The sequence below is a fragment of the Bos taurus genome, chromosome 3 (genome assembly GCF_002263795.3).
Source record: "Bos taurus isolate L1 Dominette 01449 registration number 42190680 breed Hereford chromosome 3, ARS-UCD2.0, whole genome shotgun sequence".
NCBI classification, from domain to species: Eukaryota; Metazoa; Chordata; class Mammalia; order Artiodactyla; family Bovidae; genus Bos; species Bos taurus.
The window spans coordinates 55,354,904-55,499,082 of NC_037330.1; the positions used below are offsets into that span (position 1 = coordinate 55,354,904).

At 39.0% G+C, this 144,179-nt stretch overlaps 2 long non-coding RNA genes across 2 annotated transcripts; one reads left to right on the plus strand and one right to left on the minus strand.

Moving 5' to 3' along the window:
- The first annotated feature begins 9,366 nt into the window (after positions 1-9,366).
- Positions 9,367-90,444, plus strand: LOC132345001 (uncharacterized). Its single transcript, XR_009494100.1, has 3 exons — positions 9,367-9,476; positions 12,208-12,235; positions 90,150-90,444. It is a non-coding gene; the product is annotated as an uncharacterized lncRNA (long non-coding RNA).
- Positions 90,445-97,865: 7,421 nt separating this feature from the next.
- On the minus strand, positions 97,866-98,838 carry LOC104971650 (uncharacterized). Its single transcript, XR_805564.4, has 2 exons — positions 98,191-98,838; positions 97,866-98,084 (listed from the first exon to the last, which is right to left on the minus strand). It is a non-coding gene; the product is annotated as an uncharacterized lncRNA (long non-coding RNA).
- Positions 98,839-144,179: the final 45,341 nt, after the last annotated feature.

Here is a 144,179-nt window from a genome sequence, read left to right on the forward strand (position 1 = left end):
TGTTTGAAATGTTTCCTTTTTTTCCCCTTAATAACTGTTACTCTGTGGAATCTCTCTTTCTGAGCAGAGGGTTCCCTTAGGCACTTCTCACTCTTTTTGCAGAACTTTCTGTCACTGTTTGTTGAGACCCAAGGCTAACTTCATGGGCCTGTGACCTGTGCCGTTGTAAAAGCCTGCACTCCGAAGGGCCCTGAACACAGTTTAATACTTGGCTGTTGCTTTCTTGGAATTTTTAAGAACTTGTTTTGTACTTGCTTTTTTGTGAGTGAAATATGTGTCTGCATTCTTTGCTGCCCCATCTGCACATACCATTCTTGATGTCCTGAACACTGAATTCCAGTGAGCCCAACATATGTGGGAGTAAGTGAGACTCAGTAAATACAAGGGAAGGAAGTTCCAACTATAGCTAGGCAAGAGGGTCCCTGACAGCCCTTCAAAGGCCATGTTTTCCATTCAAACCAGAACTTGCTCTGAATGCAGAGAGCAGACAATGGCATTCCAAGAAACATGAATGACCAACATCCTGTCATATCCTTTCATACTTCTGTTACTTCTGTGTGCTTGCCAGCCACTTATGCTACAAATGATGATATAGAAGTAAAGGGGAAGAGCAACACATACTGACTTGTCCTTTCAGCCTTTCCTAGCTCCTTGGTAAGCTGCAGGTAGCTAATGTTGTACAGGGTGCACATTCAAGAGGGGAAATTAAAATGGTTGAGTTCATTTTCATTGTTCTGATAAGAATGAAATACAGAGTCAGATGTGAGCTACAAAATACAAACTGTGTAATTTTGTTGATTCATATATGAGCTGCTGCTGCTGCTGCTAAGTTGCTTCAGTTGTGTCCGACTCTGTGCGACCCCATAGACAGCAGCCCACCAGGCTCCCCCGTCCCTGGGATTCTCCAGGCAAGAACACTGGAGTGGGTTGCCATTTCCTTCTCCAATGCATGAAAGTGAAAAGTGAAAGTGAAGTTGCTCAGTCATGTCCAACTCTTAGTGACGCCATGGACAGCAGCCCACCAGGCTCCTCTGTCCATGGGATTTTCCAGGCAAGAGTACTGGAGTGGGGTGCCATTGGCTTCTCCACATATATGAGCTAAAAGCTTTATATTTGTATTTAAAACTGATATAGAGAAAATATATGTATGAGTGATAATATTCATGGTAGTAACGTGAGTTTTTAATTTTTCTTAGAACAACCTTATAGAGTAAAACCCAAATACCATGACAGGTTGAAGGAGAGACTGCAGAAGAGCAAAAACAATTTTATATTTTAATATAATACCATTATTTTTTTAAAAACTACTTTTTGAAGAAGGAGTCTGATATTTTCACTTTGAACTGAGCCTCACAAATTAGGCCCTGATTCCAATGGTGAAAGAAGCAAATGTATTGGGGGCATCTGTTACTTTTGTTTATCAGCATTCATTGGCTCCTTTGTCAACAGTCCCTCATTTTCTGGAACCCTCTTCCCTCTCACACACACATAGTTCATGTGTTTAGGAAGCAATTGATTTCATTGGTGGTTTCAGAGGTACATGTGAGACTCAAGCTTGCTCAATCAGAATATTTCATCTTCTTGGTCGTAATAAGTGGTTTAGAGATGAACATTTGAATCATGCTGACCCATACAAAACATAAGACTTGTGTAATAAAAAGCAGGAGGAAATGATCTGCCTTTTGTTGCTAGAATTTACCTTGAGGTCAGGTGAACCTGGAGCTACTGGTAGGCCGCATCTGGAGTTCGAGAGTTAATACTAACATGGAGAAGAGCAAGGGTGAGGGCTGGTTAGAAACCAAGTCCTGGTGATAATCTTTGAGTCCCTGGATCAAGCTCTGCCTGAAACTAGCTGGAGTTTTTTAACCTGTGATACTTTTTATGCTCAAGCTAGCATTAATTTGATTTTGTTACTTACAACAGACTTCTGACATAGCATGTACAAATTGCTTTCATTAGTGTCTGTGTTTCTAAACAGAGATCTCTAAAGATAAACACCAAACTGCTAACAGTGGATATCCCAGTCAAGGAAGATTATGATAAGGTCTTTCATTTACAATTTTGTACTGTTCTCTAGGGTAAAGATCTTATAAAATAGGTATTAATTTACTTTAAAAATCAGAAAAAGCCATAAAAATGTTTCCATCTTGGGGAAAAAAGTCAGTGATGTTTTAATGTTAATATAATAATTTCTCATACTGACAAAAAAGCAGATGTCTTTTAGTAGATCTTACATGGATTATTCAGTTCCAGGAGCTGGTATTCCCAAGTCAGCTTCTCTACAGAAAGACATGGGCATGCAAGGCAGCCACAGAATCATTGCACAAGCCTTTAACCAGAAATTTCTCTGCCACGTAATTATACTGCAGAAAACAGCAAATAGAAGATTATTGAGTTTGGCCTTAGTAACTACTTAAAGGTGAGATGTTTAATTCTCAAGTAGGCGATCTTTTGTCTTACTATGTTCTCACCTGCTTAAGTGAATAGAAGGAGAAACTTTGGATTTGTTTTTTTCAGTCGCTAAGTTATGTCCATCTCTGAAACCCCATGAATTATAGCACACAGGCTTCCCTGTCCTTTACTATTTCCCAAAGTTTGCTCAAATTTATGTCCATTGAGTTAGTGATGGTATCTAACCATTTCATCCTCTGCCGCCCCCTTCTCCTCTTGCCCTCGAGTTTTCCCAGCATCAGGGTCTTTTCCATGTGGCTCTTCACATCAGGTGGACAAAGTATTGGAGCTTTAGCTTCAGCATCAGTCTTTCCAATGAATATTCAGGGTTGATTTCCTTTGGGATTGACTGGTTTGATCTCCTTGCTGTCCAAAGGGCTCTCAAGTATCTTCTCCAGTACCACAGTCTGAAAGTCTCAGTTCTTCAGTGCTCTGCTTTCTTTATGGTCCAACTCTCACATCCATACATGACTACTGGAATAAACCATGGCTTTCACTAGATGGACCTTTGTGGGCAAAGTGATGTCTCTGCTTTTTAATATGCTGTCTATATTTGTCATAGCTTGTTATAGGTTTGCTTTTGCTTGGATTTGAGGCAGTATCAAAGTGGGGCATTGAAAAGGCAGAAAGTAGCAAAGTCAGGCAGCTAAGGAAGGTTAGGGCCATCTCATGGAGAGTGTTCAAAGAAGCCAATAGAACATATTTTCACCATCCAGGGTCTTGGTAGATGGAAGTGCTGCACTACTTTGAAGACACCCAACAGTGGTGTTTTATGAGTATCAATGTCTGAGGGCTCTTTTAGATTCCAGAGAGGCTGAGTGCAAGGATCCTGTTTTCTTTTTTTTTTTTTTTTTCTTCCAATTTTATTTTATTTTTAAACTTTACATAATTGTATTAGTTTTGCCAAATATCAAAATGAATCCTCCGCAGGTATACATGCGCTCCCCATCCTGAACCCTCCTCCCTCCTCCCTCCCCATACCATCCCTCTGGGCCGTCCCAGTGCACCAGCCCCAAGCATCCAGCATCATGCATCGAACCTGGACTGGCAACTCGTTTCCTACATGATATTTTATATGTTTCATTGCCATTCTCCCAAATCTTCCCACCCTCTCCCTCTCCCACAGAGTCCATAAGACTGTTCTATACATCAGTGTCTCTTTAGCTGTCTCGTACACCAGGTTATTGTTACCATCTTTCTAAATTCCATATATATGCGTTAGTATAAGGATCCTGTTTTCTTAGCATTCTGCCCAAAGGTGTGGTCGGTCAGCCTGGCTGGAGGCTGTTCTCCAGCACAGCAGCCCATACAGTTGCTAATCCTTCTACTTATGATCTCAGCCCCTCTTCCCTTCCATGTGGCGATATCCCTCTTCATTCCAAACCAGAACACACACAGACATCTTTCCCAACAGTTGAATCTAGGGCAATTTGTTTCCAGTGTTCTCGAAACAAAGATTCGAACAGTTCATTTCTGTCTAACTTGGCTCTCTTATGTACATGTAGGAAAGCAAAACTGTTATCATTCATTTGTATTCAATAAATCAGATGGTGTCTTGGAAACTATCTTTGATGGGGTAAAAATCTAAGGACATGGTGGGTGGGGACAGGAAGAGGAATCAGGAGGAAAAGGAGTGAGGGGCTGGGCCCCTGGAGGGCGACCCTAGCTACTGTGTCATTTCACTAGTGTGGATTTTAGGGATCAGTGTGGGTTGTTGCAGTGCTAAGGGGGGCAAATATTACATAGTCATTTGCTAAATACTCTTTAATGAAATATGAAAAGTGAAAAAATGAAAGTGAATTTGCTCGGTCATGTCTGACTCTTTGTGACCCCAGAGACTGTAGCCCACCAGGCTCCTCTGGCCATGGGATTTTCCAGGCAAGAGTACTGGAGTGGGTTTCCATTTCCTTCTCCAGGGGATCTTTCCTACCCAGGGATCGAACCCGGGTCTCCTGTACTGTAGGCAGACGCTTTTACTGTCTGAGCCACCAGGGAAGTAATATGAGCACCAGGTAAAACGTTCAAATGGAACAAAAGAGAACGCAGTGAAGAGTAATTCTCCCTGTCACCGTCACCCCTCCTCTTCTGTCCCCAGAGGCCACCACAACCGTCTTGTGAATTCTTGTGGGCAGCTGTGCCCGTTTAAGCATGCTTGTCTTCTTCTTCCCCTTGGCTTGACCTTGACTTGGACCTGTTAAGTCAGGGCCTAAATTGCAATTTGAAGATGACACTCAGCTCTTCACTTTCTCATTCTCTGCTTAAGCAAAGTAATGAATAAAGAAACATATGCGAGAGCTTGCAGGCCCTCACTATGGGTACATGATTAACTCCTGTACCTGTTTATCACACCTTTTGTTGCACAAAGCTGAGCAGGTGACTGGTACATTCTCTCTTTCCACAGCATGCGATATTTCCAATTCACTGCAAAACAAAGTTCAAACTGCTAAAAAAGCTAGTTTTTAATTACCTTGAGATACAAGTTGCAAGAAGGCAGCCTGACAGGTCTCACTGATGTGCTCAGTAAGCTGTGAAGACATGTGGCTAGATATGACTGGTCATTAATATATACAGTGTGATCAGATGGCATCATAATTGTCATTATTACAGGATCATAAAACTTCAGAGTAACAGAAAAAGCAAGTACCTTTGTTTGAAAGGTCAGCCAAAAAAAAACAACAGACTGAGCTCATCAATAAAACAGGGGTGAAAAGAAAGATGAGCATTTATAAGGAATTCTTCTGAAAATCAAGTGAGCAAAGACTTTTATAATAATGTTCAACTTAAATGAGGAAGTGGGCAAATGAGGTCCTGATAAATTACTCTGCATTGAATTAAATATTGACAAATAATAACAGTGATTTTCTAATGTCTGTAATTAGCACTGGTTAGCTACATAAATTGACTTTCTCAGAGAACTCTGTGTATTTGACTAAATTTTCAAGATTGATGTTTTATAAATTTAAGCAATGGGATGAGTATAATTGCAAGGTAACTGAAGAAATGAGTTGTCTACATAAAGCAATAGTGATGCATTTCCTAAAAGAAAAAAAAAACTGTGTGTGTGTACACTCTGCATGCTTTGCCCACAGATCATCACAGAGTGATCTTTCAAGAGGATCTTTTTCTTGCTGTAGTGTCAGATCTTAAAATAAGATTTAAGGGCTGGGAAGTCTGATTGAGTGGGGCCGAGATGTGATTTCTAGTAATACTGCTCACCAGAGCATGAAGAACAGAAAATGCTATTTCTATGTGTTGGAGGTGAGACATTTTTGGACAGACATATTTTAATTCAGCCTTTTCTTTTGAAATCAAATATATGCTGGGGCTACCATGAGATGTGTGGTTGCTTATTATAGTTAATAGATTGTTTGTCTTCTCTGTCCTTGAGATAATCCTAAGTATGTGCGTACAACTGTGATCAGGTTGCCCATAAAAACCAATCAGCCTGGAGGTCCACAAGGTGGTGAACGTTCCCTAGAGCAGATGGGAAAGATAATGTTTAATCAAGAGTTGGAGGATAAGGTGGTACAACACAAGCCAAGAGAAAGAGAGAATTTCATTTTGGGTGAACCTCTGTAACATTTCTCGTACCCGAAGACAGATTAGAACAATCCCAGAGCCATGACTTCTGGCTACTGTCTCCCCACAGCTGACCCTGTAGACCTTGCCAACCTTGGACTCTGCCTACATCACTGCCTGAATCTGTGAACAAGTCAAATGGTTGTTTCTCAGGTTTATGAAGATGTATGAAGTGAGTCATTCACAAATGAATATACATGTGAGGAAATGACAGAATTCTGCTAAACATGTTTATATTTGAACAACTGATACATCTGAGCATGATTTAGAAAAGGATGCGTGTAAGTTTATAGAAATGACAGTTAAAAAGATAACTGTCACAATGTTTACTGATGAGGTTTCTATTTATCTTAATGTTTAGAAGTTAAATGAAAAGATGGATTGTGGATTACAGCCTAAGCATTTTTGAGCCTGAAGCTGATGTAACAACTTGTGACAATGAAGGGAGCAGGAGGGTGGAGCCAACGAGCTGAGAGTCCTCTGTAGAGGTAAGGTGGTGAGGCCGTTGACAGCTGAAGTACAACCTCATTTATCTCTCACTGTGTTCACTGAAACAATTGAGTGCTGGATGGAGAGGTGGATGAAGTCCTTGTTTGTGGCCTGCTGGGCCGGGTTGTGGTGTTCACTCAGAAGCTGCCACAGTTTCAAGTTACAGCCGTGGGGCCAGGAGAACATCACTGCTCCTGTGTTGTCGTTTGCTCTAGGCCCTGGGCTGTGCTCTTTGCTGTTTTGCTTAGTTTACTGCAAACGTCGAGAAGGACTTTTTGTTTTAGCTTCTTAAAGGCTCCACTCTAACAGCCTGGAGGAAGTTGCCAAACAAATGTAACCTCTTCTGTCCGCCTGGTGTCTGTTTACCTGTGTTTGCTGGCTGTTTGGCAGTGCACTTACACACTGGAAATGTGCTCTGGATGGTGTTAAACTGAATTGGGGAATATTTCAAACCGTGCCTTAAATAATAGAATTGAAATGTTGTGCTGCAGAAGTGGCCTGGGTTGGAAACTTTCAAGTGAAAAGTTAGATCTTGGTTTTTCTTAAAGATGAAATGAGGCCCTGGGGTATGTGGTTTTCAGGCTATCTCTATTTGTTAATTTTGGAAATAGACTTTTCACAGTTTTACTTCTCTTTTGTCTTAAGCCTTTGGTTTTACTTCTAAATGCAATTGATAGAAAACTTGAGATTGTGCTTTTTACTTTGATTCTAGTTAATTGGCCCAGGCGAAGCAACAATGGATACAGCCATTAGGAACCATAAATAAATATATTTGTTTTATGATATAATCAGTGTTCCTTGATATAATAACAAACATAAAAGGGCAGGGTACTGGACAAAGGCTTCTGCAGATTGTCAGATAAATTCACAAACCCAGATCTCAATTAACTGGCCTAGTAAAAAAAAGATCAAGCTTCTTCCTTTTTTTAATATCCTAAATGGATTTTCTTTAAAGCAAAGAAATATAACTTTTAGAGAAGGACAAGCACACACATTCCCTGAAAGGTTATTCAGATCTACTATTCAGATCTTTCTTTAAGGTCTCAGAGAGTTTGTCCTAGTTATGGAGGCAGATGTCTCACCAGAAGACACCATGTGATCTTTGAATAGAGGTACACAAAAGAGGCCAAGCTTTAGAGTTTGAAGATACAGAAAAAAATAGAATAATCTTAATTAGTCTTATAGCAATAGATATCTTTATTGTTATAGAACAATGTTTATCATTATGCGTTTCTGGTATTTGCTGTGACTGAGTACTAGCAATGCTGTTATTAGTAATTTTCTTTAGATTGATTCAGAATGAAGGGTCCACATACTGGGGCTTGGAGGGCAGCCCACAAAGAGGACATGGATACACTTTTTATTCTGGTCTAGAGTTAACAAGAGTTGCTTCTTTTATTCAAGGTATGGGGGAAGTTGTGGTCTTAGTGGACCTGCACCCGAATCTGGGAATTGTTACATATTCTCATTCCACATGAAGCAAGGACAACTCTCCTATGAGCTGAGTGGCAAGAATTCCTTTTATATGCTTGATTGGCTGTGGAATAGTTGCTCCAATTCAGTCTTCCATGATGGAGCCAAGGACTTAGGAAAAGTTTCCGTCAAATGGCATGAAGGCAAAGCTGTACAGCTCTACATACCAGAGGTAGATGCTGTGCATTTAGTGGCACCCTTGTTATAACCTGAGCTAATTTGTAAACTATCATCTTCCTCTTTTTTTTTTTTTTTTTTTGATAGTTTAAACCAAACACTATTGTCCAGTTTAATTTCCCAGCACTTGGTGTGATAGGCTTTATAATACCAGCACTGAGTATCAGGACTGGTCATGGTGGTGGTGGTACTCAATCATGTCTGACTCTTTCTGACCTGGGACTTCAACCCACCAGGCTCCTCAGTCCAAGGGATTTTCCAGGCAAGCATAATAATTGGGTTCCCATTTCCTCTTCCAGGGAATCTTCTCTACTCAGGGATCGAACTCATGTCTTCTGCATTGGCAGGCAGATTCCTTACCACTGTACCACCTGGGCCTCAGATCAGCATCTCTGAAAAGATTTTTTTTGTCTCATATAGTTCAGCTTCCAATATCCCAGGGTAAGAATTCCTTCTACAGTGGTATGATCATCCTATACAGCCTCTTATTGAATGGTCTCAGTGACCGGGCACTCGCAAGTTCTTTCTAGTATTTTTTGTTTCAGTGGCTCTACTTAGAACGTTTTTCTGTAGAAAACTCAAATTCGTCTCCTTGTCCCCTCACCCTTTTGCCTCAGTTCTGGAGCTACAAGTATGTGTCCACCCCTGTTAATTTAGAATTCAAAAATATTAAAAGGAATTTTCTTTTTCTCCCTAAATCTCTTTTTCAGGCAAAACTTACATCATTCATTCATTCAAAAAATTGTTTACTGAATAGCTACGTGAGCAAACATTGGGTTAGATGCCGTGGATGATGTAAGGGTGATTCAAAGAACCATTTCTCATTGACTTTGCTTACAGAACTGTCAATACACGTCACCTTCTTCTGGATAAACTATCCTATTGTATGTTTCTAGATTTAGACCTTCTTGAGGGCTGAGACCATGGCATTGCCTAAGTATTCCTGGAGCAGACACATAAGTGGATATTCAATAAATGTTTTCTGATTTTCCTCCATTCCTCTGAAAATGAGGCCCCTAAACCTCATTCCCAGATGGTGCAGTGGTAAAGAATCCAGCTGCCAAGTCAAGTGATGTGGGTTTGACTGGGTTGGGAAGCTCCCCTGCAGGAGGCAATGGCAACCCACTCCAGTATTTTTCCCTGGAGAATTCCATGCACAGAGTAGCCTGGCAACCTACAGTCCATGGGATCCTAAAGAGTTGGGTGTGACTGAGAACACATTTCAGCTTCAGCAAACACATCACACTGCTTGCTCTGATGTTGACATTGTATGTGGGCTTTCAAGCCCTTGGTCCACGTAGACTGCTGTAAGACTCTGTCTCATTTGTTATTCATTTAAAATGCTCAAGAAGGCTGAGAGGTAGACATTGTTTTGTCCAGATTTTAGATCAGAAAACAGAGAGAGATATGATATTTAAAATAATGAAAATCACAGATGTGCTCTAATTGTGTTTGTGATTTTTTAAAATAGGGATCCTAGCTCCTGGTTTCCCATCATTTTCTAATTTTGTACCTGAGTTCTTGATCCTGAATTAGAACTATAGCCTATTTTTATGAAATTATATCTGGTTAATATTGGCTTATACTTCTAGCCTGTTGAGTCCTTCTGGATTCTTAATATGGTTATTTATCATTTTAGCTATTCCTTTCAGTTTGTGTACTTGTTACTAATATGCTAAGCATATTCTTTCATATAATTTATTGATGAGAAATACTGGTAGTCAAAGATGGAAAGCTGTGTCATCTGTGAGAAACCTTGCTCCAGAATGACATCAATCCACTCATCAATGTTTCTTGGGTACATTTGTTCAACTATTCTATTATGTAGTCCACATTTTTCCATTTTGACCATAAAGATAACATGAAAAGCTTTGCAAATTAAAGTGTATTTTGTTTTAAATCAGATGTTTTTCTACATGAGTTGAATTGTTTCCCGTATAGTAAGCATACAACAATTAGCTTTTAATTTGTTATTCCAGAGGCTATGGTTTGGTTCATACTTTAGTTTAATGTATGTACTAATGAAAAAGCTTTATGTGTACATGTAAGTTTTGTCATCTATTTCTCCCTCATGATATTTTTCCTTTTATTTCTGCCTCCAAATATTTCCATATACTACCTGTTTTAAAATACAGGGGAAAAGTGTATTTGAAAGAAAATGAAAGACTTGATGCGAAATAATATATTTTCCCAAAAGAAACATTCTTTAATGCATACATGCAAAACTTTAACACCTGATTTAAAAATGTATGAAGAAACTCTGTCATGTGGAGGATGTTACTTAGGAGCTGAATTACAGGATTTGTCTGTCTTTCTTTTTCTCTTGCCTTGGGCAATATAGTCTAATTACAAAACTTGCCTTTCATTCTGTTTAGTGTTTCTCAGCTATGCATGAAAAAAGTTAATCAAAAAATAAAATGAAAAACTGTGATGGCTAATCGAAGTCCCATAGATTTCTCTGCTGTTGGCTAGCTTGTCTTTGGGAATGAACTCCAAAATGCTACCTTTAATGCATCAGTAGATGTACTGTGACTATTGGTCTCTTCTCCTTTTAAGGAAAGAGAAAAGATTCCTTTAATTTTAGGATTTGTTTCAAAATTAGAAAATGAAAAGAAAAACATGTCTTTTCCTATCTTCATTTGTCCCTTCTTCATTTATACCTTATCAATACTTGTTGGGAGGTTTGTGGCCATAAAAGACACTAGACCAACAATCTCAAAGATGAGTAATGTCTCTGATTAGAGCAGATAGAGAAAAGCAATTTACACCCCTTGTTCTCTAGTGTGTTTTGTAGGAAAGAAAAATACCTCTTTTTCTTTCTACCTGTCTTAGCTTCATTGGCTGGGGCCCTGTAAATTAGACTGGCAAAAGACAGATTAGTAGGAGAAAAATGTGCAGGTTCATTAGTATGTTATTGTTTAGTTGCTTAGTCATGTCAGACTCTTTTGTGACCCCATGGACTGTAGCTTGCCAGGCTCCTCTGTCCATGGGATTTCCTAGGCAAGCATACTGGAGTGGGTTGCCATTTCCTTCTCCAGGGGATCTTCCTGACCCAGGGATTGAACCCATGTCTCCTGCATTGGCACATAAATTCTTTACCACTGAGTCACCAGGGAAGGCCTTATTAGCATGTATATCATGCATTCACATAGAACAGTGATGAGTAACTCAAAAGCGTGGCAAGTATGTGGGCTTATACAGCATCTTGATAAAAGAACAAGACATTTTTAGAGAAGTGATAACATATGGTTAGAAGGGCTTTGAGCTTCTAGGGAGGCAAATTGTAGGGGAATTAATAGCAGATAAAGCTAGTTAGTTGTTTGTTATGTGGATTCCTCTGATATTCCTCTGGATTCCAGCTTTTTCTGGGCTGACAAGGGTTCTAAAGGTGTCTTTGGTAAAGTCTGTTCTTCCTGGTAGAGAGGGGAGAGGAGACACTAGCAAATTTACATCAGGTTTTAGGCAAACAGGGGCAGGCAGAGAGCTCTTCTGTTTCTTCTAAATTGCTTTCTGCTCAAAATGGCTCTCATGCCACAGAGATATATTTTGGGGTGGCATGTTCTGCTACCCCTCATTTTAGAAGGACACTGGGTTAAAAGGATGATGATTCTTGGCCTATCCTCTGTCTGGCTGTCTTGTCTCGAGTATAGACCTAAATGTCTACCACTAGAACCAGTGGTTGTGCAGGTTTTTCCTCAAGGGCTAAGATGTCATCTCAGTTCATTTCAAATACTCTCCGTGACAAAACTACTGCAAACCAAAAACAATCTAATAAAGTTAGTGCCTTTAATAAGTATCATTACTTAAACCTGGTAAAGTCTTAGACCAGTCTCTTTGTTGTTTGGGAAGCAAAATAAAAGGTATCTCCCTCTCAGGTGGGAGATTGCTGAGAATATTTGAGAGTCTTGTTACTGTTTTCTTTTTAATTGATTTTTTTTATTTGGAGTATAATTACTTTACAATGTTTTGTTAGTTTCTATTGTACAACTGCATGAATCGACTATTTGTATTCATGTATCCTCTCCCCTACCCCTCTAGGTCATCAGGCAACAGCAAGCTGAGCAAGGTGAGCTCCCTGTGCTACACAGCAGCTACCAACTAGTTACCTCTTTCACACATGGTAGTGTGTATGCGCCAATGCTACTCTCTCAGTTTGTCCTCCCTCCTTCCTCTGCTGTGTCCACAAGTCTGTTTTCTATGTTTGTCTCTCTATTCCTGTCCTGCAAATAGGTCCGTCAGTACCATTTTTCTAGATTCCATATCTGATACTGTTTTGAAGTGTTGGTGGCAGTGGCAGTGGGTTGATGATGGACAAAAACAGCATGGTATAATGCAAGTTTGTGGCATTTTTAGCTGAGCCTGTCACACAAAAGATTTTTGGATGGTGTGTATCCACTGATCCTATGGCCTCAATAACCATGCGATTCTCAGTTATTTGAAGTGAGTGCTGTTGAGAAGCAACATATGCTTCTTCTCCTCCATGCAGAGAAACGAAATTTGGAGGTTCACTGAAAGAGAAAACATAGTTTCCTATGGCAGTTTATCTCCAAGAATGAACAATTTCCTGGGATCGTGATAATGGTTGCTAAAACCTCACTGAGAAAGACAATTCCAATGCCCAAATTTGGGCTTAGATCATGTTGCGGCTGGCTCAGTAGAGTGGCAAGGGACCATCAGTCTGCTTTGGAGAGAAGTATCTACTTGGGAATCGTGTGGATGTAGCCTCCCTTTACTGATACTGGATATGATGAAAGAGTCCTAGGGTCTTTCAGAGGGAGTATACCATTCACATAACACAGCACTGTGTAACTCTCGTGAATTTTTTTTTAATGCTGTTTAAACTTCCTTTCATTACGACCTGCATAAAATGGAAAATATGTTAGAGGCTGTTGAGGAGGTTTGTAAATGCTTTATAAGTAACAGCAATGTGACCCAAGTCATGTGCACTTAGGTTTTTTGTAAACATTGAAGGCCAGTTATGAATACTTCAACGCATTAAAACCCTTCTGTTTTAATTTCCTGGCTAAGACAACTTTGGTATTCCAGGATTTAGCCAGCCACAGATTCAACAACTGAGAAGCCAGTTTTCCAGAAATTCTAGCTTTGATTTGATTATTTCAAGGAATAGCAATAGTCAGAAATATCAGGCCTTAGAGCAGAACCAACAGCACAGAGTATAGTGTGGAGCTGTTGCAGAAGACACAAGTGGTGAATCTGTGAGTTCAGAAGTAGTGAGTTGCCCAGGACTCCAGTTAGTTCTCTTGCTTTATTATTGTAAATTGTTGGACATATGAAATTAGGATCATGCTATGTTACAAAATCAACAGTTAAGTATATGAAAAGGTCACTACCTCAGGAAGTCAGGAGACCTGAGTCTTAGTCCCAGGAAATAATTATTAATTATAATCTTCATTTGTGAGCAATTATTATCTTACTACATGTGGGGCATCTTTTCTAGCCTATATAATAATTTAGTCTGGAAGATATTATACCATGTTCAATTTGAAGAAAGAATTGCAGAGAGATTAAATGACTTTCCCAAGATCACTAAGTTAGTAAAGACAGAGTTAAAATTCAGACTCAAGAGTGTCCCCTGAGGCTGTGTCTCTGCTGAATGCTCCATATTCTTTCCTTTGTCTGAAAGCTCCATGTTCTTTCCTTGCATCTTTGTCTTTCCTTCAGCTGTTTCTTTTTTGGAATGAATACCCTTCTTGCTCATCTCAGTCTGTGTGACTTTTTATTTGAAAGCTCATTCTTTAGGCCCGACTCCGGTCTAGTATTTTTAGGAAGACCTCCAGGAACATTCCCATCCATTGGTCTCTCCAAAGTACAACCTCCTGGCCCTTCCTACCATGCTGCTCACTTGGCACCTGCTCGTATCTCTCATGCGATCCTCATGGTTTCTGTTATCTCCCATCTATTGTGAATCACATTTCAGTGTGATGCTTCTCTCTCTCTTCTCTGTCTCTCATTTATAAATTTGGAAGATACTGGGAAACAAAGCACAGGAAAAATACCGGGTATTCTACTACCTCAAATTAGCAAAATTTACCATTTAAAAATACTGGCTTCAAATACTCTCCTGTAAATAAAGAAATAACACCTGACCAATCAAATTGATGTTTTCGTTATACATTTTCCAATCCTATTCACCTCCTCCGAGAGGGAGGTAACCACTAATCTGAATTGGGTACCTAATCTCTAAGTCTAGATTTTTAATTTTTTGTTACACATTCTTATATTTGTGAATATATAATGCCGTTTTGTAATATTTTGGTAAGAGAACATAGTGTAATTACTGCATTAGTGTGTGTTTGGTCGTGTCCGACTCTTTGCGACCTCATGAACTGGAGCCTGCAGGTCTCCTCCATCCATGGGATTCCAGGCAAGAATACTGAAGTGGGTTGCCATTTTCTCCTCTGGGGATATTCTTGACCCAGAGATCAAATCCACATCTCCTGTGCTTCTGTGCTGGCAGGCAGATTCTTTTACCACTGAGCCACCTGAGAAGCCCAATGAATGCATATGTCTTTTGAAAATCTGTGTTTTTAACTCAATATTTTAAAAAAATTGTCACATTAACACATTTAAATTTAGTTTATTCATTTAAATTGTAGCATTCCATGTAATAATCCTAAATGTCTTATTTATCTAGTCCTCTTTTTACAGACACTAGCGTTCTGATGATTAAGTTACAAAAGTTAGAAAACTTTTTTAGTGAATTGGTTTTTCTTTTTGTATTAGACTAAATTCTCTAACTAAAGGACTGTGGATTATGCTTCTTTGTGTTTAGCACCGTAACTACAAATCAGTAGACATTCAAATGAATGAATTTTGATGAAAATATCTGAGTTAACTGAAGTTATTCAACTTTGAGGAGTACTTAGAAATGCGTTTAAATGTACTTGGCAAGTCAATGCTGACTTACGACTGGACAGCAAAAATTCTATATCCACTTCTTACTAGGTCATCTCTGTGATGATCTTGAAGAAATCTAATTGCCCTTGAATATTTGACCTTTAATGTGTCAACATAAACATTTTGTCAGCCTGGCTTCATGGAGATATGGTTAACTGTGCTCGACAGAGATAATAATTTTCTTTAGAAATGTTAAAGGCCATGATCTCCTTCTTCAGACTTATATCTTCTCTTCTGACCCATTTGCTTTCTGAATGTTGTCTAGATGGATCACATCCAATAACTGGGAGAGAGGTGTGAGGTCGGGAGGTAGGGATTGTTGCAAAGAAGGAATGAATGTGTGCCTATGATGTCTTAGAATAATGTCTGCCACATCGTTAAGCTTAAATAGCTGTTACAGCAGAAAGTGAGGTAGTTATTTTATAGCCTTTATCTTAAGTCACTAAGCACGGGTACAGAAATCTTCATGTCTCTTCAGCCCAAGATTGTAATTTATTCTGACGATTCTGATTGGTTACAGTCAAGGGCCTCCACAACAGGAAGACGTGAGCTCCAGAGACCCTCTATCCATGAGTGGCATCAAATGATAAAGAAGAGGCAGCAGGATTGAGCATTGATTGAATAATTAGAATGAGACTGTATTAGGCTTATTATTTCATGTGTAACTCCCCAAGATGTTGGTTATAACCTGATTGCCATAGGAACAGTCCTACCTATTCGTTGTCCAGTGATCTATTGATTTATCATGCATTTAATAAGTACTTGAAATACCTCAATGAACAAAAAGAACAAGATTCCTACTTTTCTGTGGTCTGCATTCTAGCATGGCAAGACAGAAAATAAGCACAAATATGTTAGGTAAATTATATAGAACATTGGAAGGTGATAACTGCTGTGGAAAAAGAAAGATAGTCCCAGGTAAGGGGGATCAGGAATGTTTGATCAAGTAGTATGGTCAAGGGAGGATTTATTGAACAGGTGAGAACTGAGCAAAGACTTAAAGGAGGTGAGGGAACTGACCATGCAGATACCTGCAGGCAGAAGAAGAACCAGCACCAAGCCTATACCTGTCATGCTTGAGGTAAGAAGGCTTGTGTGACTGGAGTGGAGTGAGCAAGGGAGAAGGTTGTAGAAGATGAATTCAGAGGAGTGATGGGGAGCCAGACCATGTTAGGCCTGTAGGCCATTGTGAAAACTTTAATGATCTAATGAAGAGCTTGAGTTAGTGTTCTAAAAGGCCACTCTGACTTCCTTATTGAGAACAGATTTTCAGTGGCAAGGATAGATAGAAGCAGGGAGAACTGTTAGAAAGTTACTGCAGTTGCAGGTCAGAGATGGCCATAGAGATAAGAAGTAGTTCAATTCGGACATGTTTTTATTCTAGGGCTAATATCCTAGAGTAGCAGTCCCCAACCTTTTTGGCACCAGGGACTGGTTTTGTGGAAGGCCCTTTTTCCACAAACTGGGGAGGAAGTGATGGTTTGGGGATGATTCAAACACACTGCATTTGTTGTGCACTTTATTTCTGTTAATATTACATCACCCCCACCTCAGATCATCAGGCATTAAATCCCAAGGTTGGAGACCCCTGTCCTAGAGGATTAGAAGTAGAGTGTGAGAGAAATAAAGAGGCCAAGAGTGCCCCAAAGACTTTTTTTTTTTTTTTTTAACAGATGTAGCTTCTAAAAGCTGAAATGATTGGATTAGGTTTGGATAAGAACATTAGAGATTTTTTTTTTAGAGGTCTATTGATCATCTGGAGATACAAGTTTTGAGTTCAGGAAACAGGTCTTGGCTGAAGATACAAATTTGTTCTCTTTTTTTGCATATAGATGGAATTTAAAGCTATGACATTGTATAAGATGACCAGAGAAGTGAGTGCACCAAGAAAAGAGGACCAATAACTCAATGTTTGAGAGGCTCAACATTAGGGGATCTGGTGAAGGAAAAAAAAAACACTGAGAGAGGCTGACCAGTGATGTAAGTGGAGAAATGAGTGAGTCGTGGATGCCCTGTGGAGAAAGTGTTAAGCAGTGTGATAAAATAAATCAGTGCTAATGATTGGCCAAGTAAGACGAGGAGTAACAGTTTACTGAGCTCTAACTCTGTGAAAGTCATTTGCTGAGCTTGATGAGAGCAGTCTGTGGGAGTGAAAGGCTGCTTGGAGTGGGTAAAGGGAGTACATTGGAGACAGCAAGTAGACTGGTGGTCAAAACTAGTGGTGGTCTTACATAGAATTTGATACCTTTCTTCTTAAGTACTCCTCTGTTGGCCCAATAATGTGCCCAAAGAACCAAAGTTAGAATTTCCTTACTTCCCTTTAGGAGTATCTCTGTATTCAACCACTGAAAATGTAAATATCCTGAAATTGGTATCTCAGAATTATTAAACATTGTGGTATGCACCTGTCTGTTTGCACTGGATCCCTGCAGTGACAATGAAATTGTAGAATTTCAAAACTGGAAAGGATCTTAGATGTAGCATAGTTCAACCCTATTAACAATGGTTTTAATATATATAAGGGAAGTGACTTCCTCAAGGTCACATACTTCTCAGATGACAGAGCTGAGGCTAGAATCCAGGGCTTCTGTTCTAGTGCCTTTCAACTGCATAATATTTTCTCTTGAATTTGATTCAACATGTACACAGGACAAGAAAATACTTGAGGAGATGCTATGTAAATGTCAGTCAAGTGAAAGAAAGAAAGTGAATGAGTTAATAGATGAGCAAAGACAAGACAATGTTTGAAATGTATGGGAAAACCTGTTGAGAATCCAACAGGCTGATGACTGGAGATTTGCTCTCAGGTGCAAAAGGGGACGGAGAAGGCAATGGCACCCCACTCCAGTACTCTTGCCTGGAAAATCCCATGGATGGAGGAGCCTGGTAGGCTGCAGTCCGTGGGGTGGCGAAGAGTCGGACATGACTGAGTGACTTGACTTTCACTTTTCACTTTCATGCACTGGAGAAGGAAATGGCAACCCAGTCCAGTATTCTTGCTTGGAGAATCCCAGGGACAGGGGAGCCTGGTGGGCTGCCATCTATGGGGTCGCACAGAGTCAGACACGACTGAAGTGACTTAGCAGCAGCAGCAGCAGCAAAAGGGGAAAGTCAGGGTGAGAAACTATGAAAACGGAAGGAGAAATAAGTGAGAACTGCAGATTGCATTGTGAGTAGTTTTTAACTTGAAAGCATCAGTGATGTTTAAAAATTGTTTTAAAAGTAAGTGCAAACTGTTAGTGAAGGTTAATGGAAGGGACTGAAGGGAGAAGCTTTTTGCTAATGAGAGCTGGAATGATGACATTTTTTAATATCCTTGCTGACAACTACTGACTTGGTGGCAGCAGGTTTACAATTCCCTGAAAATAACCAGATATAAGAGGTTTCAACTTGCTGGAACTCTTATTATATGCTTGAGTGACTCTTGGAACAAAAGAAAGCTGTGCATGATTGTTTAGCAAAGTATAGGATAAACAAAGCATATGTTTTCTAACATCTACTGACTATGTAATCTGATAGTCTTGTTATATTGGTCTCTGCTCATTTTAAGGTTATGTGAGGAAGATGACTTTAGTGGTTCAGTACATAAATAAATGATGTTAAGACTCCACTTTAACTTATGCCCCTCCATTTTTCATATGTATTTGCTGTTTTTCTTTCAGGAAGGAAAATGCACATTACTTGTTCTCCTGGAAACCTTCCATGTCCTTTTTAAATGCTTTCCCTTTCTCTTTTGAAAGATCCCCCTCACACTGCATAAATAGAAATGTCCCTGAAATTCATTTGATTTCATGGATGGTAGCATACTCATTTCAAATATCTTTGGGAGAACCAGATAAAATAGCTACACTAGCCTGCATTGCCTGATTTAGTGCTAGGGACTGTGGAGAACTGGATGGCTGGGGGAAATTGTAATGGGAAACTCAAGTTAGTTTTCACTTTAAGTTCAGCACCTTGAATCCAGTGGAGTTGAGGGTAGTCAAAAGTTATTACTATCTGATTTGACTGTTCACAGTTCCAAATGAAATAAGTGAGTTGTGCCTCTGTTTTGCTGGTAGTAAGGAAAATGTTTCTATCACCTTGGTGCTAAATGGCAATTCTTGAGCAGTGTCAGCAGAGAACTGGCTGGAAAAGGTGACTTGTTCTTTCTTTCTTGCAGCCATTACTTTGTCAGGGAGAAGGCATATTGGTGAAGCAGTTGGGGCAATCTTACATTTCTGTTTATCAGGCTGCATCTATTCTTGGGAGAAAAAGAAGCCATCCATTTCCAAAGCTGTCAATCTGGTAACCCCAGCCACCACTAAAAGCCACTTCAATTTATTTCTTTGCTTGTTTACACTTTGCAGAGAGTTTATTGTAAAGATATATTAACCAGTAAGATGCCTTTACGATAAATTGCACTCCGCTTTTTGGGAAGAGATGGCAACTTTTGTAAAGGTGCCAAGGTTTTTTAAAAATTATTATTTATTTATTTGGCTCCTCTGGGTCTTTGCTGTTGCACATGAGCTTTCCCTAATTGCAGTATATGGGGCTCTCATTGCGGTGGTTTCTCTTGTGGAGCATGGGCTCTGGAGCATGGGTTCAGTAGTTGTGGCACATAGGCTTAGTTGTGCTGTGGCATCTTCCTGGACTAGGGACTGAACCCATGTCTCCTGCATTGGAAGGCAGATTCTCAATCACTGGACACTGGGGAAGTCTGTCATGGGTGTTTTAAGTAGGAGAAAAAAGTAGTGTTAACACTGAGTGAAGCATCGTTGTCTGGATCTCCATCATTCTTTTTATTTCTATTCGTATGAAGTTTTCATCTCGTATTTACTCTCCTTCTGACCAGCTTCCTTCCTTTCATATCTAACTTTGTTTCTGCTTATTTACTCTTTATTTGCTTTAGAAAAATATTTACCTATTAATTTGGCTGCTTTGGGTCTTAGTTGCAGCACATGGAATCTTTGTTGCATCGTGTGAATCTTTCATTGCAGTGAACAGATTCTCTAGTTGTGGCGCTCGGGCTCAGTGATTGTGGCACTAAGGCTTAGCTGCTTTCATTGCGTGTGCTTTTTATTTCCCTTATCAGGGATCCAACCCATGTTCCCTGCATTGCAAGGTGGATTCTTAACCACTGGACCACCTGGAAGTCCCTTGCTTTACTTAAACATTTTTGGTTTTGTTTCTGCTCCCCTGATTTTTCCCACCTACAAAGAAGAAGCAGACGTTCATATAATAATATTGGAGCTTTCCCTCTGTGTTCCATCATAAGCAGGGTGGGCTAGCATTCCCAGTGCAAGGATATAACCCTTGATCTTACTAGCTAAGATTAGTTGATTTCCCATGGTTTCAAGCTGTTTACATATAGTTCTAAGGGAAACTGAGTAGGGCCAGTTTCCCTTGGCAACCAACCTTAAGCTTGAGGCCAAGAGGAAAATGACAGCGTTTAGTCCTTTTTTCTCTGCAAACACAGAAATCATTCACATTAAGTCTTATAACTTAAGTTTAAGTAAGCCCTTGACAGTGATTCTAGGCACAGACAATATTCTGAGGTCTGACTGAGCCATATCTCCAGCCTAGAGTATTACTAGTGTAGGAAATTCATGGATGAGAACCACCGAGAAAGTATGACTGTTCCTTAAGAATTATGGATAATGTGGTCAATAACCAATTTCTCCCTTTGTCAAGTGGAACAATGTAAAATTATATAAATAAGGTCTTGTGTGCTTTGGCGAACACTTTTGAGTCTGCTACTTTAAAAATGATGGATAAATTTTAAAATGGCACAAATATATTTAGGTGACTTTAACAGTTGAATGCTGAGCAGTAATTATATATCAAGCTTGGAATCACCAAACAGAAATACAGTCTTGTCTCTTGTTTGTGTAGTCAGATTTACTTGAAATTCTGAAGCATCTTACAAGTGATTGGGAAATGGCTACATGTTTTACATAAGAGAACCCTAAAATGGGCCATATTCAGACTTACTTAGCTTGATTTATTTTATTTATCTAAACCTTTATTTAGATTTTATTTTGGTTCTTAGAAAAGTTCTGAAGAATTTTGTTTCTGCTATTAATTATTGCTTTCTTGTGTCATTGAATACACTTATTAAACTTAGAAACTAAGGGCCACATAACATGGTTGTGACATTGAAATCCATTCACTGTTTTATCCCTTGGGGCTCCAAAGCACCATCTGGCAGAGATTAGTTTCTTTAATGCCCCCTGAATGAGTCTCAACCCTAGGATTAATGCCCCTGCATGGAAAGTTTTTAAACTTTGCTTCAACATTGACATCTTCTGGGCTGTAGGCTTCCATTTAATATTTGCTTTCTCCAGTTGCTCCAAAATGTGTATCCCCTATATTAATATTTTCAGTCATTAAGTTCTCATTTCAAGGACTATTGCCCCTAGCCCAGCTTAATCTACTTTTTTTTTTTTTAATGAGTAATTACAGCATTTCATTACCTTTTCATTTTCGTAATCTTCATTACCCCTACCATAGTTTGGTCTCAGGTCAAACAACAGGGAGGGAACACAGCCCTGCCCATTAACAGAAAATTGGATTAAAGAGTTACTGAGCATGGCCCCACTCATCAGAACAAGACCCAGTTTCCCCTACAGTCAGTCTCTCCCATCAGGAAACTTCCATAAGCCTCTTATCCTTATCCATCATAGGTTCAGACAAAATGAAAACCACAATCACAGAAAACTAATCAAACTGATCGCATGGACCATAGCCTTGTCTAACTCAATGAAACTATGAGCCATGCCCTTTAGGGCCACCCAAAATGGACGGGTCATAGTGGAGAGTTCTGACAAAATGTGGCTCACTGGAGAAGGGAATGGCAAACCACTGTAGTATATTTGACTTGAGAACCCCATGAACAGTATGAAAAGGCAAAAAGATAGGACACTGAAAGATGAACTCCCCAGGTCGGTAGGTGCCCAATATGCTACTGGAGAAGAGTGGAAAAATGGTTCCAGATAGAATGAAGAGACAGAGCCAAAGGGAAAACAACACCCAGTTGTGGATGTGACTGGTGATAGAAGTAAAGTCTAATGCTGTAAAGAACAATATTGTATGGGAACCTGGAATGTTAGGTCCATGAATCAAGGAAAATTGGAAGTGGTCAAGCAGGAGATGGTAAGAGTGAACATTGACAATTTAGGAATCAGTGAACTAAACTGGACTGGAATGGGAGAATTTAACTCAGGTGACCATTATATCTACTACTGTGGGCAGGAATCCCTTAGAAGAAATGGAGTAGCCATCATAGTCAATAAAAAAGTCTGAAATGCAGTACTTGGATGCAATCTCAAAAACGACAGAATGATCTCTGTTTGTTTCCAAGGCAAACTGTTCAATATTATGGTAATCCAAGTCTATGCCCCAACCAATAATGCTGAAGAAGCTGAAGTTGAACGGTTCTGTGAAGATCTATAAGATCTTCTAGAACTAGCACCCCAAAAGGATGTCCTTTTCATTATAGGGGACTGGAATGCAAAAGTAGGAAGTCAAGACACAGCTGGAATAACAGGCAAATTTGGCCTTGGAGTACAAAATGAAACAGGGCAAAGGCTAACAGCATTTTGCCAAGAGAATGCACTGGTCATAGCAAACACCCTCTTCCAACAACACAAGACAAAACTCTACACATGGACATCACCAGATGGTCAATACCGAAATCAGATTTATTATATTCTTTACAGCCAAAGATGGAGAAGCTCTATTCAGTCAGCAAAAGTAAGACAGGGAGCTGACTGTGGCTCAGATCATGAACTCCTTATTGCCAAATTCAGACTTAAATTGAAGAAAATAGGGGAAACCAGTAGATCATTCAGGTATGACCTAAATCAAATCCCTTACAATCATACAGTGGAAGTGACAAATAGATTCAAGGGATTAAATATGATAGATAGAGTGCCTGAAGAACTATGGATGGAAGTTCGTGACATTGTACAGTAGAGAGGGATCAAGACTATCCCCAAGAAAAAGAAATGCAAAAAGGCAAAATGGTTGTCTTAGGAAGACTTACAAATAGCTGAGAAAAGAAGAGAAGGGAAAGGCAAAGGAGGAAAGGAAAGATATACCCATTCGAATGCAGAGTTCCAAAGAATAGCAAAAAGAGACAAGAAAGACTTCATCAGTGATCAATGCAAAGAAATAGAGGAAAAGAATAGAATGGGAAATACTAGAGATCTCTTCAAGAAAATTAGAGATACTAAGGGATATTTAAGAGTATCTCTTAATACTATATAGATAAGACGTGGCTCAGAGGTTAAAGAGTCTGCCTGCAATGCGAGAGACCTGGGTTTGATCCCTGGGTTGGGAATATTCCCTGGAGAAGGAAATGGCAACCCACTCCAGTATTCTTGCCTGGAGAATCCCATGGATGCAGGAGCCTGGTGGGCTACAGTCCATGGGGTCTCAAAGAGTTGGACATGACTAAGCGACTTTACTTCACTTTTACTTAATACTATATATAATGGCTCTTATATATTAAGAAATACTAAGGATATTTCATGCAAAGATGACCACAATAAAGGACAAAAACGATATGGACCTAACAGAAGCAGAAGATATTAAGAAGAGATGGCAACAATATACAGAAGAACTATACAAAAAAGATCTTTATGACCCAGATAACCATGATGGTGTGATTACTCACCTATAGCCAGACATCCTGGAATGCGAAGTCAAGTGGGCCTTAGGAAGCATCACTATGAACAAAGCTAGTGGAGATGATGGAATTCCAGTTGAGCTATTTCAAATCCTGAAAGATGATGCTGTGAAAGTGTTGCACTCATTATGCCAGCAAATTTGGAATACTCAGCAGTGGCCACAGGACTGGAAAATGTCCATTTTCATTCCAATCCCAAAGAAAGGCAATGCCAAAGAATGCTCAAACTACCACACAGTTGCACTCATCTCAAACTCTAGCAAAGTAATGTTCAAAATTCTTCAAGCCAGGCTTCAACAGTATGTGAACCAAGAACTTACAGATGTTCAAGCTGGATTTAGAAAAGGCAACCAGAGATGAAGTTGTCAACATCCATTGGATCATCAAAAAAGCAAGAGCATTCCAGAGAGACATCTGCTTTTGCTTTATTGACTACACCAAAGCTTTTGACTGTGTGGATCACAACAAATGTGGAAAATTCTTCAAGAAATGGGAATACCAGACCACCTGACCTGCCTCTTGAGAAATGCAGGTCAAGAAACAACAGAACCGGACATGGAACAATGGACTGGTTTCAAATCGGGAAAGGAGTACATCAGGGCTGTGAATTGTCACCCTGTTTATTTAACTTACATGCAGAGTACATATGTGAAATGCTAGGCTGGATGAACCACAAACTGGAATCAAGATTGCTGGGAGAAACATCAATAACATCAGATACGTAGATGATAGCACCCTTATGGCAGAAAGCAAAGAGGAACCGAAGAGCCTTTTAATGAAAATGAAAGAGGAAAGTGAAAAAGCTGGCTTAAAACTCAATATTCAAACAAGAAAGGTTATGGCATCTGGTCCCATCACTTCATGGCAAATAGATGGGGAAACAATGGAAACAGTGGCAGACTATTTTCTTGGGCTCCAAAATCACTGCAGATGGTGATTGCAGCCATGAAATTAAAAGACGCTTATTCCTTGGAAGAAAAGCTATGACCAACCTAGATAGCATATTAGAAAGCAGAGACATTCCTTTGCCGACAAAGGTCTGTCTAGTGAAAGCTATGGATTTTTCCTGTAGTCATGTATGGATATAAGAGTCGGACTATAAAGAAAGGTCAGTGCTGAAGAATTGATGCTTTTGAACTGTGGTGTTGGAGAAGACTCTTGAGATTCCCTTGGACTGCAAGGAGATCCAACCAGTAAATCCTAAAGGAAATCAGTCCTGAATATTCATTGGAAGGACTGATGCTAAAGCTGAAACTCCCATACTTTGGCCACATGATGTGAACTGCCTCATTGGAAAAGACCTTGATGCTGGGAAAGATTGAAGGCAGGAGGATAAAGGGATGACAGAGGATGAAATGGTTGGATGAAATGCATTACTGACTCAATGGACATGAGTTTGAGCAAGCTCCAGGAGTTGGTGGTTGAAGGGAAGCCTGGTGTGCTACAGCCCATGGTGTTGCAAAGAGTTGTACACACTGAGTGACTGAACTGCAATGAACTGGACTATGCTGTACTTAGTTGCTTCAGTCGTGTCTGACTCTCTGTGACCCCATGGATTGCAGTTTGCCAGGCTCCTCTGTCCATGGGGATTCTCCAGGCAAGAATTCTGGAGTGGGTCACCATGCCCTCCTCCAGGGGATCTTCCCAACCCAGTGATCCAACCCAGGTCTCCCGCATTGTAGGCAGATTCCCCACCAGCTGAGCCACCAGGGAAGTCCAACCATTAAATAAAATTACACGTCCTTAGATTTACTGAATAGTCTATGTCCTCTATGATAAAAACAAAACAAAGCAAAAACTCTCAGATGCCAAAATGGTATCATGTGAAATATTTGTCAGACACCCTACTTCATACTCAGCCCACCATAGTTCTGATTGCATGTTAATTTGTTCAGAGAACATTTAGTGAATCAGGGAATAAACTGGGCATCATTTTTTAAAGCAAACCTCAGCTCAGAAATATAATTAGGTGCCAAAATACATTTCTTCTAAATTTCTCCTAATTTTCCTGTAAATGTGACTCTTTTTTTCTTTCCCCATCCCTTTTTTTGAACCACGATGTTAATTTTTGACCTATTATTGTGAGTTGAGTAAGAATTCCAATGAGAAGAATTCAGCATGAGAAGAATGTGTTCAACATCTTTTATTCATTTAATGCAATATTTGATGCACTGGATTTTAAAAACTTCAGTGAATAAATGTAAATTCTATCTAAAAAAAAATCAAGAAATCAAAGACCATTTTCAGTATTTCTTCCATGATTTAAGAATTTAAAAAATGCTCATAATAACTTGGTTGGGCTTCCCAGGTAGCACTAGTGGTAAAGAACCTGCCCGCCAATGCAGAAGATGTAAAGTGCTGCGGGTTCGATCCCTAGATCGAGAAGATCCCCTGGAGGAAGGCATGGCAACCCTCTCAAGTATTCTTGCATGGAGAATCCCCTAGACGGATGAACCTGGCAAGCTCTAGTCCATAGTGTCACAAAGAGCTGGGCATGACTGAAGCGACTTCACACACACACACACACACACACACACACACACTAACTTGGTTAGTAGTGCTGAAGTGAGAAAGCAGTAGAGGAAAAGTTCTGAAAGTAACTTTAGTTTGGTGCAAAGAACACAAGCTTTAGAAGGTTTTGGGAGAAAGTGAATCACGTTTGGATATCTGTGGTATCAAAGCACTATATTAGGTATTTTACATCAGTGTATCAACCCTCTGATGAAGATGGAATTAATCCTATTTAGTAAAAATTAAACTGAAGCTTGTAGAGGTTAAATTGTTTGCCCAGGGTCACAGAGCTAATAAGTAGCAGGATTGAAATTTAAACCTAAGTTTGATTCCAATTGTTGTTGTTTAGTTGCTAAGTCATGTCCGATTCCTTTGCAACCCCATGGACTATAACCTGCCAGGCTCCTCCATCCATGGGATTTCCTAGGCAAAAATACTGGAGTGGGTTGCCATTTTCTTCTCCAGAGGATCTTCCCGATCCAGGGATCAAACCAATGTCTCCTGCATTGCAGATTAATTCTTTACCACTGAGCTACCTGGGAAGCCCTTGATTCTAATACCCATGCTTATTTTACTGTATTTAATATATACAGTATATTTTCTGTATATAATCAGAACTATATAATAATTTTCATGGGAATCAGCTAGACACAGGTTTACTCCAATCTTCCAAACCCACTTAATACCTGTTTAGCCTGATGAATTTCTCTATATATGGATACTGAGTTAAGAAGAATAGCTTTTAATAATAGATATTTAATATTCTGTATACTTTACCAACCCTGGAGACTGAAATGGCAATCTAGTATTCTTGCCTGGGAAATCTCACAGACAGAGGAGCCAGGCAGGCTACAGCCTATAGGGTTGCAAAGAGTCAGACAACTGATGTGACAGACCACACATGCACACCTTACCAGAGGAAGCTCCTAAAAAATTTGGCTAGCATATGCCAGACTCAGAAAATTTCAGAAATTATACATTAGAATAATTCCCAGTGGTCTCACCAAGAGCTAAAAACAAAATAAATGTCATATACAGTTCTACCTTTTCCTATATTGACTCTGCCTGGAGTTGAGACTCAACTCTCTTCCTCTGATTTCTGCCATCCAAAGTCATAATGTGCTATGTAAGTGATAGGGAGGTCTGTGAGTGACCACCTTAGAGAATCTTTCTTTCTTCCATGAATGGCTGTGAACTCACAATGAGGTCATCATTAGTGAATAAAGTCATTTGGCCAAAAAGTTAGTTTGGGTTTTCCTGTAAGATGTAGTGGAAAAACCTGAACAAACATTTTGGCCAGTCCAATGCCTAGGCACCACACTTTACCAAGATCATCAGATCAGATCAGATCAGATCAGTTGCTCAGTCGTATCCGACTCTTTGCGACCCCATGAATCACAGCACGCCAGTCCTCCCTGTCCATCACCAATTCCCAGAGTTCACTCAGACTCACATCCATCGAGTCAGTGATGCCATCCAGCCATCTCATCCTCTGTTGTGCCCTTCTCCTCCTGCGCCCAATCCCTCCCAGCATCAGAGTCTTTTCCAATGAGTCAGCTCTTCACATGAGGTGGCCAAAGTACTGGAGTTTCAGCTTCAGCATCATTCCCTCCAAAGAAATCCCAGGGCTGATCTCCTTCAGAATGGACTGGTTGGATCTCCTTGCAGTCCAAGGCACTCTCAAGAGTCTTCTCCAACACCACAGTTCAAAAGCATCAATTCTTCGGCGCTCAGCCTTCTTCACAGTCCAACTCTCACATCCATACATGACCACAGGAAAAACCATAGCCTTGACTAGACGAACCTTTGTTGGCAAAGTAATGTCTCTGCTTTTCAATATGCTATCTAGGTTGGTCATAACTTTCCTTCCAAGGAGTAAGCGTCTTTTAATTTCATGGCTGCAATCACCATCTGCAGTGATTTTGGAGCCCAGAAAACTAAAGTCTGACACTGTTTCCACTGTTTCCCCATCTATTTGCCATGAAGTGATGGGACCGGATGCCATGATCTTCATTTTCTGAATGTTGAGCTTTAAGCCAACTTTTTCAGTCTCCACTTTCACTTTCTTTTTTTTTTTTTTTGTTTGGGGCGTCCCCGGGCCTTCTCCTTTTACGCTCCCAGAAAACTCAGCGAGGAAAGAGCTGCTGAGGAAGAAAGACGGCTGCGAGGACGGTTCGCTAGCCGGCGTGTCCGAAAAAGCTCCCGGACAGCGGGATGAGGACCTGCTCCACGACTCTCCACTTTCACTTTCATCAAGAGGCTTTTGAGTTCCTCTTCACTTTCTGCTATAAGGGTGGTGTCATCTGCATATCTGAGGTTATTGATATTTCTCCCGGCAATCTTGATTCCAGCTTGTGTTTCTTCCAGTCCAGTGTTTCTCATGATGTACTCTGTATATAAGTTAAATAAACAGGGTGACAGTATACAGCCTTGACCTACTCCTTTTCCTATTTGGAACCGGTTTGTTGTTCCATGTCCAGTTCTAACTGTTGCTTCCTGACCTGCATACAAATTTCTCAAGAGGCAGGTCAGGTGGTCTGGTATTCCCATCTCTTTCAGAATTTTCCACAGTTTATTGTGATCCACACAGTCAAAGGGTTTGGCATAGTCAATAAAGCAGAAATAGATGTTTTTCTGGAACTTTCTTGCTTTTTCCATGATCCAGAGGATGTTGGCCATTTGATCTCTGGTTCCTCTGCTTTTTCTAAAACCAGTTTGAACATCATGAAGTTCATGGTTCATATATTACTGAAGCCTGCCTTGGAGAATTTTGAGCATTACTTTACTAGCGTGTGAGATAAGTGCAACTGTGTGGTAGTATGAGCATTCTTTGGCATTGCCTTTCTTTGGGATTGGCATGAAAACTGACCTTTTCCAGTCCTGTGGCCACTGCTGAGTTTTCCAAATTTGCTGGCATACTGAGTGCAGCACTTTCACAGCATCATCTTTCAGGATTTGGAATAGCTCAACTGGAATTCCATCACCTCCACTAGCTTTGTTCATAGTGATGCTTTCTAAGGCCCACTTGACTTCACATTCCAGGATGTCTGGCTCTAGGTCAGTGATCACACCATTGTGATTATCTGGGTCGTGAAGATCTTTTTTGTACAGTTCTTCTGTGTATTTTTGCTAAGATCATGGAACAGTATAAATTAAACTTGCTGCAAACTTTGGAGAAATCAAGTTAAGGTTACAGTACTATGTTGGGAACACTAGATAATCTCTTTTGGGGCTTGGCTAGTGTTTGCTCACTTCCTGACTTTATATTTAATCTGAAAAATTTTTGAGAACAAAGTTCTTAGCAGCTCCTTCTATGGGACTCTTCTCTGTGAAGTCTAGGGAAGTCAAAAAGAATACCACTTCTGTGGTTCTGGATACTTACGATACCTGGTTGAGATTTTGATTTAGTCAAAATGTCAGTCTGTTTTGAGGTTCCATTTTTGTTTAGGATTTTAATCAGCTTCATGCAAAAACATATGTGCCATCATGAACTTGGTTCCGAGATGTCCTACAGCATGTGGTAAGGAGTATACTTTTTTGTGTTTTCCTGTTGGTCTTCAGTTTCTTGTTTGCAAACAGAGGGATTTACACCACGTAAGTAGTTCTTAACCTTTTAAGGCCAGAAGCTCTTTTTAGAAACTGATGGAATCTATGGATAGTCTTCTCAGAAAAATGTGCGTAACTGCCATTTCAAGGGGTTGATATGCCACCTACAAGTTTCCTGGGAGCCCAAGAACCCCTGGTTGGAGAATCCCTGTATTAAATGATCCCTTGGTTTTTCACTTAAATATTCCATTATTTCACATTTTTCTGTGATGATTTGAGTGATTGTCATATTGCTAGTAAAAACAGGGCATGAACTACTTAAGTAGATTTAACTTTTGTAGCTACAAATGACAAAATGTCATCTGATAGTTCTCCCCCGCCCCCCTTTTTTAAAGTCTTTCTGAACTCTGTCTGTTCTTTAGAATCACTTGGGGAGTTTTTAAAAATTTCAGTGCCTGGCCACTCCCTAAACCACTTAATCAGAATCTCTGGGGGTAAATTCCAGATATCAGTTTATTAAAGTTCCTCAGGTGGTTTCTTTGTGCAGCTAGGGTGAAAGTCAGTGCTGTGGTAGGACTAAAACATCTTCAGAAGTTTCAAATAACAGGAATATCAACCACCAGCTGAAAATGAAAGGACATTCCATTCTTTATCTGCTTTCAAGGGTTTAGTATTGAACACTGTATTTCTAGCTCAGAATAAAGGTTTGAAAACTCTTATGTGTAATCATGCCTCCCAATGTGTTGTCCTCTTTGGTACGCTGGCCAAGTGTTACTAATACTGAATGGCCTTCCTTGTACTGTTTATAGATGTGGGAAGAGCTCTATTAGTACATTCTCTGTTCTGCCACAAGCACACATTAGAAAAAAAGCTGTTTTCAACATAAGAACAATTACCATTGTGATATTCCAAACTGTGTGCAAATTGTTTTATTATAAACTCTCTGTTGGTCCCTATTTAACTGGGAAATCATTTGCTCTAAATTTATCTAATTCTCTCTGCATGGCATTGACATTTGCTGGCACTGCCAGACTTGCTTCACTTATAAGAAAAAATTCCATGGAGAACAGGCAATGCTCTCATCTAACTGATTAATAATCTCTAGAGGATCTTTGAAGCCTTCTCACGTTAACTCTTCCTGCTCTCTTGCTAATTTTGGTTTTTCATTGAACTAAAAAACACAAACAATGGTTTTCAGGAAATGTAGCAGTAAAATCTTTCTTCATCAGACCAGTTCTCCAGAAAAAGAATGCTCACTGCCAAAGCTTGTAGATGAGAAATGAGATGTGTAATGAAATGTTTGTTTTCAAGAGTTTTACAAGTCAATTTGGGTTACTTCATCAGCCACATTTTATTTCTGTACTAGGCAACTATTACATGTTTTCAATTTGAAAAAAAATGTCCATCTTTGCTTTCCATAGCATCTGCACTATATTCAAACCACTCTCCAATTTAATGCAGACAAAGACTTTCCAAGTCACCAGGTCTGTTTAAGTAATAGGAGTCCATTTAGAATGAACAGAGACAACCTGCATTATAGTGATTTCTCCCTTTATGGGTTTTGTAATTTTCCTACAAAGTTTTGGTGTTTGAGGATGATATTTTGAACACTGGATTTAACTACCTGAAAACCTATGACACAGAATATTCAGCAGCCATTTGGTAGCCTGAAAGGACCTCTCTTAGTTGTGACTATATGCTTACTACTACTTTTCAGGATTAGGATATACTTCAGGAAGATATCTTGCTTTACATTCTTTTGTTATTTTCCTTATAAATGCTATTCAAATATAGAGCTAAGGGAAAAGTCAGATATGAATTCTGAGTCACTAAGGGGAACAATCTGAATGTAAATTTCATGGTACCATTGAAAACTGCAGATCTTGATTGTGACTCTTGCTAACACAAATATTGCCCCTGAGAAATGGGCACCCATTAATAATTACTATTCTAAGCACACAGAAGCACCTGAGAAATCTTTGCTTTAGCCATGGTATGTTTAACTACAAAGGGTGATGGCATATATATGTATGTGTAATTATTTCCTACATATGATGCATTTAAAAACTGGCTAAAATTTATGTTGTCTAGTCTTGATAGGAACTGAGAATAATTAAACAATTAAAACAAAAGGCAAACTGGTTTAATACTAGTGATTTGCCAAATGGCTCACTTTTGAATAGGTATCATTCACCAGAAAACAAAACGCTATTATTTGGGCTTTGGTTCCATCACAGTGCCTAGTAGGCTCTTAATATTAGAAATGGACAGAATAAAATGAATGAATGAAAGTATCTGGAATGTTTATTTGAACATGTGAACCAAATTTTTAATAGATGATCATATGTGCTTTCTTTAAAAATCTGTAAAATTTATATCAAACCTCATACTTTATTAAAAGTTTTCGTGATTAAATTATTGCCCTATCTACTCATGCTGCTTTTAATATTGCCTTTTCATGTAGCTATGGCAACCTCTTTGGTATCTATACCTCAGGTCCTTATCTCTCTTTCCACAATGGTCACTTCCCTCTGCATCATTCATAATGAAAATCATCTGAAGGCTCAGGCAGTCTTGGGATGGGACTATATTTTTAATGTCCTTTCTGTTATAGGCTGAGTTGCATACCTCTGAAATCCATATGTTGAAATCCTAACCTCCGGTACCTCAGTATGTGGCTGTATTTGGAGTCAGGATCTTAAAAGATATGTGTGCTATATGGATATGCTAAGTAGCTTCAGTCATGTACGACTCTTTGTGATGCTATGGACTGTAGCCCACCAGGCTCCTGTGTCCGTGGGATTCTCCAGGCAAGAATATTGGAGTGGGGTGCCTGGCCCTCTTCCAGGGTATCTTCCTGACCCAGGGGTCGAACCCTCGACTCTTACATCTTCTACATTGGCAGGCAGTTTCTTTACCACTAGTGCCACCTGGGAAGCCCATCTTTAAAGAGATAATTAGGTTCAAATGAGATCCATCCTAAAGGAAATCAGTTCTGAATATTCATTGGAAGGACTGAGGCTGAAGCTGAAACTCCAATATTTTGGCCACCTAATGTGAAGAACTGACTCATTAGAAAAGACCCTGATGCTGGGAAAGATTGAAGGATATGGTGGAGAAGGGGACAACAGAGGATGAGATGGTTGGATGGCATCACTGACTCAATGGACATGAGTTTGAGTAAGCTCCGGGAGTTGCTGATGGACACGGAAGCCTGGCGTGCTGCAGTCCATGGGGTCGAAAAGAGCTGGACAAGACTGAGGGACTGAACTGGACTGAGATCATTAGGGATGGACCCAGATCCAATACAACTAGTATCCTTAAAGGAAGAGGAAATTCAGACACAGACACACACTGATGGAAGACCATGTGAAAACACAGGTCAAAAAATGGACACCTACAAGCTAAGGTGAGAGGTCTCAGAAGAAACCAACCCTTGATCTCGTTGCAGCCTCTGGAATTGTGAGAAAATAATTTTATGCTATTTAAGTTATCCAGCTTGTGGTATTTTGTTATGGCAACCTTAGCAAGCTAATACAACTCCCTTAATTTTCTAAATTGTTACTCTTCCTTTCTAAATATCCTTAGCCCTGGAAAGTTTGAGATACATCCTAAGCTTCACATTATATGCAAATCTTCAAGTTTGTTTGCTTCCTCTGCACCTCTTAGACCACATAAATCTGACCATGTGATTTTTTCCAGACTACCTCTTTCTCTGTTATTAACAGCTGTATATTTCCTAGTTTTTGCAACACATCAAATAGGAGATCTTTCAGAAAACTCCTATAAATCAAAATGGTATTTATCCTAGTTTTAGCTGTATCATCTGAAGAAGATTTTCCACCTGTGGCATGTACCCGTAGTATCATTTAAAATGCAACTTGGAGAGAAAACACCAATAAATCTAGATTGATTCACACTGTGAATATGCATAGATTTATACATTATTTTTTTTCTGCCTTATCAGCGTACCCATTCTGACACTCCATAGCAATGCAGAAATACTCAGATACTGAAACAGAAACGATTGAAACTTTGTATTTGGCATAAGATCGAGTGTCCACTAAGATTCAATTTTAGGGTGTGAGAAATCAGGTTCAGCTTAGTGGAGTAGCAGCCACCCAAATGCTAGGAAGAGCTGAGGAAGCCCAGGGAAGCCTCTTTGTCTTCCAAATTGTTCCTCAACTCACAGTCAGGACTAGAAAGACTATTGCTGGAGAATCTATGTTTTATGTCAAGAAAATTTTCAATCATTAAAAACTTTAAAAAAGAAATTTTGCTTAGAGGAGCTGAGCAGTATTTGTCCTAGGATGGTAGGTGTGATGAAAGTGACTTTGTTTAAGATTATCTTTAGTTTGACAAATTTGAAAAACAAAGGAAACAATGTTTTTCTTTGGATAATGTTAGCAGCTACTTGAGATCATTCCCAAATTAAAGATGAAAAGCAGTAAGTCTCTGGGAATTTGGATGATAAACTTGGACCTAATGTGCCACTGAGTTTAAAGGGGGAAAATATGATGATGGGCATGTCATGCTCTGTGCATTGAGTAAATTCTAAGGACTTCATGTGAGGGCAATGTGCACTCTGCACCATACAATCATACTTAATGAGAAATCATACTTTAATGTACAATTGTGAATGACATGATTACTCAGATAGTCTTGGAAGTCTGCAATTTATCATGTTTCTACAGAAAGAATATGCATGTACAGATATATTCCTTGTCATCCCATTCATCATAAATCTCTGTTAATAGGCACTTCTGATGTATTGATAATGAAAGGATGACTAGTGTTTCTAATACTGACACCAAGGCATGACAAAATTCTTAAATGTTTTTGAATCTTCACAGAGAATAAACTGTATTTCTCATGATCCAAATTTATTTTAATCATAGTATAATTCTCTGAAAAGTGGTAATTTGTATATGGTATGATACATGTGTTCAACACATCAAAAGGAAAATTAGAGACTTTGGACTCAAACCCCTGATTTATGTCACAGCTCTTCATTTGCTAGCCCTGTGATTTCAGAAGGGTTATGTAATATCACTTACTCTTGGTCTTTGTATCTGAAAAATGGCTAAACAATACCTACCTTACAGTGAGGTGAGGACTAAATGATATAAAAATACATTGGACCATGCTTTCTATTCACAGTTGTTTGAAAATGTTTAATTCCAGTTTCCCTGGTACAATACATTAATCAAAACACCCTATCGGCTGACCATGTCAGCTAAAGAATTTACCATTATGTTAACAGATTTAAGGGCTTGGAGAAAAGATGATAATGAGAATAGTAGGAGAGTGTGTTCCTGGTGGGTGGTGCTGCCTTTTACCTAGGCTTGTTTTCAGGGTGCTGGCTGCTGTGGCTTTAATTTGCAGGCTTATTTTCTTTAGGATAATGAATTTTTATTTAAATTTGGTGAATTTCCTTTGAGCTCCTTTTAAGTCATCTGAACACAGGAAACACTTTTTCATGCTTTTAGAGTTTTTCTGATTGACTTTGTTCTCCAAAAACGGCTGATTTTAATATTCTAAGTGATAGAAAGTGCCTTGACACGACTGAAGCAATTTAATTAGTAAATCCGGAAATTATAAAGGATTGGAAATCACACCCTCCATGCTTTTCATAAAACAGAATAGTGAAACTTCTGATAGGTGCATACCATTAGTTGAAAGAATTCTGTACCACCACATACGGAGAGAAATGAAGAAACTGAGAGAACTTTGCAAGAATCCTACTAAGGGAATCACATGAATAGACAATTATGTGATCAGTATATTTCATGGATCAAAACTTCTGAGGCCATTATAATTTATATAACATAGGTGTTGAGTATTTAATGATGCAAAGTAATTAAAACCACACATGGACATTCAACATTTTAACAGGAAAATAGGACTAGAATAATTGTTTGGGGGCAGAAGGAGAAGGGGATGACAGAGGATGGGATGGCTGGATGGCATCACTGACTCGATGGACGGGAGTCTGGGTAAACTCTAGGAGTTGGTGATGGACAGGGAGGCCTGGTGTGCTGTGATTCAGGGGGTCACAAAGAGTCGGACACGACTGAGCGACTGAACTGAACTGAGTCTAATTTTTTAATTAGTTGACCTCAGAGTATCTTAATACTGGGATAAGTAATGTACAAAGGACCATTAAATGTTGTAGCTAATAGGATTTTTAATGTCAGACTGTCCATCTCATAATAGTGTGTGAATTATTTCTAGTCAGTTTACTATGAGTACTCTGCTCTAGTATGTCATCACTAAACAGGGAACATTGCTATAACTGCTAGGCATAAACATAACAACATGTTCGACTGTAAAACTATCTACAGTATATAAATACTGATGCTGTACTCAAAAGCACCATCATTTTTTATTGCTTTGGTAATAGAGTGTTCCAGAGAGACATGTATATGGATGATTAGTGATTGGTGGATTTTGTGCTGGTACCTTCAAATGTTTAAGAGCAATCTTGATCACTAGCAGTTGGAGGAATCGAAGAGCAGCTGATTCCTCTTTAGAAAGCAAATTATAGGGTCAACCTCTGATAATGTTTTATCCTAAATCATAGATAGAAATAAGAATATCAAGTACATTTCAAACATAGTAGATAAAATCAGGGTAGTATTATAGGAATTATAATGTAATTTATACTCATGATAGTTTACAAAAAATTTTGTTATTGGATAATCTACATATTTTTTCAGTGTTATTTTCAATGGTACTTCAAGTTAGTAATGAGCTATAGTTGTTAACAACATTTTTGAAAATGTAACTGAGGTGGATTTCTAGGTAAGCTGAAGAGAAATCTGGCAATCTGGCTTTGTTTTCACATACAAAACAACACTTGGAAGCTAAAAAGTTTAACCAGAGGAAATTAGGCATATGAATGGGGTTGACAATCAGAAGAAAATCATACTGGTGAGGATATGCTGTATTAGGTCTTGACTCAGTTCTCATCCGCTGTGGTATTTCCATAGTTTCATCTTTTGCACTAAATTGACTTTGTAAAATATGAGTATTTGGGGATGGAGAATCTTTCAGAGAAAGTCTGAAATGGGTGGATCAGTTCTAAAAAGTTGAGTAAGGCGTATGAGTCACAATCCAACTCACTAGGATGTGGTGAGGTCAAGTAGACTTTTATGATATGCCTGCAGATAATCTTTTATGTTTCTGTTGTATGCTGATGAGGGCTGGTACATGATTTGCTCATTCGAAGGGTCATTTTTAGTGTCATCTGAGCAGAAAATTCCTTTTAGCCATCATTTATGTTCAGAGGTGCCACATTCTCTACCCAGTCTCATAATATATGAAAATTATGACCCAATTACATTATTACTAATATTGGAAGAAGGCAACTTTTGTCCTGTTACCAATGTTTCAAGCTTTGATATCCTTCTGGTAATTGCTAAAAATCTCAGTTGTTGTCAAGATGTATAGGCCAACTACTTTGACTGTTCTTTGTAGGTAGTGAAGTTTTCCAAAATTGGCAAAATAATATGTGTCATTTTCCCAAATTTCAAAAAGAATATTGATTTTTTGGGGCAGAGTAGCAAATAATGCAGAAATCTTTTAAGCATATTGAATATAAGGCCACTATTGAACCTACCTCTAAATCACTGTATACATTTTGGGGAACTCACATTGAGAATAAAGGGTTACAATCTGTGCATGCCATTATTAGAATCTTTGCTGTGAAATTAAATTCACTTTAACATATAGCTATAATTCCATTAATAAAGATTTGGGATGGCACATATGGTTTGCCTAGAGCTGGTTGTTTCATTTCTTTCTTTTTTATTTTTTTAAAGTTTGCAATGAGCCCTAAAGCCCTAATTTGCTTCAGCTGCTGTAAATTGGTTTTCAGTAATTTTCACATCTTCTTCAACTTGCATTGACATCTGTAAATATAAGGGAACATATTAAATCCTTAGTCATATTTGTGGAGCTCACGATCTGCTAGGAAGTTTGTGTCAAAGATATTTCTGGCATTATGCAACAGAAAACAAGATCCAAGTGGGAATAAACATTGTCCATTTAGGAAGAGATCAGTTTCAGAGAAATAGACTCTATTTTATGCACTACAGTGCAATTATGAGACATACGATGTTCCATGAAATGTCTTTATGTTGTTTTCTAGAGGCCTGAGGGCACTAAAATGACATGTAGGAAAAGAGAAGAGCATAGCCTCTTTGTGAGAACTCAGGGGCAGAGCTAACTGTCAGCAAAGCTATGAAGTAAGATAGTATTTATTCTTGGCACCCTCTGACTTCTTTTTTTAGTGCCCCATTTCTCTTTCTAAGTGTTCTCTTTTCTGCTTTCAGCTCCAATCAGTTGAGGGCCACTAAGATTAGCTGAAAATGGTTTACATTGCCTTTTTGAAGGGGCATGTGCAATATGGATAAAGAGTTTTGATGACCAAAAGTCTTCAAATAGAAAAAGGATGAATTTCTAATGGTGGAATTTCAAACTTTATGCTGAACACATAGGCAGAGAGGGAGAGAACTGTCAGATGAAATCACACTCCAATAGTCCGTACCCATGAGGAACCTGGCACACATGCTCTAGAATAGGCACAGCTAACTGAGGGAATCTGGAGAAGGAAATGGCAACCCACTCCAGTGTTCTTGCCTGGAGAATCCCAGGGACGGGGGAGCCTGGTGGGCTGCCGTCTATGGGGTCGCACAGAGTCGGACACGACTGAAGCAACTTAGCAGCAGCAGCAGCAGCAACTGAGGGAATCAAAGAGTTTGCTTTTTCTGCGCTGATTGTGGTGGATCTCAGGTGGGGTGACTAGGTACTTTATCACACAGTTTCTGAAAGCCTGGCCATCTTGGTCCACCTGGATTTAACTCTAAGGGCCATTTAAGACCCAGAGACCCCATGGGGGTTGGTTAGCCCTGCATCACAGGCTGACTTCTCTCTCTACCCACATGTGCTTTTGACCAGTCCTTTCACTGTCTGCCACTCCTTAATAAACATCTTGCACACTAAACTCTGTTAGGTTCCTCTAACTCCTTAGGTTCCTCTTGACTGTGACTGTCTGTTTCTCAGACTTTCCTTGTTTTTGATGACCTTGACAGTTTTGAGGAGTGCTGGTCAGGTATTTTGTAGATTGTCCCTTAACTGGGATTTGTCTGATGGTGTTCTCATGATTAGACTGAAGTTATGGGTTTTTAGGAAGAAGACCACAGAGGTAAAGTGCCATTCTCAACACATCATTTTTCAGAGCGTTGTCTCAAAAGCGAATACTACCAGGACAACTCATCATTCTTTATATTGACCTTGATTACCTGACCTGGCAGAAGTAGTGCTTGTCAGATTTCTCCCTTGTCAAGTTCTCTTTGGTCCACTTCCCATCCTTACTCTTTAGAAGGCAGAAATGAGGAGATATGCTTCATCTTTTTGCAGAGAAAATATCTACATAGATTAGAAATCTTCTTCATGGAGATTTGTATTTTCTCCCCCATTTATTTATTGATTCAATCATTTATTTATATTGCTATAGACTCATGGATATCTGTTCTATATTAGACTATAATCCACTGCTACTTTATTTTTCTGCTTAAATTTGTTTTCATCTTTGACTTCTGATTTATTTTATTTATTTTTAAAATTTATTTTAATTGGAGGCTAATTACTTTACAATATTGTGGTGGTTTTTGCCATACATTCACATGAATCAGCCATGGGTGTACATGTGTTCCCCATCCTGACCCTCCCTCCCACCTCCCTCCCTATTCCATCCCTCAAGGTCATCCCAGTGCACCAGCCCTGAGCACCCTGTCTCATGCATCAAACTTGGACTGGCAATCTATTTCACATATGGTAATATATATGTTTCATTGCTATTATCTCAAATCATCCCACCCTTGCTTCCTCCCACAGAGTCCAAAAGTCTGTTCTTTACATCTGTGTCTCTTTTGCTGCCTCACATATAGGGTCATCGTTACCATCTTTCTAAATTCCATATATATGCGTTAATATACTGCATTGGTGTTTTTCTTTCTGACTTACTTTGCTCTGTATAATAGGCTCCAGTTTCATCCACCTTATTACAACTGATTCAAATGCATTCTTTTAAATAGCTGAGTAATATTCCATTGTATATGTGTACCACAGCTTTCTTATCCATTTTTTTGCCAATGAACATCTAGGTTGCTTCCATGTCCTGGCTATTGCAAACAGTGCTGTGATGAACTTTGGCGTACATATGTCTCTTTCAATTCTGGTTTCTTCGGTGTGTATCCCCAGCAGTGGGATTGCTGGGTTGTATGGCAGTTCTATTTCCAGTTTTTATCTCCACACTGTTCTCCATAGTGGCTGTACTAGTCTGCATTCCCACCAACGCTGTAAGAGGGTTCCTTTTTCTTCACACCCTCTCCAGCATTTATTGTTTGTAGACTTTTTGATAGCAGCCATTCTGACCGCATGAAATGGTACCTTATTGTGGTTTTGATTTATATGTCTCTGATTATGAGTCCTGTTGAGCATCTTCTCATGTGTTTGTTAGCCATCTGTATGTCTTCTTTGGAGAAATGTCTGTTTAGTTCTTTGGCCCATTTTTTTGATTGGGTCCCTTATTTTTCTGGAATTGAGCTGCAGGAGTTGCTTGTATATTTTTGAGATTAATTCTTTGTCAGTTGCTTCATTTGCTATTATTTTCTCCCATTCTGAAGGCTGTCTTTTCACTTTACTTATAGCTTCCTTCATTGTGAAAAAGCTTTTAAGTTTAATTAGGTCCCATTTTTTAATTTTTGCTTTTATTTCCATTACTCTGGGAGGTGGGTCATAGAGGAGCCTGCTATGATTTACGCCAGAGCGTGATTTGCCTATGTTTTCCTCTAGGAGTTTTATAGTTTCTGGTCTTACATTTGCATGTCATCCTTGTGCAGGGTCTTACATTTAGATCTTTAATCCATTTTGAGTTTATTTTTGTGTATGGTGTTAGAAAGTGTTCTAGTTTCATTCTTTTACAAGTGGCTGACCAGTTTTCCCAGAACCACTTGTTAAAGAGATTGTCTTTTCTCCATTGTATATTCTTGCCTCCTTTGTCAAAGGTAAGGTGTTCATAGGTGCATGGATTTATCTCTGGGCTTTCTATTTTGTTCCATTGATCTATATTTCTATCTTTGTGCCAGTACCATACTGTCTTGATGACTGTGGCTTTGTAGTAGAGCCTGAAGTCAGGCAGGTTGATTCCTCCAGTTCCATTCTTCTTTCTCAAGATTGCTTTGGCTATTCGAGTTTTTTTTGTATTCCCATACAAATTGTGAAATTATTTGTTTAGTTCTCTGAAAAATACCGTTGGTAGCTTGATAGGGATTGCATTGAATCTATAGATGCTTTAGGTAGTATACTCATTTTCACTATATTGATTCTTCCAATACATGAACATGGTACATTTCTCCATCTATTTGTGTCATCTTTGATTTCTTTCATCAGCGTTTTATAGTTTCCATATATAGGTCTTTTGTTTCTTTGGGTAGATTTATTCCTAAGTATTTTATTCTTTTCATTGCAATGGTGAATGGAATTGTTTCCTTAATTTCTCTTTCTGTTTTCTCATTTTTAGTGTATAGGAATGCAAGGGATTTCTGTGTGTTAATTTCATATCCTGCAACTTTACTATATTCATTGATTAGATCTAGTAATTTTCTGGTGGGGTCTTTAGGGTTTTCTATGTAGAGGATCATGTCCTCTGCAAAGAGTGAGAGTTTTACTTCTTCTTTTCCAACCTGGATTCCTTTTATTTCTTTTTCTTTTCTGATTGCTGTGGTTAAAACTTCCAAAACTATGTTGAATAGTAGTGGTGAGAGTGGACATCCTTGTCTTGTTCCTGACTTTAGGGGAAATGCTTTCAATTTTTCACCATTGAGGATAATGTTTGCTGTGGGTTTATCATATGTGGCTTTTATTATGTTGAGGTATGTTCCTTCTATGCCTGCTTTCTGGAGGGTTTTTTTTTTTTTAATAATAAATGGATGTTGAATTTTGTCAAAAGCTTTCTCTGCATCTATTAAGATAATTATATGGTTTTTATCTTTCAATTTGTTAATGTGGTGTATCACATTGATTGATTTGCAAATATTGAAGAATCCTTGCATCCCTGGGATAAAGCCCACTTGGTCATGATGTATGATCTTTTTAATATGTTGTTGGATTTTGTTTGATAGAATTCTGTTAAGGATATTTGCATCTATATTCATCAGTGATATTGGTCTGTAGTTTTCTTTGTTTGTGACATCTTTGCCTGGTTTTTGTATTAGGGTGATGGTGGCCTCATAGAGTCAGTTTGGAAGTTTACCTTCCTCTGCAGTTTTCTGGAAGAGTTTGAGTAGGATAGGTGTTAGCTGTTCTCTAAAATTTTGGTAGAATTCACATCTCGTCCTGGGCTTTTGTTTGTTGGAATATTTCTGCTTACAGTTTCGATTTCTGTGCTTATGAAGGTCTGTTAAGATTTTCTATTTCTTCCTGGTTCAGTTTTGGAAAGTTATACTTTTCTAAGAATTTTTCCATTTCTTCCAAGTTGTCCATTTTATTGGCATATAATTGCTGATAGTAGTCTCTTATGATCCTTTGTATTTCTGTGTTGTCTGCTGTGATTTCTCCATTTTCATTTCTAATTTTGTTGATTTGATTCATCTTCCTTTGTTTCTTGATGAGTCTGGCTAATGGTTTGTCTATTTTATTTATCTTCTCGAAGAACCAGCTTTTAGCTTTGTTAATTTTGGCTATGGTCTACTTTGTTTCTTTTGCATTTATTTCTGCCCTAATTTTTATGATTTCTTTCCTTCTACTAACTTTGGGGTGCTTCATTTCTTCTTTTTCTAGTTGCTTTAGGTGTAGAGTTAGCTTATTTATTTGATTTCTCTCCTGTTTCTTAAGGTAGGCTTGTATTGCTATGAACCTTCCCCTTGGCACTGCTTTTACTGAATCCCATAGGTTTTGGGTTGTTATGTTTTCATTTTCATTTGTTTCTATGCATATTTTGATTCGTTTTTTGATTTCTTCTGTGATATGTTGGTTATTCAGAAGTATGTTGTTTAGCCTCCGTATGTTTATATTTTTCATAGCTTTTCATGTTCAGTTCAGTTCAGTTGCTCAGTCGTGTCCGATTCTTTGCAACCCCATGAATCACAGCACGCCAGGCCTCCCTGTCCATCACCAACATTGGGAGTTCACCCAAACTCATGTGCATTGAGTTGGTGATGCCATCCAGCCATCTCATCCTCTGTAGTCCCCTTCTCCTCATGCCTTCTATCTTTCCAGCATCAGGGTCTTTTCCAGTGAGTCAACTCTTCGCATCAGGTGGCCAAAGGACTGGAGTTTCAACCTCAGCATCAGTCCTTCCAATGAACACCCAGGACTGGTCTCCTTTAGGATGGACTGGTTGGATCTCCTTGCAGTCCAAGGGATTCTCAAGAGTCCTATCTAACACCACAGTTCAAAAGCATCAATTCTTCTGCACTATGCTTTCTTCACAGTCCAACTCTCACATCCATACATGACCACTGGAAAAACCGAAGCCTTGACTAGATGGACCTTTGTTGGCAAAGTAATATCTCTGCTTTTGAATATGCTATCTAGGTTGATCATAACCTCTCTTCCAAGGAGTAAGAGTCTTTTAACTTCATGGCTGCAATCACCATCTGCAGTGATTTTAGAGCCCAAAAAATAAAGTCTGACACTGTTTCCACTGTTTCCCCATCTATTTCCCAGGAAGTGATGGGACCAGATGCCATGATCTTAGTTTTCTGAATGTTGAGCTGTAAGTCAGCTTTTTCACTCTCCTCTTTCACTTTCATCAAGAGGCTCTTCAGTTCTTCTTTGCTTTCTGCCGTAAGGGTATCTACATCTGCATATCTGAGGTGATTGATATTTCTCCTGGCATTCTTGATTCCAGCTTGTGCTTCTTCCAGCCCAGCGTTTCTCATGATGTACTCTGCATATAAGTTAAATAAGCAGGGTGACAATATACAGCCTTGACATTCTCCTTTTCCTATTTGGAACCAGTCTGTAGTTCCAAATCCAGTTCTAATTGTTGCTTCCTGACCTGCATATAGGTTTCTCAGGAGGCAGATCAGGTGGTCTGGTCTTCCCGTCTCTTTCAGAATTGTCCACAGTTTATTGTGATCCACACAGTCAAAGGCTTTGGCATAGTCAATAAAGCAGAAATAGATGTTTTTCTGGAACTCTCTTGCTTTTTTGATGTAGTTGACATCTAATTTTACCACATTGTGATCAGAAAAGATGCTTGAGATGATTTCAATTTTTTTGAGTTTATCAAGGCTAGATTTGTGGCCCAGGATATGACCTATCTTGGAAAAGGTTCTGTGAGCACTTGAGAAAAAGGTGAAATTCATTGTTTTAGGGTGAAATGTCCTATACATATCAATTAGGTCTAATTGGTCCATTGTATCATTTAAAGTTTGTGTTTCCTTGCTAATTTTCTGTTTAGTTGATCTATCCATAGGTGTGAGTGGGATATTAAAGTCTCCCACTATTATTGTGTTACTGTTAATTTCCCCTTTCATACTTGTTAGAATTTGCCTTACATATGTGGTGCTCCTATGTTGGGCACATATATATTTATAATTGTTATATCTTCTTCTTGGATTAATCCTTTGATCATTATGTAGTGTCCTTCTTTACCTCTTTTCACAGCCTTTATTTCAAAGTCTATTGTATGTGATATGAGTATTCCTACTCTTGCTTTATTTTGGTCCCCATTTGCATGAAATATCTTTTTCTGGCCTTTCACTTTCAGTTTGTATGTGTCCCTAATTTTGAGGTGGGTCTCTTGTAGACAGCATATATAGGGGTCTTGTTTTTGTATCCATTCAGCTAGTCTTTGTCTTTTGGTTGGGGCCCATTCAACACATTTACCTTTAAGGTAATTATTGATAAGTATGATCCCATTGCCATTTACTCTGTTGTTTGGGGTTTGAGTTTATAAAACTTTTCTGTGTTTCCTGTCTAGAGAAGATCCTTTAGCATTTATTGAAGAGCTGGTTTGGTGGTGCTGAATTCTCTCAGCTTTTGCTCGTCTGTAAAGCTTTCAATTTCTCCTTCATGTTTGAATGTGATCCTTGCTGGGCACAGTAATCTGGGTTGTAAGTTTTTCTCTTTCATCACTTTAAGTATGTTCTGCCATTCCCTTCTGGCTTGAAGAGTTTCTATTGAAAGATCAGCTGTTATCCTTATGGGGATCCCCTTGTGAGTTATTTGTTGTTTTTCTCTTGCTGCTTTTAATATTTGTTCTTTGTGTTTGATCTTCATTAATCTGATTAATATGTGTCTTGGGGTGTTTTGCCTTGAGTTAATCCTGTTTGGGACTCTCTGGGTTTCTTGGACTTGGGTGGCTATTTCCTTCCCCATTTTAGGGAAGTTTTCAACTATTATCTCCTCAAGTATTTTCTCATGGCCTTTCTTTTTGTCTTCTTCTTCTGGGACTCCTATGATTCAAATGTTGGGGCATTTAACATTTTCCCAGAGGTCTCTGAGGTTGTCCTCATTTCTTTTAATTCTTTTTTCTTTTTTCTTCTCTGCTTCATTTATTTGCACCATTCTATCTTCCACCTCACTTATCCTATCTTCTGCCTCAGTTATTCTACTGTTTGTTCCCTCCAGAGTGCTTTTGATCTCAGTTATTACATTATTCATTATTGAGTGATTCATTTTTATTTCTTCTGGATCCTTTTAAAACTTTTCTTGCATTCTTGCATCTTCTCAATCCTTGTCTCCAGACTATTTATCTGTAACTCCATTTTGTTTTCACGATTTTGGATCATGTTTACTATCATCATTCTGAATTATTTTTCAGGTATACTCCCTATCTCCTCCTTTTTTTTTTTTGGTTTGGTGGGCTTTTATCATGTTCTTTTACATGCTGAATGTTTCTCTTCCTTTTCATCTTGTTTAGGTTGCTGTGTTTTAGGGTGGCCTTTCTGTATGCTGGAAGTTTGTGGTTCCTTTATTGTGGAGGTTTCTCCCTGTGGGTGGGGTTGGACGAGTGGTTTGTAAAGGTTTCCTGGTTAGGGAAGCTTGTGTTGGTGTTCTGGTGGGTGGAGCTGGATCTCTTCTCTCTGGAATGCAATGAAGTGTCCAATAGTGAGTTTTGAGGTGTCTATGGGTTTGGTGTGACTTTTGGCCGCCTGTATTTTTGTGCTCAGGGTTATGTTCCTGTGTTGTTGGAGAATTAGCTTGGTATGTCTTGCTCTGAAACTTGTTGGCTCTTCGGTGGAGCTTGGTTTCAGTGTAGGTATGGAGGCTTTTGGATGAGCTCTTGTCAATTAATGTTCCCTGGTCAGTTTTCTGGTGTTCTCAAGTTTTGGATTTAAGCCTCCTGCCTCTGTCTTTCAGTCTTATTCTTACAGTAGCCTCAAGATTTCTCCATCCATATAGCACCAATGATAAAACATCTAGGTTAATGGTGAAAAGATTCTCCACAGTGGAGGACACCCAGAGAGGTTCACAGAATTACATGGAGAAGAGAAGAGGGAGGAGGGAGATAGTGGTGACCAGGAGGAGAAGAGGGGGAATCAAAAGGGGCGAGAGCAATCTAGCCAGTAATCAATTCCCTATTTACTCTCCACAGTCTGGAACACTCAGAGAGGTTCACAGAGTTCCATAGAGAAGAGAAGAGGGAGGAAGGAGATAGAGGTAACCAGGGGGAGAGGTGAGTGAAGTTGCTCAGCCATGTTCAACTCTTTGCAACTCCATGGGCTGTCGGCCCCCAGGCTCCTCAGGCAACAGTCCGTGGAGTTTTTCAGGCAAGAGTGCTGGAGTGGGTTGCCATTTCCTTCTCCAGAGGATCTTCCCAACCCAGGGATTGAACCAGGGTCTCCTGCATTGCAGGCAGATGCTTTACCATCTGAGCCACAGGGGGATAGGAGGGAGAGTCAAAAGGAGAGAGACCAATCTAGCCTGTGATCAGTTCCCTAAGTGTTCTCCACAGCCCAGAATTCCCAAAGAGATTCACAGAGTTAAGTAGAGAAGAGAAGGGGAGGAGGAGATAGAGGTGACCTGGGGGAGAAAAGAGAGTCAGAAGAGGAGAGAGCAATCAAGCCAGTAATCACACTCCTAAGTAAAAATGGATACTGAAGATTGGATTCTTAAAGGTACAGAATTGATAACAAATACCAAAAAGCAAAGATTAAAAATCTAGAGTAGATGTTAGACTCTCAAAAATACAATATTAAAAAAAGAAAATTGCAAAAGTTATTAAAATATATACGAAATTTGCTTTAAAAATAGGGTCTTTTTTTTAACAAGGTAATAGGTTTTAAAAATGAAAGTTAAAGGAATAATAAAGAACTTAAAAATAAAAAAAATGATAATGGTAAAATATAACTAGGAATTTCTCTGGAGCTGTTGAGGACAGTGTGGAGTCAATTTAATTTCAGATAGTTCCTTGTTCCAGCTTATACTTCTTCTCAATGGCTATAGGTCCCTTCCAATGTAGCCAATGCTAACTACAGGGTTTTAATCTGTTGCACCTTTCACTTCCAAAGTGGATCCCTCTTCTTTATTTTGGCTTCCTCTGTTTGTAAGTCTCTTTAGTATTTAGCTTCCACCCTGACATAAGGGGGCAAAGGTAGTTATTTATTTAGGCTCCCTTGTTCAATTGTGCTGCAGGAAGGGAGGAACACTGCAAGCAAATGTCACTGGTGTGTGTGGGGAGTGCTCGCAGTGTCTGGGCCACACGGGGTTTGCCCCTGCTCGTGGTGTGTGTGCTTTCCTGGTTTACACTGCTCAGGCTCCAGGTTGCTTTGCAGGGTAACTGTCTAAGCGGACCCTGGGTTGCATGCACTTCCCAGGTCTAAGCTGCTCAGGTTCAGGTTCTCGGGTACTCCACAAAAGCAGACTTGGTTGGGCCTGGGTTTTGTGCCCTTCCCAGGTCCGAGCAACTCAGGTGACTAGGTGCTTGGCGAGCACACACTCCCCAGGTGGGGTGGTGCGTCTTATCACTTCCCTCGTTCCAGCCACTTGGTTTCCTGGGTGCACAGTGGGAGCACCGTCTCAGATGTGCATGTGTCTCCTCTGGGGAGCTGATCTCTGGCTGCAACCCTCCTGGTGGATGTCAACCGTCCAGGATCCCAGGAAGACTTGGTTAGCAACCGGGAGCCTGCTCACAGTTTGGGAGAGGCTGCCATCTCTGGGGCCGAGTTTGCTCCTTGCCTTCTGGCTCTGGCTGTCGCCCACCTGCCTCCCTGCCTCTGGCAGGGAATGGGCTGGTCCGCTGCCGGCTAGCTCTCCTCTGGTATTCGCTCAGTCCTTTGTTCTATGAGCAGGCCTGGCAGTGCCTTAGGTTAGAGCTTTTCCCAGGAAAGTTCTCTCTCTCTCTCTCTTTCCTCTTTTTTATTTCTCTCTCTCTCTGGCTATCCCACAGTTTGGGTTACTATCTCACATTAGCTCCCTCAGATTACTCTCAGGGCATTCAGGCCTGGTCCTTACCCTAAGCAATGCAGCCCACCCCTCCCTGTTCAGCCCCCATTTGCTGGTGGCAGATGCAAGTGTCTGCGCTACTTCTCCGCTGGGAGTTGCAGTTAGGCGCGTAATCTGTGGGTTTCATTTATTTATTTTTTCCTCCCGGTTATGTTGCCCTCTGAGATTCCAAAACTCCCCACAGACCTGCCAGTGAGAGGGTTTCCTGGTGTTTGAAAACTTCTCCTCTTTTACAACTCTCTCCCTGGGATAGGTCTTCATCCCTCTCTTTTGTCTCTCTTTTTATCTTTTGTATTTTGCCCTACCTCCTTTCGAAGACAATGGGCTGCCTTTCTGGGTGCTTGGTGTCCTCTGCCAGTGTTCAGAAGATGTTTGTGGTATTTGCTCAGCGTTCAAATGATCTTTCAATGAATTTGTCAGGGAGAAAGTGGTTTCTCAGTCCTATTTCTCTGCCATCTTACTAACTTACATATTTTAGATCTGACTTTTGATTTTGAAATACAGACGTTTAAGTGAAAATGAGATTATTTATTTTCTATGTGGCTTATGAACCTAAAAAAAAAAAAAGAGAGAGAGAGAGAAGGTAATGCTTGCTAGTACATTTTCATTTTATCTCTAGACAACTAGCATTTTTTTTCTTATAAAAATTTTTATTGGATTATAGTTGATTTACAGTGTTGTGTTAGAGCACTTTTAGATAAAGAAGATGGCTTCTTTTAATTAGTAATATTTCTTACTGAATTAGAAACTATTTTTTTCTCACCTATGACTCCAAGGTGTTGCCTATTTGATTTGATTGCATTTGAATGTAGCTCCTTATTGCCAAACTCAGACTTAAATTGGAGAAAGTAGGGAAAACCACTAGACCATTCAGGTATGACCTAAATCAAATTCCTTATGATTATACAGTGGAAGTGAGAAATAGATTTAAGGGACTAGATCTGATAGATAGACTGCCTGATGAACTATGGACGGAAGTTTTTGACATTGTACAGGAGGCAGGGATCAAGACCATCCTCAAGAAAAAGAAATGCAAAAAGGCAAAATGGCTGTCTGAGGAGGCCTTAAAAATAGCTGTGAAAAGAAGAGAAGTAAAAGCAAAGGACAAAAGGAAATATATAAGCATCTGAATGCAGAGTTCCAAAGAATAGCAAGGAGAGATAAGAAAGCCTTCCTCAGCAATCAATGCAAAGAAATAGAGGAAAATAATAGAATGGGAATGACTAGAGATCTCTTCAAGAAAATTAGAGATACCAAGGGAACATTTCATGTAAAGGTGGGCTCAATAAAGGACAGAAATGGTATGGACCTAACAGAAGCAGATGATATTAAGAAGTTGGCTAAAAGCTCAACCTTCAGAAAACTAAGATCATGGCATCTGGTCCCATCACTTCATGGCAAATAGATGGGGAAACAGTGGAAACAGTGGCTGACTTTATTTTTCTGGGCTCCAAAATCACTGCAGATGGTGATTGCAGTCATGAACTTAAAAGACACTTACTCCTTGGAAGGAAAGTTACGACCAACCTAGATAGCATATTGAAAACCAGAGACATTACTTTGCCAACAAAAGTCTGTCTAGTCAAGGCTATGGTTTTTCCAGTGGTCATGTATGGATGTGAGAGTTGGACTATAAAGAAAGCTGAGCACTAAAGAATTGATGCTTTTGAACTGTGGTGTTGGAGAAGACTCTTGAGAGTCCCTTGGACTGCAAGGAGATCTAACCAGTCCATCCTAAAGGAGATCAGTCTGAGTGTTGATTGGAAGGACTGATGCTGAAGCTGAAACTCCAATACTTTGGCCACCTGATGTGAAGGGCTGACTCATTGGAAAAGACCCCGATGCTGGGAGAGATTGAAGGCAGGAGGAGAAGGGGACGACAGAGGATGGGATTGAATGAGGTTGAATGGCATCACCGACTCAATGGACATGAGTTTGTGTGAACTCCAGGAGCTGGTGATGGACAGGGAGGCCTGGTGTGCTGCGGTTCATGGGGTTGCAAAAAGTTGAACATGACTGAGCAACTGAACTGAACTGTAGCTTTGTTGGTGTAAGGATATTTTTATTTTTGGAAAATTAAGTAGCTTCAGTTCAGTTCAGTTCAGTTGCTCAGTCACCTGGGGTGACTTAAATGTTAAGAGGGATGCTTGTGAATTGATTATGCTTAGCACAATTAACAGATTTATGGTGCTACTTTAGAAGGTGTATTATGAACACTTAGTTCTAGTTACATCAGTACAACAATTCTAACACAGTCTATAGTTTTGAGCTTTTTTATATTGTTAATGCAGAGAATGTGCATATTTATAAATGACCCAGGTGGACACATTGCCACTTTATCAATATCAATTTTTACTACAAATCTGCAAGATTTGTGGAGTACCTTTAAATGTTGGTTTTTGCTAAAATGTTTTGAATATGGCAGATGTATATTTCTGAGTATTTAAAGTTAAACGATATATTCACAGGCATTTGAAATCAAATATGAGTATCTGCTTCCACAAGGAGATAAAACAAAAATCAGTTTTGGCACTGTAGATAAATATGGTCTGCTGGAATTTTTTAGAAGTTATCCATAATTCTGAGTGGTTTTATAGATATTGAGTTACTCACAGGACTTCAGTGTCCCAAACATAAAATATAATTATAATAATAACATTTATTTATTTTGAGTATCTAAGATGTACTAGGCACTGTTGAGGGACTGTGCATACAAAATTTCTGCAATAATCCTGTAAAATCAGCATGATTGTTATATCCATCTCATATCTGAAGATAATTGTCACTCAGAGACAGCAAGCCTTATATGTTTTCTTTGAACATACCAGACTTGTTCCAACTCAGGACCTTTGTCCTGTTCCTTTTGCTTTGAATAAATTGCCCCATCCTAGCCTTTGTGTGACTCACCTTTGTGTCACTGGACCTCAGCTGGGGCATTGTCTGCTCCTGAGGTCTTCCCTAATACATGTTATCCCACTCCAAGCATCACTCTGCTCACTCTTTACAGACTTAACATTATCTGGCATTATTTTGTTCCTTTATTTGATTATTTTCTTCCCCCTACCTAGAGAATTTAACCTTTATGAAATAGAGACTTGGCCCACTACCACTATAATCTGCAGCCCAGAGTAGCTGTATAAAACGTATTTGTTGACTGAATTAATGGATAAATCCTATAGAGCTAGTGAAGGGTAGAACTGAGATTTGAACTCAAGTTTGGCTTTCCACTCTATCATTTTGTTTTCCAGCTGGGTCTAGTGGTTAATATCTGGATAAATATCAAATAGCCCATCTTGAGCCATGATATTTGACCAGAAACACATTTCAGTTGTGGCAAATAATTAATTCTACTAAAAATAAAAGAGCTCTTGCACCAAAGATTCTATAATATTATGCCTCTCTTTGCTAGTGAGGATGTAACTCTAGTTAGCAGTCAATTGTCATGATAATGCAAATATTTGTTACATTTTTATAAACTTACCATATAATTCACAGATGGTAAGCACTTCAAAAAGTGATTCTTTGTTAGATTAATTTGAGTAGTTATGGATATATAAAAGTAGGGGAAAACCCTACTTTATATATATATATATATATATTTTAATCTTTCACAATCTAGAGTTTTCACAGATTTGGGTAATCCTCTTCAGCAGCTAGATGGAATTAAATGAGGTTTCAGTAAATTTCTAAATTCTTCTTCTCACCAACAGATGTGTACAAATGTCTCTTTGGGGGAAATGTAAGCCATCATGATTTTAGGAAACTAGGCCACGGTTGAGACATTTAAAGGAAAACAAAGTGTCAAAGTAACAGCTGACAGTATAACTAAGATATCAATCATTGTCCAGGCTGTTTTATTGGCATAATTGGCAATGATTTATAGAATGATGGCAGGAGTCCAACTGGGCATGTGTATTCTTAATACAATTATAGCTCTCTGCCATGAAATCTTAGGTGAGAAGACATAATTAGGCTGAGGAAGAAGTTTTAGAGATATCTATTTAAATTCGCTAATAAATGACAGCAGAATATTTTCAATGAGTCTATTTTGTCTAATAGTGTAAAAATTTGTGAGATATTTTAATGAAATCGTGAAGCTAATTATACTCAACGTTAATAAGTCAGAAAATATCTAAGTGCTTACATAATATCTAGTGTTTTGCATGTTTCTAGTGTGGTATTACTTTATTAACCAATATTGCTGTATAAAACATTGTATACTTTTTATAGTTATGTCTGTTGAGTGCTGAAGTCATGGGAAGGGGCTTAGGGACAGCAAGTGTGCAATTGGTTAACTGATAGATTTGGTTCATTGAAAAGGAGTAATGTGAGGTTTATCTACTGTGCTTCATCTTGTAACTTACTTATTAAATTTATTCAGGAAAGATGGCTTTAGTGATTTTTCTGGAAACTAACTAGTGAGTTGTGAGAGATAATTAACAGAACTTCCTGTTTCTTCTCTTGGAACAGATGGATATTTTTGAAATGCAGCAGAACACTGAGCTCAGTCTGAGGGTATGCATAGTTGAGTTGCTTCTATTTGTATAATGAGGTGCTACTTGCTTGTATTCCAGAGGTCTACAACCTTTCATCTGTGGAGTCATACAACTGGTTTCCATGGAACTAAGCAGCTAAATACAATAGCCAACAGTAGTTTCAGAACTAGACTTTTAAGGATACTGCCCCCAATTTTTTTTGTTTCTATCTGATAAGGCACATCTTGTCTACCTTCTTATCTCAGCTATATCAGTGCCAGCATTTAAAAATGGGCTCGCTTTCTGGGTAGAGCTTATTGAAAGGACAGATATGGAGCAAAGGTTCATTGGTGAAGTGCTGAGGAGCTAGAATATAGAATTAGTAAAATAGTTAGAAGACAGGGAGTGGAGACATAGTGGAGAGACCATGAATAAAAATGTTCTTATTGACTGAATATTCAGATAAGAACTGCTCCCTGTGACAAGTCAAGGTTTTGGCAAATGTAGGTGACTATGGCAGAAAGCAGAGGCCTTTAACGACTGTTAAGTCCTACATGTTTCTGACATATTTTTTATACCCAAATGGCCAATGTAGGTGTAATTTTATTAACAACTCTTGAAAGTATGTTGCATGTTTATATATTTGCTCTTCACAAGAGGAGAATTTTACTATGAAACTAATTGAGCTTGGCCCTTTACTTGTAAAGACAAGTTCTTCCAAGGAGGAAATCTAGGAATCTGTATGTATAATTTTATATTCTGTTTTCTTAAAAAGTCCTCCTCCCCCCCTCAAATGAGTGAACTCTGTTCACACAACCGAATCTGCTCATGTCTGTGAGAAGGAGGTAGAAAGTGCTTTTTGGTTTTTAGAAGACAAGTGATATTTATTTTATTTTTTAACTTTGTATTTTTGTTTTTTAATTGGAGGAAAATTGCTTTACAATATTGTGTTGGTTCTGCCATAGAAAAATGTGAATCAGTCATAATTGTGTATATACCCCAGCCCTTTGAGCCTGCTTCCCCCCTCACGTCCCATTCCTCTAGGTCATCACAGAGCACCAGACTGGGTTCTCTGTGTTATATAGCAGCTTCAAACTAGTTATCTATTTTACACATGTATTTTTTTAATACTACATGTGTAAAATTTCAGTCCAAGGGGTCGCTAGTCGGACACAACTGAGTGACTTCCCTTTCACTTTTCACTTTCATGCACTGGGTAAGGAAATGGCAACCCACTTCAGTGTTCTTGCCTGGAGAATCCCAAGGATGGGGGAGCCTGGTGGGCTGCCATCTCTGGGGTTGCACAGAGTCGGACACGACTGAAGCGACTTAGCAGCAGCAGCATATATATAAATGGAAACCTACTCCAGTACTCTTGCCTGAAGAATCCCATGGAGGGAGGAGCCTGGTAGGCTACAGTCCACGGGGTCGCAAAAAGTCGGACACGACTGAGCGACTTCACTTCACTTCACTTCATATATATATCAATGCTACTTTCTCAATTTGCCCTGCCCTCTCCTTCTCTCACTGGGTCCACACATCCATTCTCTATATCTGCATCTCCATTCTTTCCCTGCAAATAGGTTCATCAGTACTACTTTCTAGATTCCATATATATGCATTAATATATGATATTTATTTTTCTCTGACAAATTATATTTTAATAGAAGGACTATGGGTTGACTTAAACCACTGCCATTCATGTAACTTGATTACAAATGAGAAGCCCAGAGAAGTGGATGGGGAAATGTAGAAAGAACCATGGAGTTACCATGAGATTTTGTGCCCATTTGGCTTCACCATCATTGAATAAAAACAGAGAAAAATGTGTAACTTTAGACTGTAAGCTCCTTGAGGGCAAGTTGAATAAATGTTCAATTTGATTTTGGAGAGAATGCTGAGCAGGGATCAATATATAAAGTAAGCCATAGCAGCTCATTTAGATAACCCAGGTCCATAATTCACTAAAAGAGAAGCAAAGCTTAAATTGCTTCAAGCCAAGTGATATATTTCCTGACATGTCAGTATAATAAGGAATAGGAATACACAATTGGGGCAAAACAAACATAGGGTCAGGACTTTTCCTTGCTTAAAAAGACTTGAGTAGTGTATTTATCAGGGTCGGTGACCGAGAGCGCCAGGCTGTGATGGTGCAGGAGTGGTTGAGAGGAGCTACCCCACCTCTGAGGTCAGGGGCAGTGGCCAAGAGAAGCAACCCCACGTCCAATGAGTGGCGGCTGGCCAGGCGCAGAAGGGCCAAGAGTTGCTACTCCACATTCAAGGTCAGGAGGGATGACCTCCTGCAAGGTAAAAAGCAGTGGCTGTGCTTTGCTGGAGCAGCTGTGAAGAGATACCCCATGTTCAAGGTAAGAGAAACCAAGTAAGACGGTAGGTGTTGCGAGAGGGCATCAGAGGGCAGATACACTGAAACCATAATCTCAGAAAACTAGCCAATCTGATCACATGGATAACAGCCTTGTCTAACTCAATGAAACTAAGCTATGCTATGTGGGGCCACCCAAAACAGACGGGTCATGGTGGAGAGGTCTGACAGAATGTGGTCCACTGGAGAAGGGAATGGCAAACCACTTCAGTATTCTTGCCTTGAGAACCCCATGAACAGTATGAAAAGGCAAAATGATAGGATACTGAAAGGGGAACTCCCCAGGTCAGTAAGTGCCCAATATGCTACTAGAAATCAGTGGAGAAATAACTCCAGAGAGAATGAAGGGATGGGGCCAAAGCAAAAACAATACGCAGTTGTGGATGTGACTGGTGATAGAAGTAAAGTCCAATGCTGTAAAGAGCAATATTGCATAGGAACCTGGAATGTTAAATCCATGAATCAAGGCAAATTGGAAGTGGTCAAATAGGAGATGGCAAGAGCGAACGTTGACATTCTAGGAATTAGCGAATTAAAATGGACTGGAATGGGTGAATTTAACTCAGATGACCATTATAACTACTACTGTGGGCAGGAATCCCTTTGAAGAAGTGGTAGCCATCATAGTCAACAGAAGAGTCTGAAATGCTGTATTTGGATGCAGTCTCAGAAACGACAGAATGATCACTGTTCATTTCCAAGGCACACCATTCAATATCACGGTAATCCAAGCCTATGCCCCAACCAGTAACACTGAAGAGCTGAAGTTGAATGGTTCTATAAAGACCTATAAGACCTTTTAAACTAACACCCAAAAAAGATGTCCTTTTCATTATAGGGGACTGGAATGCAAAAGTAGGAAGTCAAGAAACACCTGGGGTAACAGGCAGATTTGGCCTTGGAGTATGGAATGAAGCAGGGCAAAGGCTAACAGAGTTTTGCCAAGAGAACACACTGGTCATAGCAAACACCCTCTTCCAACAACACAAGAGAAGACTCTACACATGGACATCACCAGATGGTCAACACCAAAATCAGATTGATTATATTATTTGCAGCCAAAGATGGAGAAACTCTATACAGTCAGCAAAAACAAGACTGGGAGCTGATTGTGGCTCAGATCATGAACTCCTTATTGCGAAATTCAGACTTAAATTGAAGAAAGTGGGGAAAACCACTACATCATTCAGGTATGACCTAAATCATATCCTTTATGATTATACAGTGCAAGTGAGAAATAGATTTAGGGGACTAGATCTGATAGATAGAGTGCCTGATGAACTATGGATGGAGGATTGTGACATTGTACAAGAGACAGGGATCAAGACCATCCCAATGGAAAGGAAGTGCAAAAAAAGCAAAATGGCTGTCTGAGGAGGCCTTACAGATAGCTGTGAAAACAAGGGATGTGAAAAGCAAAGGAGAAAAGGAAATATATAAGCATCTGAATGCAGAGTTCCAAAGAATAGCAAGGAGAGATAGGAACACCTTCCTCAGCGATCAATGCAAAGAAATAGAGGAAAACAACAGAATGGGAAAGACTAGAGATCTCTTCAAGAAAATTAGAGATACCCAGGGAACATTTATTGCAAAGACGGGCTTGATAAAGGACAGAAATGGTATGGACCTAACAGGAGCAGATGATATTAAGAAGAGGTGGCAAGAATACACAGAAGAACTGTGCAAAAAGATCTTCATGACCCAGATAATCACGATGCTGTGATCACTCACCTAGAGCCAGACATCCTGGAATGTGAAGTCAAGTGGGCCTTAGAAACCATCACTACGATCAAAGCTAGTGGAGATGATGGAATTCCAGTTGAGCTATTCCAAATCCTGAAAGATGATGCTGTGAAAGTGCTGCACTCCATATGCCAGCAAATTTGGAAATCGCAACAGTGGCCACAGGACTGGAAAAGGTCAGTTTTCATTCCAATCCCAAAGAAAGGCAATGCCAAAGAATGTTCCAACTACCACACAGTTGCACTCATCTCACATGCTAGTAAAGTAATGCTCAAAGTTCTTCAAGCCAGGCTTCAGCAATACATGAACTGTGAGCTTTCGGATGTTCAAGCTGGTTTTAGAAAAGGCAGAGGAACCAGAGCTCAAATTGCCAACATCCGCTGGATCATCAAAAAAGCAAAAGTGTTCCAGAACAACATCGATTTCTGCTTTGTTGACTATGCCAAAGCCTTTGACTGTGTGGATTGCAATAAACTGTGAAAAATTCTGAAGGAGATGGGAATACCAGACCACCTGACCTGCCTCTTGAGAAACCTATATGCAGGTCAGGAAGCAACAGTTAGAACTGGATTTGGAACACAGACTGGTTCCAAATAGGAAAAGGAGTACGTCAAGGTTGTATATTGTCACCCTGCTTATTTAACTTCTATGCAGAGTACATCATGAGAAATGCTGGGCTGGAAGAAGCACAAGCTGGAATCAAGATTGCTGGGAGAAATATCAATAACCTCAGATATGCAGATGACACCACCCCTATGGCAGAAAGTGAAGAGGAACTAAAAAGCCTCTTGATGAAAGTGAAAGAAGAGAGTGAAAAAGTTGGCTTAAAGCTTAACATTCAGAAAACTAAGATCATGGTATCTGGTCCCATCACTTCCTGGGAAATAGATGGAGAAACAGTGGAAACAGTGTCAGACTTAATTTTGAGGGGCTCCAAAATCACTGCAGATGGTGATTGCAGCCATCAAATTAAAACAGGCTTACTCCTTGGAAGGAAAGTTATGACCAACTGAGTTAGCATATTGAAAAGCAGAGACATTACTTTGCCAACAAAGGTTCATCTAGTCAAGGCTATGGTTCTTCCAGTGGTCATGTATGGATGTGAGAGTTGGACTGTGAAGAAAGCTGAGCGCCGAAGAATTGATGGTTTTGAACTGTGGTGTTGGAGAAGACTCTTGAGAGTCCCTTGGACTGCAGGGAGATCCAACCAGTCCATCCTAAAGGAGATCAGTCCTGGGTGTTCATTGAAAGGACTGATGCTGAAGCTGAAATTCCATTACTTTGGCCACCTCATGCGAAGAATTGACTCATTGGTAAAGACTCTGATACTGGGAGAGGTTGGGGGCAGGAGGAGAAAGGGACAATAGAGTATGAGGTGGCTGGATGGTATCACCAACTCGAATGACATGAGTTTGGGTAAACTCTAGGAGTTGGTGATGGACAGGGAGGCCTGGCGTGCTGTGATTCATGGGGTCGTAAAGAGTCAGACACAACTGAGTGACTGAATTGAACTCACTGAGTAAATCTATTAAAGTCCAAATGCTTACTATGTTAGTCTGTAACCTAACATTTCAGTTTTTTCTTCTACAGCCAGTGCTCCTGCTACATGTGTTTTCTTCTCATCAGAATACTCAGCAGCCCCAAATATTTTGACTTATTTTCACACTGATTCTTGAGTTTGAATTCCTTTACTCTCTACCTGCCAGGTATGGTATCTTGCACACAATAGGCACATACTGAAAGTTTGTTATATTATTACTTTCTCTGTAGGAAAAAATCGGAACTTGCTCGAAGACAGCGTGAAGGACTTGCACCAATATTGAGCATAGTTCTTGCTGCTGGTTTTAGGAGAAAGTCCATCTTCATTGATATAGTACATTGAAAATGTTTTTGAGTCTGGCCTCTGCTTTCTGCTTCATTTTCATTGCCTGCCATCTTTCTTTGTGTTTCATGTCTAGTCCTGACTATTGGCGTTCACACATATTGTTCTAAACACATAAAATGTTCCTCTTATCCTGTTTATCTCAACTTCTTTCTGCTGGCTAATTTGTGCTGGTCCTTTGAGTTTCAGCTCAGGAGCCACCCTCCCAAGAACTCACCTCTCACTTAAACTTTCCATCCTTTACTATGGAATTCACTATTCCTGTTTTACGATTTTATGGCCTCTTATGGTTACTCCACAATAGCATTATCACATGTTTTGTATCAAATGGCAATCCACTCCAGTATTCTTGCCTAGAAAATCTCATGGTCAGAGGAGCCTGGTGGGCTACAGTCCATGCGGTCACAAAGAGTCAGACACAGCTTAGTGATTAAACAACAACAACAACAACAAATCCCTTCATTAGACCTAATAACCCCTCAGGAGGAAACAATGAACATGTTTATTGTGGTATGAAAATATTAGTCACTTAGTCGTGTCCAACTCTTTGCAACCCCATGGACTGTAGCCAACCAGGTTTCTCTGTCCATGGAATTCTCCAGGCAAGAATGCTGGAGTAGGTTGCCATTCCCTTCTCCAAGTGATCTTCCTGACCCAGGGGTTGAACCCAGGACTCCCGCATTGCATGCAGATTTTTTACCATCTGAGCCACCAGGGAAGCCCTGTTTACTGTGGTATCTATGGGAAAAATACAGTGCTCAGCACAAATATTTATTGATTAAATATACTTCAGCCATCTATAAACAGTTATGAAATTTATAGATATACAGAAATATGTTTTGCTTATATATCCTTAAGTTCATCAGAAGCCCACTAAAGGGTAGAAATGTTACTGTAGCACTTATACTGCCAAGAGTATAAGTTAGATGTCAAGGAAATTCTCATACAAAGTGTAGGCACTCATTCTTTCCATCTCTCCTGAAGAAGAAAAAAATCTATCTCCTGCTGTTACAATTCTTATAGTAATACGTTAATATCACAGTGGGAAACACATCTAAAAGGAATCAGAAATGGTCCAAGGACACGAAAAATCTTTACTGAAAATCATTTAAGCTTTTCTACAGAGAAGCTTTTAAGATATCACCTAAATTAAAAAAAATGTTTTAAAAGCAATATGAGTTCAAAGGCTACATTCTACATGGAAATGAAAAATAACAGAAGAAGAATAGCACTCTATTCATTGCTTTATTTTTTAAGAAAGGAAAACCTGGGTATATTTTCCCTTTCATATCCTATTTTACAATGATAAAATACTTAAATACTTAAACTTGTGTTCTGGCATTACTTAAGTTGTCCAACATATTCTTGTATTTAAAAATAGCATTGCTGAGGAATTGGTGCAGCTGTTTTATTTCAACTCTGTCACACAAGGTAAACTTTAAGTGTTCTAGCAAGATGGCAGACTGAACACAAAGATCTGAAAAGAAAGGAAAATATAGGAAGTACCAAGGAATAAAACAAAAGAGAGGGATGCCATTTGTGAGTGCCATGTTTCAACAATTTGCGGAAGTTGGAAGAACAGAAACCTGTTGATGGTTTTTTTTTTTTTTTAATTGAGAAAATGCAATTCTGGGACACTGAAGCAGGGACTGCAACAATGGAAAGAACTTACTTGCCAGGAAAAACTCTGTAGGAACTTCAACTGAGTTGACAGATACAGTGGATCTATCCAGATATTTAACCTTAACTAATAGATGTACCAGAAAGAACACAGGAAAGGACATGATCAAAACAATTGAAGAAAAATGTCCAGAGCAGAATAGAAAGACACACATCTTTATTATTGGAAAAATCCCACCTAGTGTTGAGATAAATAAGTGCAAGAAGACCTCCATATTTAAATGCAGCATCGTGAAACTTCAGATCCAAAAATGAACAGTATGTCTGAGAAGCCTCCAGAGAGAAAATACAGGTCAAAAAAAGGGAGCAAGAATCAGGCTGATAATTGGCAATCCCAAATGTATGGGATCTTGAAGACAATAGGGCAAAACAAAGCCTGCAAAATTCTATGAAAAAGTTATAATCAATCCAAGTATGAAGTGAAAAGCAGACTTTTTCCAGCCTATAAGCACTTGGGACATTTATTTGCAGGCATTCTTGTTTAGAAAATTATTTTATGGCACACTATGGAACAATGAGGGTAAAATCCATGCAAGAAAAAAATGAGACACAACATAAACTATGGAATTTAGCCAGGAGTCCAAGTAAAAGACAACACAATAGGACGTTTATCCTAAAAGCTTCTGAATCCCCCTTTAAGCATGACTCAAAATAGAAGAAAGAAACAGATTTCAAAGATTAGGCGGAATGGGTTAAAAGCCGATGTATGTGTGGAGATTCCTTAAAAAACTGGAAATAGTACTGCCTTATGATCCAGCAATCCCGTTGCTAGGCATACACACCGAGGAAACCAGAAGGGAAAGAGGCACGTGTACCCCAATGTTCATCGCAACACTGTTTATAATAGCCAGGACATGGAAGCAACCTAGATGTCCATCAGCAGATGAATGGATAAGAAAGCTGTGGTACATATACACAATGGAGTATTACTCAGCCATTAAAAAGAATACATTTGAATCAGTTCTAATGAGGTGGATGAAACTGGAGCCTATTATACAGAGTGAAGTAAGCCAGAAAGAAAAACACCAATACAGTATACTAACGCATATATATGGAATTTAGAAAGATGGTAACAATAACCCTGTATACGAGACAGCAAAAGAGACACTGATGTATAGAACAGTCTTATGGACTCTGTGGGAGAGGGAGAGGGTGGGAAGATTTGGGAGAATGGCATTGAAACATGTATAATATGTATGAAACGAGTCGCCAGTCCAGGTTTGATGCACGATACTGGATGCTTGGGGCTGGTGCACTGGGATGACCCAGAGGGATGGTATGGGGAGAGAGGAGGGAGGAGGATTCAGGATGGAGAACACATGTATACCTTGGTGGATTCATTTCGATATTTGGCAAACCAATACAATATTGTAAAGTTTAAAAATAAAATAAAATAAAAAAAAAGCCGATGTATGAATGACAGGTTGAAGCAGTCATGTTTCTTTAAAAAAAAAAAAAAAGCAGAAAAGAGAATTAGAAAAGGATAAAAAAGCAAAAAACTGTACAGGGATGTCACAATCCAAATAGAAAGCAAACTAAAAGGTAGCATGATTTTGAGCAATTACTGTCTAGATGGAAAACATAATGCATTTGACTTAGATGCTTAGAATATTTTCTTTAAGTTTCCAGGAGTTATAACACTGGAGCCTGTATCACTTAAGATTTGGCTACATGTAACATGTATCTCTGGAGCTTCCCTGGAGGCTTAGTGGTAAAAAATCCACCTGCAGTGCAGGAGACATGGGTTCAATCCCTGGTCTGGAAAGATCCCCTGGAGAAGGAAATGGCAACTGGAGAAGGAAATCCAGTATTCTTGCCTGGAAAATCCCATGGAAAAAGGAGCCTGGCAGGCTACAGTCCATGGTGTTGCAAAAGAGTCGGACCCAACTTAGCGACTAAACAACAACAGTATCTCCAAATAACAGAGGCTTCAGTTCAGTTCAGTCCAGTCACTCAGTTGTGTCCGACTCTTTGCGACCCCACGAATCATAGCACGCCAGGCCTCCCTGTCCATCACCAACTCCCGGAGTTCACCCAGACTCACGTCCATCGAGCCAGTGATGCCATCCAGCCATCTCATCCTCTGTTGTCCCCTTCTCCTCCTGCCCCCAATCCGTCCCAGCATCAGAGTCTTTTCCAATGAATCAACTCTTCACATGAGGTGGCCAAAGTACTGGAGTTTCAGCTTCAGCATCATTCCTTCCAAAGAAATCTCAGGGCTGATCTCCTTTAGAATGGACTGGTTGGATCTGCTTGCAGTCCAAGGGACTCTCAAGAGTCTTCTCCAACACCACAGTTCAAAAGCATCAATTCTTCAGTGCTCAGCCTTCTTCACAGTCCAACTCTCACATCCATACATGACCACTGGAAAAACCATAGCCTTGACTAGATGGACTTTTGTTGGCAAAATAATGTCTCTGCTTTTGAATATGCTATCTAGGTTGGTCATAACTTTTCTTCCAAGGAGTAAGCATCTTTTAATTTCATGGCTGCAGTCACCATCTGCAGTGATTTTGGAGCCCCCAAAAAGAAAGTCTCTCACTATTTCCATTGTTTCTCCATCTATTTGCCATGAAGTGATGGGACCAGATGCCATGATCTTCGTTTTCTGAATGTTGAGCTTTAAGCCAACTTTTTCACTCTCCTCTTTCACTTTCATCAAGAGGCTCTTTAGTTCTTCTTTGCTTTCTTCCATAAGGGTGGTGTCATCTGCTATCTGAGGTTATTGATATTTCTCCCAGCAATGTTGATTCCAGCTTGTGCTTCATCCAGCCTGGCATGTTGCATGATGTACTCTGAATATAAGTTAAATAAGCAGGGTGACAATATACAACCTTGACGTACCCCATTCCCAATTTGGAACCACTCTGTTCCATGTCCGGTTCTAACTGTTGCTTCCTGATCTGCATACAGATTTCTCAGAAGGCAGGTCAAGAGGTCTGGTATCTCCATCTCTTGAAGAATTTTCCACAGTTTGTTGTGATCCACACAGTCAAAGGCTTTAGTGTAGTCAATAAAGCAGAAGTAGATGTTTTTCTGGAATTCTCTTGCTTTTTCAATGATCCAGCGGATGTTGGCAATTTGATCTCTGGTTCCTATGCTTTTTCTAAATCCAGCTTGAACACCTGGAAGTTCACGGTTCACTTACTGTTGAAGCCTGCCTTGGAGAATTTTAGCATTACTTTGCTAGCATGTGAGATGAATGCAATTGTGCTGTAGCTGGAGATTCTTTGGCATTGCCTTTCTTTTGGATTGGAATGAAAACTGACCTTTTCCAGTCCTGTGGCCACTGCTGAGTTTTCCAAATTTGCTGGCATATTGAGTGCAGCACTTTCATAGCATCATCTTTTAGGATTTAAAATAGCTCAACTGTAATTCTATCACTTCCTCTAACCACTGCTTTCTAAGGCCTACTTGACTTCACATTCCAGAATGTTTGGCTCTAGGTGAGTGATCACAGCATCATGGTTATCTGGGTCATGAAGATCTTTTTTGTACAGTTCTTCTGTGTATTCTTGCCACCTCTTCTTAATATCTTCTTCTTCTGTTAGGTCCATACCACTTCTGTCCTTTATTGTGCTAATCTTTGCATGAAATGTTCCCTTGGTATCATCCAGAAAGTCAGACCATTCTCTTCAAAAGGAGGTAGGACAAAATATAAAAGACAAAAAGAGAGACAAAAGAGTTAGGGATGGAGACCTGTCCTGGGAAGGGAGTCGTGAAGGACAAGTTTCCACACAGTATGAAACCCGCTCACAGGCGGGTTTGTGTGGAGTTTTGGAATCTTAGAAGGCAACCTAACCAGGAAGACAACAACAACAACAACCACAGAATACATGCCTAACTGCAACTGCAGAAAAGAGAACTTTCCTGCGAAAGGTTCTAACCTGACCTAGCACACAGCCTGGCCCTCTCACAGAACAAAGGATTGTGTGAATACCAAAGGAGAGCTAGTAGGCTTCCTACTGGCCCCTCCCCACCAGAGGCAGAGAGGCAGGCTTGCAATAGCCAGAGCTGGAAGGCAAGGGGCTGCTGTAATCTCAACTCCAGAGATGGCATCTTCCACCAAACTGTCAGCAGGCTCCTAGCTGCTAACCATGTCTTCCTGAGATCCTGGATGGTTGACATCCACCAGGAGGGTCCAAGCCTGAGATTAGCTCTCCAGAGGAGACATATGGCGCACCTGAAACGGTGCTCTCACGGTCACCCGGGAAACTGAGTGGCCGGGACCAGGGAGGTGATTAAGACGTATGGCCCACCTGGGACAGTTTGCTCGCCAATCTCCTGGTTACCTGAGCTTCTCAGACCTGGGAAGGGCACAAGATGCATGCCCAACCCACAGAGACTGAACCAGAACTGTGTCTGAGTTGTCTCCTGTGGAGGTATGGGTCAGCAAGGGCAGGAGCTCTGGGTCCAGCAGACCTGGGTATGGCATAAGCCTTTTGGAGGAAGTCGCCACCAACCCTATCATAGAACTCCCAGAACTTACACAGGACTGGGGAAACAGACACTTGGAGGGCACAAACAAAACCTTGTGTGCACCAGGACCCAGGAGAAAGGAGAAGTGACCACACAAGACACTTACCCAGGCATGGCCATGAGTGACCAGGAGTCTCCACTGGAGGCATGAGTCTGCAGTGGCCTGATGCAGTGTTGGGGGAACTGAGTGCAGCAATGTATACATGAGATCTTTTGAAGGAGGTAGCCATTATCTTCATTGCCTCCACCTTAGTTTGGTCTCAGGTCAAGCAACAGGGAGTGAACACAGCCTCACCCATCAACAGAAAATTGGATTAAAGATTTACTGACTATGGCCCCACCCATCAGAACAAGACCCAGTTTCCCCTCAGTCGGTCTTTCCCATCAGGAAGCTTCCATAAGTCTCTTATCATTATCCATCAGAGGGCAGACAGAATGAAAACCATAACCACAGAAAACTAACCAAACTGATCACATGGACCACAGCCTTGTCTAGGTCAATGAAACTATGAGCCATGCTGTGTAGGGCCACCCAAGATGGACAGGTCATGGCGGAGAGTTCTGACAAAATGTGGTCCACTGGAGAAGGGAATGCAAACCACTTCAGTATTCTTGCCTTGAGAGCCCATGAACAGTATGAAAAGGCAAAAATGTATGACACTGAAAGATGAACTCCCCAGGTCAGTAGCTGCCCAGTATGCTACTGGAGAAGAGTGGAGAAATAACTCCAGAAAGAATGAAGAGATGGAGCCAAAGCAAAAACAGCACCCAGTTGTGGATGTGACTGGTGATGGAAGTAAAGTCTGATGCTGTGAAGAGCAATGTTGCATAGGAACCTGGAATGTTAGGTCCATGAATCAAGGCAAATTGGAAGTAGTCAGGCAGGAGATGGCAAGAGTGAACGTCGGCATTCTAGGAATCAGTGAACTAAAATGGACTGGAATGGGTGAATTTAATTCAGATGACCATTATATTTACTACTGTAGGCAAGTATCCCTTAAAAGAAATGGAGTAGCCATCATAGTCAACCAAAGAGTCCAAAATGCAGTACTTGGATGCAATCTCAAAAATGACAGAATGATCTCTGTTCATTTCCAGGGCAAACCATGTAATATCAGTAATCCAAGTCTATGCCCCAACTAGTACTGCTGAAGAACAGAGGCTTACGATAGATTTATTTTCTCCCACATGAAAGAAGGAACTTCAGGGATGATATAGTGGCTTTGAGATCATTGAGGAACCTAGGATCTTTCCCTATTTTAACTCTGTCAACCTCCACCTATGGCTTTCATATAATGATGAAAAGGAGAATTAAAAGAGGATGCTTCTGAAATCGGACCTAGGATGCATGGGTTAGGGCAGCAATTATTTTTATTGTCAACTTTTTGGGTATACGCATTTACCATATACAAGTATTATTTTGATTAAACATGATACAAAGGATGAAAGAAATTTTAAATGAAAAAAGATTCATTTCACATTCCTTTAGTTCAAAAGTCATTTTCTCAAAGAAATCATGTTGATCACCTTTCTAAAATGCCACAGTTACACTTCTCACCCACAAGAAACTCTCTAGTTCATCTTTTTATTTTTCATTAGCAGTTACCATTATCTGCAATCTTGATATTTATTTGTTTATGTGTAAATTGATACATCCTTTAACTAAATGTAAGTTCTGTAAGGCAAGGGATATTTAAAAATTATTTATTTATTCATTTTGTATTGAAGTATAGCTGATTTACAGTATTTCAGGTGTACAGCCAAGTGATTCAGATATACATGCATATTTTCACATTCCTTTCCATTGTAAGTTATTACAAGGTATCAAATACAGCTCCCTATGCTATACAATTCAGTTGCTCCATCACATCCAGTTCTTTGCAACCCCATGGACTGCAGCACACCAGGCTTCCCTGTCCATTACCAACTCCCGGAGGTTGCTCAAACTCATGTCCATTGAGTCGGTGAGGCCATCCAACCATCTCATCATCTGTCATCTTTTCCTCCAGCCTTCAATTTTTCCCAGCATCAGGGTCTTTTCCAATGAATCAGTTCTTTGCATCAGGTGGCCAAAATATTGGAGCCTCAGCTTCAGCATCAGTCTTTCCAATGAATATTCAAGGCTGATTTCCTTTAGGATTGACTAGTTTGATCTCCTTTCTGTCCAAGGGACTCTCAAGAGTCTTCTCTAACATCACAGTTCAAAAGCATCAATTTTTTGACACTGGGCTTTTTTTATGGTCCAACTCTCAGTGGGTCCTTGCTTCTCAATTTTATGTATAGCAGTATGTCTAGTAAACACAAATTCCCAGTTTATCCTTCCACCCTTTTCTCTCTCTGGAAAATCTTGTGGTTGGAGAGAAGAATATTGGGATGGAATTGCATGACTGGGTACATAAAACAACCTGTTGTCTCACACACCCAGAGAGCTATGCTCTTATTTGCTTACTGCACTTTGAAGAGACACTTAGAGTAGTATACTGGCATATTAGACTCCATGTAATTTTTATCCTTTTGTTGTTACATCACTCAACTAGGAGCACATCAAGTAGAATTTATAAAAGGACATGAAAAGTGCCAAAACTTAGAAACATTCAACCATTTTGATAAATTTTGTATTTCTCCAAAATACTCACAGAGGCTTTATCCTATACCTATATTTATTCCCAGAGATATCAAATTAAGTTAATGTATTTGAAAATTATACATGTCTTTTATTTTAATTTTCTTAGCACATCTTTTTGTTTTTTAGCAATTGAAATAGGTGATTACCTTCTAAACTCTGCCACAGACTTGTTATTATGTCATACTAATCATAATCCCCAATCATGTGGTCATTTTTTTATGGATGTCTATTTCATAAATCATAATTATAGCATTAAGTACTTATTAAGTATTGCTTAAGGATTCTTCTAACTTCTAGGATAAATCAGGATTAGTTTTTTCACCTCACAGTTTAAAAACAAAAATCTTTAACCATTCCAGTTAAATCTGGTTTATTAAAAATTCCACAAAGGCTTTATCCAATGACATCAAACCTATTCTTATAGGCTCTCATATTTACATTTTATTTTATTTTTAATTTATTTATTATTGGAGTATAATTCCTTCACCATGTTGTGTTGGTTTCTGCTGTACAACACTGTGAATCAGCTAGCAGTATACCTATGTCCTCTCCCTCTTGAGCTTCCCTCCCGCCCATTCACCCCATACCTCTAGGTTATCACAGAGCACTGAGCTGAGCTCCCTGTGCTCCACAGCAGCTTCCCACTGGCCATCTATTTTATATATATACATATATGTCAATGCTACTCTCTCAGTTCGTCCTCCCCTCTCCTCCCGTTGTGTCCGCAAGTTTGTTCTCTATGTCTGCACCTCTATTCCTGCATTGCAAATAGGCTCATCAGTACCATTTTTCTAGGTTCCATATATATGTTTTAAGATATGGTATTTGTTTTACTTACTTCATTCTGTTTAACAGGCTCTAGGTTCATCCACCTCACTAGAATTGACTTAAATTTGTTTCTTTTTATGGTGAAATTTTATTCACTGATTTACACAGCAGTGAAAAAAACAGTAAAAATAAACAAGCGTTTTTTGTTTTTTCCCTATGTGATGACTCACTAAAGATTCAGTAGTACCACTTTCCTGGAGTTTCATATCAGAACATTGTGTACATGGAAAAACAGTTTGAATCTACAGATAGGACTCACTCTAGACCAACCTTGAATCAAATCTCTGAATTCTTGGGTCATTTCTCAGTCTGATCAAGGCATGTATACTATTTGCAATTCCCTTTTTTTTTGGCCAACATTGGTTGACTCTCAGAGATTTAATGTGATTCAGTGTAATAGAAGTAGAGTCTGAGAACCATCTTAATCAAATTTGTCCCTAGGTCATCCTAGTCTCTCATGTCAGTTAGCTCCAGTTGGTATCTGCTCAGGTGGCATGCTTAACAGTTTCAGCAAGAAAGAAGTGGTAGAACTTGTTATGGCTTAAAAATGACACTTAATTTTCCAACTTTTGTAAGAAAAAAACAAGAATGAAATATATGCATTTGAAGGGTAGGGTGAAAATAGAAATCTAATGGTGTGACCAACTATCAGATCCTTGAACTGACAAACATCACTTTTGACTGTTGTGCTGAAAAAAACCAGTAACTTAAGGAATATCAAAGGGAAACTTGCCAAGGCCTCTTTGGTCTTTCTTTAGGTTAAAAAATATTTAAAAATCTGATTCAGTTGATGACATTCTGCTTGAATGTCTAGAGTGTGACAGAAATACTGCTGTGTGAATTCCTCCAAATTCACCTGCATTGCTGATATGTCTGCATGTAGACTTGACACCAGCTTACATTAAATATGAATGTTCTGTCACATTATTTAACTTAACTCAAGAGGAAAACCATCTGAGGCATCAATATTTTTGGTCAACCTTTCCTAAGTTTTGGTCACAAAAGAAAATCTTTCACGATTCTCAGTGAGTTATTATATACCTTCTAACTCCATGAAGACTTGCAAGATGAAGAGCAGAAAACAATCTCTCTTGTTGAACAAGAGGATGGTATGACCAGATCTATTTCTGGGAGCAGCAAGAAAAATAAGTTGACCCTGAAAGAGATTTGAGCAAGGGGGTCAGTGTAGCAAATTATATTTTACAAAGATGAATCCAACAATATCTTCCCACCCAAATTTCTTCTATGACTGTGCCACTCTCCCATCAAGAAGTGAAATGTATGCCCTTTTCCCTAGAAACTGGATGGGTCTTGGTGACTATCTGGACCACTAGAGTTCAACGAAATGCCACTCTAGGAGTTTTAAGGATAGCATATGAAAATGTCACACACTTCCTCCATGAGACTCTTGCGCTTGGAATCCAGACATCATGGTGTGAAGAAGTCCAAGAAACCCATGGAAAGGCCTCACAAGGAGAGGGACTGAGGATTATGGCCCACAGTCCTGACATAGCTCCAGTCAATAGCTAGCACTAACTTGCTAGCATATGAGTTGTGCAAGTAGATGATCCAACCGCAGGTGAGCTGTTGCAGTTGATGCCTCGTGTAGCAGCAAGGAGCCATTCTCACTGAAGTCCTGACCAAATGACAGTTCATGAGCAAAATAGATAACTACTATTGCTTTAAGTCACTGTGTTTTAGAGTGATTTGTTACATAGCGCTAGATAACTAAAACAGCTGATTTTATTCAGGCCTTACTTGAGGCACAGACATCACTATAAAAGGAGGAAACTGTTCATCCTCCTCAATACATTTCCCCCTTTGCTTTCTTTCCCTAGTCTAAACCATCCCAGTTCCCTTTGCCTTTCCTTCTATCACTTACTTATTTTTCATTGTTTTGATTACTCTTCCCTAAATCCCCTCTCAGGTTTTAAGACCCCAAGCTAGACACATTATGTTAATAAAGGCTTGATTAAAGCTGAGAGTAATTAGAGGATTAAGTATAATTCCTACATTCTATTATCTTATTTATAGAACTTGATGGCAGACTCTAAATTTTAACAGCAAGTGCTGAATTTAGGACTTAAACTGACATTGAGTTCCTGCCAACTTCAACAGACGTTAACATTTTTTATTTAGATTAAATAATGCCAGCACCCAGAAAGTATAGAGAAGACTACAACAAACACCCACCCGTCTCTCCTGTTAACTCTTAAATTTTACCAATTTTTTTGCTATAGATTTAAAAATTACAATATTAAATAGTAGATATAATTGACTAGCCCTCCCAATACTGTTCCATTCCCCAGAAAACATTATTAATGTCCGTAATTTGTTGTTCATTATTCCCATGGATGCCTTGTATTATCATGCATATATCTATCAATAAGTAGTATATATGTTTTGTTTTAAACTTTATATACATGGAATTCTTACTTATATTTATGAATTACATATATATATATGCTGAGAGGCTCAGTTGTGTCTGACCCTTCACAACACTCTGGACTGTAACCTGCCAGGCTCCTCTGTCCATGAGATTTTTCAGCAAGAATACTGGACTGGGTACCATTTCCACCTCCAGGGGATCTTCCCAACCCATGGATTGAGCTGGAGACTCCTGTGTCTTCTTCACTGCAGGCAGATTATCTGCTGAGCCATCAGGGAAGCTGTATGTGTGGGTGCATGTGTGTGTGTGTGTCTGTGTGTATATATATATATAATTATAGCTTTTATATGATATTTTATTGTTGCTGTTGTTCAGTTGCTCAGTCGTGTCTGACTTTTTGCAACTCCATGGGCTGCAGCACTTCAGGCTTCCCTGTCCTTCACCATTTCTCAGAGCTTGTGCAAACTCATGTCCATTGAGTCAATGATGCCAACCAACCATCTCATCCTCTGTCACCTGTTCTCCTCCTACCTTCTATCCTTCCCGGCATCAGGGTCTTTTCCGATGAGTTGGCTCTTCACATCAGGTGGCCAAAGTAATGGAGCTTCAGCTTCAGAATCAGTCCTTCCAATGAGTATTTAGGGTTGATTTCCTTTAGGATTGACTGGTTTGATCCCCTTGCTGTCCAAGGGACTCTCAAGAGTCTTCTCCAACACTGTAGTCTAAAAGCATCAATTCTTCAATGCTCAGCTTTCTTTATGGTCCAACTCTCACATCCATACATGACCACTGGAAAAAAATAGCTTTTACTAGATGGACCTTTGTTGGCAAAGTAATGTCTCTGCTTTTTAATACGTTGTTAAGGTTTGTCATAGCTTTTCTTCCAAGGAGTAAGCATCTTTAATTTTATGGCTGTAGTCACCATCCACAGTGATCTTGGAGCCCAAGAAAATAAAGTCTTTTACTGTTTCCATTGTTTGCCCATCTATATGCCATGAAGTGATGGGACCAGATGCCATGATCTTAGTTTTTGAATGTTGAGTTTTAAGCCAACTTTTTTACTCTCCTCTTTCACTTTCGTTAAGTGGCTCTTTAGTTCCTCTTTGCTTTCTGTCATAAGGGTGGTGTCATCTGCATATCTGAGGTGATTGTGGCTATTAAATTAGTTAATATTACTAGTTAAAAATATATAGAAAGTACCTCTAACTATTCCTGGCCTAGAGTAAAAATCAGTGTGTTAACTAGTCAAATTACTTTTATCTAACTACTTTGCTGAACTCTATTATTGGTTTCATTAGTTTGTCTGCAGGTTATTTTGAATATACTCTACAGATGATCATGGTGTGGAAAAGGCAATTTTGTTTTTTCTTTCCTAGTTTTTATATATTTTATTTTACTTGCTTACCTAATTATTGTAAGACTTCAAGATATTATTGAACAAAAGCAGTGATAGGAGAATGGTGGGCATCTTGTTTGTTGGTGATTTAAATGGGAATTATACTATAATTTTATCATTTAAATGATGATTAGGTCTATAATGGTCTACGATGATGTCATTTCTCAGGTTAAGAATTCTAGTCTAATTTTTAAAGTACTTTAAAATTAAATTTGAATCGGTTTTAAATACTTTTCCCCCTGCATTTCTTAAGATAATTGTGATTTTTCCTGCAGTATCAGGCCCCAAAGATAGCCATCAGCACCAGTTGAAAGTTCAGGCTGTGGGTTAGGAGGTGAGTGGAAACTATCTTGGAATCAGAATAGGCTGAGAACAAAGAAAGAAGCACAAATTACTTTTGAATGGCTGTTTGCCTTTATTGTTTTGCAGATGAAAACTATGTGGATGTGAAGGACTAGCTTAAAGTTGGGAATAAGGATAATAACAACACAATCACTAATAGTTAACAATAACATTCTCCAACCAAATCCTTCCAACACTATAGAAATAAAAGGACATATATTTTCTTTTGTAGCTTATAAAGTAACAATTATTTTGTGAGCTTATATGAAGCACCAGCATAGAAAAAAAAAAGCTGAAATAATGAAGAGAAAATATATGTGCCACAACAATGTGACATGGGAGACAGTATAAATGCAACTTCATGCTTAGTCACAAAATCCTACTAAACAGCTTGTTGGAATGCAATCTGTAATATGTTATAGATTCTCCAAGGGATCAACCTATCCCCTTGTTGTTCAGGCTCTGTTTGAGTCCTTAAAGACTGGTCATTTTCTTGTCCCCTTTTTTCTTATAATCAAATAATTTTTATTGTTATTTGAAAGTCCCTGGCACTGGGATGGATCATACTTTTGGGGATATGGACAAGGTAAAAACCTGGCTCAAACCCATATAAGACATTCCGAAACCTGCTTTTGATGAATGTTTGAAAAAGCTTTGGAGCTGATCCTCTCTTTAGATGACAGCTAGGTCCTGGCCTGAACCTTTGCACTCATCTTCTGTTTATACCATCTATGAGGAATCTCTTGTGTACACCTTACAAGTTGCTTCTTGACTCTAAATCTTCAGAGTGAGAAAGGCAAAGGGGAAGCAAGGAGCTTATGGTAACTGGATTCATTTCAGAATTTCTCTGAAGTGAGGAGAACGGTGTTGCTCACTTCTTCTGAGATATTAGTTTTAGTTGTTGCCAGCAAGTTACCCACGATTGAAAGCTGTAAGAGCGAAAATAAAAAGGCAGTTTGGGCGTGTTTCTCGTTAGGTTTGAGTCCTGCTTCAGTACATCCTGTTGAGAAAAAAAGGGCTATTTCCACCTGCTAAACAACTTGTTTTTCAAGTTCTTAAAATTCCCTAAAAAAGTAATGCTCAATAAAAGTCATAAATTATAGTGGTGCTTTTTTCCTTCTGTCCTTCCCTCCTTTCTTTTCTCAGCTTGTTCTTTTGTCTTCTTTCCCACCAACACACATTTACTGAGTGTCCATTATATATGCCAGAGACAGATGATATTGTGTCTAGTATATAAAATGTACATAATAAGTTATTACTGTCCCTTACGAGATCAGTGCAAGTTTATCACAGGCAATGAGCATCTTACTAAGGGGAGCCTTCATCTTGAAGCTTTTTTCTGGTTAGAAGGTGACCTTTGTGATGGCACAGGTCATTGGTTGGAAAAATGAGAAGGTTGACAATAATAACAACAAGGACTTGAATTGAAATTCAATTTCTTATGACATTCTATAGGGTTGGTGAAATAAAATCTGTTCAAACGCCTTGATTCAAGCTTTGGGCTGATGAGGAAATGTGGCAATAAATGATGTGAAGACTGTGTGAAAGGTTAATGGGTTACTATTTAAATAACATAGGTAAAGAGTTTTTTTTCCAGTTTTGAGAACTGCTTGTTCTAAGTTCGCACACCAATTCCTTTTTATAATGGGTAGACTGCCTTTCTCAGCAGCACACTGTCATTCCTAAACAACCCTGGAGCTAAAAATTTTAAGTGCTGTCACCCAAAATTGCTAAACAGAAGTTACTCTTTAATTTGTCTGTCACTCTTTCTGTCACTCCCCTTGCACTTTATGGTGAGGCATTGGTTCAACTGTCATATCTTAAGTTCCTTTACAATAAAAAGAGAGGGCCCATTTTAGCCGTTTGATGGCCAGAGAGGTCACCTACAGCTGCCCAGAGCTATTTTGACCTAAAACTCTGGGAGTGAATCCTGCTGATAAAGTGCAAGTAACAAATTCTGACTTTTTAAAAGATGAATGAACCTGTACCTAGAAACTACCAGTAAGTAACAAAGATTGGAATATTGAGAAGCAAAGGATGGAGATAGATTTAAAAACTGGTCATCTTTTTATTATGACTGTACTTTAAGCAAGTGGCTTGCTGTAGTGCCATGCGCCGCCATGCTTCACAGAGGCAGGTAAGAATCTGCGTTTGACTTTCTTAACAGAAGATTTAAAGAATTTGCACAAATTGCAGGGTAGGAGGGAACTATTAAATAGCCATTTACTCGACATGATTTTCACCTATTAGGTGCAGTTGTCTTCCTTATCCGTGGCTTCATTTTCCGCAGTTTCATTTTCCTGTGGCCAATCATGGTCCCAAAATATTAAATTGAAAATTCCAGAAATAAACTTCATAAATTTTACATTGCACACTCTTCTGAGTAATGTAAAAATCTTGCATCTTCCTTTTCCCTTCTGGGACTGGGGACGTAAATTATCCCTTTGTTTAGCACATCCACTGGGTGTCCTGAAACGTATCCCTTGAAGATAAAGAGTACTACTGTATAGATAACTGGGGGAGTATATTTGGAGGGGTATACTTTACTCTATCGCCAGTCTTTTTCCATCATGGAACTTCTGCGAGCCATGTGTTGACGTAACTGGGGATTCTGTTTGGACTCCACCTTTTAGGTTGAATGCTCAGTGGGGTGCACCTAAAGGATGCTATGTGTTCCAGAAGCAAAGGAGAGGATGCAGTGTTAATGCTCTGTGTCACTCAGTCAAGAGTGTGTAATAGGATTCCATGGAAAGTCAAAAAGTAAATTTCAATTCAATACCTCCACTCCTCCTTCTCCACCTTGAAGAATCGGGAATCCTTTCAGATGATTGTAGGAAGTCCTTGGTGGGAAAGGGGTAAAGGAAGTGGATCTTCTATACTCCAACATTGTGACATCATCTCTTTCTGCTCTCAGATGGTGCGCCTAGGCCTGGGAGGAGGCTGTGACACCACCACCACTTGAGATGTGGCCTTAGCCATGCATCCATGCCAGCTCCTTGACCCTTGTCAAAGTGGAGACAGACCTCCCTCTCACTATGTCAACCTTGGTTTTAGGCAATGCAACAGCTTGTGTGCTATTTCTTGCAGAGGCTTTACTAATGCAGGGTTTTGTCCTTTGTATATACTCTTCGTTATAGGTTCTTATAGCTGTAGTTTTGGCTTTGGACACAGGGGAAAGAGTAGGGTGCATGTTGAGGACCATCCTGCTGCTCTTCACATGCTGTTGTAAAAACCATCCTCTTCTCTAGCTTGTGCCCTAAGGCTGGAACCTAGCCTGACCCCTGTGCCTGACCCCAACCTGATGCTTCATCTGCACTCCTGCTTTCCACTGAGCTCACAGTCTACATTTCAGGGGAGGCGGGAACTATGAAGCTTATCTCCAATTCCAATGCCCATCAGACAGAGCCCCAGAAAGGTGTGATTTTAGCTTTTTAAATGAACAACTTGATTTATAAAGCAAACTTATTCAAGAAAATAATATCAGGAAGAGTCCAGGGATATGCAAACATTTTAAATGCTCCATGATTTTACTTTTTATTTTCTTAGCATGTGAGTTAATTTTTAGAAGTGAATAGAGTGATGTTTTCTGGGTGTTTATCAACAGTTAGAGAATATATACTGGCCTCTGTGAAAGTTATTTTCTGGGCAACTCTGTAGGCATTGGCTCTGCTAATTTTCTGTTGATCTTCTTGTGTAGGAATGTTCTATAACAGCAGATGATTCCTGTAGCTCAGCTTATTTTTGCCTCCTGATGCAGGGCCCAAGCCATCCTTCACCCCTATTCCCACGTGAGGAGCTACTATTTTCAGACTGGCTTTATTTCTCTCCTCCTCCCTTAATTTTAAAGTTCATTTTGGAAACTTGTGGTTATAGCTTGAAAACTTTACTTATGAGAGGCTGTGCTCTAGTATATAATTAATGAGTCAGAACTCTGTGTCCAAGATGCTTTGAAAGCACCAACAGAATGTTTTAATTTATGTAATAGAGTCTTCATTTTGTTCTTAAACCTTTTGGACTTGTATGGTTCATTTATCAAAATCATTTAGTATGATTTTGAAAGTTCTTACATGGGCAATGTGCAGTGTGGGCTTAATAGATAACATTAATAAACTCACACTAAAAGCCACTTCCATCTGGATTTACTGGCAATAGAAAGAGACATTACAGAACTTTGGGAATTTGATCAAGGCGCCAAATACTAATCTTAGATTACAAAATTGTGGAATCTAATTACTTGGGAAAACAAAGCAATCAAGGATAGGCTTTTCATAAAAGCTTTGGACTGGGGTTAATAATTAATGTGTTAAATGTACTTTGTAATAAACTATATCATAATGGATTACTTTTGATAGCAAAATTGGCAATGATAACCCACATTGGCTTCACTGACTCAAACTTTCAATTTTGCTTGCTAGATTTATTGGGTTAAACTACAATGAACCTATTACAAACCTATCTTAACTTGTTTAGAAATAACAATCTTGATGGAGACTGCAAAAATTATATGACAATTAACAAACATAAAAACAAATAAGACAAAGTCTTTAAGAGAGAAAGCAGAATTATCTACTTTTAAGGTAAATAAGCTGCATTCAGAAAGGAAAAGCATTTCAAAGGAACCAATTAATGTTTTTCATTCAAGAAAATATTGAAGTTAGTGCTATATGGTTATTATATGTGGGTAATAAAGATAAAATATTCAGCAAATTAGGTGACCTAAAAATAGTCAAATGTTTTAGAAACATGTAGCAATAAATTATGACTTACATCAATTTTGAAGTCAGAAATTAGAAGTAGACATAAAAATTAAACTTTCAGGAGATTGAGACAACAACCTCTTTTGTGATTTTTTGAATCTAGAACTCTCAGCATTTCTTCAGAAATTGAATATAAATTCCACTAGAATCCCTCAGAACACATGGAGAATGACAAACCAGATAAAATATATCTTAGAAAAGTGAACTTTATCTCCTCAATCTTTGCCTCAACCTTAAGGAAACTGCATTTATTTCTATTTTTATAGGGTACTTTATTTTCAGAGAGGTATATTTAAAGGTCATTGGAGTTAAGGTACAGGGTTACTGCAAAAATTTGTAATTCATCCCTTGTTTAGAGAGTCCCTTAATCTTACTCCAAAGTAACAGCAGTATCACACACATAACTTTACAGGTTGCAAAGGGTTTTTGTTTTTCAATATTGTAATGCTGTTCACTATTAGAAAAGCTTATATTAAACAATATTATATTTTATTAGTATATGTACACATATTAAAAATGAAAAAAATGCATGACTGACTGATACATTGGTGACTTCTGTGAAAAGAATCAAGACTGAGGTATTTATCAAAGGAGACTTTAGCCTACAAAGCACTTTCACAGACACTATTTCATTTATCCTTAAAACAACCTTGTAAACACTTACACACTGCAGCTTGTATAGGAGTTTCCCTACACTCATCTCACAATTAGTTGTGAATCCATTATATTTCAACTGCTTGGGATATATCAGTGAACAAAATCTCTAACCTAATGAATAGATGAGTAGGGAATATGGACAATAAATAAATAGATGTAAAAATAGCTAGATTATAAACGATGTTGCTACTGCTAAGTCGCTTCAGTCGTGGCCTACTCTGTGCGACCCCATAGATGGCAGCCCACCAGGCTCCCCCATCCCTGGGATTCTCCAGGCAAGAACACTAGAGTGGGTTTCCATTTCCTTCTCCAATCCATGAAAGTGAAAAGTCAAAGTGAAGTCGCTCAGTCGTGTCTGACTCTTAGTGACCCCATGGACTGCAGCCTACCAGGCTCCTCCGTCCTTGGGATTTGCCAGGCAAGAGTATTGGAGTGGGGTGCCATTGCCTTCTCCGATAAACAATGTTAGAAGATGATAATTGCTATGGAAAAATAAACAAAAGAGAAGTTTTGAAGGCACTGAGGGATTATTCATGGGGATAGCTGGGTGAAGAGCCTTCCAAGATGAAAGGTCAGTCAGTGCAAAGACCCCAAGGCAGGAGCCGGGCTGGCCATTTGAGGAAATTGAAGGTGATTAGTGCTCAATGGACATGAGTCTGGGTAAACTCCAGGAGTTGGTGATGGACAGGGAGGCCTGGCATGCTGCGATTCATGGGGTTGCAAAGAGTCATGCATGACTGAGTGACTGAACTGAACTGACTGAGTGTGGTTGGAGCAGAGTGAAGAGATAAAATAAGACAGATAACACAGATGGTTGTAAGGTCTTTGGTTCCTTTTTGAAGGAAAATGGGGGAACCATTGCAGCATTTCAAGTTGACAAGTGAGACCATCTCACTTGGATTTTAAAAATTCCACCTGTTGTGTTGAGATAGACTGTAAAGAGTGAGTGTATTCAGGAGTCCAGTCATCAGGTGAAGGAAGTAATCCAGGTGAGGCATCCCAGGCCAGGGAATGCACAGTGCAATAGGGAGAAGTGGACAAAATTTGAAGATAGCTTGAAGAAATTACCAACAGCATTTTCTGAGAGATTGGATGAAGATCAGAGAGGAAGATGTGTGGAAAAGGACTCCAAGGTTCCTTGGTCCGAGCACCTGGAAGAACGGAGTCGTCATCCACTGAAATGGAGCAAAGGTTGCAGGTGGAACAGGTTTGGGGGGAAGGTAAGGACTTCAGAGGTGGACATGTGGCATTTGATATGCTTAAAAGTCTATTTAGGTCAACTGGAAGATCTCCTGGAGGAGGAAATTGCCACCCACTGCAGTATTCTTGCCTGGAAAGTCCCATGGACAGAGGAGTCTGGGGAGCCACAGTCCATGGGTTGCAAAGAGTAGGACACAACTGAGCACACACACATATGTCAAAGTAGGAAATTTGAAGTATGTATCTTGAGTTTGGGAGAGAAGTCTGGATTGGATATGTACATTTGGGAATGGTCAGTATGTTGACAATATTTAAAGCCCTGGGATGGATGAGACTCAGGCGATGAGAATATAGGGAGCTGGGAGGACTGCAATGCCACCAGCATTAAACATACACCTAGAGAACTACTTGTGTAATTGCAATTGTGAACAAGTGCCCTGAAAGAGAGCTTCATGGGGTTCTGAGGTATAAGCTGGTCTGGGCAAGCTTCCTGCAGAAAGTGGCACTTTCAAAAGGACCTGAAGGATGAGTCAGAAAGAATTGGCCTGAAAAAGAGAGGAGAGTTTGGGAGAAGAGAGCAGGGTAGAGTGCTAGCCTAAGCAAGTGACCTACGGTAGGATGGGGCCTGGTGTGCTTGCAAAACACAGCATGAGAGAGTGTGGCAAGAGCTTTGTGTGCCAGGGGCAGGTATTGTGAAATGAGATTGAAGGGAAACGTAGGGACCAGACTGAGCAAGGGGCTACCAGCCTTCTGAGGATTTTGAATTTAAGAGCAATGAGAAGCCATTTAAAATGCTAAGAAAAAAAGTATTAAACAACATATTAGAAGCCTTTAGCTGGAAAGAAGTTAATAATGAGTGTTTCAAGGGCAGTGTAATAGAAGTTTCTGCTTAAAATGTATATGAGAGGCATGGGAGAAAGCAGGATGAATGGAAAATTTGCAAACCAAAACAAGGTAGGATTGTAATATTTAATATTGCCACTATTTTACTTAAAAAAGCATAAAAAGAAATACAAAAAACATAAAAAGAAACACAAAAGACCAAGGAGGAATAATAGAAACCAGGTATGGTGTGCCTGGTGGTGTGACCCTCAGACTGAGAGTTGCAAAAACCTTTTTAAATTGGAAAGAATAGAAGCAGGCGTGTAAAATAATGAATGATATGGAAAAGACTGGGTAGCTGGTCGTGTTTGTCCTGTGTTTTACTGTTGGAACAGGTCATGGTTAATGAGTGGTGACAAGCTGTTTTCTATCTACCCATAGAATCCTAAAAGAAAAAAAAGCCTCCACTGAGTAGAAGAGGTAGGCGGAAAAAAAATTTGACATTAGAATACATTACAATGACTTTGTAGGGTTGCCTTTTCTGAAAGTCTTTAGAAGCTGGACAGACTTACAGTTGGCAACATTTAAACAGAAGTGAATAAGGACAGTGAATCTTAGAGTGTTTTGCCAACTGGACTTGTTAATTGTAATTGGACCAAAGTAGGAAACCATTCCAGGGGGCTGGGAGCAATGAGTGTTATCGTAGTTAGCACGGAAGAGAGGTATATGTGAGCTGTGGAAGTTTACAGTATTTTGTAGAAAACATTACCTGGGCCCAAGGGGTAGCTGTAAAAACAACAGGATATCAATGACGGAGTTCTGTGAGCTCTCCTCACACAGTACGATTTAAATCTGTAAGGAAGATTCTCATGTTTGGGTAGGTAAACAGAAGGGGAAGGACATGATTCTTCTAGGCTGCTTTTGTGTGTGTGTGTGTGTGTGAATATAATGGACAGCTAATCCTGAATCAAAGGGAATATCTGAAAAACCTTTTTAGAAATCTAAGATTTCTTGACAACTAGATACTAAATCATCTTATAGAAATGTCTTAAAGAAAAATCACATTAGCTTGCTCATCCATTCCTTCAAAAAACTGGTAGTTGAGCCCCTTCTTGGTACAAGGAGCAGTGCTAAATTCTTGATTGGTCCCGTGAAAGTAACATGGCAGATAGGCAGGTAGAAGTAGTGGGTTGGGCATGTGCAGCAGAACCATCTGAAGTCAGGGGTTCCGGGGAAGTTTCTCTGGGAAGGTTACATTTGACCTAAGACCTGAGAATGAAAGCTTACAGTCTGAGGTCATCACCAGTCACATGTCCTGTGTTAGGTCAAGTGGCTTCAATTTAATTTTTTTCTTTTCAAAAATCTTAAGTGGTGAAGCCTTTATGTCAGTTTATGACAACTTTTAGAAAGCCTAACCATCCTGCCACTAAAGTTATAGATTCTACTTACTTATAGGCATAATATTTTATTGACATCAATTTGCAACAGTTTTAATGCAACATAAGCTTTATACCTACACCACTAAAATTCCTAGTACAGGCTTAATAGGAAAAGAATCATTTGTGAAATAAAATGTTCATGAACAGTTTGCACATTCAACTGTAGGGGGAGTGAATATTCATAATAGGAAAAATTCCACTGCATAAAGTGAATATAATAGTTAACGAGGGACTTGGAAACTCAGAAATATCATCAAAATATAAATATTGGTGTATTATCAAGATTGCATATTATTCTGTATTATTAAATCATAAAAATCTCGACTTTTCCTGCAATCAGGTTTTGAGTGCTCAACATTTTCATGCCATTTAACTAGAACACATTTTTCTAGATACAAATGGATATATTCATTTCCATAAAAGTGATATCTTTTTACAGTATATTTAATTCAGATCCAGTTTCTATTTCCACTGAAATAATTGCTTATAATACATAGACTCGATTTTATATGACTAATTAGAACAGTGTATGGGAAAAAATAGGTCTGCAGGTAATATTGAAATTAAATATGTTAATCTGTACCTCTGTGTGCACATTTTATATGAGCTTTAATTTGCCAAATAAATTATAGTTCTGTGTTTATAAGGTGCCCTTGAAAGAGTGTCCTATTTTTGAGCACTAATACCATGGGGAAACAAATATACAAAGCTCTTAGCTATAGGCTACACTTGCATAAATTAAAGCAAGAGCAGTTGATTGGTAAGTAGAGCTATGGTATCTTTAGCTTTCTAAACACCCTGAATTGTTAACACAATTTTTTTAGTGTGGTTATTACTAATATTAAGACAATAAATAATACTTAGTTTCAATATTGCACCCTTCAGCCAGGGCATAAATTCATTTTGAATGCTGTGTTGAATTAATGTATAATAAACGTACTGCAGTTTGCTATCAGGAATTCTCGATGAAATGCAGGAAGTCAGTTCTTTGCTTATGTATTAGCACTGCCAGTCTTACTCTGTTTAATTTTAGCTATTTATAAAATTGCTCTACTGACAGTCCTCTTTATTTTAATGGGATTGTTTTAAGGTTAACCAGAAATGGTGTGGTGTGTTTCCTGAAACTGGTTAAAAGTACTGATGTAGGGATATGGGTCCTTAACAAAAATCCTTGGCACCATTAGACACAGTCAGGGATATCCAAATGCCTAACTGGGTTAGGGTTAGTTCCCTGTGGGACAGGGGCCTGCAAAGTCACTGTATAAAGGAACTGTTGAGCATCTCAGAAGGGAGTTGAATCACAAAGGACTTGTAAAAACAATGTTGCTGATGGAAGCAGACACTAATAGCTGTTTCAGCAATTGCCACCTACTTAGCTGACACTAATGATGACTGTATTTAAAATATTATTTTCTATTATTTATCTAATATTTTATTTTCTGGAGTGGATAGTCATTTCCTTCTCCAGTGGATCTTCCTGATCCCAGGGATTGAACCCAGGTCTCTCACATTGCAGGCGGATTCTTTACCATCTGAGCCACCAGGGGAAAATGTGGTTTATTATTGTCCAATAGATTGGTTCTTTTTTGTGATATTTATTTAAATAGCAACTCACAGAACTTTTTTCTTAAAAGAAACTCTGGGTCTTGAATCCTGGTGAAGGAGTACAGTGAATTCCCCAATAGCACCCAGATTTGCAACTAAAAGAAGTATTAATAGCAAGGAAGTATTAAAAAGGAAAAAGCTGGTATCAGTTAGCTTGGGCTGCTAAAACAAAATATCATAAACTGGGTTGCTTAAACAACAGAAATGTATTTTTTCACAGTTCTAAAAGCTGGAAGTCCAAGATTAGGGTGCCAGCATAGTCAGGTTCTGATGAGAACTTTCTTTCTGGTGTGTAGATGGCCATTATCTCATGCCCTCACTAGGAGAGAGCTTGAATGCGCTCTGTGATCTCTTCTTACAAGGACACTAATACATTTGGATCATCTCTCCTCCCTAATGACCTCATTTAACCTTAATTATTTCTGATAAAAGCCTTGTCTCTCAATATGTCATATTGAGGGTTCGTGTTTCACGTGAATTTGAACTTGGGGGAGATATTAATAAATCCAATCTATAGCATACTCTGAATTATTTAATATGGTTTTAGAATACGGGTTCATAAGGCTTTTTTGGAGCCAAAGACCCTTTGGCAATTTGGTAAAGCCTATGGACCCCCTTTCAGAGTAAAGTTTTTAAATGCATAATGTAAATTATACAACATTACAGTAGAAACCAATTGTATGGAGAGGTGGTTAGCAAAATACTGAAACATTGTGATCTAGAAATATGTGTTTCTTTATTAATACATTAAATAACATGCTCTAAAAGTTTGTCTAATAAGTACCGTAATTCTGATGTTCAGTTCAGTTGCTCAGTCATGTCCGACTCTTTGCAACCCCATGAATCGCAGCACTCCAGGCCTCCCTGTCCATCACCAACTCCCGGAGTTCACTCAAACTCACGTCCATCGAGTCAGTGATACTATCCAGCCACCTCATCCTCTGTCATCCCCTTTTCCTCCTGCCCCCAATCCCTCCCAGCATCAGAGTATTTTCCAATGAGTCAGCTCTTCGCATGAGGTGGCCAAAGTACTGGAGTTTCAGCTTTAGCATAATTCTGATGTAGTGGTGCATAAAAATAATATTTTGAAATACCTGTAGTAACTGTAATGTAATTTTAAATGTTTGTGATTTTTATTGGTGATAAAATCACAAGTATTGCTAATACTATTGTGACTGGTTCTTGGTATTCTTAATGAAAGAAAATGCAACATTTTAATTAGAGGTTATACAAATAAAAATGCAAGTTTTGTTCTTATCCAAATTCAGGGACTTTCTTAATTCTATGCATGGACCACATTAAGAATCCCTACATAGGTCATTTTGATGTATAGAACAGTCTTATGGACTCTGTGGGAGAGGGAGAGGGTGGGAAGATTTGGGAGAATGACATTGAAACATGTAAAATATCATGTAAGAAATGAGTTGCCAGTCCAGGTTCGATGCACGATACTGGATGCTTGGGGCTAGTGCACTGGGACAACCCAGAGGGATGGTATGGGGAGGGAGGAGGGAGGAGGGTTCAGGATGGGGAACACAGGTATACCTGTGGCGGATTCATTTTGATATTTGGCAAAACTAATACAATTATGTAAAGTTTAAAAATAAAATAAAATTAAAAAAATAAATAAAAGATTTATTTGCAATATTAAAATCTATTTTTATACTAGCAATGCTTACGATTTAAAAAATATGTCAGCTACTATTATATCTAATAACAAAGAACTATTCATAGTTTTTTAATAATAAAATTTGGTTTTAAAGAATATTTTAAAAGTTGTGGGTTTCAGATGGGCCTGAATGGACTCCTAATTGGTGTAAGGTAAGCATAAAATTATCAAATAGTTTTAATAAGTAATTCTACTTATAAATGGATTATTATAAAATGAGAATCCATTTTTAAATTCACTTGCCAAATGCAGACACACTTCCTAAACTGACTGATTTAGGAAAGCTATATGTGGATCACAATAAACTGTGGACAATTCTGAAAGAGACGGGAATACCAGACCACCTGACCTGCCTCTTGAGAAACCTATATGCAGATCAGGAAGCAACAGTTAGAACTGGACATGGAACTACAAACTGGTTCCAAATAGGAAAAGGAGTACGTCAAGGCTGTATATTGTCACCCTGCTTATTTAACTTCTATGCAGAGTACATCATGAGAAACGCTGGGCTGGAAGAAGCACAAGCTGGAATCAAGATTGCCAGGAGAAATATCAATAACCTCAGATATGCAGATGACACCACCCTTATGGCAGAAAGTGAAGAGGAACTAAAAAGCCTCTTGATGAAAGTGAAAGAGGAGAGTGAAAAAGTTGGCTTAAAGCTCAACATTCAGAAAACTAAGATCATGGCATCCGGTCCCATCACTTCATAGAAGGGAAATAGAAGGGCAAACTGAAAACAGTGTCAGACTTAATTTTGGGGGGCTCCAAAATCACTGCAGATGGTGACTGCAGCCATGAAATTAAAAGACGCTTACTCCTTGGAAGGAAAGTTATGACCGACCTAGATAGCATATTCAAAAGTAGAGACATTACTTTGCCAACAAAGGTCCGTCTAGTCAAAGCTATGGTTTTTCCAGTAGTCATGTATGGATGTGAGAGTTGGACTGTGAAGAAAGCTGAGGGCGGAAGAATTGATGCTTTTGAACTGTGGTGTTGGAGAAGACTCTTGAGAGTCCCTTGGATGGCAAGGAGATCCAGCCAGTCCATTCTGAAGGAGATCAGCCCTGGGTGTTCTTTGGAAGGAATGATGCTAAAGCTGAAACTCCAGTACTTTGGCCACCTCATTTGAAGAGTTGACTCATTGGAAAAGACTCTGATGCTGGGAGGGATTTGGGGCAGGAGGAGGAGGGAACGACAGAGGATGAGATGGCTGGATGGCATTACCGACTCGATGGAAGTGAGTTTGAGTGAACTCCGGGAGTTGGTGATGGACAGGGAGGCCTGGCGTGCTGCAGTTCATGGGGTTGCAAAGAGTCAGACATGACCAAGCGACTGAACTGAACTGAACTGATATAGTCTGTGGGGATTACTAAAATTTCTGTCAAAGAAAAAATAAATCTGGGCTCACTCCATATGAAAAAGTGTATCTATAATTTTATCTCACAATAGTTTCTGAGGTTGGCCTTTCAGAAAGGGAAGATAATTAACCAAAAAGCAGAAGTATATTTTACCAGAGACAAAAGACTGCTTCTTAAATAAGCTTACCTAAAGAGGAGGCAGATCTTCAGGAAGCATGGTTGCAGCGTTGAGAAGGTCTGCTTGAGTCAGAGCTCTAAGATGCCTTTGGGAAGTTACCTCTGGACAAAGAATTTGGGGTGCATTTAAAAATGGTTAAAGATCCAGCCTATCTTAAGGGGCAGAATGACCCAAAGCAGGAAATGCTGTAATCCCAGAGGCATACGTAGGCTGCTGTTTACTTCAGAACAAGTACCGGAAGGTGTGTTTAACAAGAAAAGCGAGTGTGCATGCTAAGCTGCTTTGCTTCAGTTGTGTAAGACTTTTGCAACCCTGTGGACTGTAGTCCACCAGGATCCTCTGTCCATGGGGTTTTCCAGGCAAGAATACTGGAGTGGGTTGCCATTTCCCCTCCAGGGGATCTTCCCAACCCAGGGATCGAATCCTCGTCTCTCGTGTCTCCTGCATTGCAAGTGGATTCTTTACCACTATGCCACCAGGGAAGCCGTTAACAAGAAAAGCCCCCAGGGCTTATTCAGGCCAAGTTTGAGGACATTGGGTCTTGTCAGTGAAATGGGCATTTAGCATTTGTGGTTTCCTATTTTGTGTTCCTGTCCCCAGAATACACACACACACACACACACACTCTCACAAACACACAATGAGTTGGCTTTCTTATTTATATCTATCTTGATAGATATTTCATCATCAGCTACAAGAACCCATAGTTTCAATAATGATAATTTGTATGGCACCAAAGACTTCTTAAGAAATGTATCTTTATTGCGTTTGCTGGTCAGATGATAAAATTGAGACTCTAGAGTTTAGTGGTTTGTCCAAGACCACAGAAGTGGGATGTTGCGGTGTTTGGCCGAGAACCTGTTATTTGTATTTGAATCCCATGTTCTCTTTGCTAGACTCCGTGGTCTTATTTAAAAACACCCTGACGAGTGGGCAGTGTCTCACAAGAAATCATATTTTAATAAATACTCACTAAATCTATTTATTAAATATTTAGTCAGTAAATATTCATCAAAAGGCCACAGCAGGTCTGGTAATGGGTTAGACACTGACACTATAGAAGTGAATGAAACAGGCATGGTGGTCCCTGTCCATGTGAAGCTTAGAGTCAAGTGGGGTAGGTGTGAGATAATGAAGGGGGACTTAAGTACTATGGGAATATGTAAGAGGGGCTGGAGATTTTTAAAAATGTAGGTCAGTGTCAGAGCATATTTAGTGGTGGCCTTCATTATATCCTTTACAGGTATATACACACAGCCTTGTCATTTAGAATATGGATTTTGGAGTTTTTCTGCCTGGTTTTGAATCTGTGCTCTCTCGTGTACTTGTTGTGTGATCTTGGCTAAGATTCTTAACCACCTTGTCCCTCAGATTCTTCATTGGTAAGATGTGATAACAAACAGTATCTACCTCAAATTTTATTGTAGAAATGTGGGGAGATAATCTATCGAAAATGCATAGAATAGTCCCTCATACATGTAAAGTATTTAAAGTGCATGCTGCATGCTAAGTCGCTTCAGCCATGTCTGACTCTTAGCGACCCTATGAACTGTAGCCCACCAGGCTCCTCTGTGCGTAGGATTCTCCAGACAAGAATATTGGAGTGGGTTGCTGTGCCCTCCTCCTTCAGGGGATCTTCCCGACACAGGGATCAAACCCATGTCTCTTATGTCTCCTAAACTGGCAGGCAGGTTCTTTACCAGGAGCACCACCTGGGAAGCCTAATCATAATGGTAGCTATTGTGATTGTTGTTTATTCTTTCCTTAGGGTATGACAATTATTTCATTGAATTTGCTCCTACAGCTTGTCCTGGGTTACTGTCTACAGTTAATACCTGCTAACCCCGATGCCATCTACCACACTGTCCAAGCTCTGATGCTTTGACTTCAAAGTGAACTGTCTTTGCAAGTCTTATATCAATATGATCTGGTCCATTTCATAAAGTTCTGTGTAATATCCCAGTTAAGACTTAGTTTTTTACCTTTAGTTTTAAAGGAAGCAGAGATGGGGCTCATATCTTTGTTGAAATTCTGCAAAATGCAATTTGAAGTTAGATTGACCTTCAAGCTGACAAAGTAAAATAAACAGTTTTATAAATGAAAATTGCTAATCTGAAATAGATCACAGCTAAGAACTTCATTTTTTATTCATTCTCTTCATACAAGGTTGATATCTTACAATTGAACATCTAATATTGTGCTTCATTGTGGGGCTCAGCGAGGATGCAGTTAGAGGAAATTAAGGACACAATGAGCTGGCAGAAACCAGAGAATATATCTGTAGTCCCTTATTTGAGAGTTATTGTATTTAAATGTACATAGCCTAATTAAAAAATAGTTACTTAAATTTTACAGTTGGATTCTTTTTCTTTTGAATAGTTACTACAGTTTTACTGTTGGCTTCCTAGAAATCAACTTAAACTGACAGTTCTGTTTTTATATATGGCAGAGTGTCACATACTCAGGAAAATAGCAGAAAGGTGCATGAGATTAGTTGCTTCAAATGCATATCTCTCAAAGAGTACTCTGTAGCAACTTCAATTATTTGGGGAAAAGAACATCTATTAATTAAGAGCCCAAATATTTACCAGAGAAAATATAGTGAAAGGAAAAAAATATAATTTTGCAAGAGCATGGGAAATAAATCACAGGATCTAAACATCTCCTCACACTTGCCTGGCAGCTAAGTCTAGTACCTTTGAACATAGAGATACTTTAAGAGTCATCTAAGGGCTTGTTGTTGTGAGTTGTTGGACAATCTGGGAAACTAGCCCTTGTTCTGGTTCTGAATCTCAACTTGAAGGAAGGCTGTGGACCAGGCTACGTTAATGGGGAAAAGTGACAGTGATTAACACTGTGCTCATGATTGACTTGGGGGAGGTGATGGCACCCCACTCCAGTACTCTTGCCTGGAAAATCCCATGGATGGAGGAGCCTGCTAGACTGCAGTCCATGGGGCCGCTAAGAGTTGGACATGACTGAGCGACTTCACTTTCACTTTTCCCTTTCATGCATTGGAGAAGGAAATGGCAACCCACTCCAGTGTTCTTGCCTGGAAAATCCCAGGGACGGGGGAGCCTGGTGGGCTGTAGTCTATGGGGTCGCACAGATTTGGACATGAATGACGCGACTTAGCAGCAGCAGCAGCATGATTGACTGTACCGAACTGCATAGTCACATTATATGTGGTATAACACCAAGACTGATAGTCTAGAAGAGGTGACCCCTGTGCATTTCCAGAGCAACCTCTGTCTCTATGCCGATCCTTACACACACACACACACACACACACACACACGTGCTTGTGCTCAAGGCTGAGCTTGTTGGAGGGCAGTTGAACTTTCTAAAGTTCTGATGAGACCCTCTCTCCCTCCTGTGCTATCATCTTACTTCTGGATTTTGGGGTCCAGAAGCTTGCAACTTGAGCTGTCTTGGGAATCACTGTTCTCTCTTTGTTCTAATTTTCTTCTATATATTTTAGAAAAGTAACTCTTCTTGTTTTACCCAAATAGTGCCCCAGTCTATTTGGGTAAATATTTCTATCTAGCTGAACATATCAACATACATGTCAGTTCAGTTCAGTTCAGTCGCTCAGTCATGTCCGACTCTTTGCGACCCCATGAACCACAGCATGCCCTTGATTAATAAAAATTTATAGATTTGAATTATACACAATCTGAGGCAAAATATGTTGTGCTCAATAATATACCATCTAAATTTATAACTGTTAAAAATTATATCTAAATAAATTAAATCCAAAAATTCATGGCAATTGAAAAAATGGGGGATATTGTAGAAATGGTGTCTAACATAGAGATATTCGATACAGGGTAACTAAATAGTTACTGACCTAAATTCATATCTAAAAGTCCTACCTTCTTATATATTCCTAGTTTTCGTGGAACTCTGGGTTCCTGTGATGTGGTGTTATTTCCTTTCACTTTTTGTGTTAACTTTCCAACAGGGAGACAACCAAAATATCATCGTTGATTTAAATCTCTCTGGAGACACCAAATACCAGTGATCGTCTCTTCCCTCTGATTCTCCTCTGCAGAAATTCAGTGTCCAGATGTTTCAGAAGCCAGATGGCCTATGAATCCTCTATCACCCAGAAAGGAAGAAAATATGCATGAAAGTGGAACATTGAAAAGAAAAAATAAATAATTTAGCGTTGGCATTGTAATGGCAACGTACAGGACTGAAGGAAAAGCTTCTTTTTCGAAAGCAGCAACTTAATAAAATGCATGTTATAGGCTCTATCAGCTAGCCAGATTTTCAGCCTTGCCTCTTCTTTCCATCACCATTAAGAGGCTTGCAGAGATCCACACTGTTTAAAGGGCAGACAGCATGGAAGAACTATCATGTACAATTTAAAGTAGCAGCTAAAATTGGAATGGTCACAAGAAAGCCTGTTTCTTTGCAATTAAATTGACAAGCTGTCTATGATTACCCTAGGGAACTTGGCAGCTGAGTGATAAAAAGACTGCAGAGTGTTGAAAGGTCTAACTCAACTTACTAGGTGGACAAAGACCACATCTGCTTAATATACTGATTGGAAGAGTTGTGGAATGTACTTGGCTAAATTAGCTGAGGAGGGATACTACTGATACTTTTTCCTAAGACCCTCTACTCAAAATCCATTTTAGACTTTATCCACAAATGTTTGGAAGCATGCATTGGAAAATAGTTTAACGCAATGCCTGATGCTTATTTAGCATGAAACTATCATTACAAAATGCTAGAGGAACTGAGCATTAATTAAGAAAGTAACAATTAAAAAAAAAAAACCTTTCCATCAAATGTTTGTGAAATTTATATATACTTGAGATAAAAACTGAGTGACCCAAGAGATTTATAGTGATAGCAACAACCTAAGTGTTAAAAGAACATGGATGATTTAATGCAAAATATCAGACAAGGATTACACAGTATTTTTATTGTTTGGTGTTCCTTGAGTTGGGCAAGCTGAAACTTAGGTAATAAAGGAGAAAACAATAATCATATTTTGGGTGGTAGGAATCTGTGAAGTCTAACCCACCCCATCGAGCAATGTCTTCATTTTAGTTAATGCATTCCTTAAAAAGGAAAAATGTACATAAAATGTGAAGGTTTCTTCTGAAACATTTAAAGGCTATTAGTAACATTCAATACTAAATAAGGGCTTCCCAGGTGGCTCAGAGGGTAAAGAATCCACCTGCAATGCAGAAAATGAGGGTTCAATCCCCAGGTCAGAAAGATCCCCTGGAGGAGGAAATGGCAACCCACTCTAATATTCTTGCCTAAAAAATCCCATGAACAGAGTAACCTGGTGGACGCAGAACAGACGGTTGCCGAGTCAGACACAACTGAAGCACTGAGCACACATGCCCACTAAATAAATAAATGATGACTATACCTACTCATCGGAGAAGGCAATGGCACCCCACTCCAGTATTCTTGCCTGGAGAATCCCATGGACGGAGGAGCCTGGTAGGCTGCAGTCCATGGGGTCGCTAGAGTTAGACACGACTGAGCGACTTCACTTTCACTTTTCACTTTCATGCATTGGAGAAGGAAATGGCAACCCACTCCAATGTTCTTGCCTGGAGAATCCCAGGGACGGGGGAGCCCGGTGGGCTGCCGTCTATGGGGTCGCACAGAGTCGGACACGACTGAAGTGACTTAGCAGCAGCATACCTACTCATGTATCTATTATTTCTGAAGGCCGAAGAAAGTTTATTTCAGCAAACCTGCAAAATGTTTTGTGACTATTTCCAAAGTAGGATTATGCTAAACAGGATTTCTGAAGCAGAAGTGCACTGTATACTACCTTGGCATTCATTTCAAAACCAGAGATTTTCTAATGAGCTGGTTGACATTGGCTGGTCTTTGGTACTTCAACAAAATTATTTAAAGCTTTAAATCTTTCAAATGCTCAGTGGCTTCAACATTAGATAAAGATTCCCCAATAGTATGTTTGGATTAATGAAATGATAATATACCTTATATTAGTTTGGCCCATTACATTTTACAGTGATTTTTGCAACCAAAATCACTTTTTTTCTTCCCCATCACAACTCTGCAGAGTGGAATTTGTTGTCCCCATTTTAAAGATGAAGGAAGGGAAGCTCAGAAAGGTTAAATGAGTAACTTGCAGAAGGTCACATTGTAATTGGCAGTGCTGTGTCTCTTTGCACTGCAATCAAAGGAAGACAAAGAGCAGGGTCTGGTGTGGAGCATTGCATGAGACGTTTAAAAAAGTTCATTTGTAAAACCTAAGTCAGCACATTTGTGTAAACTGAACACTCAAACTTCCCTTTTGGGATAACTAGATGAGATGATACATCTCGGCCGACGCCTTCAACCAGACTCCTAAGAATCTGCATCTAATTATTGAGGAAAAAAATATATGTACTTTTCCTTCCATAATGTTGAAGGTTATACACTTATATACTTATTACTTGCTTTTTCTAAGAAAATGTGCATGTAGTAAGAGGGCTGCTATAACATTGCCGTTTTCCCAAAAGACCCCACTGTACAATGCCTGGCATAAAAGTAGGGTGGGATAAATGATTTTTACACAAACTATGATTTCTGAAAGATAGCAACCAAATCTTGCTTCAAAATAATAGTTTTAGATTCATCAACTCTTGTTTATCCATAGAAATAGGGACTAGGAATAGCATGGATAATTGAAATCCACAAACACAAGCTTTATTTTACAAGTAGCTTCAATCTCCTCTCTCAGCAAACCTCAAACTATAGCCAACAACATAGCTAATAACATAATTAGGTTGACTGATTTGAGGTTTGTCACTGTCCCCCAACTCTGAACTGCTACTCAGGTTGAGGTACTACTGAGTGGATAAAGAGTTTATAAAAAAATAGGTAACAGGATAAATAAAATTGAGTTGATTGGAGTAAGACATCTTTCTGTTTTATTTTGATAACTATGATATGTGCATGTTGGTGCTTTTCATGACAAAGATGTCCCATGATAAAAACATATTGTTCATATGTCTTCCTTTTATATCACTGATTCAGGTCCCAATTCCTGAGCCCATTCAGATACCTTCATACTTGTCTTGTGTATTAAAACATTACTTTATGTTACTCATGCATTTATGATAAGCTCACAAATAAACTTCCAGCAGCAAGGATGAAAAACCCTTTACAAATATAGCATAGTGTGGGATTAAGATTCAGCATGGAGTATAGTATCTTTATAGTAATATTGGGGGTCTTGACAGCCTTTAAAAATGGTCAGGCCACTTGATAACTTTACAAATATGCTAATTCTTTACCCAGGAGACGTATGGGGATGCCATATCTCATAGGGAGGTATGAACATTATTTGATATCTTTATTTTACAACAGTGCTACATGGTATACCAACACAGAGTGGTTGTATGAATTAGCGTGGGGGCAACCAACACCTTCCAGAATTGCAAACCCTAATGAAGCCGCACTGGTTCTCTTTTCAGTATCAAGTTTTCCTTTTTAACTTACCAAGATAATTTGGATTTTCTTGGGACAGCTATGTGTTCAGTTAAAATTTATCACCACCCCCGCCCCCCACCAGACTCTTTTCCAGCTAAAGCCATGTGACCTAGACCTACTTCTATCCAGTGATATGTAAACAGAAATCTCTACTGGGTGAGGCTTTTGGCAAACTTTTTTCTATAAAAAAAGGCCAAACTCAGCTGGTACATATCTTTTACTCTCCCCCCACCCCCTTTTTTTTCTTGGAATAGACATCTTGGGGGCAAAACATCTCTGTTTTATTTACCATAAGATGGTAAAGGGGCCATCTTGTGACCACAACAACAACAACAAAAAATAAAAAGCATGTTAAGGATGATAGACAGGAAGGAGAGGAAACTGAGTTTCTTGTGGAATTGTAGGGCTGCTGAACTAGTCCTGCCTGGTCTCCCAGTAAGTGAAAAGCAAAGAACTATTTAATTAAGCTAGCTGAGTAGGGTTCCTGTTCCAAACAGGTGAAAGCAATAGAGTCTGATACAATAGTTTTGTTATGGTTTCTGAGAATACAGATTCCCAGTACTCTGCTTTGGCAGTCACTCTTACATTCTTTTCATATCCCCTGAAGTCATGACACACTGTAGTCAAAGTTTCTTCTGGCTGTTGGTCATACATTTGCTGGCTAATCCTCTCAGGCTACAATAATGTTTATAATGCCATATATAAAGTCCAAGAACTTCTACTAGTTCTTAATTGTCTAATAATTCTTACATTTGGTTTCTTAGACCAATTTCTTAATGGTGTCTCAAGTCACCATAAAACGTGTAATTTAATATCCAGAGTGAGACATGTATATATTCAGGTATACACATACACATATTTACAACAGGTCTTATGTATACAGCACTCTAACAAATCAATGTCATACAGTTCAGTGCTGAACAAAGTATGCCTGGGATTCTTTTTTCAAACTTAAGCCCTCTGAAAAAATGTGTTCATGGGATCATGTAGAATTAAACTGTGATTGCCAATAGCCCATTGGAATTATGAATAAGTGACTTTTCTGATACATATTGGAGATGGGGAATATTACAAGGTGATGTCTGTGGTTGGAAAGAAACCATCATGAAGTTAACAAGCAGATCATGAATTAAGCTATCAAACAATTTCCCCCATTTTTTTTTTTTAAACTTTTTCTTAAGAAAACATCCCACAGTTCTGCAACTGAGCTAAGGGCTTAGAGTACTTATTACACTATTGTTGTGCTGTCATGTCCGACTCCATGATCCTATGGAGTGTAGCCCGCCATGCTCCTCTATCCATTGGATTCTCCAGGCAAGAATACTGGAGTGGGTTGTCATGCCCTCCTCCAGGGGATCTTCCTGACCCAGGGATCGAACCCACGTCTCTTGCATCTTCTGCATTAGCGGGCAGATTCCTTATCACTAGCGCCACCTGGGAAGCCCTGTAAGTACATTATCTATGTACATGTAGTATCCCCCTGGTGGCAGGTTGGTTGGCTGGGATCATAGATATTCACCTGCTTCCTCAGCATCTGTCATGTGGTGGGTGCTCAGCACATACTGATTGAATCAAATATAGTGAGGAAGGAAAAGAGTGTCAATAAGGAATTTTGAATCGCATGCTTTTTTCTTCTAATTCCTTTTCATTATGGCTTCCAGAGAGAAGGGCAGAATGAGTAGAAATAGGGCAGATGTAGGGGTTTTGACACTTGTTTTTAGCGGATTGTAAATCCTAGAAAATCTTGGTCAAACCAGGACAGATAAATAACTTGTACTTTTTACCTTTGGAGGAATGTAGATGGCAAAGCTATCCTTAAAAAAACTTAATAACCAGGGAGGGAAGATCCCTAATTGTTTAAAATATCTATATAATCATAAACAATGCTTTACATGCCTTATGGATCTCCTACTTAAATACTTTTTTTAGTCCACATACTAACTTTATGTAATATCTATTTTAATAAAATGTTCTGTTTTTGTAAGGAAATTTTAATTGAATGGGGGAAACAAAGACATCATTATTCATTAGAGATGAATTATTTGTGAGGAAATGATAACTCACGATTGTGTGCAGGTTTGTCTATGAACAGACAGTAAACATCACAGGGTATGAATATTTTCATTTGTCAGATTAGCAGCAATTTCTGTCTATTGCTCTGTGTAAGGGGAGCTGGCATCTCTGATAATAACCTTTGAATTAGACACTGGTTTATATTGTATGTGGTCGTCATCAGTTAACCAGGGTAACCAGGCAAACAGTACTGTGTGGGTACATTTTCTGCCCATACAGAACTCAGATTCCTGGCCCCTTAAGGAGGAATGGCTCTCGAAGGAGATTAAGTGCCATAAAGTATCGCAGAACCCAGGGTTTCAGACACACAGCTGCACAGTTTACCTGCTTAGAGCATTAGACTCTTGCTCAAACTGGTTAGTCTTATTATTTTTTTTTAGGACAGGAAAAAAACCAAAGAATTTTGGCTGTAAAATCTTACCTTCTTTTCCATCTCTTCAGTGTGAACCAGGAGTAATTAGATAAAGTATGACTGGTCAGTGTACTTTCCATATTGATGAACTGAAATAAATTTTGTTTTTTATTACTTTCGAGTGGCCCAGACATTTCTAAAATGTGGATGTTTTCAAGTGACAACAAGAGACATTCATTTCTTATACTTAAGCTAATAAATTGAAGAACCCTGTAGAATACATTTTTAATTTATACATCAGGGTAATGTGAAACAGGAAAAAGCAAAGAATTCTGAGGGCATCTTTTCAGAACCCCACCTAACTGAACAAATCCTAATCATAGGAAAGAGAAGTGGCATCACTAGAGGGTGCACCCACAGGGATGAGAAAGCCTGAATTTTCTATGCCAGGCATGGAGCTGCTGGGTGACCCTGGACAGTGTGCTTCTTCATCTAAGGATTGGTGGGTTTTAGGACACTCTCCATGTCTGAGCAGACAAAGTACCCTTGATGTGGGTCAAGCCCTGGCATTCCTATCATGTTCCTGGATGAAACTCTTCACCTTGACTGTGTCACTGTCTGGCCATTTCGGTGTCTCTGGCCTCCTTACTAGTTTATTCTCATGAGCCGGTATGTCAGCCTTTCTTCCTCAAAAGCATCACATAAGGAATCTTTTGGACACCAATTCTCCATCTGCCTGTCTACAAACATCCCATGGACTTTTCCTTTCTTCTCTTGTTCTAACTTTGGTCCCATGTTTTATACATCATATAAACCACTTACTTTCTCGCCACAGTCCTTATTTTTTCCAGATCATTTTTTACACAATCTCTGCCCTTCACATAGCTTCCCTATTACCATGTGGCTCCTAATTCTTTGAGAACTCATTTTATCATCTGGATTTATTGTTTGAACCCTTCCCACATCCCATGAATTCTGTCACTGCATTCCCTTGATTTCCCTGTGGTTCCTGAAACGTTGCTTTGGAGTCCTTTCCCAGTTTCTTTCCCTTGATCTGTACAAGAGGTTAGGGGTGGAGAGAGACCACTGGCCTGGGAGTAGGGAAACCTGGAGTGTGGAGGGTGAGACCAGAGGAGAGTGGGCAGTACTTAATGCTGTCTCCATTTCTTACCAAATAAAGTAAGGAGGTTGCCTCTGGCTCACAATTCCATGATATTAGGATTTCTTTGTACTTAGAGGAATTAGGGAAAATTACAATGTGATTCTTGCACCAGAAAAATTAACTGCCACTGTATGAGCTATTCATTTAGCAAAAACAAGGTAATCACAGGTTTACCTGACACTGTGAAAGATGGGATTTGGGCCTCAGGGTCGCTTACTCGCTTTTTCTGAAGCAGAAGCAAGCTAGTGGTTTATTAGATTGGATTAAAACTGGTCCAGTTAAATAGTCAACTGCATGTTACAAATGAAGTAAACATGAGCTCCTCTCTACTTTTCCCAACTGGATTTTTAAGATATGTTAGATGTCTAGGATCGAAGTTTCCATTCTGTAATAATGGAAAATAATCACGGCTTTTATTTTAAACAAAAGCCATTGCAGAGGTGGATCCAGGATGCGAACAAAAATAACGCATTATTACACAGCTGACATGGTACATTTGAGGTATAAAACACTGCACTCTCTATAAACAAATGAAAAGCCCGAGTCAGTTCTGTTAGGCCCGAGCTATGATCGATTGCAAACGGAGAGTTGCAAAATAAGTAACAGTCTGGAACGATGGTTTATCAACAGTTTTTATTTTCCTGAGACAACTTTATCCTAGAAAGCTGGAAAAGTGCGGCGCCGTGATTGGGAGAGGATCCTGTGATTTTCGAAGTGTTTTCAGTTTCATCGTCTAGGGTTTGTACTCAGCAAAGTTGCTTTCACAAACTCCCACACAACATGTATTTGAGTACTACAGCTCTCAGAGATTTTATTAGCCCCTTGTGTTGGCCCTGAGAAAAAAAGCACACGAAAATTTAAGTCGCAAACTGGAAACTGTTATTTTGATTCTTCAAAAAACAAAGCAAAACCCACAAAATCTGAAAATGCTCAGCTTACCTTTGTGGGTTGCTTTTTCTTTCTCTTTTCTTCAAGGGAAGGAAATTGGCGGGGTGGAAGCATTTTTTTTTTTTTTCCCTCTCCTGATCTTTTCTGAACAGTCGTTTAAAAGGGGATAATAAACTCATCTCCTTCAAGGCCCGTTCTTTTTTGTGCGTGATGGGGAGCTGGGTGGAACAGGGCCCGCGCATCTCACAGCGCCATTCCTGGTTTCTTCGAAAGTGGCTGCCCTCACGGGCCCAACGGGCAGCTCTCATCTTCTCTCCTAATTAGCAATTCCCAACTGCCGGGACCCCCAGCCCCATTCGAGGGCGGGGGTACACAGCCCGCCGGCCTTGGAGTAGCCCACCACCTTCCCACCCGGCTAGCTAATTGTTTCCCAGTTTATTCTGCATCGGGAGAGTGAACGGGGGTAGCGAGGACTTCAGCGCCTCCGGGGCCTCCCCCCTACCAAGGCGCAGGCGGGAAGCTCCCGGAGCGGAGGTGCGAGGGGACCGCGGGGCAAGGCGGCCATCACCCCGCACGCAGCCGCGACAAAAGGCTGCGGCGCAGCGGCCGAGGCGTGAAGCCCGGGCGGCGGGCAGGCGGCGGCGGTGCGCCCCGTTGAGCCGCTCCCGGGGCGGCCCCAGCGGCAGCTGCGGCGAGAGGCGCGCGGGCGGCGCGGGGAGCGGGCAGGACGCGCCCAGAGACACGCGGAGAAAGGGCAGCGCCGCCGCCTGCTGCCGGCCTCGGTGCGGTTAATCACGCGCTCCCCTCTCGCTGCTGATTTGCAAGAGCAGATTAATCAGAGCGCGCGGCTTGATGAAATTTGCTGTTATTGTGCCCATTTTTAGCAACATCTTTTATTATCTTCATTATTCATTTACAGGGGACCGGCATCAATTATGCAAATGAGTTCACAGACTTTGCAGATTACTTCATTTGCCGCTATTGTTTGTGGAAATTTAATTATTAAATATTATTAAGCTTGCGTTTTCTTCAATTTTCCAAGGCTTAGTTTCATTTGATTTTTCCTCCAGCTGCTCTTCTTTCCTTTCAGTGCCAAAACAGCTCCTCATCAAAGCGGCTCTGGCATGTGAAGACCAAATAAAATCTCCTCAATTTAATAATTTTGATGTTAGTCCCTTGTTCTCAGCTGCTTGCTCAAAGCAATGCAGAGAGGAACGCAGAGCACATTCAATTTAATGAGCAGAAATTGAATTCAAGTTTGTTCGGAATTGACTTCAATTAAGCAGAGTCTTAATGATAAATTAATCTCTTTTCTTTATTCCCTAGAATTTGTTTTTCAAAGTAGGAAATTGGACTACATTGAAAGACCAAATAAAGAATACCAATTTTAACTAGATCGTGGAACTGATAGCAAAATTTAATTCTTTATAGGAACGTACTTGGACAAATAGCATTCTTTCTATGGCATGTATTATAATTTATATTCATTGTTACCACTTACACTTCCATGGCATGGATAAAATGGCAGTTGAATTAAATATGTGCTTGTAATAGACTTCAGAGTTTTAATCTTTATTAAGAAACTCTAATTGAATGCATAATTAGCTTTTCAGGCTTTAGGAAATTCAGTTTAATATCTATGTGAACTGAAAACATTGATCAGAATTTTAAAGCAATTTTTATGAATGTGTTTTTGAGAAGAAATTATCAGGCTGTCTATAAAATGGCATTTTAAATTGAATAACAAGAATCTGAGGCAAGGAATTAGGTTCATCCTGTGTTGTTGTATAGAGGGAGCCAGGGCTTCCATGGAACCAGGGCCAGCACTGGTAATTCTAAGTTCCTTTTATTAAAACTTCTAATGTTCCTCCAGGCCACGAAATCCATTATTCCTGTCCAGACTTGCTGAAAATCAAACTCGAAGCTACTTGGGGATTTTAATGAGGGCGTCCATATTGATTGTATGGTTATGGTGCTTGGGTTTGCTGCCACTGTCAAAAATGTACCTGACATTTTTTTTCACCTGAATCATGGATCATCTTTTCTGGAACATGCAGAGTATAATTCTCCATGCTCCACTTTGCAGAGAACTCTATCTACATATGCCAAATGTTATTATTGCTGTTCCTTCAGGAGTGACCTTAGACGAGACGATGTTTGTTCCAAAGAACTTCAAGCTGTTCACTGTGGTATATTCATAGTCACAAATTTAAAATACATCAGTGTGAGAAAATACATTTAGGCTGTGTACTGTCTCATAGAGTGCATGGGTCTGCTTCCCCTTGCTTCCTGCTCTTTCCATAGATGCATTTATTACTCTTACCCTCTCAGATGTAGTACGTGCCAACTTGACTTGGTCGTGAATTTTAAAATGAATTGCCTGTGATGGAGATTATCTTCTTTGTGTGACAGTACAGCATTGTCATTTCTAGCACTTTTCAGGGTCTACCTGCTGTATGTTAGAATTAAAGATTTATACAATAATAGAATTTTAAAACTGACAGGCAGCTTAAAAATCAACTGATCCAACTCCTATGTTTTATAGGTGAGGAATCAGGTCCGTAAATGTTATGTAATTTTCCCAAGTCTACAGAGGCAGAGTCAGGACTGAAACTTGCAAGGGTACTAACTTCTTCAAGGAATCTGTTTTTTTCATTCTTCAAGGCTACTTCCAAGTTGGGTAGTGACATCTTTGAGTAAGTGGAAACTAGTTTAAAAAAGACAGGAATTAATTTATTGTCTTGTTCAGACTGGGAAATATATTGATTAAAGTGCATAAAAGCACACACAAACTCGGTGAGCCTATTTATCTGGAACTTAGACAGTTGGGAAGCCTAAATAATGGGATTGCTTTGTGCTCTTCTTTAGTGAGAAAGGAACAAATGAAAAGTTAATAAGCTAGTATCAGGAATTTTTTAAACAAAAAAACCCAGGAAACTTTATAGTGCTATTGGCTCTGTGCATATTAAGTCCTATATTCTACAGTGGAGGTTGACAACATTTTAAATGAGTATTTCCAGCATTAAAAAATTCCACCCTCCTTGAAACACTGTATCCCAAACCTCCTTCATTTCCTTGCAATCTTTCATTTGTTCAGCCTTAATGAGCTGTGAGTCCTGAGCAATTTGCTAGACGTTGAAAATATGAAGACTGATAAGGCTGTAAGGAGGTTACAGTCTAGCTAGGGGAAAAACAGAGAAAGGAACCAATAATTATTGTATGAAATAGTAAGTGTCCTAAAGCACCTAGAGTGCCAGGGATGTGTGGAGGAGGGGCATCTAAAGTGGACTGGGAGGCCTGGGAGAGCTTCTCCCTGCCGTATTTATTTGAGCCCTCCTCCAAAGGCAGTCATTAAGGTGAAGGTGATTGTGGTCTGGGGTGGGGTAGGGTGGGGAGGGATGGGTGCAAGTTAGGTTTTACCAGGTAGAAGAAAAAGCAAGTGGGATGCCAAGACAGCATGACATGAAATGAAAGCTGGCTGTAGGTTTGTGCTCAGGAGCGCCGTAGATTGAACTACAAAGCCAGGGGTCAGATCAGTAAGTGCTTTTTGTATTAAATTAAGCATAAGTCTTCCCTGGTGGCTCAGTCGGTAAAGAATCCGCTTGCCAAATGCAGGAGACGCAAGAGACTCTGGTTTGATCTCTCGGTTGGGAAGATAACCTGGAGAAAGAAATGACAACCAACTCAGTATTCTTGCCTGGGGAATCCCATGGACAGAGGAGCATAGCGAGCTACAGTAAATGGGGTAGCGAGAGTCTGACACATCTTTGCGACTAAACCACCATGAAGCATAGGTCATGTCTCCATTTGTCTCAGTCATGGGTGGGAGAGGAGGGGGTGTTGGAGACACCTATTTACGCAGCTTCCTTGAGAGGACAAATACATATTCCTGGATCATAGCAATCTTATCCTCATCCCTAACTAATATCTATGTTAGCAGTGATCAGCTGTAACATAAAACAAGTTAGGTGTTTCCCAGGTGGCTCAGTGGTAAAGAATCTGTCTGCCAAGCAGGAGACTCTGATTTGATCCTGGGTTGGGAAGATCCCCTGGAGAAGGAAATGGCAACCCACTCCCATATTCTTGCCTGGGAAATCCCATGGACAAAGGAGGCTGGTGGGCTGCAGTCCATGAGGTTGCAAAAGAGTCAGACATGACTTAGCAACTAAACCACCACCACAACAAAAGCAAGTTAGAGGAATTTGGGGGATGGAATAGAGACAGGAAATGGGAGGAGGAAAGCAGAAAAATAGAATGGAGATGTGGATGAGGGCGGAAAAGAGGTACCTGAAATGAACTATTCACAGCTTGTCTAGGGCCCAGCTAGGTCTCTTCCAACAATGCCATTAAAATAATCCACGTACCTTCTGTTCATGGATAATGGCTAGAATCTTATAACTTCTACCCTGATCATACTGTATAATTAGAATTTGTAATGACTGTAATGTTTGTAATGACTTTCTAAGAACTCAAGACCCCAGTGAAATCAAGACAGATTTATAAACTTTTATTAAGTCTTGTGAGAATACTGCCCACATTTTGAGAATCAGTCTCTTTCTTATGGTGAATATGAATAGTTCATTTAACTTAGAGTTAAGCAAAATACAACATTTCCCCACCATTCTAAATAATTTACCTTACTAAATCACATTTTATTTTGCAGACCTAAAAAATTGAATTTTCAATCTTCAGTTCAGTTCAGTTCAGTTCATTCCAGTTCAGTCGCTCAGTCGTGTCCGACTCTTTGCGACCCCATGAATTGCAGCACTCCAGGCCTCCCACCTGGAGTTCACTCAAACTCACGTCCATCGAGTCAGTGATGCCATCCAGCCATCTCATCCTCTGTCGTCCCCTTCTCCTCCTGCCCCCAATCCCTCCCAGCATCAGAATCTTTTCCAGTGAGTCAACTCTTCGCATGACGTGGCCGAAGGACTGGAGTTTCAGCTTTAGCATCAGTCCTTCCAATGAACACCCAGGACTGATCTCCTTAGAATGGACTGGTTGGATCTCCTTGCAGTCCAAGGGACTCTCAAAAGTCTTCTCCAACACCACAGTTCAAAAGCATCAGTTCTTCGGCACTCAGTTTTCTTCACAGTCCAACACTCACATCTATACATGACTACTGGAAAAACCATAGCCTTGACTAGACAGACCTTTGTCGGCAAAGTAACGTCTCTGCTTTTGAATATGCTATCTAGGTTGGTTGTAACTTTCCTTCCAAGGAGTAAGTGTCTTTTAATTTCATGGCTGCAATCACCATCTGCAGTGATTTTGGAGCCCCCCCAAAATTAAGTCTGACACTTTCAATCTTCAGTGCCAGAAAACTAAGCATACACAAAAGTGTAGCACACACAAAAACATAGCATACACAAAAGCACTTTATATACAAATAAGTGACATTTTCTTCCAAATTGAAATAAAAAAATCTAGGCAGAATTTCATAATTTCAATGATAAAAGTTTATCACATGTTGAAAAAAATTTGAGAAATGTTTTAAAGTAGTAGGAATCCATTCAAAAACCATAAGACAAGTGATGTCACTTCATAGTGAAGGTTGTATTTGTTATCTATGGTTGATACAATTCAAAGAGAGGTTTGTTTAAAGATCTGCTCAAACTTCAGTTAAAGGTGGGAGGGTGGTAACTTACCTCTATATCTGTTAGTTTAAGCTGAATTAAAACTTCAGCTAAGATCATTCACCACAGCCAAGATATGGAAACAACCTGTGTCCAGCAACAGATGAATGGATAAAGATGTGACTTTATGTGTGTGTGTGTGTATGTGTGTGTGTATATATATATATATATGCATATTTTAGCTTTAAAAAATAAAGGAATCTTGCTTTTGCAATAACATGGATGTACCTTGAAGGCATTATGCTAAGTGAAATAAGCCAAAGACAAACACTGCATAGTCACTTACACATAGGATCTAAAAAATGTCAAACTCACGGAAACAGAGTAGAAAAATAGTTGCTAGGGGCTGAGAGGGTGGGGGAAATAGGGAGAGGTTGGTAAAAGGGTTCAAACTTTCAGCTATAAGATGAATAACGTCTGAGGATATAAAGTAAAACATGATGACTACAGCAGTTAACACTGTATTATATAATTGAAATTTGCTAAGAGACAGAATTAAATGTTCTCAATTCCCCCAAATATAAGTGTGACGTGACAGATCCTTTCACAGTGTAAATGTATATCAAGTCACCATGATGTATGCTTTAGGTATCTTACAATATTATTCATCAATTGTATCTCAATAAAGCTGAACAAAAATACTGGCTAGGAAAAATTCTGTCTAAGGGTGAGTATAAGATTATGTGTCCTCTACATAACCAGTTAATTGGGTATAACATTAGAACTGTAACCCAACTAGGTTTTTTTTGCCCAAGCCAAGCAAGCCAAAAACACTGACATGCTGAAATTTGCAGCCGAGGGGGATATTCACAAGGCAGTCAAGCAAGGCAAAGAGAGAACCATTCTCAAATCTGCCTCCTCAAGAAAGGGGCTGAGGTATTTTTGCAACAGTGAATAAGGAAGCTGAGCGGTCCAGGGTGTGGGGAGCATCTGGAGGGTGGGGAAAAGTGTTTGGAAAAAGTTGTGGTAACTGTCATCCTGCAGGTGTGACTAGACTATGGGCGTCTTCTGAGGGTGGAGTTTACGTCAAAAGGTCACCCCGTGGACACACGCGCATGCCCAGTTGAAGGGTTGGGGGCAGGGAGGTCTCAATGCGACTCTGCTGACTCTCTCTGCTCAGCTCAAATCTGATGGCGCTGACTGCTAGGTCCCGGAAAGTAACTGGAGTTTGCATCCTGTTGTTCAGGCCACGTGCCAGATTGTAGGACAAGTAAGTCTTAAAACAACCTTAATTAGTGAAGGCAGGTGACACTGATTTAACCCATGGTTTCAGAGCCCCAACTACTAGAGGTTATTTTAGAATCACTGATGAGAGAATATGTCTTTTCTACCTCTCTCCTCAGTAAGTTAACCCTTATCTTGTTAGGCTTGCCCAAACACACTTTCTGTCTTATTTATCAGCTTTATAACCCCGAATCCACCCATCAGGTTCTCTGGTTCTTGTCCTTCAGTCTCTCATGGGTTCCCCATGGAAAATTGTGTTTCCTGAGCTGCCTGTCCATCTGAAGCAGCAGAAGTGCTATTTCAGACTTAGAGCCTCTTTTCTTTCCATGGTTATCATACTGCTTTACCATTTATTCATTTATTGAGGATAACATAGGTTTTGTAAACCCAATGTGCTTTACCGTATTTTGGTGTTCCACTTAATTTGATGCGACTGACATTTATTGAAACCCTGAGTATAAGGTGCTGCATGGAGAGTCTGGGAGCCTCAAAGGTGAACAGGATGGTTACTCTGCCCTGTAGCAGTGCAAAAGTGAGTGGGCAAAATAACCAAGGAGTAAAGAATTGTCAACAATGTGCTGTGTAACAGAGATGGTGTCAGGGGCCTGAGGCAAGAGAAGGAAGGGTCAGTTTAGTAGGAAGGAAACTTGACTGAGTGTTCAAGTCAGAGCTGGAGTTTGTTAAGGTAGAGAAGGTGGCAGTGAACTAGAGTGGGTCTCATAGTCAGATAACTGAGTTAGAAGCTGCCACATACTTGCTGAACCAAGTGTTTCAATCACCTCCCTGAAACTCAACGTTCAAGAACGATAATATCCACCTTGCAGGGCAGGTGGCCATATATACCTGTCAGAGTACCACCAACAAACTGCACATCTGAACTTTTTGCTCAGAGTTCTTTAGATTGGTGAAGGAAAGAATTTGGCCTCTGGTTAATGCTTTCTCTCACATTTTTTTCTTCAGTGTGCCTGGAAGAAAGGTCAGGTCTCAGGGTGAGGTCTACAGGGAGGGTGGGGCTGGGGAAAGGAGGCAAGCAGATGTTCCTGCACTAGAGCCAGGTGGGTGCGTGTGGGTGTGTGTGTACGGGTTTGTTTCTGACCTTTTATTTCTTTCTGCTCTGGTTTCCTCACAAAGAAAAGGGATACATTTGGGAGAAAAAAGTAGAAAAACCTTTCTCCTTTCCTTATAATCCTTCTACCAACCTATTGTTTGTATGCCTAAACTTCCTGGCAAGCGTTAAGTACTCAATAAATTTATAATGAGTAAATGTTAAAAAAAAAAAAAGCTGGGAAACAAGACAAATGGGATAAAAGGGATCTAGTTTGAAGAGTTCCTTACAGCTTTGGCTTTTTTTTTTTGAGGATAAGGATTGTATCTTCCGTTCCTCACCTCCTTCTTCTCCCCATTTTGGGTGAATGATTTTCAAGTATAGAGACATATCATATAAAAATCAAAAGTATCTTAACTTGGTTTCCTTTTGGGCAGAGAAAGAGTGATATAAAAATGTTAACTTTGATGGATTAGAAACGTAACAACAGGGAACCAAAATGTGCTTACAATGAACTTGCATGCAATATTGTGACACGTCACTGGGGTGAGTAATGACATGTGGAAATGAAAAAAAAAAAGGAAAATCCAAGCAAGAAAGATGGGGATACAGAGGCAGAGGGAGTAGAGAGAGAGAAAAATAAACTGGAAAAATGAAATAGAATGGAAGAAAGAAGGAAAAAGAATGGAAGAGGTGGATAGAAGAGAGAAGATCATGAAAGAAAAAGGAGAGAAAACTTAGAATCTGCCATATAGGACACATTTTTTTTTTCCATACTGAGGAATTTATTTCTGCAGTGAGTTTCACAGCATTGTCACCTCATCATATTTCCTCAGAATTCTCATAAGCCACTGTTTATAGCTGTTTAACTGCTACTTACCTTTGGATTTTCAAGGGCTTGACTCATAATAGGATAGATAATCATAGTAGCCTATCCCAGGGAAATAATGTATCTCTTGGCATATTATCTCTGGCACATATCTGGGCCCTGAGAAAGGATTTCCATGTTCCTACATTGAGAAGTTGGAAGGTTTTTTGAGATTGTCTCCTCTCAAGAGCAGACTTTGATTTACCCACCTCCGCATATTACCATTCTATCTTACAACTAGGTAAGCATCATTTTCTCTAAGCCAGATGCGCTTTTGAAAAGATAAATCTTGTTTAGCATTGTATTTCCTTCTGGAAAAAGCTGTTCTTAAGTCACAGGAAGGCAGCATAGCCACCAGCTGAGAACACTCTAGAAATGAGAGCCAGGGGCAGGGGACTTGGCAGGAAAGGTATTCATGGGAAGTTACCAGGTTTTCCTATTCAGAAAGTATTATTCTGTTAAGTTAGTGGATAAACTAAAGCTGAATTGAGAAAGGAAGATAATACTGAAAAAGTAATAGTCTGAACTTCCTGTTTTGTGGCAGTTTCATGAAGTTTTAGGAACCATCTTGCAATGAGAAGAACTGTGACTTTAATGCAGCTTTGAAATATAGAATAAACCCCGGAAGATTTTTTGTTTGTTCTTCTACTTGTTTCCATTTCCATGAGTAGCTATCTGCTTTGGGGACATTCTCCCATTAAAGCTTTTTTAGTTTGGTTTTTGTGCTGTTTTAGTTTGGTTTTTGTGCTGTTTTAGTTTGGTTTTTGAATATCGATAACCAAAGAAGTTTACTGTCCTTTAGTGGGAAAAAAAAAATCTTGTGTTTATTTCTTAGGTGGAGAGGGGAGGGCAGCCAATATACAGTTTTGAAGTCTGTATTTAAAAAAAGTCACCCTTATTATTTAGCATTGTCCTTCATAATACAAATTGTAAATAAGGCAGCATGCCAGTGCAGAAAAGTAATTTCAATTAAAATTCCCAGGGCTTCTCCGGGGCGACATAGGAGTCAGTCTTAACACACTGTCCTTGAGTCTGGGCACAGCTCACCTGGAAAGCTTCAAAGAGGGCAAGTAGTTTTAGTGTCACCTCTCTTGTCCCTCCTGTCTTCCCCCACACCCCCAAGCCATAAACAAAGCAACGACTGTCCTTTCACAAAAATGCAGGTTCACTGATTGCTTGTCTGGAAAAGCTGGTAATGGACTATTAAAGAGTGGTTGTGAAATCACTGCATAGTACAATGTTTACTTGTTTCTGAGGAAGTACTTCTGTTTACCCAGTTCTGGATAAAAAGCAGATCATTTAACAAGGTCCCAGAGGAAACTGTGTCCTGACAGATATTCCCTTGTGTCTTCTGGTCCAGGTCTCTGCATATTCTGTTGTTCTGCAAAGGAGGCAGGGGATGTATGGACACAATCACAGCCAGTGGGCTGGTCTGGATGGTGGACTATCCGGTACTAAAGTTGGAATAGCCTATCCTAAGGGACCCTTTGCTCTCGCCCCTAAGTATCTCCCCTAGCACTTTGTCATGGTGTTTAAAAATCACACAACTATGCTGTCCTTTACGTTAAGGCTGCTGGTAAAATTGGGAGTTGCTTTGGAGGAATGACCTTAAGCTGATGTCTATTAACATTTTAGATCAAATAATACTACTTACATTTATTAAGTGTTTATTTATGAGCTAGGCTCTGTGCCAGAGATTTTATCCTTATTATTTACCTTCACAAGAGTGCTATGAAACTGATACTGTTATGAGCTTCAGGTATGATGAGGAGGAGGCTAAGGCACATGGGGTTAAATTATTTGCCAAAGTCTCAGTTCACAAGCATAAGAGCTAGGTTTGAATTTAGAGTCTTTGATTCCTGAACTTGTGTGTTCTTCCTGTGTGGTGTTGACAGCAAATGGGGTTCACAATAAAGGGGGTACAGGACAATTAAACTTTGATGTGGTGAGTTGGGGAGGGTGTTGTCCAGCAGATGACGGAGTATGCATGAAGGGAAGACTAAGCAGAGAGAAGGTGAATATTTTGTGCTCGTGATCACAGCTTGGGGCTTGGAAGGCAAGGGCTATGGAAATGATCATGAAAAAGGGGAGGAGTGAAGGGGGCAGAACGTTGATTTCATCGATATGCTTGTGGTTGACCTGATGGAATCATTTTCTCAGATGTCTCCTTGATCCTGAAATTAAAGGACTTCTGCCCTTCCTATCTGTCATTAAACAGTTTACAAGTAATTCTGAGGTCCTCACAGGCATTTTAATTCCCTTTGGCCGCTGAGGAACCTGAGAGGCTGGGGACTGGTGATGAACCCAAGATTCGAACTCACAGTTGTTTGCTCTGAGCCCAGGGCTCTCCAACACACCCTGGGCAGCCTCCTATGTGTTGGGCTGTATCGCCCTGCAGGCCGCTCTTCTGTCCTCTCACAACAAGCCCTTTCATTTTGATCTGCTCTTGTTTCCACCTCTTTAATTTCTACTAGATGATACAAATTATACTCACCACTCCAACTTCATCTGATATTTGGGTTCTGTTAATTCATTGTTATGTGGAGAATGCTTTCAGTAAAACACAACAAGCTGCAGAAAATATAATTCTCCCTTAATGTATATTTACTAAGTGTATTTATTATTCATCAGAATGTGCATTTTAAAATGTGAGTCTAGATTCCCTCACTTTTAATCCCAAACAAATGCTAAAAGATTTATTTTTATAATAATCCCAGAATGAGAGCTAAGTAAGCCTCCCCAAACACAGCTTGCCAAGTGGTGGATGTTAGCTCTGTATCCACACTAGATGCTTGCTTGCTGTCTCTTAGTGTTTCTAGTGGGGATGTACGCAAGTGTTTGAGCACACCAGGGCTGGTGAATGGTTGCAGTTTGTTGGCACTGACTCTGGGGAAGGAGTGCTGCAAGTGAAAATGTTTGAGTCCCATTTCTTTGCAAGAAATAGGTAGATATAGTAGGAGAAATAAAGGCAGATGGATGAAGAAAAGGGAATATGTGGTCCAAGAGAGGGAAAAAATGCACAAAAATAAATTTAAAAGACCTCAAGGTGCTATTAACTTGCAGATGTTTGATTAGTTATATGAAGAATTAAACATGAACGCATTCAGCATCCCAGAAAGAAAATTTTCTACTTTCTCATGTTGCAAGAAAAAGAGACTCTAGAGTGCAAGTGCCAGTGTGAGGGTCATGCAGTGGAGTATTCTTAGCCAAAGACCAGCTTCCATGATAATACAACTGTGTGTGATAGCCAGTCAGGGGTCTATTTGAAGGGCCTTCCCTCACTAGTGATCTTTGTTGCAATTCAAAGTGACATCTCTTTTACGCATTCTCCAAGGACCCAGGGGCTTCCCAGGTGCTGCAGCAGTAAAAAAAAATCCACCCCCCATGCAGGAGACGCAAGAGACGGGAATTCAATTCTGGGAGGCGAATTCCCCTGGAGTAGGAAATGGCAACCCACTCCATTATTCTTGCCTGGAAAATTCCATGGACAGAGAAGCCTGAAGGACTATCGTTCATAAGGTTGCAAATGCAAAGAGTTGGGCACCACTGAGCAGGTGTGTGCATGCACATGCAAGTTCCCAGAATGTAGACGTTTTCTGGCCATCAGTTTGAGAATCTTTTATTTGTAAAGACTAGTGAAGAGCTTCAATCTGCCCAAATAATATTATTTTTTGAGTAGATTTGTAATACTCATAATACATTAAAGCAGTTAATATTGAAATACGAGTGAAAAATGGTTTAGTTTAAAAAATAGTGCAATTTAAGATGTCATTGAACACAAATTTAGAATACTTTCTTCTTTGAGTTTGAGCATTCCTATATCTAAAATGCGAGGATGGCCAGTTTTTTTCAGCTCCAGTTATAAACAAGTATGAATGAAAGTTAATAAGAGAGTGATACTACAGTTTTATCTAACAATCGTTTTTGTCCTATATTGGATGGAGTGAATGAAACTAAAGCGGGTGCTGAGCCCTATGGTTTGGAATATTCTCTCCTATGAGTGGAGGCAAAGATGGTGGATAAGGAAATTTGTTGTCTAACAGATAGATGCAGAGTCCTATAAACTCCATTTTGTGATGATAAATTCTTCAGGTAAAATTTCAATGAAGAGAAATAATTTGGGGGCAGTATTTGTGTTGCATTAAAGCTTTATGATGTGCAGTAATGGGAGATAAATTGAACATGGTTTCCACCTGCATTTCAAAGTTAATCCCACTGTGTGTGTAATAGTACACTCATTAGATAATAATTGAGGTTGAAGAGTCAGATTTATCCGAAGAATCACTTTTACCCATGTAATTTAACAATTTGAAAAAAAAATAAACTAACACAGTTTTAGAGAAATAATGGAAAACAGCCACCTTCTGAAATTAAAAGAAAAAAATGACAGCAAATCAAATTAACTGTTTGTACTGTGGTTACTCTTTGACCCTTATCCAAAGCATCTCTGTTCAAAGCCACCATTTCTTCTTCTCTGGAAGATTTCCTGTTGACCATGGTCTTCCAAGTTAGCTAATCTGACTGAGAACAAAACTGTCCTTCCTCTTTACTGTGAGATACTAAGGGACATGACCTCTAAATTCTTGCCATAGACCTTAGCATTTGATAAATGAATTAAATGGAAATAATTGGGTATCTTTTGCTGAACTTGACACCTGTAATAAATGTCACTGGTGTCATACAAAACAAATTATGAATTATTTTGAAAAGAATTGTTTCAACTATAGAGCAGGCAGTGAAAGAGACAAATGGGAAGGATTTGCAAGACGGCATTTCTATAATGACATCATAGGAGCCAAAAGGACTTCAGTTGCAAATCTATACGTGCCAAGAAGAGCAAAAATCAGAACAGCAGGCCTAGTATTTCTATGATTTTTTTAGACTCTATTTCCTTTGCTTAAAAATATCCTTTCTTAGGTGATTGCAAAAAATAAAAAAAGTCATGTCGCACAGCGTACAAATCAGCTTTAGAATTAATTTACTTGTGTGAATTTATGTTATCTGTCTATTAAGTTTCGTGAAACCCCAGTGCAAACCAAAACAACAGTCAGGGACAAGATTATTTAGATGTTGAGATCCTTTGTTTCAAAATAGTGCAGATGTGAAAAACCCAGTGGTGAGCATGGCTTGCTACACCAAACAGGTTTTACATTTTTAGTAAAATATCCAAATGAGCATTGTATCACTGAAATGTTGTCAAAGGTTATGTTTAGTTCATGAGACAGGCTCAAAACAATGAAGTTTTGCTCTCATATAAATTCTCAAGATGAGAAAAATTTTAAAAAGCAAATTAAGTAGAAAGAAGTAAATGAGACATTATTTCTCCAAAGTTGTTTTATTGCCTGCCAGGAAAATATCTTCAGGAGATGGACTGAAAAGGAAAAGACTTTTGTAGTGAGCATCTGAGCCACAGCAAATTTGTGGGTATTATTGGCTTTTTCAGACATCAAAAGCAAACTGTGTGAAAGATGATGGAGGTGCTCAGACAAGAATGGGGAATGAAAATGAGCAAATAGAAGATCATGCTCAATAAAAACACAAAATGATAATCAGAATAAATGAGACTATCAGTGCACAAGTAGAAGAAAATCAACTAGGAACATCTGTTCAGGTGAGGCTGAAATTAAGAGAATAATCAGGTTGTGTGCATTTGGAAAAAGTCTATGAAAGATACGATGAGTAGAATCTCATCCTTCGCCCATGTGGAATGATCATATACTATCTCTGTACTTTCATTAAAATTGAGTTTGTGATTGTGCATGTTATACCTTCCAAGAAACATAGGTTTGCATAAAAAATGCAATTTGATGTGCATTGCAGATTAAGAAAATTGTAACGGTACAATGAAAATTTCTCAGAGAAATATGTAAAGATACAGTAGTTATGAAAAACATTTCTAAGTGAGCCTCCAAATGAATGAAATAGATCACAAAAATTTTTTGAGAAATGAAATACATAAAATATGTAGAATGTTAGAATTAAATACATTGATTTCTGGTTCTAGAAAAACTAGGATGCATGCCCTTCTCCCTATTCCTCCTGTTAAATACTGTTAAGCACTCTTGGAAATTACATATGAAACAAGTGTAAGAAAATTCTGAAAGAAGAATAGAAGGCAGCCCAGTTAACCCTGGGGTCTGAGGAACAACATGGTGAGGGTTTTATCTTTGCCATATATATCCCAAACTGGAGCTGGAGAAGCCAGGAACCAAGGAACGCCAACATTACAGACCAGAAGAAGTTCAGTAAAAGCCTGATCTCTTTAGCAAAAGTCCCAGGAAGCATCTACCTAGTAAGAAGGAAAACTTCTAGAAAATAAGGTCCCTGCTCTATCCAAATACCGTGGGAAAAAAATTGAGGTCTTCCTTCCACCCTTGCCAGCAGAAGATGAGTGAGCAGCCAGGACTTCCACTCTCACATGGAAGGAGGCATTTCTCCCACTCCTCACTAGGATTGTGCCTGAGAGGCTGAGGGGATCTGAGGCTTGCTCCTTCCTCCAGGGGTCATGAGCCACTGTGCGTGAGCCGAGGTGTTAGTGGATGCCATGTGTGGAGCAGTGACAAAGCACCTTGTCTTTTCCCAGCTGGGATGATGTTAGGAAGGTGTAGTAGGGAGACTGAATTTCATTCCTACCCAGAAGAAATGAGGCAGCTCTCTCTCTCCCAGCTGGGGCTGTGTCCGCAGAAGCCTGCTAAGACAGACGACTTCTTCCATCCAAAATTCTCAGGACTGAATACCCACAATGTTCAGAATTCAGTAAAAAATCATGTGTCTATCAAAGGCCATGAAAATCTCAGCTGGAATGAGAAAATACAATGAACCAAAGCCAGGCAGCCTCGAGGCGGCGTGTGCCTGCATGTGTGCTGGGTCTCTCAGGCGTGTCTGACTCTTTGTGACCCCATGAACTGTAGTCCACCAGGCTCCTCTGTCCATGGAATTCTCTAGGCGAGAATGCTGGAGTGGGTTGGCATGCCTTCCTCCAGGGGATCTTCCCAACCTAGGGATTGAACCTGCATCCCTTATGTCTCCTGAATTGGCAGGCAGGTTCTTTACCACTAGTGCTACCTGGGAAGCCCACCAAAGTGGCATAGATATTGGAATTATCTGACAAGAGTTTTAAAGCAACCCATCATAAAAATGCCTCAATCAGCAACTGTTAACACACTTGAAACAAATGATAAAATGAAAGTATCAACAAAGAAATAGAAGCTATTCAGGAGGGAGGGGACATGTGTATTCTTATGGCGGATTTGCCTTATTGTTTGGCAGAAACCAATACAACATTGTGAAGCAATTATCCCTCAATGAAAAATAAATTAAAAAAATAAAGGAGGAAATTCCATAATTCCGACTGACAGAAATCAGCACCATGACTATTGCAGCCTATGTGTTTGCTTACATGCTGCTGCTGCTAAGTCACGTGTCCAACTTGGTGCGACTCTGTGCGACCCCATAGACAGCAGCCCACCAGGCTCCTCTGTCTCTGGGATTCTCCAGGCAAGAATACTGGAGTAGGTTGCCATTTTCTTCTCCAGTGCATGAAAGGGAAAAGTGAAAGTGAAGTCGTTCAATCGTGTCCGACTCTTCGTGACGCCATGGACTGTAGCCTACCAGGCTCCGCCATCCATGGGATTGTCCAGGCAAAAAGAGTACTGGAGTGGGTTGCCATTGCCTTCTCCCTTTGGTTACATATGTCTGTATAATTTGTTGTAATTAACAAAGCACAATAAATTGAATGAGAGCTAATTACAAAAAAGAAAAAGAAATAGAAGATATGAACAAGAACCAAATGAAGTGTTAGAATGGAAAAATACAGTTAACTAAAACTAAAAACTTACTGGATAGGCTCAGTGATGTAATACACAGAACAGAGGAACGAATATGAACTTAAAATTAGAGTAATAGCAATTACCCAACTTGAAAAACCGAGAAAATAGATTAAAGAATAATGAACAGAGCTTCGGGGACCTATGGAACTATAACAAAAGATCTGACAGTCATTTAAACCAAATTTCAGAAAGTGTGGAGGAGAAGTGTGGGGCTGAAAAAAGTATTCAAAGAAATAATGGCTGAAAGTGAAAGTCGCTCAGTTGTATCTGACTCTTTGCGACACCCATGGACTAGTCCATTGAATTCTCCAGGCCAGAATACTGGAGTGGGTAGCCTTTCTTTTCTCCTGGGGGTCTTCCCAACCCAGGGAAGATCGAACCCTGGTCTCTCGCACTGCAGGTGGATTCTTTACCAGCTGAGCCACAAGGGAAGCCCAAGAATACTGGAGTGGGTGGCCTATCCCTTCTCTGGTGGATCTTCCCGACCCAGGAATGGAACCACAATCTCCCGCATAGCAGGCTGATTCTTTACCAGCTGAGCCACAGGGGAAGCCCAATGGTTGGAAAAAACCCTCAAATCAAATTTTTTTATAGTTCTATTATATAGGACGAGGCATTGTGATTGCTCCTACCTGAAGGTTCAATCTGTCATTTTGGGGGAATATGTAATCTCTCCAAGTCAAATGTGAATAATAGTGCGGTTTTGTACTAGAAGCCTTGTGTTGTGAAGACCAAGGAAGGAGTAAACAGAACAGTGTTAAGAGAGAGAGCGCAGTTTCAAACTTTACCTAACTGTTGTGACTGAAAAGTTTGGCTTATGATCGCTGCAGGAAATTCTATGTGAAAAAATAATAACTAATACACAAGTCTCTGAAAAAAATCATTTCCAAACTTTCATAGTAGGTATACAATAACTATTTGGTGAATGAGTACATAAAGAAAAGGATATATAGCACACTTAGACCTAAGGATTTAATTTTCTTTTTGACATACAGTTGTAAAAAACAGACTTGCCTAATGCTTATTAATCTTGTATCTTATATTTAAGGTGATGCCTGAATTTTAAGAAAGCTTTTCCTATCCCAAAGTCATAGACATCTTTTATATTTTCCTTTCGTTGAGTATTTTCATTGCATACTTGCCCAGTTTCAGAATAAATCTTAACTGGCAACCTTTGAAAACTTCACATAGACCTTTCAGAGCCCCATGCATGGATTACATCTTTTAGTGACCTCTTCAATCAGGTGGTTTTCTCAAGCCAGTGTGGTGAATAATAATTGCAATGATGTTAACTTACATTTCAGGGTGCAGTGTTTTCTAAGCCCTGTTCTGAAAAACACTTAGTTATGTGGGGTATTAATAGATGTTACTTGTTGTTTTAACAACAACAAGTCATGTTTGACTCTTGCGACCCCATGGACAGTGGCCTGCCAGTCTCCTCTATCCTTGGGATTTCCCAGGCAAGAATACTGGAGTGGATTGCCATTTCCTTCTCCAGGGAATCTATCTGACCAGGGATTGAACCCACGTCTCCTGCATTAGCAGGCAGATTCTTTACTGTTGCGCCATCAGGAAAGCCCAGATATTACTTATAACAGTGTGTTAAATAGCAAGATTAAAAAGTCCAGCCTGTATATTAATGGAGAAATTCTTACCTTTAATAAAAAAGTTTTAAACGCTCTGACATGCCCCTATTTCAGAATCTCTGAGATACTTTTAAAAAACAGATTTTAAAAAATGTATTTAACAAAACAGAAACAGATTCAAAAGATGTAGAGAACACACTAGTGGTTACCTGTGGGGAGAGGGCAGTGGGGAGGGACAAGATAGGGGTATGGGATTAAGAGATGCAAACTCTTCTGTATAAAATAGGTAAGCAACAAGAAAATATTATACAGCACAGGGGAAAATATAGCCCTTATTTTGTAATCATCTTAAATGGAGTATAATCTATAAAATATTGAATCGCTATGTTGTATACCTGAAGCTAATATAATACTGTAAATAAAATATACTTCAATTAAAAAAAAAGATTAATTTACTTCACCCCAAAGTGTATCCTCACCTCAAGATTGCTGGGTTGTTGGATATGTGGGGGTAGGAGAATGAGATTTTATGTTGATTCTGATGATGTCCTCCAGATGTCCTCTCCACCAGCCTCCTCAACAGTCTTGAGAATCGCGGGTTTAGTGTGTTAATGTGCCAGTGACTCGCCAATGGGAAAACTGTTTCCCAAGCTCCTATGAGCACAGAATCCTACTTTCATGTTTTTATGTGGAGCTAGGGCTTGCTCGATGATAAACATTTGGGAGATTCTAATCTGGATCTCCTTCAACAGTCAAAAGCTCAGATTGAGCTAGGCTATTAGCACAAAATTTGTTATGGAAGAATCAATAGCACTAAAGAGATTGGAAATTGACCTCTTAAGTATTTTCATAGAGTTACAACTCCATGTGTTCTATGGAGAAAAATGATATAAAAGATATAAAGTTTAGCTTAAGTAATATGAAGCTCTAGGTCAACACGAGCTCTATAAAAATTCATAGTTCTCTTCTCAATAATTTAAATCTGTTTTTGAAAGTTCATATTTATATAAAAATGGAGAGGAACACTAAAGCTGGCGTAATACTGTCAGCTGTTAGCCATATGGAAAAATTTAAATTGTCATAAAAGCTGGCCAGTTATAAAATGTTTTAGATAGATTTTTTTTTAAATGACATTTTAAGCATTTGAGCAATATGCTCAAAAATACATTCACGAACTGCATTAGCAATTGCTTTGGCTGTAATTTCACATGGTTCTTCCATATGTAATTAAGTGTTCTTTGAACTGACCCTGTGTAACAAATGAAATACATTTTTGATGAGTATAAAGATGTTAAAAGGGAAAATTTAAAAAATGCATTTCTTAATCTTCATCTGTAGATGTTGATGTGTAGTATTAACTGGATGTATTTCATATTAGCTGTATTTATTGAGCGTTTGCTATGTGCAGGATCCTAAATCAAGCCTTGCAATGTAGATGGCATTATATACATAAAGGGACAGGATAAGAACATTTTGCCTAAATCTAATTTTAAACCTAGTTTCAAGCTTTTTTTTGTATTGATATTTTGCTTTTATTTTTTTTTTTCATTTCTTATATGATATTATACATGTTTCAATGCCATTCTCTCAAATCATCCCACCCTCTCTCTCTCCCACAGAGTCCAAAAGACTGTTCTATACATCTGTGTCTCTTTTGCTGTCTCGCATACAGGGTTATCGTTACCATCTTTCTAAATTCCATGTATATGCATTAGTATATTGTATTGGTGTTTTTCTTTCTGGCTTACTTCACTCTGTATAATAGGCTCCAGTTTCATCCACCTCATTAGAACTGACTCAAATGTATTCTTTTTAATGGCTGAGTAATACTCCATTGTGTATATGTACCACAGCTTTCTTATCCATTCATCTGCTGATGGACATCTAGGTTGCTTCCATGTCCTGGCTATTGTAAACAGTGCTTCGATGAACATTGGGGTACATGTGTCTCTTTCCCTTCTGGTTTCCTCAGTGTGTATACCCAGCAGTGGGATTGCTGGATCATAAGGTAGTTTTATTTCCAGTTTTTTAAGGAATCTCCACACTGTTCTCCATAGTGGCTGTACTAGTTTGCATTCCCACCAACAGTGTAAGAGGGTTTCCTTTTCTTCACACCCTCTCCAGCATTTATTGCTTGTAGACTTCTGGATCACAGCCATTCTGACTGGCATGAAATGGTACCTCACTGTGGTTTTGATTTGCATTTCTCTGATAATGAGTGATGAAGAGCATCTTTTCACGTGTTTGTTAGCCATCTGTATGTCTTCTTTGGAGAAATGTCTATTTAGTTCTTTGGCCCATTTTTTGATTAGGTCATTTATTTTTCTGGAATTGAGACATTTTGCTTTTAAATCAATATCATCAAAATCATCTAGCCTCAAAATTAATGTTTTCTCATTGTATAAAATTTGGAAAATATTGAAAAAAATGATAACAAAATATTAAAAATGCTTATCACCTATAGTCCACCACCAAGAAATAACCACCATGAATATTTTGAAGTTTTTTCCATTCTTTGTGTGCTTAGTTGCTCAGTCATGTCCAACTCTTTGCAACCACATGGACTGTAGCCTGCTAGGCTCCTCTGTCCATGGGGATTCTTCAAGTAAGAATATTGGAGTAGGTTGCCATGCCTCCTCCAGGGGATCTTCCCAACCCAGGGATCAAACCCAGCTCTCCTGCATTACTGGCAGATTCTTTACCATCTGAACCACAAGGAAAGCCCTTTCCATTCTTTAAGAATATGCCTATTAACTTTATTTTGAAAGGGATCATACTATTTTCTGACTTTTTAAGTTAAAATTTCTAGAACTTTTTTTGGTGTTATTGAATACTTCGACAGTTTTTGATTGCTGCATATTATTCCATTCTATAGGTATTCCATAACTTTATTGACTGCTCCATTACTTTTGTTTTTTTATTTTATGTGATTTTTATTGATGTATTAGTTGATTTACAGTATTAATATCAGGTGTACAACATAGTAATTCAGTATCTTTATAGATTGTAGTCCATTAAAAGTTATTACAAAATAATGGCTATAATTCCCTGTCCTGTGTAATATATCCTTGTTGCATATCAAATTTATATATAGTAGTTTGTTTCTCTTAATCCTATACCCCATCTTGCCTCTTCTCCCTCTCCACACTGGTAGCCGCTAGTTTGTTCTCTAGATCTGTGAGTCTGTTTTTCAATATACATTTTGTTTTAATCTTTTAGATTCCTCATATAAGTGATATCATACAGTATTTGTCTTTATCTGACTTATTTCACTAAGCATAATATTCTCTAGGTCCAGCTACATCCTGAAATGGCAGAATTTTATTATTTTTATAGTGAGCAATATTCCATTGCATATACATATATATATGTTTGTGTGTGTGCTAAGTTGCTTCAGTCATGTCTGACTCTTTGCGACCCTATGGACTGTAGCCTGCCAGGCTCCTCTGTCCATGGGATTCTCCAGGCAGGAATACTGGAGTGGGTTGCCATGCCCTCCTTCAGGGGATCTTCCTGACCCAGGGATCCATGGAACCTGTGTCCATGTCTTCTGCATTGGCAAGCAGGTTCTTTACCAATAGTGCCACCTGGGAAGCCTATGTATATATGCATCACATCTTCTTTATCCATTTATCTATTGATGAACACTTGAGTTGCTTCCATATCTTTCATATCTTGGGTTGCTTATTATAAATAGTGCTGCTCTGAGTATTGGAGGGCATGTATCTTTTCAAATTAGTGTTTTCATTTTTTTCTGAATATATACCCAGGAGTAGAATTGCTGGATTATATGGCAGTTCTTATTTTAGGTTTTTGAGAAACTTTCATACTGTTTTCCCTAGTGACTGCACCAATTTACATTCTTACCAACAGTGTATAAATGTTCCCTTTTCTCCACATCTCACCATCATTTGTTATTTGTAGACTCTTTGATGATAGCCATTCTGCCAGGCAGGAGGTGATATCCAATTGCTGTCTTGATTTGCATTTCTCTACTAATTTAGTGATGCTGAACATCTTTTCATGTGCTTGTTAGCCATATGTATGTCTTTTTTGGGAAAATGTCTGTTTAGGTCTTCTACTCATTTTTTAATTTTTATTTTTGATATTCAGTTATATGAGCTGTCTATGTATTTTGGATATTAACCCTATTGATGGTTATATCATTTGCAAGTATTTTCTCTCATTCAATAATTTGTCTTTTCATTTTGTCAGTGGTCATCTTTGCTATACATAAGTTTTTATATTTAACTAGGTCCCACGTATTTATTTTGCTTTCGGAGACAGATCCAAAAAAATATTGCTATGACTTATGTCAGAGTGTTCTGCCTATGTTCTCTTCTAGGAGTTTTATGCCTTCAGGTCTTATATTTAGGTCTTTAATAAATATTGACTGTATTTTTGTATATGGTGTGAGAAAATGCTCTAATCTTATTGTTTTACATATAGCTGTATAGTTTTCCATGTATATCACTTGTTTGAGAGATTATCTTTTCCCCATGGTATATGCTTGCCTTCTTTGTCATAAATTAATTGACTAAGTGTGTGGGTTTATTTCTAGGCTCTCTATTCTGTTCCACTGATATCCTTTTGTGCCAGTACCATACTGTTTTGATTACCATGGCTTTGTAGTGTAGTCCGAAGTCAGGAAGGGTGATAACTCTAGCTTGTTCTTAAGATTGCTTTGGCAATTTGGTTTTTTTGTAGTTCCATATGAATTTTAGAAATATTTTCCTCATTCTATGAAGGATGTCATGGGTGTTTTGATACGAATTGCATTACATCTGTAGATTACAACTCTGTTACTTTTAGATGAATAACTTATTTCAACTTTTCATTCTTATAAATAACCCTTTTATCTTTGTCAGTAAACATTTGTGCCTATCTCTGATCATTGTCTTCAGATAAATTTGTAAAAATAGTTCTGGATGTAAAGCTTATAATGTATATTATACATTGTCATCCAAAAAAGTATTAGTTTACATCTGCATAAACTTTAGATGATAGTAAAAATGTAGAAAAATGAAAGAAGAGCTAACAAGGGATATTAAATTTTTTTAAACTCACAGTTGTTCTATGCTACCTCTCTATGCATTCAAATTTCAGGTGTTTACATGAAGCATTTTAGATGCAGTTATAAATCATCATCAGTTTCATTAATTTATTAATTCACTAGCAAGTTATTTATTTAGTGCATATGTAATGACTCCGTGATATATGCCAGACTCCATCTTAGGTGTTGGGGATAAAGTGGTGAATGAGATAAAGGTTCTGCCTCATGGGTAGCATGTTCTAACAGGCTTTGCTAATTTTGAGGAAGAATCATCACTGGTAATATAAAACAGTGGATATTTTATATTTTGGTAAATCCTTGCCACATAAATGACTGGTTTTGCTTTAGTTAGTGTCTTGCTGGGCTTCCCTTATAGCTTAGTCGGTAAAGAATCTGCCTGCAATGCAGGAAACCCAGGCTCAATTCCTGGGTCAGGAAGATACCCTGGAGAAGGAAATGGCAACCCACTCCAGTGTTCTGGCCTGGAGAATCCCATGGACAGAGAATGCCATGGTGTTAGGCTAATGTTGTCTGTCTTACAGCAATATTTCAAATTCTGCTTTTGAAATATCTTTGTGACTGAAATCACAAAGCCAAATGGGACAGCAATGGGGTAAATATGTTCCATTTTGTCCTAGTAAGGAAAAAAGAAATGATGAAAGACAGACCTCTCTTATAATTTTGTCATTTTCAATGAATTACTCACCTTTTTTAAAGAATGAGAATTAGCTTATTTTAAACAAAGGTATCTAACTTTAAGAAAATGCCCTGATGTATCTACTACCATAAAATGTAAAACATATTTCGTACTGTTTTCCTACTTTTCTGTACATGTTTGATAAATGCTAGATGGTAAAGTGATGTATTAACTTGGGACTGTGTTTTCTATCCCAATGATTTGGCTTCACTCACCAAACATACTGTACACCAGATTTTGCAAACCACAGGAAAACTGGCACAAATTTTGAGTATTTTGCTTTATAAAATGAGACACTGTATTTACTAAAGTTTAAAAAATGTTTTTTTGATATTGTTTCAATAAATCTCTGGCCTTGAAACAAATGCAAATATAATGTTTAAGCTTGAAGCATTTGCTATAAGGAAAATTTGATATGCTTTTCAAATAATCAGGGAGAATATGCAGTTAGAATTCAGTTAAAGCCCAGTATAACTTAAAAATTTCCAATGCAAAAACTGTAGTGGTCGTGTTTGGATTTCAAAAACATTCTTGAAGTGTTTGGTTTATAGATAGCAGTCATGAAAAGATAAGATAAAACTCTGGTGTTACATTTATGTTTTGAAGACATATCTAATCTATAGTGGCATGAGAAATGTAGTAGAGGTACATGTTGCTGAAAATCACTGTAGCATTACACTTAAACACTTAGAAACCAAGGCAGTTAGTATAATTTATATGTACATAAACGAAATTATATCCATACTAGAGACTTCTTGGATAGAAACACTTTTACCCAGTATTTTAATCAAGTATGTTATCATCTCTGCTCCATTCGATGCATGCAGCACACAAATTTGCTGATATGTGTTTCACTTAATGGATGTAATATGTGTAATGTGCTATTAATGCCTATTAAAAATACATATAATAGTAGAAAGGCATTTAAATCAGAAACAGTTGCTATTTCTTGAAATCAGAAAGATCAGGATAACAGTGAGGTAGGTTTGTTCTATTTTTTAAAGTGACAGTGTTCTTTTCTCTGAATTGAAAGTTACTAACACACTCATATTCTTATTTTGCATAAATTTGCATGACAAATTTCCAAAGCTCTAATTTGCAGTAAAAGGATGCAATCTTTTACGACTATATGCATGACCTGATATTTAGAGAAAGCACACTTAAAAGATTTTAAAGAATTAATTTGATTACCTTTCAGGTGAAGGAGCAAGGGAATAAAGATAGGAAAAGAATAGGTGAGAGCAGGAGTAAGAGCAGCAGAAATATTTATCTGTGTGCGTGTGTTTCTGTGTAACAGCTTCATTGAGATATAATTCACATATCATAAAATTCACCCCTTTAAAAGGGTACAAATTAATGGCTTTTAGTTTGTTCACAGACTTATGTGACCATCACACTACCCAATTTTAGAGCATTTTTATCACATACCCATTAGCAGTCACTCCATTCCTTCTTCCTCCCAGATTCTAGCAACTATTAATCTATTTTCTGTCTCTATTAATTTTAACATATTTTCAGGACAATATCTAATTTTTTTCCACTTCATCGCAATTGGATCTAAATTGTTCATGGGTTGTATTTAGTGATTGCATTGATCCTGTATGTATTTTAGAAATTCGGTTTTGAGAAGAATCCCAATTTTCTGATGTTTTGGAACTAAAATAATTTCAAATAAGCATATAAAATCATTAATAATTATCTTGAAAAGGGTTAACTGTATTATTTCTTTATTTAATTAAATAGGATCATGTTCAGTTCAAGTAGTTGGTTTTGCTATTTCTACCCCTGATTTCAGCTGAATCTAGGAAATGAGATTACAAAGAAAAAAAAAAAAAAGCCCAAATTTTCCAGTTTTCCATGGTGTAGATTAAAATTTCCATGGAAATTTGTAGCTGTGATTTTGTCAAGCAATCACAAATTATCATCCCTGGCCTGCCTCCAAGGGCCCAACTCCCCATCCCTGTAACCATGCTAAAGTTCTGGGGGAAAGGATGATTAGGTTCTCAGAATTTTACTGTCTAGGTGAATCTGACTTTACCCTCATTCTTTAAGCATATTTTCATAAGAATTAAACAATCTTTTATGAATTCTATTGCTCTGAATTTGCTCAGCATTGATTTCTATTTACCTGTGACCAACTCAGGGAGAAAGATGTTGCTTCTTTATTCTTAGTTGTCTGTATTCTTAAAAACTGCATTTATATTTTAAAAACTTTTTATTGTAAAGTAAAATGCAAGTATAGGAAATCACACCAAAATATAAAGCTAGTAAATTGTTTCAAGGTAAAAACCATGGCAATCAGCATCTGGGACAAAATTGAACTTTTCAGCCATCCTAATAGCTCGTCACAGTCTTTTCCTCTTTTCAAAAGTAACTAATCTGACTGCTGTAGTTGTCACTTCTTTGAACTTCTTTATGGTTTCATCACTTCCCTAGACACTCGAGTAGTTCAGTTCTATATGTTAGAAACATGAAATTCTTTTAAGTATCTTTTAATCTACAATTAACATAATTTGTCATTCTTTTATTTACAACATATGTATCAGCAAACCTGCCATCTGACTTGTAAAGTTGTCCACATTCTGGATTTTCCTGACTGTATACTCAAGAAGCAGTTCTGCTTGTTCTCCCTTAAAAAAAAAATTATTTGTTTATTTTTAATTGGAGGATAATTGCTCTACAGTGTTATGCTGGTTTCTGCTGTACCAATCAGTCATAACTTATAATTTATAATCTACCCACTCCCTCTTGAGCCTCCCTCCCCACTCCCGTCCTTTCTTTTGTATTTCCTGTAAGTTGGCTGCTGGATCCAGAGGCAGCATGTGATTTAGGTTTGATCCTTTGGCAATGTTATAGGTAGTAGTATGTTTTTTTTTTTAATCAGGAAGCACATGATATCCAGTTTTTGCTCTTTTTATAGTTGTTTTTTACTGCCACTGATGCTCAATACCTGGAAGCATTAATTCCTTGATGGTTGTAAAATGGTGATGTTCTAATTCTACCAAGTTGTTTTTATTTACTAGCGGTAATAATTTTATAAGGAGATACTTCCTCTCACCTATTATTTTCATAGTCTATTATTAGTACAAATCACATAGGTAGACAGGATTAAATCTTGGTATTTTCTTTTTATTTGTTCAGTTTTCAAGATACTGAATTTATGCCTTGTCATTCTCAGAAGATAATCAAAATTTTTGTTCATAGATACTATAAATTCACGAATTTAAGCATAATTAATAGATTTCAATCCATTGTAATCTTATCCTTGTGTGCATGCTAATTCACTTCAGTAGTGTCTGGCTCGTTGAGACCCTATGGACTATAGCTAGCAAGGCTCCTCTGTCCTTGGGATTCTCCAGGCAAGAATACTGGAGTCGGTTGCCATGCCCTTCTGCAAGTCTTTTCCTTATCAAAGCTCAGACTTTCCTGTCTTTGGGCCATTGGGTTCTCCTTTTAAGTTGTCTTCTAAGTTTATATATATGTATATATATACACACTTACACATATATATGTATGTATATGTTTGTATCTATCTGTTGATAAATATCTTTCTCTCTCCATATCTCACCCTTGCAGTCTTTGATAATTTTATTATCTGGTATATGAAGATGTTCTCAGCCAACCTTATACATTTACTGTTCCTGACCTGAAATTAGCCATTAGTCTAAACAATCATGGTTCCTCTTATAGGGAAATGGTACATTGTGGATAGTATGGGCTTTAATGATGTTCACTGATTCTGGGTTAGTCATTGTTTCTAGACCTTTTCAGTAGACAGATCTAGGAAATGTGTGTGCATGTGTCCTTAAATTTTAAACATCTCTTGAACTAAAGATTTTTACTTCCACTCTGCTTATTTCTATTTCTTCTGCACGAGAATCTGATTCTTTAGGACATAGGAAATTGTCAAGTTAAAATACTCCATAATTACTAAAATATGCCTAATGTTGATTTTTCTAAGTTGATATTCTCAAGTATGAGTGCTGTTCAATATATAGTTTCAAATATTTTTTTAACTTTAGAAAATTTTTGAGTTACAATTTTTAAAATTTGTTCCATTTCTTTGTTTTGGTTTTATTCTTTAGGGACTTAAATGTATACTTGGTCTTCTTTGCTGCTGCTGCTGCTGCTAAGTCGCTTCAGTCATGTCTGACTCTGTGCAACCCCATAGACGGCAGCCCACCAGGCCCCGCCATCCCTGGGATTCTCCAGGCAAGAACACTGGAGTGGGTTGCCATTTCCTTCTCTAGTTCATGAAAGTGAAAAGTGAAAGTGAAGTCGCTCAGTCATGTCCGACTCTTTGTGACCCTATGGACTGCAGCCCACCAGGCTCCTCAGACCATGATCTTCTTTGACTATCCTTCATATTTCTCACTCACTCTTGCATCCTTTTAATGTTTATAAATTAAAAGTGTTTCTCTTTTTAAAGTGATCCTTTTTAAAAAATCAAAGGCCTTGCATATATCATTTAGTCACAAAAAACTCAGCTTTGGGGGTGGATTGGGCATTACTTGGATAGGAATATTTTACTACATATACAGTTCACTAATTTGACATCCTGGAGTGTGAAGGCAAGTGGGCCTTAGTAAACATTGCTATGAACAAAGTTGGTGAGGGTGATGGAATTCCAGCTGAGCTATTTCAAATTCTAAAAGATGATGATGTCAAAGTGCTGCGATCATTATGCCAGCAAATGTGGAAAACTCAGCAGTGGCCATAGGACTGTAAAAGGTCAGTTTTCATTTCAATCCTAAAGAAAGGCAATGCCAAAGAATGTTCATACTTCCATACAATTGCACTCATTTCGTATGCTAGCAAAGTAATGCTCAAAATTCTCCAAGCTAGGCTTTAACAGTATGTGGACTGAGAACTTCCAGATGTACAAGCTGGTTTTAGAAAAGGCAGAGGAACCAGAGATCAAATTGCCAACTAGATCATAGAAAAAGCAAGGAAATGCCAAAAAAAAAAAAAAAAAAATCTGTTTCATTGACTACTCTAAAGCCTTTGCCTGTATAGATCATAACAAATTGTGGAATATTCTTAAAGATATGGGAATACCAGACCACATTACCTGCCTTCTGAGAAATCTATATTCAGGACAAGAAGTAACAGTTAGAACTGGACATGGAACAACAAACTGGTTCAAAATTGGGAAAAGAGTATGTCAAGGCTGTATACTGTCACCCTGCTTATTTAACTTATATGCAGAGTATATCATATGAAATGCTGGGCTGGATGAAGCACAAGCTGGAATCAAAATTACTGGGAGAAATATCAACAACCTCAGATATGGAGATGACATTACCCTTATGGCAGAAAGCAAAGAGGAACTAAAGAGCCTCTTGATGAAGGTGAAAGAAGAGTGTGAAAAAGCTGGCTTAAAACTCAGCATTCGAAAGACAAAGATCATGGCATCCATCCCATCACTTCAGGACAAATAGATGTGGAAAAGGTGGAAACAGTGTCAGATTTCATTTTCATGGGCTACAAAATCACTGCAGATGTTGACTACAGCCATGAAATAAAAGACGCTTGCTCCTTGGAAGAATAGCTATGACCAACCTAGACAGTATATTAAAAAGAAGAGACATCACTTTGCCAACAAAAGTCTGTCTAGTCAAAGCTATGGCTTTTCCAATAGTCATGTGCGGATGTGAGAGTTGGACCAGAAAGAGGTCTGAGCACTGAAGAGTTGATGCTTTTGAACTGTGGTACTAGAGAAGACTTTTGAGAGTCCCTTGGACTGAAAGGACATCAAACCAGTCAATCCTAAAAGAAATCAATCCTGAATATTCATTGGAAGGACTAGCACTGAAGCTGAAGCTCCAATACTTTGTCTACCTGATGTGAAGAGCTTACTCATTGGAAAAGATTCTGATGCGGGAAAGATTGAGGGCAAGAGGAGAAGGGGGCAACAGAGAATATATGGTTGGATGGTACCACTGACTCAATGTACATGAGTTTGAGCAAACTCAGGGAGATAGTGAAGGATAGGGAAGCCTGGCGTGCTGCAGTTCATGGGGTTGCAAAGTGTTGGACATAACTTAGTGACTGAACAGCAACAAATTTGACAAATATTTACAGAGAACCCAAACTTCCAGGCAATGTGCTAAGTCAGTTATAAACATGACAGACTGAAAATACGCTCTTTTTAAGAAAGGAAACAGACATTGACCAAATAATTAGTGTAATGACTTTTTTAGCTAAACATGTCCCATGAGAATTTATAATAAAGGGATGGATTCATTTTATGTTGCTGCTATAAAAAATTAATACAAACATCGTGGCTTAAAACAACACAGCTTTATTGCCTACAATTCTGGAAGTCAGAAGTCTAACATAGGTCTCACTGGGCTATCATCAGTGTGTTTAGATGCTCTAAGCAAGGATCTGCTTCCTTGCTTATTCCAGTCGGACTCGACTGAGCAACTTCACTTTCACTTTTCACTTTCCTGCATTGGAGAAAGAAATGGCAACCCACTCCAGTGTTCTTGCCTGGAGAATCCCAGGGACGGGGGAGCCTGGTAGGCTGCCATCTATGGGGTCGCACAGAGTCGGACATGATTGAAGTGACAGCAGCAGCAGCAGCAGAGGCTCAGTTCAGTTCAGTTCAGTCGCTCAGTCATGTCCGATTCTGCGACCCCATGAATTGCAGCACGCCAGGCCTCCCTGTCCATCACCAACTCCCGGAGTTCACTCAAACTCATGTCGATCGGGTCGGTGATGCCATCCCTCATCCTCTGTCGTCCCCTTCTCCTCCTGCCCCCAGTCCCTCCCAGCATCAGGGTCTTTTCCAATGAGTCAACTCTTTGCATGAGGTCGCCAAAGTATTGGAGTTTCAGCTTTAGCATCAGTCCTTCCAATGAACACCCAGGACGGATCTCCTTTAGGATGGACAGGTTGGACCTCCTTGCAGTCCAAGGGACTCTCAAGAGTCTTCTCCAACACCACAGTTCAAAAGCATCAATTCTTCAGTGCTCAGCTTTCTTCACAGTCCAACTCTCACATCCATACACGACCACTGAAAAAACCATAGCCTTGATTAGATGGACCTTTGTTGGTGAAGTAATGTCTCTGCTTTTGAATATGCTATCTAGGTTGGTCATAACTTTCCTTCTGAGGAGTAAGCATCCAAGGAGTAAGAGTTCTAGAGGCTACCTGCATCCTTTTGCTTGTGGATCCCTTTCTACATTTTCCATGCTTGCAGTGGTGGATTGAGTCCTTTTTCACATTTACTCTGATCACCTCTTTTGATCCTTTTTCCGTATTAAGAATGGTGTATTACAGTAGACCCATCTGAATAATCTAGGTTACTTTTCCTATCTTAAGGTCAGCTGATTAGCAACGTTAGTTCCATCTGCAATCTTAATTCTCCTTTTACTGTGTAATATAACAAATTAAGCAATTTCTAGGGATTAGGACATCATTGAAGGGCCATTATTCTGCCTATAACATGATCTTAATCTACCTAGAGAAAGAGTGTCAGAGTAAGCTTTCATTTTTATACTGATTGACATTTACATTGAAACCTGAAGAATAGATGTAAATATGCCAGGTAAAAAGAAGAAAAAACAGGGATATAGGTGAGGATGCAGGACAGCAAGTTCAAGACTATTGCAATAGTTCAGATGGTCAATAAGCCTGACTTAACCAAAAAGGGTGGCAGTAAAATTAGAGAGAAATAGATATATTCAAGATAATAATAGTTCATTTTCAAGCCCTGAAATGTAACCTTATTATCTCCTGTTAGTTGTGTTTTTGTTTTGTTGTTGTCACAACATTCAATTTTCTGTCTTTATTTCCTAAGAATGCCTATGAAATGTTTTTGTTTTATAGATTCTGAGAACTGACCCTGGAAGAATCAAATAGGATCTTCTTCAGTGGAGTTACTGCAGGCACTTCTAGATGTAGGTAAGGTACAAATTTTAAAAAATCAAAATTTGCTTAATGTATTTATCTGTGTGAGCACAGCTTAACTTCTGATGCTAAAAGATTTAGGAAGGTTTGGCTCTGAGAGTTGAATTCTCTACCTAGTAGTTTGGTTTTCTTTGGTCAATCTGTAATGATGTCTATATGAAGCATTTATATGGCCCCATCTTTATGAAGGCCCAGTTATTAGCTTATTTGCCAGTTGGTACATCTTGAGTCTAAAATTGTTTGAAAAATGAACACCTGGGACTACTAGAGTGAAATAGTTTTCTAAGGTATTTTTAAAAGTATTTATTTGACTGTATCGGGCCTTAGTTACAGCGCATGGGATCTTTGACATTCTTTGTGGCATGTGGTTTCCAGTTCCCTGACTAGAGATTGAACCCAGGCCCCCTGTGTAGGAACATGGAGTCTTAGTCACTGGACCACCAGAGAGTATTTTGATTGGATATTTCTTAGCATGTTAATTTCTGTATATTTTATTATATTCAAGGCACTGGTGGTATCATCATTGACTTTCTTCCATATCTTGGCCTGTGTGAAACATTGGTAGGGCCTTTTGCCCTTAGTGTTTATTTATATGAGTTGATTTATTTAAAGAACAGAGATACGCAAGATAACTTCTGTTGAAAGTGGAGTAGGACAAAGGGAATGGGGAGCCTGAGGAAGACTGCACACTGTTCTCTCTTAGGAGAAAGGAGTAGCTCACTTTTCTAGAGAGGATCTGTTATTAGCTCTGAAGGCAGAGGTAGTTCTCTTTGGGGGCCCGTATGATAGAATAATGGAGGGATACATTCTGTTCACTTTTATGAAAGCCTAGAGAGGCTTCAGTGTAGTTAGGAACACAGCCTAACTTCAACACTTTGGCACTGGTAGTTTTGGGTACCCTGGGGACAGCATCTTAGGCAGGGAACCTTTGTTTTAAAAAGGATGGTACTGGTAGTAATGCAGGTGAAAAATTGCCTTCAAGTAAATTTCTGAGCAATAGAAATCTAGAAGCAGAGGGTGGGGTGGGGGGAAGAAGAGACACACGGTAAATACACGATGTTGTATTTCTGACAACTTGTGAGAAAACCCCCAGCCCTTCATACATAGCTTGAGAGAACTGAGTGGAGGCTGAGTTCCAGCATTATACAGAGGTAACTGAAATTTGGGTTGTTGCTCTTTGGGTAACCTCATTGCTGTCAGCATTTTGTAGAGGACTGGGAAGATTTTGGATTATAATTCCTGTTACAATTCAGAATAAAGTATCAACTATTCTACTGAACGAGTCATGGCTGGAGATAGCTTTGGAGAATAATTTGCACTGTTAGTTTGATGGCTAACACAGCTAAGATAACTTTCATATTTGAGGAGCTGTGTTCTTAAATTCAGAACTTGTTGGCATAGCCACAGCTTGAGACCTCAGTTGTTTTGGAAAGCAGAAGCATAGCAATTCTGATCCTCAAAGGAATCTAGATTAAACATGTTATCAAAATAATAGTGCCATGCTCAGGTTACATTTTGAAGCTGACTAGCCATGCCACACTAAGCTAAGATCTATAGTATAGAAGGTAAGAGGAGCTTTTTATATATTATCCTTTTAATTTACACACAACTTCAGAATAGGTGTTCTCATTTTTAAAAATGACTATACTGTTTAACAGAAGAACTGTACTAAAAAGATCTTCACGACCCAGATAATCACGATGGTGTGATCACTGACCTAGAGCCAGACATCCTGGAATGTGAAGTCAAGTGGGCCTTAGAAAGCATCACTACAAACAAAGCTAGTGGAGGTGATGGAATTCCAGTTGAGCTATTCCAAATCCTGAAAGATGATGCTGTGAAAGTGCTGCACTCCATATGCCAGCAAATTTGGAAAACTCAGCAGTAGCCACAGGACTGGAAAAGGTCAGTTTTCATTCCAATCCCAAAGAAAGGCAATGCCAAAGAATGCTCAAACTACCACACAGTTGCACTCATCTCATACACTAGTAAAGTAATCCTCAAAATTCTCCAAGCCAGGCTTCAGCAATATGTGAACCATGAACTTCCTGATGTTCAAGCCGGTTTAAGAAAAGGCAGAGGAACCAGAGATCAAATTGCCAACATCCGTTGGATCATCAAAAAAGCAAGAGAGTTCCAGAAAACATCAATTTCTGCTTTATTGTCTATGCCAAAGCCTTTGACTGTGTGGATCACAATAAGCTGTGGAAAATTCTGAAAGAGATGGGAATACCAGACCACCTGATCTGCCTCTTGAGAAATCTGTATGCAGGTCAGGAAGCAACAGTTAGAACTGGACATGGAACAACAGACTGGTTCCAAATAGGAAAAGGAGTTCATCGAGGCTGTATATTGTCACCCTGCTTATTTAACTTATATACAGAGTACATCATGAGAAATGCTGGACTGGAAGAAACACAAGCTGGAATCAAGATTGCCGGGAGAAATATCAATAACCTCAGATATGCAGATGACACCACCCTTATGGCAGAAAGTGAAGAGGAACTCAAAAGCCTCTTGATGAAAGTGAAAGTGGAGAGTGAAAAAGTTGGCTTAAAGCTCAACATTCAGAAAATGAAGGTCATGGCATCCGGTCCCACCACTTCTTGGGAAATAGATGGGGAAACAGTGGAAACAGTGTCAGACTTTATTTTTCTGGGCTCCAAAATCACTACAGATGGTGACTGCAGCCATGAAATTAAAAGACGCTTACGCCTTGGAAGGAAAGTTATGACCAACCTAGATAGCATATTGAAAAGCAGAGACATTACTTTGCCAACAAAGGTTCGTCTAGTCAAGGCTATGGTTTTTCCTGTGGTCATGTATAGATGTGAGAGTTGGACTGTGAAGAAGGCTGAGTGCCGAAGAATTGATGCTTTTGAACTGTGGTGTTGGAGAAGACTCTTGAGAGTCCCTTGGACTGCAAGGAGATCCAACCAGTCCATTCTGAAGGAGATCAGCCCCGGGATTTCTTTGGAAGGAATGATGCTAAAGCTGAAACTCCAGTCCTTTGGCCACCTGATGCGAAGAGTTGACTCATTGGAAAAGACTCTGATGCTGGGAGGGATTGGGGGCAGGAGGAGAAGGGGACGACAGAGGATGAGATGGCTGGATGGCATCACTGACTCGATGGGCATGAGTCTGGGTGAACTCCGGGAGTTGGTGATGGACAGGGAGGCCTGGCGTGCTGCGATTCATGGAGTCGAAAAGAGTCGGACATGACTAAGTGACTGATCTGATCTGATCTGATACTGTTTAAGAAGAATAACTTTATTTATAATGATAAATAATTTTTTCCTGTTATGAGAGCTTTTAAAATCTGTCCTCTTAGCAACTTTCAAATATATAATTCAGTATTATTAATTACTATTGTCATGCGGTACCTACAGCCCCATGATTTATTTATTTTATAGCTGAAAGTTCATACCTTGTTTATTTTTGCTCATCTTCAACCCCTGCCTCTGGCAACCATCAGTGTATTCTTTGAATATATAAGCTTTTTAAAAAAATTCCAAATGTAAGTGAGATTATAGAGTATTTATCTTTCTTTATCTGACTGATTCCACTTAGCATAATGCCCTCACATTCCATCCATGTTGTCACAAGTGACAAGCTGTCATTATTTTTTATGGCTGGATAGTATTTCACTGTATGTATGGACATACCACATCTTTTTTATCCATTCATTCATCCATCAATGAACATTTACATTGTTTCCATATCTTGGCTTTTAAATAATGCTGTAGTGAACATCAGGAGGTGCATATATCTTTTCAAATCAGTGTTTCTGTTTTCTTTGGATAAATACCCCGAATTGGAGTTGCTGAATCATATAGTGGTTTTATTTTTAATTTTTTGAGGAACTTTCACACTGATTTCCATGGTGGGTGCACCAATTTACATTCACACTACAGTATACAAGGGTTCCCTTTTCTCCACATCCATGACACACTTGTTTTTGGTAATAGCCATTCTAACAGGTGTTACCTCATTGTGGTTTTGATTATGGATGTTGACATCTTTTCATGTATTTGTCTGTCATTTATATTTCTTAGAAAAATGTCTAGTTATGTTTTCTGGTCATTTTTTAAGTTGGATATTTTATGTTATTGAATTGTATTAATATGAATTCTTTACATATTTAGGATATAGCTTCTTATCAGATATATGATTTGTAAATATTTTCTCCCATTCAGTAGGTTGACTTTTCATTTTGTTGATAATTTTCGTTTGCCATGCAGAAAGTTTTCTGTTTAGTGTAGTCCTGCTTGTATATTTTTGTTTTTGTGGCCTTTGCTTTTGGAATCAGATTCAAAAAATCATTGCCAAGACTGATGTCAAGGAATTTACTGCCATGGTTTCTTCTTGGAGTTTTGTGGTTTTAGTTCAGGTCTTAGATTCAAGTCTTTAATCCATTTTGAATTAATTTTTGTGTATGGTGTAAGATAATAGTCTATTTTCCTTCTTTTGCATGTGGTTGTTCAGTTTTCCCAACAGCATTTATTAAAGAGACTGTCTTTTCCTCATTGTATATTCTTGGCTCCTTTGTCATAAATTAACTGACCATATCAGTTCAGTTCAGTTCAGTTCAGTCGCTCATTAATGTCCGACTCTTTGTGACCCCATGAATCGCAGCATGCTAGGCCTCCCTGTCCATCACCAACTCCCAGAGTTCACTCGAACTCACGTCCATTGAGTCGGTGATGCCATCCAGCCATCTCATCCTCTGTTGTCCCCTTCTCCTCCTGCCTCCAATCCCTCCCAGCATCAGAGTCTTTTCCAATGAGTCAACTCTTCGCATGAGGTGGCCAAAGTACTGAAGTTTCAGCTTTACCATCATTCTTTCCAAAGAACACCCAGGACTGGTTTCCTTTAGAATGGACTGGTTGGATCTCCTTGCAGTCCAAGGGACTCTCAAGAGTCTTCTCCAACACCACAGTTCAAAAGCATGAATTCTTTGTCACTCAGCTTTCTTCACAGTCCAACTCTCACATCCATACATGACTACTGGAAAAACCATAGCCTTGACTAGACGGACCATTGTTGGCAAAGTAATGTCTCTGCTTTTCAATAGGCTATCTAGGTTGGTCATAACTTTCCTTCCAAGGAGTAAGCGTATACATGTGGTTTATTTCCGGGCTTTCTATTCAGTTACATTGATCTCTGTGTTTGTTTTTATGTCCATTCTATGCTATTTGATTGCTGTTGTTACTTTATTTCTACATGTGGAAACTTAAGCTCAGAAATATTCCAAAAGCTTTCTAAATGCTCCATAACTATTAAGAAAGAATTCAAACAGGTCCCTGATTTCTTCCATGACTCCCTGTTGCTTACCTTCAAGGTAGTCCCAATAGTGACAGAACAGTGAAGAAAAGAAGCTGCTAACATGAGTATCTAAAATTAAATAGCATTCCTTACATGTTTTGCAACATGAAGTTTATTTTCTGTTAGTTTCAGTTATGTTCAGTCAAGTTTTCACATTTATTAAGTTTCATAATCTACTTTCCCTTGTCTGGATCCAATATTATGTGATGTTATGCATGTATTGTGGGTGCTCAGTGATAAAGAATGACCCTGCCAATGCAGGAGAAGCAGGAGGTATGGGTTCAACCCCTGGGTTGGGAAGATCCCCTGGAGGAGGAAATGGCAACCCACTCCAATATTCTTGGCTGGAGAATCCCATGGACAGAGGAATCTGGCAAGGTGCAATATACGGGGTTGCAAAGAGTCAGACATGACCGAGCATGCGCACATAGTGTGAATTGTATTAAAAAACAAATAGAACTTAAAAATCTCTCTCCCTCTTGTCTTTGTCAGAGTTATTTCTTCTCCTTGGTAGAGTTGCTATCTTCATTTCACATTGAACCAAACACTTTTAGCTCAATTGTTGGTAATGGTTTGGAAATACTGGTTTCTTTGACCTTTGAATGCATCCATGAGATTACACACTTTTTAATAGAACAGCTACTGAAGTTTTGGACCTTGTTTGTTATAGTAACTAGCGTTATACTAATTTATATGCCTCTCATCTAATAATGCATTTGATTTTGGTTCTTTTAAGTATAAAAAACAGATGCCTACTAAGGTTGCCTGAAGAAAAGGAAGACTTTTTCTTGTGTGGATTGAAATTGTATAGGGAAGTCCAGAGGTCTCTTTTGTCACATCTCTACTCCAATTGAGTGACTGTACTGTTCTTGTTTGACCAAGAGTTCACCTCACCTTGTCAGTCAGTCAGTCAGTTCAGTCACTCAGTTGTGTCCAACATTTTGTGAACCGTGAACCGCAGCACGCCAGGCCTCCCTGTCCATCACTAACTCCCGGAGTTTACCCAAACTCCTCTCCATTGAGTTGGTGATGCCATCTAACCATCTCATCCTCCATCATCCCCTTCTCCTCCTGCCCTCAATCTTTCCCAACATCAGGGTCTTTTCAAATGAGTCAGCTCTTCAGAGCAGTTGGCCAAAATACTGGACTTTCAGCTTTAACATCAGTCCTTCCAATGAACACCCAGGACCGATTTCCCTTAGGATGGACTGGTTGAATCTCCTTGCAGTCCAAGGGACTTTCAAGAGTCTTCTCAGCACAACAGTTCAAAAGAATCAATTCTTCTGCACTCAGCCCTCTTTATAGTCCAACTCTCACATCCATACATGACCACTGGAAAACAGCCTTGACTAGACGGACGTTTGTTGGCAAAGTAATATCTCTGCTTTTTAATATGCTGTCTAGGTTGGTCATAACTTTCCTTCCAAGGAATAAACGTCTTTTAATTTCATGGCTGCAAACACAATCTGCAGTGATGTTGGAGTCCTCAAAATAAAATCAGCCACTGTTTGCACTGTTTCCCCATCTATTTGCCATAAAGTGATGGGACTGAATGCCATGATCTTAGTTTTCTGAATGTTGAGCTTTAAGCCAACTTTTTCACTCTCCTCTTTCACATTCATCAAGAGGCTCTTTAATTCTTCTTCACTTTCTGCCATAAGGGTGGTATCATCTGCGTATTTGAGGTTATTGATATTTCTCCTGGCAATCTTGATTCCATCTTGTGCTTCTTCCAGCCCAGCGTTTCTCACGATGTACTCTGCATAGAAGTTAAATAAGCAGGGTGGCAATATACTGCCTTGACATACTCCTTTTCCTATTTGGAACCAGTCTGTTGTTCCATGTCCAATTCTAACTGTTGCTTCCTGACCTGCATACAGGTTTCTCAAGAGGCAGGTCAAGTGGTCTGGTATTCCCATCTCTTTCAGAATTTTCCAGTTTATTGTGATCCACACAGTCAAAGGCTTTGGCATTGTCAATAAAGCAGAAATAGATGTTTTTTCTGGAACTCTCTCGCTTTTTCAATGATCCAGTGGATGTTGGCAATTTGATCTCTGGTTCCTCTGCCTTTTCTAAAACCAGCTGGAACATCTGGAAGTTCATGGTTCACATATTGCTGAAGCCTGGCTTGGAGAATTTTGAGCATCACTTTGCTAGCATGTGAGATGAGTGCAACTGTGTGGTAGTTTGAGCATTCTTTGGCATTGCCTTTCTTTGGGATTGGAATGAAAACTGACCTTTTCCAGTTCTTGTACTCTATGCCTTTTCTGTTCTCTCACATCTTTAGCTTGTAAATAGCTTTGGCCTGCTACGGCTCTTACCCAATTCTGTGAATATTTTCACATGCAACGTCATTTCTAACTAACCAGTCATGTTTATTTTTCCAGTTTTGTTGAAAATAAAATGTAATTTGCCAGCTTTATTTTTTAACTTAACATTGACTATAATTTTATTGTTCAGTGTAAATTACAGTGCCAGATTATTAACTGTAAAATCAGGAATTTTTCATCATTATTTATTCCTTTGTGTTCTTATCATGTGTAGTTCTTCTTGCATGGTTATATATAACTAAAAGCCTTGCCTAAAGTATCTGAAGAATCAAAAAATGACTTCCATAATCAGTATTTGGAGGTCCAGATTTCTTTCATAAGTCATATATGGTAATGATTGAAAATAATTTCTATGCATTGTCTGGAAACATCCATGTATATACATCTTATTTTTACATTCTTCCTGCACTTTATTTATTTTTTTCGGTCTTTCTGGACTTTTATTTTTAGCTTAAAATTCTTCTTTGACAGTAAGGCCAGGTCTTCCAAAAACACACTGACATATACACACTGCTATACAGAAAACAGACAACCAATAAGAACCCACTTCATAACACAGGGAACTCCCTCAGTACTCTGTAATGGCCTACATGGGAAAAGAATTTAAAAAAAGAGTGGATGTATTCATTTGTGGGCTTCCGTGATGGCTCAGATGATAAAGAATCTGCCTGCAATGTGGGAGACCCTAGGTTCAGTCCCTGAATCAGGAAGGTTGCCTGGAGAAAGGGATGGGTACCCACTCCAATATTCTTGCCTGGAGAATCCCATGGACAGAGGAGTCTGGCAATCTATAGTCCATGAGGTTGTAAAGAGTCGGACACGACTGAGCGACTAAGACTTTCATATTCATATGCATAACTGACCCAATCTGCTGCAGGCCTGAAAACAACACAACCTGCAAATCACATACACTAAAAAAAAAAAAAAAAGACTGGCAGGTGTTTTCCAGTTAGAGTAAAAACACTGAAGGATTGATATGGAGTCTTTTTTTTAAAAACTAATTTTTATTGGACTACAGCCTTTTCACAATGCTGTGCTAGATTCTGCTGCACAGCAAAGTGAAGCAGCCACATGCACACATAAATCCCCCCTCTTTTGAATTTCCTTCCCATCCTGGTTACCACAGAGCCCCGAGCAGAGCTCCCCATGCTATACAGCAGGCTTTCACCAACCATCCACTGTATACATGGCAGTGTATGTATGTCAATTCCAATCTCCCAGTTTATCCCACCCTCTCTTCCCCTCCTAGAATCTATACATCTGCTCTCTACCTATGTGTCTCTGTTTCTGCTTTGTGAATAAATTCATCTGTATCATTTTTCTAGATTCCACATATAAGTGATATTATATACTTATTTTTCTCTTTCTGACTTACTTCACCCTGTTTAACAGTCTCTAGGTCCACCCATTTCTCTGCAAATTGCACAGTTTCATTCATTTAATGGCTGAAGGCAATGGCACCCCACTCCAGTACTCTTGCCTGGAAAATCCCATGGACGGAGGAGCCTGGTGGGCTGCAGTCCATGGGGCCGCTAAGAGTTGGACACGACTGAGCGACTTCACTTTCACTTTTCACTTTCATGCACTGGAGAAGGAAATGGCAACCCACTCCAGTGTTCTTGCCTGGAGAATCCCAGGGACGGGGAAGCCTGGTGGGCTGCCGTCTATGGGGTCACACAGAGTCGGACACGACTGAGGTGACTTAGCAGCAGTAATTAGTGATATTGGACATCTTTTCATGTGCTTGTTGGCCATCTATTAAGATGATCGTATGGTTTTTATTCTTCAATTTGTTAATATGGTGTATCATATTGGTTGATTTGCATATATTGAAGAATCCTTGCATCCCTGGGCTAAATCCCACTTGATCAGGGCATATGATCCTTTAATGTGTCATTGGATTCTGTTTGCTAAGTATTTTGTTGAGAGTTTTTTGCTTCTATGTTCATCAGTGATATTGGCCTGTAATTTTATTTTTTATATCTTTATCTGATTTTGGTATCAGGGTGATGATAGCCTCATAGAATGAGTGGGAGAGTGTTCCTTTCTCTACAAGTTTTTGGAAGAGTTCGAGAAATATAGATGTTAGCTTTTCTCTAAATATTTGATAGAATTTGCCTGTGAAGCCATCTGGTCTTGGACTTTTGTTTGCTGGAAAATTTTAAATCAGTTTCAATTTCATTACTTGTGATTGGTCTGTTAATATTTTCTGTTTCTTCCTGGTTCAGCCTTGGAAAGTTTTCTACGAATTTGTCTTTCTAAGAATTTGTACACTTCTTCCAGGTTCTTTGAGTAGGCTCAGGGAATTGGTGATGGGCAGGGAAGCCTGGCGTGCTGCAATTCATGGGGTCACAAAGAGTAGGACACGACTGAGCGACTGAACTGAACTGAGCTGAAGAATTTGTTCACTTCTTCCAGGTTGCCCATTTTTTTGGCATGTGGTTGCTTGTAGTAGTCTGTCATGGCTCTATATTTCTGCAGTGTCAGGTGTAACTTCTCTTTTTACATTTTTAATTTTAGTGATTTGGGCTCTCTCTCTTTTTGTCTTGATGAATCTGGCTAAGGGTTTATCAATTTTATTTATCTTCTCAAGGAAGCAACATTTAGTTTTATTGATCTTTGCTACTTTTTTCTTCAATTCCACTTCCTTAATTTTTGCTCTAATCTTTATGATTTATTTCCTTCTACTAACTTTGGGATTTGATGTTCTTCCTCTAGTTTCTTTAGGTGTAAAGTTAGGTTGTTTATTTGAAATTTTTCTTGTTTCTTAAGGTAGGATTTTATTGCTGTCAATAAATTGCTCTCAGATCCCTCTTAGAACCACTTGTGCTGCATCCTGTAGTCTTTTGGGTTGTGTTTTTGTTGTCATTTGTTTCTAGGTAATGGCACCCCACTCGAGTACTCTTGCTTGGAAAATCCCATGGATGGAGGAGCCTGGTAGGCTGCCGTCTATGGGGTCGCACAGAGTCGGACATGACTGAAGTGACTTAGCATAGCATAGCATAGCATTTTTTGATTACTTTTTTTATTTCTGCAGTTAGCCATTAGTCATTTAGTAGCATATTATTGAGCCCCATGTATTTGCGTTTTTTAGAGTATTCTTTCTATAATTAATTTCTAATCTCACAATGTTGTGATCAGAAAAGATGCCTGATGGAATTTCAGTTTTCTTAAATTTACTGTGGCTTGATTTGTGACCCAAGATGTGATCTATCCTAGAGAATGTTTTGTGTACACCTGAGAAGAAAGTGTATTCTGCTGTTTTGGATGGTATGTCCTATAAATATCAATTAAGTGTATCTGGTCTAATGTATCATTTAAGGTTTGTTTTTCCTTATTACTTTTCTGTCTGGATGATCTATTGGTGTAAATAGAGTGTTAAAGTCCCCTACTATTGCCTAGTTTTTTGTTTTTTTTTTTTTAAAGTCAGTCTGTTTTGGCTGCTAGTCCTTGGCTAACCTATGACTATTTTTTAACCCTTGATTAATGCCTTTTGCTAACTTAAAATAAGGATAGCAGGACTTTTAGGACATTTTAGGAGGAGTGAACAATAATAGGGATTGTGGTGGCTCCACTATATACTACAAATAAATACCAATTTGTCAAAACTTATTATGCCTTATGTTTAAAATTCTAAAATGGCCATATGGATTCTTTGCAATATTTTTATTTTTTGTTCAGTTGCTAAGTCGTGTCTGACTCTTTTGAGACCCCAGGGATGATAGTTCACCAGATTCCTCTGTTCTTGGGATTTTCTAGGCAAGAATACTGGAGTGGGTTGCCATTTCCTTCTCCAGGGGATTTTCCTGATCCAGGGATTGAAGCTGCATCTTCTGCATTGCAGGCAGATTCTTTACTCCTGAGCTACCAGGGAAGCCCAATTTCTAGATATGATACTTGGAACTGCTGAAAGAAGACTCTTTTATATTCAAATAGTATATATTTTAAGTGAGGTGGCTGTTGGAAATGAGATGTACCAGGTTTGGTCAAGTGTGGAATTTCTGATGTTTAAATATGGTTCACAGTTAAATGGACTATGGTTTTAATAGGGTCTGTTGATGGGTTAAATTGAAAAATACTTACCAAGTTATCTCCTATATCCTTATAAAGTTGTAAAGAGTTAGGTGAAGAATGGATTAACAGCAAAGTTACATATTTAAATCATCCAATCAACTAATATTTATTAAGCAACACTAGGTTCTGAAGAGGAGTTGGGTTGAAGTGATAAATTATAGATAGACCTTGTCTTATGAGTGGTCAGGAGTGAAAAGATAGAAACACATTCTGGACATTTATAATGGTGCATTATCTTACCTGAAATAGAAATAGTGATATTTAGGAGATATAACAAAAAATAGCTAAGATAGATTGGGTGGTGGTCAAGAATAACTTTTCAGAGCATTTTAGTACGAAGTTGAGTGGTGAAGTGTGAATAGTTGAACCATATGAATGGGGAGTTGGAGAAGAACATGAATTAACATGAGTATTTCTGTGTATGTGCTTTGTATTACTGAGCTCAAGTCTTATGACTATATTTTCACCTTGCCAGTCAACAATTAAAAAAAAAGAAGAGTATTATGGTGTCTATAAAGATGTCTAATAAAATCCTAGTTTAAAAAAAGGAAGATCTGCTATTATAAGTGTTTTTCTTATCTCTAGTGGTAAATGCCATATTTCATATCCAGATATGACTATAAGTGACGAATGTAACTGTGTCTTGTTGACTCTGAGAAAATTTTTCATACACTTGAAAAAATACCCAAAGGACCTCTATATCTTTCACATTTATTTATTTATATTTTCTACTTTTAGTGTTCACTTTCTTTCATGACTATTTTACTGATTTTTTAAAATGGTTATGTAGTTTTAATAAAGTTTCCCAAGTACTCTTGAGTTTCAAATGGACTTGAATTCATTTTACTTTTATGGGCTGCTGGTCTTTAATCTCTTATCACAGAATCAGAAATGTACCTGTTACATACTGGTAAATTAGTTATCAATCCCTTGGGCAGTATATTTTAATATCAGTATTATAGGGAAGATGATATAAATCTTGTGTATGGTATTATTAGCTTAGGCAGCTGCTGACTTAAAAAGGCCAGTTTAACAAGTCACCACTGTATTATGTTTAATTAGGTACAGTTTATATAATGAGGTGTTCAGTTCTAATGGAAAGACATGCTGTGAGTTGCACATCTGCAGGAATAACTATTACAATCAGCATTGCAGAGACCCATGGAACTGCAAATTAGACTTACTTATCTAGAAATAAATTACATCCCAATGCCTTCATAAAGCTCATTAATTAATTCCACTGGCATAAAGGTCTTTTTCTTAATTTCATGTTCCATTAGCATAATAAACACAATTTGAGTTACAACAGTATGATCAGTTTAATGGATGCTATTTATTTTAGTTTTTTATTTAAAGTCCCGGTAACGTAGAATTAACATCAATATGCTGCTTGGTCCTTTATTAAAAATTCCCATAGGATAACCAACACAGATGTTCAATACAGCATCATATATTTGTTGCATTTTATGACTCTACTAATTGGCCATATGGAAAGGTGTTGCTTGGGTGTAATTTTTTTTTAAAAAAACCTGCTAAATTACATGGATTTTAATAATTACAATTAGTTTATATGTAAAGTTGGATAGGTTAATACATATTGCTTATTGCAGACAAAATAAAAGTAAACAAACTTTTGGTGCCATGTTCTAGTAAATACAAGTTCATTTAAAAGAAATTCTAACAATATTTTAAATTCTTGTTAAAATGACAAAAAAGAGTAACTGTTTACATTCTGAAATTATGTCACATGGTCTCAGTGTGCATTTTTAGATACCTGTAGCCTTTTAAAAACTGATTCTGTATACTTTGTTAGTATGTATGGCATTGACATGTTTATAATGTTTGTACCATGAAATTCTGAGTTAATTGTACCAGTTAATATCTATTATATAATTATTGTATTTGTTTTTTTGAGTGATATGAAATAGCAACCCACTCCTGTATTCTTGCCTGGAGAATCCCACTGACAGAGCAGCCCGGCAAGCTACAGTCCATAGGGTCACAAAGAGTCAGACAGGACTGAAGCGACTTAGCAGCAGATATGTAGTGTCTTATTAATGGCTCGTATTATATCCTGTTACTGAAATAAAAAGCTTTGCAAAACACAGGTAAGTTTTCCTGTTGAGTCACGGTATCTTTCCTCCTGCCATATTTTCTTTTTTTCTTCATGAAGCTTCTCTGCTACAAAATATAATCTATGTTTTTTTATTACAAGTTTACTTTTCACTTTCACCATGAACAGTTTGAAAAGGCAAAATGATAGGATATTGAAAGAGAAACTCCCCAGGTCAGTAGGTGCCCAATATGCTACTGGAGATCAGTGGAGAAATAACTCCAGAAAGAATGAAGGGATGGAGCCAAAGCAAAAAGAATACCCAGCTGTGGATGTGACTGGTGATAGAAGCAAGGTCCGATGCTGTAAAGAGCAATATTGCATAGGAACCTGGAATGTCAGG